Consider the following 132,985-nt stretch of genomic DNA (forward strand, 5'->3'; position numbering starts at 1 on the left):
TGAGTTAAGTGTATTTTTATATTTTTTATTTTGGGTAAACTTCGAAAGGTTAGATTTTCGTTTTTTTTTTAAATTTGTTTTCTTTTGGTATTTTTGGTTTTGGACCTACTGTATTAATTTTGAATACTTAATGATTGAAGGCATAATATATTGAAGGAATTGATCTTTTTGCCAGGAATTCTTACCATTTAAATTTTTCTTTCATTCGGTGTGTAAAATTTATGTTCTTTTCTTTTTTATCTGAGAATTGTAATTGTCAGCACTCCCCTCACAATTATTATTTCTGGACCCTTCACCCGTGTAATATTTTCAGTGGGCGTAATATTTCAAACTACAGTTTTAGTATCTTTTTACACTCTTGCAAAGCTGTTAGCTAAGCGAAGGAAATTTTACTGAAAATATGTTCTGTTAAAATTCGGGATAGTCAAGTAAACTTGTTTAAATATCTAGGACTACCTTTACAACTTCTAATGCTTGAAACATTTTAGTAGCCCTGAATGAAGGCCAACTCTGAGATAAAAACGAAACAATTTAAAGGAATTGTGGTATAATTTATTTTATCGGGAGAACTGTCCCTAAATACCAAATTCTTACCATAAAAAATGCACCATCCCCTCCCTGTTCTAATGAGTTAAAAATTGGCTACAGACTATGAACAAGGTCGGGGAATAGGGGATTTAAACGGAAGTGACCCCACAAATATTATTCATAAGTAATTTCCATTACAGCTTAAAGTATAAATTTGGTTATCAGGCTCATAGTGTTTTCTTGTCAAGTTTTATATTATTTTCGGGCTTACTTACCACGAACTGTTGGTTAATAATGCCAAATAATCTTAGTGTGAAAAAAAAGAATAAGTATCTTTTATATGATTTGTAGCCTGTATTTTTATCATGTCCAGGCATTAGACGGGCTGATATAAAAATGAGACTGCAATAAGTACTATATTTGAAACATGGATGACCGCTGGTTTGGTGGGAGGGGTGGAGGGTTAATCGGTGACTATATAGTAATTATGATTTAACCAAAAGAAAGGAAAGAATAGTAGAAACAAACAATGAAAAAAAATGTATATGTCGAGGGGTTATTTTACGCCGGGGGGGGGGGTATTTTCCGATGGTATTTTCCGCGGGGGGTACTTTTCGTGGAGGGTATTTTCCACGGGGTACTTTCAGCGAGGGTATTTTTCGCGGGGGTATTTTCAGCGGGAGAGTATTTTCTGCGGGGGTATTTTTTGTGAGGAGAAGGGGTACTTTCTGGGTTTTTTTCCGCGGGGGGATTTTCCGGCGGGTAAACATCTAAAACCTTAGAATCAGCATTAAAACCAATAATGTGTCAATTGTAGTCGAAATTTCCTTTTAATTTAAGTTTAAATTAACTTGTTTAATTTAGTTCTTGTTTGTGTTATGTTTTAATGTTGCCCCATACTTATAGGTTGAATTTTGTCTATTTAATTTACATATCTAGAAACCGTAAACAATATATTTTTTCTTAATATTATTAATGAATTGGCGAGATTAATGACTTAATGAAAATCTGCTACTGGTATTTACAGTTCACTTGTGTTCACTATTTTTTTTTTTTTTTTTAATTTTGAAGTTTTTGCCGCAATGTCAGTAATAAGTGTTTTCAGATATGGTTTCCAATCCTGCGCTCTGGCTCTAAAATCTACTCTGTAAAAGGCTTGATTTACTACGCGGTTACAAGCCCTACTTGAGCCTGAAACCAAAGCTAAAACCAATTTTGGCTCCCGAATTTTCTCAACGAAATTCCATTTTGTTTCTTCCCCGAATCTTGAAGACTTGTCCCCGAAAACTCCCGAGTTTTTAAGGCTTGTCCCCGAATTTTAAGATTCGAAAGTGGAAGCCCTGGACCACTTTATAAGCCTGTTTTCTTTAGACGTGGTCAACATTTACGAATTTAACTAAATAATACAGTAAATTGTTTAATATATGGTACAAATCTTAAGATTTTGGATTGGAAGGACTAGAACCTAAAGCTGTCGTCCACGTACACATTTTGTAGTTCATTTTTTTTACTTAATTTGGAAGTCATTATTTATTTAATTTTCAATTTGAGTTTTCATGGGGATTCCTACTGAATAGTCTTAAAATAATCCACATTAGTGTTCGAAATTCTTACAAATTTGAGATCAAATACAATGCTAAATTAGCCCAGGTCAGTGCGTTTAAGGATAGTATTAACGTGATTGATATCCAATTACCTTTGTCCAACTGTCAACCTTCATTTTGGCTGTTTTTCCAGTGGTTTTGTCACTAATTTCACTTAGTGGACGATTTAAGAAAAACATAATAAGGATGTTGGAAGAGGGAAACAATCTTATCCAATATACATAAACATATACTATTATTACTCTTTTAAATATATGAATCTTCCCTCTCCCCTACGGGGTATGGAGGCTTTGTTGGGTTGTTACTGCTTATTTCTGACATCACGCTCATTTTATGCATGGTTACTTCTGGTCTAGGGGGGGGGGGGGTGAAAATCAGTAATCTGATAAAATTGCCTAAGTTGAAAGCTCAGCTATGGTAATTCAAAAACCGTTATGGAATTTATTTTTAAAACTGATGGAAAAAGAGTTAACCCAAGAAGTAGTTCCTATATATTTTTTCAATGTGAAGCACTGCATAAGTATTTCAATGATCCTTACAATATCTCAAGACAAGACTCACAAGTTATTTGGAGGGATTGCCCACGTTCTGCCATTTGTTTTAAATCTCAGTGTGTCGGTTTTGCCCAGACGCAAAGCATATTTTTAAAGCGCCACATATATTTGTATTAGGCATAGCTAGTTTTGCCCATGCACAGCACATGCCACCTTTTGTACACAATTTTTAAATTGGACAACCCCTTAAGCTATTTAACGATTTTTCCGATTTGATTTGTGATGATAAATTGAACAAAAGTGACACTCTGTCCTTTTAATATTGCAAGCTTTGTGACCTTTTTTATAAGTCGTTTGTTTGAAAAACTAGTTGTTGCATGCAAATTTTCGTTTCTTTGTCTTTATCTTTGATAGTACCATCAATCTATGGTAAGACAGATAGAACGGAAATTCGTCTAAAGTTTCCTAAATTATTAGCCTCATCGCCTTTATGAGCAGGAGTCACACGAGGAACTTTAAAACATAATGGAAAGAAACCCTCTTATAATATGAAGCTAATTATAGACGCAAGAAGTGGTTGGATTAATAACAGGATAAATTTAAGAATCCTCAATGATATACCGTCGCTACCAAAGACGTTACTTCCCGTTCCATAGATGATCTTCTTGATACTATTTTATGATACAGGTATCACATGAATTAACACCTCATATTCAAATCACCACGGTAGACAAAATGCATGGATCATGCAACCGCAGCCGGATTCCTTCAGTAGCACACTTTCTTACCTTTGATAAGTACTTTCCGAATTTCTCCTACACATTGTTAGCATTATCCAACGTTTCACCTTCCTGGTTTACAATTTCAAAGTGGGAACGTTTTCACCGATTGCTAAACCACTTCCTTTATAACGCGCCATATTTTTGCCAGACAACCCGATGCTTCCTCGAATGAAATTTGTTACTCGCTTTCCTAAATAATCAGTTCAGAGCAATACAATAGTTGTTAATATTATATATCCTATCATTTACATGATAACTCTAATAAATAATCTCTTTCTCATAAAGTTGGTATTTTACACTCATCAACTGTAGAAGGCCTGCAGCTACCCATGGCCTTTTTGGAGCTATCCTATGCTATTCTTCTTTTCTTTAGTATTCCAGTTGGTGTAAGACTATCGAGAGACTCATAAATTTGAATTTCATTTTTTACTGATTTTCATAGAATAATTACTCCCAAAAGAATGTCGAGATTTTTTTAGAGGGGGGGGGGGTTAATTTAATGTTTTCAGTAAAGCTCTTGTGTATTATAATCTGTTTTTTTGGGTCTCATTTTTCATTGATAGAGGTTTCTGCTCATTTTAAGTTTGAGTTATTTCACAACATTTTTTCCGCTAATATCCGGTTTAATTAAGTTCTTCATTTTACTTTGAATAACCTCTTTTTTCGAAATATTTTGAATTAATTACATATAGAGTCCAAGGATATATCCCCTGTATCTTTGAGGAGTCGCAGATATGCCTTAGAATTAATAATTATCTCATACACAATCGAAGGCAAACAAAATATTCATTAATTATGCTAGAAACATACAAAAAGCCTATTAATGATCTATAGACGCTTATATCATTTCAGTGGACTCTTCCTAAAGTTCTAGTAGATGTTCAATTTTGTGTACTAACATTTTTACCTTCGTAGAAAAACAGCCTAGTTGAGAATTTCTTCTTCGCTTTGCAACCTTGATAAAACCCGAGCTATGTCTAGTAGTGTTGTATTCCTATTGTATCGCGTCAAAAGTTTTGTTAAATATAAGCATACTTTAAATGATTAGTGCTCTGTACGAGAATAACATTGCTGAGGTTGAGAAAATGAGGTTAGTAGCTGGTTTCATATTTAATCTAGAGTTAAGCTGGGTTGCTTCCTATCCCCATTTATATGGATCATTTTGATGGACTTTATCCTAAGGATCAGAGCAAAGGTAGTGGAAGAACACAGAATAAAATTGGGGAAATAAAACTCCTTAGGTTATACTGATGATTTAAGCATCCTAGATGAAAATGTTTGCAAAATAAATGAATTTTTAGAGGTTCTGTGAGTTCAGGGTGCACGAATAGGTTTGAAAATTAATGTTAAGAAGACTAAGTTGATGAGACCAGGAATAAGTGAGTCTGAAGAGGTGATGTTGGGTAAGGAGAGGATCGATCAAATAGACAGCTCTACTTACATAGGTAGTATTATTAGTAAAGACGGCAGGTTATACTGTTATGAAGACTAAGAAGAATGAAGAAACTAAGACTATGAAGAATTAATGTTAAGAAGACTAAGTTGATGAGACCAGGAATAAGTGAGTCTGAAGAGGTGATGTTGGGTAAGGAGAGGATCGATCAAATAGACAGCTCTACTTACATAGGTAGTATTATTAGTAAAGACATTAGGTTATACTGATGATTTAAGCATCCTAGATGAAAATGTTTGCAAAATAAATGAATTTTTAGAGGTTCTGTGAGTTCAGGGTGCACGAATAGGTTTGAAAATTAATGTTAAGAAGACTAAGTTGATGAGACCAGGAATAAGTGAGTCTGAAGAGGTGATGTTGGGTAAGGAGAGGATCGATCAAATAGACAGCTCTACTTACATAGGTAGTATTATTAGTAAAGACGGCAGGTGCAGTGAAGATGTTAAAAGTAGTAAAGCCATGGCCCAGGATGTTTTTCAAAGTTGAAAAAAGTTTAGAAGGACAGGAAGATAAGTCTGTACACCAAAATTAGAATAGTCGAATTTACAGTGATGACAGTAGACAAACATGGTTCTGAAGCGTGGGCGCTGCAGAAAACAGAGGAGGATTTGCTAGATGTTTTCTAGAGAAATTGCTTACGGATTGTTTTGGGTACTCGCCTGACTGACCGTATCTCAAACAGTAAGCTGTACGAAAAATATGGGTCAATCCTGCTTTCAAGGGCTATAATAAAAAAAGGGTAGAGATAGCTAGGACACGTTTTGCAGATGATAGATTTCCCAAGATCATCCTTGTCGGGCAACCGGTTAGGGCCAAACGAAAAGAAGGTCATCCCTAAATCGGGTGAGAGGATGTCGTAAGGAAAGATTTAAGGAAAATTTGAACTTCTTGGGAACGAGTAAATAGGGAGACTTTGAGGAGATTGGTAGCAAGGAGAAGCATGTGCAGTTGTGTTGCCCCCAGACAGATTGATGCTGCAGAAAGTTGTCAGTAGTAGTAGTCTGCAGTAAAATCTTATTTATTTTTAGGTTAAATCAAAACGATTTCATCCTTTTTGCTACTTTTTTAAAGAAAATCTTAGTTTCAACAACAAACTGGACATTGCATGTAGGTTTATTTTGATCTGAATTGCTATCATCGCAGCTAATAGTTATATTTTCATCTTATATTAAGGGCCTTGTCAGGGTTTCCCAGAGAAAAGTTTTCTTTTTTATACTTCTCGGACGCTTTCCTAAGTCTTTTTGTCTAAAATAATAAAAAGAAGCTTGAGCACTCTAGTTTCAGGGTAGAGGGGGATCTGTAGGGCTTAAGGTTCCAGACTTTCGCTTGAAAACCATTTTGACCCTTTTTTTATGCAGTGAAAGAGATATACCTTCAAAAAGCATTAAAAAAACCTTAGCACTATACCCAAGCTAAAGCAGGCGAGAACCATTGTTTAATTTATTTTATATGTATACACAAAAAAAACCATCGTTTTTGGATGTCTCAAAGAACTTTTTGTCAAGAAAACAAAAAAAAAAGAAAGAAATTGCCTTTAGCTTGTTTTATTTCTTTAGTTCCAAAATAAAAAAGAAGAAAAACAAGTGTGAATTCTGTGGTCTTAGCAGGCAAGTTTTCTTGTACTGGTCCTAAATTACCAGTTTAGACCTAATTTTTTTTAGATTCTAATGGGGGGGGAAAGATCACTGCCGATTCGACATATAACACTTTCATCAGCTATAGGGTTATCTGCTGGAAACAATATGTACTAAAGAGGATATATCCTAAAAAAGTGATCCCCCAATAATTTTTTCGAGTCGCGTGTCCATAAACGCTTACACTTCAAATTTGGTTATATTGGACCAAAGGAACAGTGAACCAGCTAAGAACTATACATCTTAAAATAATCTTCCTTTGAAGACACACTAAAACAGGCCAGTAGAAAAAAAAGCCTACTAAGCCCCAGCCTCCTTAATAGACAACTTGTAGTTACACCTCTCAGATTATCGAAAGCATTGGTCTTCTTTGTCTTTGCTACCAAATAAATGCCTTTCAATCCATCTTCGATATAATGTACTGGTTTATGTAATAACATACAAGAAAAAACAAGAAAACTAAGAACATATACTTTTAATATTTTATTCATACAACACTAAAGCAACTAGAGCTAAAAGAAGAGAAAAAAGAAGAACTCCAATTGCTGGCACTATAAAACAAAAGAGAATAAAAAGCATGGATTAAGAAAAGCGGAATTAAGACAGATGTATCTCAGGTATATTTAATGAAGTAATGTGGAATGCATTAACAGACGAAGAAAAACAAAAAATAAAAGTAACGGAACAACAGGTTATTTTGTACACCACTAACAAAAATAAAATATAAAATACAATTAAATGTAAAATAACCGTTTCAGATAACCCTAAATAATTGATTGATTCAAATTGAATGTATGATCGATATCGGAAAAAATCAGCACAACAAATAAGAAATTATTCACAACAATTATCATTACCGAAGCCTCTTGCAGTAACATTATTATCACTTCATGTTAAAAGAAAAATTTCCAAAATAAGGTTTTGAAGGAAAAATTTCCTAAGGTTAAAGGATTTATAAGGCTAAAGGAAAAATTTCCAAAATAAGGTAAGGAGTCATTTACTTTTTCAAAAACCTAATTACTGACGCCATGACGCAAAGGTCGGAAAGTTGAGCTTAAGTTTTACTGCAAAATTTAATTTGTCTTTGCCCAGTTTTAATAATACAAAAAAGAAGCTATTTGAGTGATTCAGATGTCAAAGCGATCAACCCTACAAAATAAACATCAGAGAAAATATTATTTTTGGCTGTGATAGTTAGCATGAAGTACACTTACGTGATTAAGACAATTCTGCTTTATTTTATGTGCAGTATTTAATAAAAAATAATTGTTTATTGTCGTTTCATGGTACAAAAATTTATCTTTAGGGAATTTTATTACGAATTTATAGAATTAGGAGTCAATCAATTGATTTTACACAAAAATTTAATAGAGTAAAAAAATGATTTGCCAACTGAATCGCTCATTAAAAAAAAATATTATTCTATTGTTGCACTTTTATTTAGTGACAGAACGCGCAGACATGCATCATACTTTGGCTCTTTTGAACCCCTCATTTTTGCCACCTCATTTCAGCGTCATGCTAAAGCAACTGTATCGAGGCAAGAGAATTCCATTCACTTTGCTCAACTTCTACTAATTATTTCCATAGATTAAAGAAGTCAGAAATAATTTTAACAATCAGCTAAACAAGAATAAATAATAAGAAACTCATAAACTCTATTTATTTAAGAAAACAGCAACAAAAAATCGCTTTCCAGACAAATTTTCTTTGATATTTTGTCGAGTAGTCGAGTCAGGTGAATGAGACTTTCAGGAATCAGCAAAAATATCAAATCAAGAAAATCTCTACAAGTTCCATTTTTTAAGCTCAACTACTTGGATTTAGAAATATTAAAAAAAAATTTCAGAGAGCGACTAATTTGGAGGGAGGACTACAAAGAGAGCATCCAACTCATACAAATCTGGAACTAAAGAAACCAAGCGTTAAAAATCTCTCCAAAAAAATAATATGATAATAATGGAGACTTATTGTTTGAAAATTTAGTCAATACAATTCTCTCCCCCCCCCCTAAATAAAAACACATAGTAGGATAAATACTTGGGTACTTGGCAAAATCTATTTCTTTGGACATCAGAGGGATCTAAGTTTGCTAAGCATAGCTCTAAATTTTTCATAAAAAACAAATCTAGTTTTCAGATACTGTATATTGGGAGAGGAGCTGGGATTTTAGTTGTTCAGTCTTGTGTCTGCATCTAACAAGATGTATAAACGTTTTTTCGATAGAAAGCTGAAATATGATATTGTCTATGGTATGTTATTTAATCCTTTTTATTGTATACAAAAATTAACTATCTATTGTGCTCAAAGAAACGGGATTCCTTTTTAATTAATTTTAAAAATCAAGAAGGAGAATTTATGCACGATTAATAGATGCATCTTTGTTCAAAAATCAATATTTGCAATTATTGCGTATGGAATGTAGTAACTCCATACTACGTTTACCCTTGAGCTTGTGGGGGAAATGTATTGCGATCTTCATTGGTCAATTGTTTGCCAAAGGGTTATATACATAGCTCAATGAATTGAAGACACGGTATTGAGAAATTCTTTAACTTAATATAATTCACAGAACAGAAAAACAGATCAAATGTTTTATTTGAATAGTTTTCATTTTTATTTCACCATAAGAAAAAGTCATCAGAATTTATTTTTAATAAGCGATAAAACTCACACCACGCTCCATAGCCAGGAGACAAACAACAAAAAATAGCTCAACTTGGATGGACAAAGACAAACTTCTTCTTCAATTCATCGACATAAAAAAAATTGGCATTTCTACACGTGTTTTTCAACATATTGCTTTTAACCATTAGATTATTTTTGAAAACCTTCCTGTATTTTAAATCCCATCAGTCCTTTGAACCGAAAAAATTATCCTCGTAGTATTACCTCTATTTTGGTGAAAAATGTTATATCTTCTTGTATAGCTAAGTGTCTTGAGTCATTATATCTTCGTCAGGCAGAGTGAAGGTAAGCAAATAGATGTATGGTGTGAAGATTAATCGTAGAATTGTTATTATTGTGGGATCAAGGGGTTCTTACGGATAAGAAGGGTTTAACAGATAAGAGGTTTAAGTGCAATTGCGAACTGTAACAAAGAACAGCTTTACGAACATAAATGTAGTAGACGGTATTACGGGAAATTATTCTTTCCTTTCAAATTCTTGAGTTTCCTAATTTTCCATTTGTCATATCAATTTTTTTGCTGTTGAATATTTGAAAATTTGAATAATTGAAAATTTTTTCAATAGTTGAATAATTGAATAATTAAAATAGTTGAATAATTGAAAAAACTTCAAAATGCTTAAGGTCTTGCGTAAACTTGTTTAAAATGTACACATATATACAATCCATTCACAAGATTGCAACATTTTTTCTCTCTCGTAAAACTACATTGGGAAGTTCTAGTGATAAAGCCAAAAGTAAAAATTTCCTTTCAATTTTTTTTTTTTTTTAAGAAAAAAAGTTAGTGGTGTATTTACAATTATAACAGCAGACATTAAAGATTGGGTACAAGACACTAAAAACAACGAACATGAAGGAAATAAAAGCCTCTCATATCACATACGAACAAATAACATTTCATACTTGAATAAATTCCTTAAAAATATAACTATTTCACATATTCAGATCGCCACTCCTATCCTTAAAAATATTAGTTAAAATCTTAACACACTGCGAGAAATATAAGTTCTAATACAAACAAAATGGCCCTACCCCAAAAACTAGCATCTTCCTGGAAAACAAAAATCAAGATAAGATATAAGACATATGCTTATGTACAGAATTTAAAAATAATACAAGAAAAAAGAAGATGACAACATTTGAAATAGCCCAATAAGTAGCTACATTATTGCCATAAATCAGCTCATTAATTACATGGCTTGTTCCTAGACTTCCGCCTCTCCCCCTAGCTTCACAAGTAATTCCCCTCTTGGCCCGCTATTGGACAAGTGTCAAAAAGGCTTTTTATAAGCAAAGTGGCCGGTCAAGCATCTTCTACTTTAATTACCCTTAAGACTATTCTTTTATTGTATACACTTTTATTTCCTATTCACTTGCCTGTTCTACATTACTTTCCATTTTACCTTTTTTTTTATTGGTAATACTATGGTTTTTTGAAATTTGTCCCATATCTTAATAAATGTTCGGTCTGGGCTCAAAAGTGAAGCGCTTCATTATTATTAGAATAAATGTGTTTTGACGCTTCTCGAGCAGTATTTCACTTTTCCAGTAACATATTCAGCAATCTAGCATGTTCAGAACATGAGGTTTGCAATGCGATGGCAATAAAAATACCAAATGCAGACACACTTATAGATGACAATGTGTGGCAATGAAACAAAAATGAATAAAGCCGAGAATCATGTTCAGCTAGTAAGCAAATTAGGAATATAAAACCCATCTGGTTAAAAATGTTTCTTGTTTTCGTTTCATTTTATTTTAGAATATCAGGAGCACAAAAAACCCCTCTAGGCCCGTCTTAGGTCTGTTCATAACTGAACATAATGATTTTTCTGTTGGTTGATTTCGATTAAAAAAGAAAAAGAAAAAAGGGTAGCATCCCATGTTCGTCAGTGTTGCTGGATTGAACCTTGAAAACACATAAGCGAAACTAATTAGTAGGAATTCGAAAACGGTTTCCGTCCATAAAAATTCAAACATTAACAATCTGTTGATTCCCAAATACAACTATACCTTCAAAGGAAAGTTTGCTGAATTTGCATCCACGTTTCTGTTTACTGTCGCTATTACTTTAATGTTATAAATGATCTTTTGAAACACCAAGGGGTTATTGGCAGGCTGTTGTTGGCAATAATATGGCTAGTCTATGAGCTACGACAGACTTCGAACCCAAAATCAAATTTGCAACGTACACCAAATCAGTCTCTATCTAGATTCGACACAACCTCGCAATAAGTGTGAATTTAAGTCTTTAATAAGAACAAATCTATTTCTGCCATACGACCAAAGAAATGGGAAAAGTTGTTTCTTCTACTATTTTATATCCAATTATAACGTTCCAAAACTCGGCCACACAATTAAATACAAATGTAATATTCAATGTCTTGAAAAATAATACGAAAAAAGCATATGACAGACTGAGCTCGGTTAATAAAATCAGTATCCTGACCTATTCAGAGGGCAATTTGACTAAATCCATGAAACAAGTAATGGGACAAATTGAAACAGAAGATTCTTAGGTAGTTTTGATTTTAATGCACCAATCATCTGACAAGAAAAAACGGCCCATATTTCTCAGGTGTTCCTTACAAGGCCGTACCCAGGATTTTTTTCAGGGGGGGGGGGCTGGGTACACAAAAAAACTCAAAAAACGCATACAAAATTTGTTTATATCCATTTTTGTTACGTTTTTACGAGTCAAACAAACATTTCGGGGGAGGGGGGTTCAAACTCCCTACCCCCCCCCCCTGGTTAGTGTGTTTGAGCATGGAAAATGTTATTGAGGTGGACTGTAAAATGGACTAAGAGAAACTGGCCTCAAAAAATTGTTTTGTGTTCATGGCAAAAAGCTATCTGTCATTTTTGGTCTTATTTCTTATTTTGAGAGAATATCCTTAGGACTTTAAAACAATAATACTTAAATGAATAATTTGACGCTAAATATACAATAAAAAAAAGCTGAAAATTGAACTTGGTCAGACTGGTTTCAGACGAACCTCAAAGCCTCCGTTTATAGTTGGAGTGGTTAGGATTTATCATTACCTCCGGTTATTTTCAGAATCAATATTTACTGTTTATGTTGGCTCTTAGACATGCAATTTTCCAACGAAATTAGAGCAGCCACTTACAGCAAAAGGACAAGATACTTATATCGTTGGATTCCTTAGTTTCACATCCATCTATTCAACAAGGCAAAATTATTATATTAAAAAAAATTTCTTATAGGATGATAACAAATTTTTCGTCTTACAAATAGATATAAAAATCACAGGACTGCGATTAAATGATATATCAGAAGCTTGTACAAGGACCATGAAACTTAATGCACATTTTACCACGTATTTATCGTTATGTACTAATAAAAATAATTTGAAATGACACTAGTGCATTGACAGAAATACCTGATCTTCACGCTATTCATTGTTTTTGGTATCAATGAATACATGATATGTGTTGCTAAACAGTCCACAAAGGGGTAAGGGAAAAGTCTAAACGGCCCATATTAGGCTGGGACGACATGCTAAAAATAAAAAGATCTTCGGTGATTTCTTGGGAAGCGATCAGGGCTGAATATTTAAGCAGGGTTAGATAGAGGAGGAATGTCAGCTAGTATATTCCCATCAGGTGGTTTAACACTGTGACGAATTAAAAATTAATAGTTTTTTATTTGTGTGGATCGCAGTGAAACCACACGACTTAATCAAACCTATTGCAAGAACATTTTTATTTTAAAAAGCTGCCTAAATTAGAATTCCATCACCCGTCCACAGATGCGGATATTTCTAAAATCTAGCCAACATTTACATCAGGTGGTGTATTTAGATAATCTTCGGTTCGCTTATAGTCCGTTAAAGCTTTCATCGTACATTGATCTACCGGCAACTCAGATTTTCGTCGAAGCAGCGGCTTTTCTTTGTTTCGGTTTCGTTGCTTATTCTGAAATAAAAAGAAAATGCAAATTTTTCAATGAATACAACAGTTTTTCCACAGTGACAAAAGACGAGGCAAAAAACAAAATAGAACATTCAGATAAATAATTCCTACACAACTCACTATATTTGGTCCCTGGGTAGTTCCATTTATATTCATACTACTTTTGTAGGATTAACACAAAAATCAAAATTTCAGGTTTAATCTTAGAAATAATTACAGATGAGCCAAGAGCTGAATGATCTACTGGTAACACATGTAGCGATTTAGCCTTAACATCACCCTTGCAGCAAAAAAAGTTGGAAGTTTCCGTTAGGCGTGCTTTAGATGATTAGACAACAATATATAGCAGGTGTCGTCCGTCGTTAAGAGATTCAGTTTCTTGTGATTTTACGCAGAAATGGACAAATTTTTGCAGTTCCTCATAGTTGACTTATCAACCATTGCACAATTGTGAGCCATAATAGGTTGTCATATATGTTAAAATATTCCAATTCTTCCAACAATTTTTTCGTGGCGAACCGATATAACTTAAAAAAAAAGTCTAGATTTTCATGAATGCAAGGATAGCTCGAAACCTAGTAAAGAGCGATGTATTATATTTCCCGGTTTCTTGAAATGGGGAATTGTATGAATGCTTCAGTCCTGATGTGACCATTTGTTTGATTTCTTTAATTACTTATTATGTTCTTGGTCGATTATATCTATTTGTGGATTGCTATGACGATTGCGTTCACAATTACAATAATATCTGTTTCCTATGTACACTGTTATATTGCAATATCACTTGCTTCCATCTTGTTGGTAATCGTAATTGAGTACCACCATTGCGTACACATAGAACAACAACATCACTTATCTAGACAGAAGATAACAGCGTAGAAAGCAAAAAGACGATTACACTGAAAAATATTTTGGTTACAAAGCCAGGTATTTATCAAACAACTGTCTTATGTTTACGCTTTCGGTATATTTTCTAATTTAGTTATAGTATAGCATATTTAAAATGCAGAAGTCACGCAAATAAATGACATCATAACAAAAATGGGGCTTAAAAAACATGGTATAAACATTCGCAGTGGTGCCCAGAACTTTCAGACAAAACTTCTGACAAGAAGTAAACAGAAAAGTGATCACAGCCCCTATACGAGAAAAAAAAAAAAAAAAAAAAAAAAAAAAAAAAAAAAATACAAGTTTACTAACCGCTTAAAAAGTCTCTCTCTTTCGCAAATGATCTGATTGTACTCATCAAAATTACTAACATAAATAAGACATTTAATCCTCAGAGTTTTCATCATCCAATACACACCCACCCCCCCCGTGTGTACCCCAAATAATTGCATCCTTAAGTCCCAAAACATGCTCCAGATCTTCGGCCATACCTCAATGAGAAAAGAAAAGGGACATTCTGTACCCTAAGTTTCCCAAAATACTCCCTCCTCTGCATCTGCAGCAAAATTTCAAGTTGAGATAAGCCCAGTTCAAATCATCTTTACATAGACAACTTTAAGAAAATACTCCTCTCCCCACGTCTTTTTATTTTAGAATAAATCTCAAGTAATTCTGACAACATCCATCACCTACGCCACAATTGTAGCGCCAGCTAATTTATAACTGCCTTTTTTCCATAGTTAGTGACCCAAAATTTTCACTTATTTTTTCTCAGGTATTCCCTGTTCAGGAAATTCTAAAACTAGTCAGAGCCTTAGCTTCCAACCTGACCATGAGTCCCTCCTATTCCCTAAAACAATACCTGAAGCGCCACTTTAACCCATCTTCCATTAGACAGTGAAACTAATCTTTCCCAGAATATAAGAATATTAACTAGTCTTTAGTTTCCGAGAAAATAAAACTAAATCACCCTTAATACTAAACTGTTGAATCTCCTAATACAATCTTATAACAATTTTGCTCAATACTCTTCCTCTTAGCCTTATTATTCTAAACAAAAACACATTATTTCTTAAAATCATATTATTAATAAAAATAATATTATTATAATATTATATAACTAATAAAAATAATATTATTTTCCTAAAAAGATTCCATTTGAACACTTTCACTAGTTTTTGTTGGACCACTGACAAAGTTAGGTTTGATACTTCCCATTCTAGGTTTGACAGTCAAAGAGGAGCCTTGATATTCTACTTGTTCGACTCTTTAGCACATTTTGGTGACAACAAAAACCCTTATAAAGGAGTAGTGATTTTACGTTGAAGGGATTACGCAAACATAATATTACCTCCTTTGCTTCTTGTTCCGGGAAATCCGAAGTGATGTCATCATCAAATTCGTCTTGAGAATTGTCACTTAATGACAAGTGAAACATTCCATTGATTAATGGGGCCACAGCAGGGTAATGCGGATTGTTTTTCGCCGCCAGTTCTATACGACACCATACTTCTTCCTTTTCTTTAAATTTCTCCTTCTCCCTAAAAATAAAACTACTATTAATACTAATTTTTACACATTCATACTGCCTAATATCAACACATACTTAAGATAATTTGAACATGAAAATAATTTTGGATTCTTTCTTAAGCCATGCATTCCTGTAACTAGACTATTCTCTAAATTCCCGGTCTTATCTTTTCCTTCTATAGACATTCTCTTCATTCACTGTGAACTTGATAATCAAACCAATTTGGGATCATAACTATACCCAATTTTATCTATGCATTCTTTCGATGCAGGCAGTGGTATCTACAAATGATGACTTCCCGGAGGTTCAAGCAATGACAGTGACTTGCAATGTTTCTAGTAGCATGTAGGACCAAAAACTCGGAGGGTCAAATAGACCTCCCTCTGGTTTTATTTGTTCAACTCTAAGTGCATGATGGATTCCGCTGCTAGTGTGATACCTAGAACCTACCAGGGCTAGACGGCTGCTTTTGGATTTTATCTCTGGAGCCCTGGAGTTTGTAAGTAAGTGGTCCAATGTCTCATCATTCTTTTTGACCATATCTGCAGAGCAGGGATGAGGGGGTGGACCTACGGATATTGTTGATATCTTGTAGGTAAAGGTATGGTGGTTAAGGCCTATTGCACCACCCCTTATTCAGTGGCCTACGACGATTTCACTCCTTATCTTAAACGGAGACATTACTCTTCGCTGTGTATTGTAGAAATGTTTTCTAAGTCTGAGCCGGAGATGATCCCTGAAAGGGATCGGTCTGTGACTTATGTTGGCACATTGAAGAAGATGACAACATGTCACAAATCATAGACAAAACGATTTTAACAGATACTGCCACTACAAAATTGTAACAGCATTGAGCCGCCCAAAGTCGACAAATTGGCAATCACTCCTCCCTCATTCCGTTAGCTTCTGCCTTGACGACTTCCCAAGACATATCAAAAGATTTTAAGTAATCTTTTTTTTACTACTTAAGACCACTTTAAATGGCAATTTAGTAATATCAGGATTTAACTAATATCAATTTTGGAAGACTTTGCTATAGAGACCTCCGTAATGTCGATAAGGTATAAATTTGTTATTGATAATATATGGTAGGATCTCAATCTTTGGGGATGTTTTTCCAGCCAGTATCTTAATCAAACGGTAATTTGCTTGAGTAAAATTTCTGGGCATTTTTTTTACGTCAGAAATATTTTTCCAACATGTGCATAAAATAATCAATAGAATAAAAAGTAAAGCTTCTCCTCCTTCCAGCCATTCCTCCTGTAAAACTCGTCACTAGATATACTTTGCCTAAGTTGGCTATACTTTGAATAGGGCGTGTAATGGCAATTTGGGTAACGAGAAAGGTGACAGCTCCTCTCTTATATCGGAAACCATGTTTTCAATGGAGAAGATTTGTCTTTAAATATGGAACAATTGTGATAAAAGAAGAAAATAGACGTAGATTAGTGGGGGGTGTCAACCCCCCAAAAAATTAGGAAACTAATATTATGTCGCGTAAAGCAGCACTAGTAAAAATGTATCACGAAGAGCAAGGTTGAGACGGTGACAACCCCTCATATATAGAGTAATTTCTGTTCGTTTTAGGTTATAGTATTACTCTTTACGTTCATTTGAAAAAAAAAATCTTTTTTAAATTTATACAAGGAACGTTTCAAGTTAAAACGTCGATTCATTTCAAAAGATTTTTTTTACTTTAAGTTCAGTTTTTTTCGTATCATGCTTAGGTTTATGCCAAATGTGAGCCCCCTCCCCCCACAAAAAAATCCCCTCAGTATACTGAAGTTTAAGTTTTGTACATTGCTTCGAGGATAAGGGTCTTGTACAACAGTGCTTCGAGATTAAGGGTTCATTTAGGAGCATTTTCTTTGGCCAATGAAGCAGTTTTTTTTTCGAAAAGAGGGACGCTGATTTTCAAATCTAACTTACACTCTTCAGTGTTGATCGCATCACAAAGTTATAACTAAACTGATAGCCTATTACAATTCGTATCTTGAAGATCAATGCTGCAGCAAGCATTTAAAAAAACAGCAACTGTTTCCAGTAAAAACTAACCTTTCCGCAATAACAAGGGAAATACCAATCCTTTAGCATCTATACTGCAGGCTTAGTCCAAATATATTCCCCAAAATAAAGGAAAATGTGAGGGATGGATTAGCCTCCCCTCGCGTTTCGCTTGAACATCCTCACATGGATAGTAGATATATTTGGGCTAAAAGCCATATTCTTTGGCTTTGAGCACCACTCTCCCCTCTCCAGAAAGCCACTAAAAGTTGGTGTGAAACCATATAATCCTCTATAACCGTTAGTGATACAGTATTGGTTATTCAACAGCTTTGGCTAGTTAAACGCGTAACCGGTTTATAATAATGACCGCTCTGTTTGTGCAGACTACATATATTTAGAGACAATTAGGTGGTAATGGGAAGGCAAGGCCTCTGAAACTTAGAGGCTACATAATTAGCTTTTTGATACCTCTAAACCAGATGCCTATTTTTTAATGTTCACTAGATAGCATTTTAGCCCCATTCGGAACAAAACTATTGTTTCAAAATGGCATAAATCGGCAATTTACTGGGGCCCCACCTCTTTTGTTGCTTAAAAGGGTAACGAAAATTTTATTTTCCGTTCAAATGAAAGATCCCTAATTATTCTTTGATCAATGGTTCCATACATTCACCCCTGAAAAAACTTCATCAAGCTTCATCATGCTTCTCGGAAATAGTACGATATTCTTTATTTTTGACATCAGGGGCTTGAAATTTAGAATGCAGTGTTCCCAGACACGTTGTAGTTGATGGTGTGACTTCCATCACCCCGCTCTTCCACATTTTTCTAGAATTGTAAATTTTCTTATGCTGAAACATTTGATGGGCAAATATTAATTAATGAATGTTACGCATTTAGATCCAGCAGAAAAAAAAACATATATTTTTGATAGGTATTGTTATAAAAACTCCAATTCTTTAAGAGTTTAACTTCCAATTAAAACGGTCGCTCTGAATCTTCATAGTTATCAACAGTTTGATAAGCAATAATCCGCACTATAACTAGAAGATAGCCTATAGCTAGAATAATATATTATGATATTACGAATTCGGACAAGATAAATTTGAGATAAACACAAGGCAAATGCCCATTAAAATGATATAAAATAAGGAGCCAGTTCTGAAAACTTGTAAGATATTTATACTTACTTTTGGCGATCAAGTTTGTACTGTTGTGTGCAATCATCAAAAAGCTTTTGATTCATTTCCATAAAAAGCTTCAACGCATTGTAAATCAGCCCATGTATGGTTTTGTTCCAATGAGACTTGGAGTTCTTATACAGGGCAGGAAACATAATCGGCAGTATAACGGTCACATTGTCGCTGATTAATGACATAATGTATTCATTGTTCCAATAATATAAAGCTCTTTCTGCCACCTATGAAAAAAAGATGAAGGCAAATCAAACACAATAAGCAGATCAAGCGTAGTTTTGAACTAGTCTCAGAGCGAAAGACACAAAGTTGGCACACTATTTCCATCTGTAGCAACATACTGTCAGCTTAACTAACCACCATGTAGCTTGAGCCCTGATAGTCAATTGTATTATTTTATCTTTAGTATTCGTACTCAACTTTGCTGGGTTGATGTTTCAGTACCAAAAAAAAAAAAAAAAAAAAAAAGTAATCATTTATGCCAATAGCCACTTTAGACAGGGCGTCGGGGAAAACTAAGATCTGAGGTAAGTTGTATTCAGCAAGCAGTTTTGCTTCAATCAATCTTTACAAAACTCTGTTCTTCTTGCAATTCTACTTGGCGTCTCTACTAACATTTGTTACATGTCGAAGACTGTATTTTCTTCTTCTTCTTTTTTTTTTTGGGGGGGGGGGTAGGGGAGATGTATTCAGGTAGAGTAGGAGATGTATTCAGGAAGAGTATTAGGATTCAACACGTCTTTTTTCCACTTTTTCGATCTTTCTGCATATTTAGCCTCTCTCCATATATTCAGTTAACTATGTCCGGAATAAACCTTACATGATCCTCGTTAATTTATTTCCACTTTTTTCTAGTTTTTTTTTTTGGCGATGAAAGGTCACCCCCAAAGTTCCACTATTCCCAAACGGCGCTCTACCGTCCTTACAATGAGTACGCAAGTCAAAAATTACCATTTAGCTAAAACAACATTCCTGAAAAACCTTTCTCTTCTTCACAAAAGTTTCAGAACCAATTTTGGAAGCTTCCATAAGATATAACACAAGGTCAGTTAGTCAAACAAATTATTATGTTTAGGACTAGAAAGTAGGCCCATTAACATACGATACCTTCGATACCAATTAAAAGTCAACTAAATAAACATGTTTTTGAAACAAAAGTTCTAACAACAACTGAAAAGAAAAGAAGAAAATGCACCCTCACCAACCGGATAAATTGCTGGTGCTTACAAGACAGCAAATATTTATTGACCTTTAAACAGAGAAAAATAAAAATTACCTGAAAATGTGGACTCGAAACACATTTGGAAAGTTGTCGGAAGAGTGGGCACATAACTTTTTGGAATTCGGCTGGCTCAATTACATCCAGAATCTCTTCAAGCTCATTCAAAAACATTACCTAAATCATAAAAAATAGGATACGTGCTTTTATAAAGATTTGTAAAATTATTATGGAATGTTTAGCATAAGAGCCTAAAAGCACAATACACTTTCGCAGAGGGGACATACCCTCAAATTAGTCCAGATTTTTCTACAACTTTTCCTATAATTTCTATATAATTTATGTTTTTGATCTTTTTCACACGCGTGGCCCCCAGTAAATTTATACGTACACTATCAAATCACATTGCTACAAAAAATTGAATTAATAATAAAAAAAAAATTCTGAAGAGTAGCAACTCTCCAGCTTACACCAATGTAGCAGCAAATACATGAATTTATTTCCAAATTATAAGTCTTTTAAAACCATTGAAGTTGGAGTTAAACAAGACATAAAACGCGTTGATCAAGGACAAAAAATTTCATTGTGCAAAATAGCTATCACTTTTACTTTTTTTTTTGAATTGTCAGACTGCTAAGTATGTAACATCACTTCTCAAAAAGTAAATTCAAAACCCTCATTATCCTTGTTATTTTTTCGAAACCAGGTTCATATTCCCAGGGGATTGAGAGCAAGCACGCAATAAACCTATTAAAGTCACCGTATGAGAGGATCCATCCATATCCAAAATGACCCAAATTGAAATCGATACTTACGAGAATTTAAGAGCGGATAATTTATCCTCCATTCCTGGCAGTGAAAAAGAGAAAAGCCAGAGGTTACCATGTATTAAAAAACAGAGTCGATGGTGACACATGACTGACCTTGCTTAAAAAAAAAAAAAATCCCAATGAAAACATACCAGAAAGAGGGAATAGAAGAGGAGGGGTAACTTGAAAATTAACCACCTTGCATTTTTTTCATTTTGTTGTTTTCACCCTATTTTTACCATGGAAAGATAGTATCTTTTTTTCTATTTTTACCTCCCGTGTTTCTTTGTTTGCAAATCAGTGAGAATTTTGGAAAATACAATACTCCCAAAAGCCAATCCCCAAAAATTATCCAATTGTGAGCACCTATTTAACCCCTCCTCCCTTAAAATTTAGCTCTTTCCCTAAAAACAGAAAAAATAACAATTCATTCATACTCTAAATTTTTGAGTTTTATATCTAAAAATCAGGGATACAAAATCATAAGCATTTTATCACAAGAATATGCTTTGTATTATCCCTAGATTTATAAAATGCTCTTTATATCAATAAAGTATATTTGAATTAAATGCAAAGAAGTTCATTCAAAGAGAGAGGGGGGGGCTTTGGACCCACACTTCCTTGCAATTCCAAACTGTAACACTTGTTCTTGCATTTCTATGACTCTAAGCTCACCCCTGCCCCACCCCCCCCCTCAAAAAAAAATATTCCAGGTTAACGCTTAGACAAAAGATTAAAAAAAAAAATGGATAATTTAGTGTTGTGAAATCTTAGTCATGTTTCAAGGACAAGAAAAAATAGAAATCGAGGCTGCATAATAGGAAACAGTTATGCATTTCCTGGATACATGCTAAATTGATACTTTAGGGGAAAAGAATTTTTAGTATCAATACATCACATGTCGTGTTAAAATTGAGCGTTAAATATTTGAGAAAATATTACCAATTGATGACTATGATTTAGTATCGATTAAATTATGGCCATATTCCATCATGGAGACAAACTCACCCCTTTACAAAAAGAAGAAAAAGAAGAAAAAAAAAATCGGACAATCTTAACTGATTACAACGGTAGTGAAGGGCTATTTCGTAGCTTCTTTTCTGACTTGATAAGTCAAAAGTCAAGAATTACAAATATGAGAAACTTTATCATCCATTACGTTTTCATTTCGAAGGGATGGTCGTTTCGGAGTGTATTCTGGAATTCTTTCTATTGTGTGGCAAAGAAAAAAAAAGAGAGAGGGAAGGGGGCGGACACATGCCTTTAGTCTCATCTTCTTCAGAAACCCGTTTTTAGCTGGTGCTGGTCACACGTAAGAGAATTGACAGCAGCAATATTATTTATTTAAGGGGCATCTTGGAAGAAGTGGTAGAATGATGCCCTTTATTAAAGGTAGGATCAAACGCGGGCGTAGGAGACAGCAACCTCTTCAGATTTGAAGTTTGTTCAACGTCGGTATTCAACAGGCAATAACACCTTGTTCTAAAGCTACTTAATCATACAAAAAATCAACAAACCTAAAATTAAAACGGAAAACTCTACAGAAAGTCGGCAAAATAAAGTGATTTCCAAAACAACATGATGGGATCTTTTTTATTCGTTAGTTTTGTAAGCTTACACACGAATTTACAAAAAGCTGAAATATCATAAAAACTATGAAGTTTAGAATAAATGAAAGTAACTTTCTGTGTCAACTTTCGAAAAGAGTCCGTCTGCGATATTTATTAAATACTTGTAAACAATTAGCCCTTGTCTTTCGTAATAAGCACGTACGGTTTAGAAGGAACTTAGCTTTAGTTAACAATCAGATCTGAAAGTACCTTTCGTTTTCATTTAATAAACTTAACTTCACAGCAATAAACGGTGATAAATCCAATGACAAAAAGTCATTCAGCCTACTATTAAAACTCTTCTATTAAAGCCTACTACTGTTAAAAAATCTTCTTTACCAATATCTGAAGATTCTTGCGAAGATATGTTTTTTTTTTGAAAATATAATGGCATATTTACTTTTAGTTGGATTTCCACATCTCATCGCTTAAAAGTAATTTATCAAACCCATTTATTACCTAATTTTACAGCGTCTGTATATAAAATAGCTTTCGTTGAGCAGCCTGCTACAGGGCTGTCAAGAGCGAAGCCGCAAAAAGCATTGTAGCTAAATGGGCCTGCCTCCTATCACAGCATTTTCAAAAAAAACTGAAACATATCTGTCAAACTGGTTCTTTACGTAATTACGTCAACTTGCCTAGTTGATGATAATTTCTACCGATTCAAACTAGGGAAACTACAACACTCAATTGTTTTTGGTTTTCTTTAAAAAAAAATATTTTGTTTCTAGTTGTTTCTTATCTCTTCTTGCACTGTTCGTGTTGTTCCATTCTTCCGGTTTCGCATTGCTTTCGTTTTTATTCTTTTGTTGTACTAATATAAAGGAATAAATAAATTTTAAAACGAGTTCATCTAAAATTGAATATGCAAATCAAGCTTAAAACGAACAAAAATATTTTACTATTGTAGCATAAATGAAACTTAAAACGAACAGAAATTAAATAAAAAATCAATGCAAACAAACATACAACATGTACTAATATAAATGAATAAATAAATCTTAAAACGAATAAAGCCTTAATTAAATATGCCAATCAATATTGAAACGAAAAACATCACTACACACAAGAATATGGGTACTGCCTCCTTCCCTAACTGCGTCTGTATATGATAAAAAGCATTATAGCTAAATGGGCCTGCCTCCTATCACAGCATTTTCAAAATAAACTGAAGCATGTCTGTCAAACTGGTTCTTTACGTAATTACGTCAACTTGCCTAGTTGATGATAATTTCTACCGATTCAAACTAGGGAAACTACAAAACTCAATTGTTTTTGGTTTTCTTAAAAAAAAATATTTCGTTTCTAGTTGTTTCTTATCTCTTCTTGCACTGTTCGTGTTGTTCCAATCTTCGGTTTTCGTATTGCTTTCGTTTTTTATTCTTTTGTTGTACCAATATAAATGAATAAATAAATCTTAATACGAGTTCATCTAAAATTGAATATGCAAATCAAGCTTAAAATGAACAAAAATATTTTACTATTGTAGCATAGACGAAACCTAAAGCAAACAGAAATTAAATAAAAAATCAAAGCAAACAAACATACAACATGTACTAATATAAATGAATAAATAAATCTTAAAACGAATAAAGATTTAGTTGAATATGCCAATCAAGATTGAAACGACCAAAAATCACTACAAACAAAAATATGGGTACTGCCTCCTTCCCTAACTGCGTCTGTATATGATAAAAATCATTATAGCTAAATGGGCCTGCCTCCTATCACAGCATTTTCAAAATAAACTGAAGCATGTCTGTCAAACTGGTTCTTTACGTAATTACGTCAACTTGCCTAGTTGATGATGATTTCTACCGATTCAAACTAGGGAAACACACGATTACTATAGTCTATCTACGTCAATATTTATCACCATTTTTTTCTTTCAACAAAAGGATTTTCTCTGACGTTCGCTTGATTAGATATGAGATATTTAGAGCAAAGAGAAGGAAAAAAATACTAATTGAACTTAAAAAATGAGACCTTACACGGAAAACTGATAGCTTCAGCGAAGGAAGGAATATGCGAAACTAATGAACTTAATTAATCAAGATATGGAATTTGTCTTCCAACCATCCATAAAAAAAAATTGGTGAAATGCCCAAAATGAAACTTGTGTGGCTTTTGGTTTGAAAAATAACAAGGTTAATTTCTGGTCTAATAAATTGTTTTCATTTTTCTAGGATTTTGTAAAATTACAAAAATGGCACAAATGTACAGCCGTTTTAGAACATTTGACAAAATACAGAGTCAAACCGCAAAATTAACTGAACAAAACAAAGTTGGTTGTTTTAGCATTGGTTGTTTTAACACAAATTTTATATGGCTGTTTTAAAGATGCTTGTTCATCCAGATGATTGCAACCACCTCACTACTTTCAATCACAAACACGAAGAAGAAATACCTGATTCTACAGTGTATCTTTTTAATGAGACTATTTCATTGTCGTATTCTGTTTTCCCTTTTCTTTTGTTCGCACCGGCAATAGCCTAGCGCTTATGATTGATGATTTTTTTTTAGAAACTTACCTTGATTCATTGGATAGCTGAGATATATTAATAGTAGCACTAGCCCTGTTTTTCTTAGCAATTTCTTGATTCAGATATACCTTTTGAAATTAAGATGCCAAGTTTTAGGTCAGTTAAGGTACCTTATTAATAAATGTAGCATATAAGAGGATATCAAGGACCATAAGAGCAACAATAATAACAAGGATAATACTTTCTGAACATATATAGTAATATACTCGTAAATTTTAATACAGCTAGCAACAGGACCAGGTTTTAATCACTAAATCAGCTAGGACAAAAATTTTTTAGCATGAAAGACCTTATTCCAGTGATTTTACTTTTTTGCTAATTTCCAGGCACGAACACAAAAATAACTAACAAAAAATAAGCTTGAATATTGCTACCTTATCGAATGCTACCTATCATGAATATAGATATCAAATTCTATTTGAATAAGTTATTCAGATTTCATTTGAAGAAATTACTCAAATTTAAAACTTATAAAATTAGAAAAATACATCGCTTTATCAGAAAAGGATCCTGATGTTATTGTTATTAAACTCCTTGCTTCTCAGACTTAAGGAAGAAGAGAATTTACAAAACAGAAGCAAAAAAAAAAAAAAAAAAAAAAAAAAAAAAAACGCCAAGTCAACGAATGAATTTCTTGGCAAAACCGCAGTTGCTTTCTGCATAAATGAAGCATGCTTAAAGTAACAAAAATTACCTCTTTAGGAGAGTGGACTTTCGGCCAATATTTGAGTAAACTGAGAACCACAGGCTCTGTGAGGGATGGGTCCTTTTCCAGGAATTGTACAACACAATAAGCTAATTGTGGATGATAGACGCTCAAGGATCGGACTTTGTGTAAAGGCAGCAAGACTTTCAACAAGAAAACTTTGTGCTCTTCTTTCAACGGCAAAGCGAATCCATTAATTATACTAAAACAGAATTAGGGTAGAAATTAAAGAAGTATTTCACTACCTGAAAGTAGGATTAAATTTAAGCGTTTTCGTTAAAGGTTTGAAACCCGACGAAGTACAATAGCAAGAACGTTCTGTTGAAAACAGCATTCGATTCAGATCATTACTTTAAGGCAAAAGAACATGTCTCATACTTTTTTTTGGAATCGGTTTGAGCAAGGTGGAATTACCATTTATGTTTATTATTATTTTGACAAAGGCACATGCAATAGCTTGCTTGGTTAGGGATAGTAATTGTTTCCACCACTGATAGTAAAAATTGGACAATTTTTAGTGTTCGACACAAATGGGGGATAAAAATACAGACCTGAGTACCACAAAAATAATACCTTTTTAATAAGAGACGGTACCTTTTCTTCTACAATCTAGCATAAGCAATTCTAAAATGCATACTACTGACTTGTACAATTTTCGAAACACAAAAACGATCCAACAGAAAAAATATGTAGACCAATATTTTATGGAATCCTATATAATAATTGACTGTATCCATAAATTCTACAAAGAAAACTTCTTTATTTCAATTTTAATACATAAACTCAAACAAAACTTAAAAACTCATATGGCCCGCACTTCTAGGAGCAAATGTTATATATGCACTCGTATCAAACTCAGGCCCTTTGAAGACTCAAATACTACCCTTGCTGCATACTACTACCACACTTGTCTGAGATCTTAGCGACTACGATAATGACAATAAAGCTGTTCCTGACATAGGTCGAATCGAGCGTCGACAGCCAAAATCACAATGGTTTGGCTGAAGTCAACTAGCCCCTTAGTAATTAGGCTAATGGCAATATATTTTTTAAACCCTACCCTTTTCCCAATAGATATCAGATCAATTGTGGTCGTAGAAAAGGATCAAATACGAGACTAGCTCTTAATTACCAAAAACTCCGATTGGAATCCAACTTTTCCTTTTGGTATATGTGCTGGTGACAAGAATCGGTCCCATACTCCAGAAGGCATAAATAGGAAATCAATTGTCACTTCTGAATAAATTTGCTTGAAATGCGACGAACCTTTTGGTAGATATGCTGATAACTTGAGTGTGGGGATCTTCCTCCCTCCCGTTGGAGGAATTGGTCTTGGAACTTCAAAAGACACAATAAGGACAATAGTTTTTTTTACATTTTATCAATGTTTATTGAGATTAAACTGAATCTTCTGGTACACATCCTAATTGCAATAATCCAGAGGAACCACTGAAATTGGATCCCACTTACCACCATGCTTTCAGTATCTAAACAGTCCTGGTCCTGATAACAAGAATGTGTACCCTCTTTCTTCATAAAGGTATCACCGAGCCTGGACCTCGAAATATTGCAAAGAGAACACTAAGGCCTGTTTTCTGCCAAATTTGATTGGCTCCAGCAACATGTTCTGGTACGTATAGGGATAATAATTCAGCCACCCCTCTCTCATAGAGGTTGAAATAGGTGAACACTCAAAACATATAACCGGGACACCTGCTCTTATTTACCACTAAGTTTCTTTGAGATCCGACAACCTCCTCTGGTGGATGGTATGATGGCAACAATTTAAGGATCCCCTCACCCAACTGAGGTAGAATTGCGTTCAGACCCGACAACAACTTCTGGTAGATGCTATAATGAAAAGAATTTGAGGACCCCCCCCCCCCCCCTGCAGAGGTCAGATTTGAATCAGATTCCAAGAAACGTGGAAATAAGATCTCACTTTCCGCCCGGTTTAGCTGAAGTACGACGTCTCATTCTGGTGTTTTCTGATTTCAAGAATTTTGTGTTCTTTCCGCGGAACTTTGAGAGGCATAGGTAGATCACCAGCCATTCCACCCCACAAAGTTCTATTGGTTTCCAACAACCTGTTCTGGTAGCAGATGACGCGATGACAAGATTTTAAGACCATCTCAGAGGCCAAATGACCAGAAACAAAGAAAAATATCAAAAGAAACCAACGGGATTAGGCCAATTCAGACAATAAGAAGGTGACAGACTTTTCGGACTGATACCCACAGCCCTTCCTTAGTTAAAATGAATAAAACCTACACAAGTTGCATGACCAAACCAACACCAACAAATTAATGAGATGAGATGAGATATGAGATATACATTTATTAAAAAAGAAAATTTTTACTAATTGATGCACAGTTCGCACTACATAATTAAGAACTGTATCTTTAAAAAATAAAACACAACACATTTGTATCAGGTGAAACACAGCTCGAACCAACTGTGTTTTGGTTTTTCAAGATGCAGACCAAATTTGCATATTACAGACTATTAATTATATCACCTCCCCCAAAGAAGATGGATTGTGTACTGGCACCCAAGAGGTACAATTAAAACACTGGGTTTTACCTTCCATCAAGTTTAGAAGAGACCTAACATTCCCTTCTGATATATGTAATGATGAAAAGACTCTACACCCCGTCCCCCCATCTTTCCCACATATGAGTAGGATCTTAAACAGATCAGTTTTTTCTCGGGATTGAGAGATCCACTTTTCCGGAGTTATTTTCTAGAAATCTAGAACAGGTGTTGGGCTCTTTATCTCTCATCATTTTATATATATCTTAGGGTGTTCCGCAAAATTAATCAGCGAGCGTTGAATTTTGTCCAATTTGGATACAGTTCCAAATTAAATACAATTTCGTATGTTAGCTTATATAAAAGGCAAACATATTTCTAACAAACAATCAGTGGCCCAGAAGAAAAAAAAAGATTTTTACCCTCAACACAGACCGATTTTTTTATAGAAATTATATATGCCTTTGTCTACACATACCCAATGCTGCCAAGAATTTATGAAAAGTGAACACTTCCATTGGCCTGTTTACAAAGAAATTCGACAGTAATTAAGACAATTGTGTCAGGCGATTTCTTAAGTTTCTGAGCAATATTTCAGAATCCTAGAGTCCCAACAATTCGCATAGAATATCAAGTGATTGTCAACGGACAAATAACCTAAAATTTCTCGTAAATATACAAACCACCAGCAGCAACAATGTCTATCAATATTAGATTTTAAGCCCCGACCTAAGGGTAATTATTTCCGTATACCAGACACATCAGCAAAGCAATGACTGCACTGTCATCTAGTTAACATATCCTAATTATAAGCTCATCAACAGGCCTGATTTCTCCATTTCAATAATTTTTTTCTTATTTCTATTCTAGAATTCGACACAAAGAAAGACGAAAAAGGGGAAGAACACTTTTTCCCCTGACATTAAATCAAGAGCAAAGTCGAATTTAAATATTGCGACAAAGAAATACACAAGAAAAACATGTATATTTTTTGCCTCAAAAGTTTGCAAAAGTTACTGGAAAATGGAACCAAAACCAAAAACATACTAATAGACACAAAGCATTAGCACATTATTATTCGAAATACCTTGCCAATAGATGTGACCGAAATAACATATTATTGATGTGTGCTTGTATATTTGCTATACACTCAAGTTTATTGACGTAACACGTTTAAACTTACCTCCCTAATATCTCCAAAAGTTCAGCTATACCATTATGCCTTTCTGTTTCATAAATGAACCTATAAAATAAATAAATATTTAAAATATATATTTTGTAATGAGGCCAAAATTGTTATTTTTTTGTTTCATTTAACATAACGATTAATTGAAAATGGATAGACCATCGTTCGAAGCCTACCGATTATGATGGTGAATACCGACATCATTGAACTTCCATATTTCTTGAACGGATTAAACTATTTTTATAGATTACAACTACAAAAGAAATCTATATGGAAAACACGACTGTAATAAAAACAAATGAAAAAGTGCCTGCAATAAAAACTAAAAATAGAACAAAGTAATGGAACTCTAGAATATTATTTAGGCATTACTTTCAATTAAAAGATCGGTATATGAGAAGGGGGCTTCTACATTGTCTTTGCGCTTTACCGCAAATGGCAGTTAGTCCTCAAATCTCGTCTTTAGGTTATAAGTTGGGGAACTTTTTCTTCTTCATTTATAATTGGAAACGTTCTTCTGGATCGATTCAATTTGGTGTAAATGTTCCATAGTAGGGCTTTTTGTTATTCAGAAAAGGTCACGTACAGACTACTCCATAATTGGATTCATAAATGAAGTATATGATTTGAGAATATGCTACAGAGGACATTTAAATTTAGGCAAAATATTATAGAACAGAAAGGGTACAGCTCGCTCTTGCAGTTCCTTTATTTATGCCGATATTCTATCTAACCTTATTAAAGTAGCTTACTAATGCCAATAGATTGGGAACTGAAACAAGTTCTGGTTTTCATTAGGAAAACATACGGTGGAGAAAATAGGTCTTCACTCTCCCGTTTCAAAGTTATAATATACGTAAAGACAAATCTGACTTGCACCTCCGAAGAGGCTTATTTGTCAGATACGCTTGATGGTGCAGATGATATAATTGTCATTTTTACCTGGTCATGTCTGTTTAGCCACCTTGACCAGATATTTATTTTGTGTTTGTTAGTTACCATCTCATTCAAGATACTCGAACATCGCTTATATTACTTTATTACATCTTTTCAGAACTGATCAATCATCAAATCTATGGGTATGCTCATGTTCAGTGTGTCCCTCATGAAGTGTTACAAGTAATTACGTAAAACAAAACAAATATAGGACCACTACAATCATCATCTAATGGTTGTTTGCTTAAGGGAGATAGCTATTAATATGTCTAGAGCGGATAGAGGGGGGGGGGGTAAGGGTGATATTGAGCGTGGCTGCGAAATTTCAATTGGCAGGTCTCCCAACTTTTCAAAGTTTCAACCAGAAACAAAACAAAGTAAATGTAGACATAATGACTAGATTTCACTGCAGCTATCCCTTTAATGCTATGCCAGGTATACAGAGAATGTCTGCCTCGCAATACAATATTGTGCAGACTACGTTGTGTTGACACGGACTTGAACCGACTAAATTAGTTTTAGAGATCTCAATTAAAAAAAGAAAGAAACATCTACAAAAAAAAAACAACTTTCAGATAAACTGGCACTTAAAGCTAAGTTTTCAAACAGAAAAGAAGAGAGAAAAATGACATAGTGGGATACAAAAAGAAGGACAACATCAAAGAGGTTCAAAGGCAAATAGAGGAAATTTTTCAGGAGGGGGGGGGGTGCAATATATAGGTGCTCGAGGAAGATTTTTCCACCTCTATCATTTCATTTTATTTTACTGACAAACCGCAATCTCAGATCAAATAATGCGTATAGACTACCTTCTGCAAGAGTGTTTTCTAATGTCATTTCAAAAAGAAAAGATTTTTTGTAGTTTAGCTCCGAATGTAAAAGCAAATAGAGCTGGTGTATTTGGGAAAATAACATGGGAAACTTTAGTACTCTCATAGTTAAGCTTTTGATGAAGATTTGGGAAATTTGAATTCAAACTGGGGATGGTAAACAGAAGCTAGTATGTCTCGAGGTTTTTTGACAGCGACAACTTGACCTCAGAAAGTTTCCAGTTTCAAAAAGAAAAGATTTTTTGCAGTTTAGCTCCGAATTAAGAAGCAAATAAAGCTGGTGAAGAAAATAACATGAGAATTTGGTGCACTTTTTGGTGCTCCTTTCCCACATTAAAAAAAAAAAAAAAAAAAAAAAATTTTTTTTTAGGAGGGGACGGCCCTGAGGAAGGCCGTCCCCTCCTCAACCCCTCGCTCTTTACGCTTAAATTTGACTCTGTCTCACAACTTTGTTTTTTTGTCAAATATGCTTGAAGGTGCAGATTATATAATTGTCGTTTTTCTTGGCCGAACTTTGTTTAGCCACCTTGACAGATACTTTTTTTATACGTACTAGTTGCCATCTAATATTCAAGATACTCAAATATTTTAATTGTTCTTTTTCCGTCTTTTCAGTATTGATAAACCATCATTGAACTCAAATCCATGGGAATGCTTAAATTCGGGGTTTCCCCCATAAAGTATTACAAGTCCTAATTTGAAACAAAAATAAATATTGTAGCCCTAAAATTGTCATTGAAGGGTTATTTGCTTTATAGGGACAGCTAATAATTTGGCTTGAGGGGAAGAGGGAACAGGTACCTTCTTCAGGATATATTGAGGCTGGCTTTGAAATTACAAATGGCAGGCCTCATAAATTTTCAAAATTTCGACCAGAAACAAAAAACAGCAAGTCTTTTTTTTTCGGTTTGCTTCCTTTGTTTCTATTTTTTTTTTTCTCTCTCTCTCTTTTTTTTTGAAATGATCTAGGTCTACCTAAGTTTTTAATATTTAAAGCTAAAGCGAATGTTGAAGCATTTTTTTTTTTTTTTTAAATTGACAACTTCAAGCTTTGGTCAAATAGTTGATCTTAAATTGGAAACTTTCTGAGGTCAAGTTGTCGCTGTAAAAAAAACCTCGAGACATACTAGCTTCTGTTTGCCATCCCCAGTTTGAATTTAAATTTCCCAAATCTTCATCAAAAGCTTAACTAGGAAAGCACTAAAGTTTCAAAAGACTAAATCTGTATTTATTAACCATACCCGTTGCAAAACGCTACAGTATTCCCAAGAAAACTATTAAAAAAGCAAAACAAACAAACTGAGGTTTGTCGCAAAATTATGATTAAATCAAACAGTTCGTGGTAACGAACTGTAAGTAAGGAGCGACCCGGCTCAATAGTAACTGAAACTTTAAAAAACGGAAGTTTGACATCAATAGATACGTCAAAAGAATCAGATTTTTATGCTGATTTCAAATATAGAAGTTTCATCAAGTTTATTCCTACCCAGCAAAAGCTGCGTGCCTGAGAAAACTTGCCTGATTTTCGAAAAAAGGGGGAATCACCCTCTAAAAGATAAAGAACCGTAATGAAAATTACACCATCAGATTCAGCGTATCAGAGAACTCTACTGTAGAGGTTTCAAGCTCCTATCTGCAAAAATGTGGAATTTTGTATTTTTTGCCAGAAGAAAGGTCACGGACGCGTGTCTATTTGTTTTTTTTTCTCCCCGTTTTTTGTTTGATCGTATCGACCCAGTGGTCCTAGAATATCACGGGAGGGCTCATTCAAACAAAAATTAAAAGTTATAGTGCCCTTTTTAAGTGACCAAAAAAATGGAGGGCACCTAGGCCCCCTCCCACTCTCATTTTTTCCCAAAGTCACCCGATCAAAACTTTGAGATAGCCATTTTGTTCAACATGTTCGAAAATATAATAATTATGTCTTTGAGAATGACTTTATCCCCCACAGTCCCCAGGGGAAGGGCTGAAAGTTGTGAACTTTGCCCAATGTTTACATATAGTAGTGGTTATTGAGAAGTATACAGACGTTTTCAGGAGGGATTTTTTCTGGCAGTAGGGAGGGGGGGGAGGGGGTGTTACGTGAGAGGATCTTTCCACGGATATAGTTTTCATGGGGGAAGGGGCATTGCTATGAAGGGGGCGCTGGATTTCCCAGCATTATTTAAAAAAACGATCAGAAATTAAATATAAAAAGTAATGAGCAACATCAAAACTAAAAACGAACAGAATTACGTATATGATCTGGGTTCGCCCCCTAGTCAACATCTCGCTCTTTACGCCAAAGATTTTTTAGTACTTTCATAAGAGCTATTTATTCTAATTAATGGCCTTTGTGATTAAGGGGTCATTTTTAAAGAATTGGAACAAAATTCGCACTTTAGCGTAAAGAGCGAGGTATTGACTAGGGGGCGAACCCCCTAATACACGTATTAAAAATATATGAAGTTCGTCACGTAAGTTAATTCGTAAGTTACGTATATTTATTACTAATAAAAATGTTCGGAAATAAAATAAAACAAATTTCGAGGAAGCCATTTAACCAAATAAAAGTAAAATTAATACGCAAATTTTGTTTTAATTATTCATGTACGGTGAGCCGAAATCAAAACCTACATTAATTTAAAAACGTTCAAAAATTATATAGAAAAACAAGTTTTTTTTTAACCCAAAGTAAGGAGCGACATTAAAACTTAAAACGAACAGAAATTATTCCGTATATGAAAGGGGCTGCCCCCTCCTAAGCCCCTCACTCTTACGATAAAGTTTTTTATTGTTTTAAAAAAACAAAGTTGTGAGACAGAGTCAAACTTAAGCGTAATCAGTGAGGGGTTGAGGAGGGGGCAGTCCCTGTCATATATGGAATAATTTATGTTCGTTTTAAGTTTTAATGTCGCTCCTTACTTCGAGTTAAAAAAACGTGTTTTATTTTTTATTTAATGTTGGAAAGGAGCGTCACAAAGTGTACCAAATTCTCATGTTAGGTTCTTCACCAGCTTTATTTGCTTCAAAATTCGGAGCTAAACTCCAAAAAATCTTTTCTTTTTGAAATTGGAAACTTTCTGAGGTCAAGTTGTCGCTGTAAAAAAACCTCGAGACAAACTAGCTTCTACTAATGAAATACTAATGAAATACCGTACTGATTTTGTAATTCCAAACAATTTTTGGCATTAGTATGCTAATTTAATATCATTAAGCGGAATATCAAGACAAATTAAGGAACTACAAAAGCGAGTTATCCCCTTTCCGTTCTATAATATTTTGTCTAAATTTAGAAATCCCCTGTAACATATTCTCAAATCATATACTTCATTTATCAAGCCAATTATGGAGTAGTGTGCACGTGCCCTGTTCTCTCTAACAAAAAGCCCTATTACTGAACATTTACACCAAAATGAATCGATATAAAGGACATTTCCTATTATAAATGAAGATGACAAAGGTCACAGCCACACGTTTTTGAAGATCCAAACATATGTAACAACAGGTTAGCTTCGATTTTTGGGAGAAAAAAAATCTAACTTTTGAACATCCTCTATTTTTGACGACTTATCAAGGAGGCACACTTGTGCCTCTATAAAGAGGCGACCCACCACAATGTTAAGTGATTTCAGGTCCTAGAGGTCGCAGAGAGACGGCGGTGATCGCATTTTGTAGCCCAAACTCAAACTAAGAAACTTGCAAAATTTCATCCTCCTCCGACTTTATCTTCATGGAGTAAACTGGGCCGGAAGTTTCGAACCTCCCACCACAGCCCCCCTTTAATATTATCCTATTGGGCCGAAATTTAGAGGTTAAACGTTCCTCGGGCCCAGGAGCTTGTCCTTGAAATCTCAGCCCAATCTGATCACTTCTTCCCTGTTTTCAAAAAAACAAATCCAGCCATTTAAAATTCATTCTTCTTTTTATTTTTTTATCCACGTCTATAGGTCAAAGTTGGCAACTGATCCGGGTGAATGAGGACTCATTCGAAGCAGAATTCGACCTGTTAGGGCCTTTTGATATTTTCAGACCGAAAAATTATCCCCCGAATTTACATTTACGAAAAACCTCGTTTTCCTATAAGAGCCCGCTATAAGCGGGCTCTTATCGTTTTCCTATAAGAGCCCGCAAGCTGTCAAATCAGCTAACAGTTAGTCAAGCAATAATAAGTAATAAACTGTACAAAAACGTGCAGAAATTATTTGAAAAAAACTACGTTTTCTAAAGAGTTAAAGAGGCTGAGTTACAAGGTCGAACCTTAAAACGTACAGGGATTAGGAGGCACAGTTGGGAGGCTGCCGCCCCCAAACCCCCTGCTTTCGCAGCCTTTAAATAAAAAAAAAAGAAGTTTTTTACACTGAAAGGAAGGAGCGACATTAAATCTTATAACGAACAGAAATTATTCCGTATATGAAAGGGGCTGTGCCCTCCTCAACGCCTCGCTCTTTACGCTAAAGTTTTTATTGTTTAAAAAAAGAGTTGTGAGAAAGTCAAACTTTAGCGTAAAGAGCGAGGCGTTGAGGAGGGCACAGCCCCTTTCATATACGGAATAATTTCTGTTCGTTTTAAGATTTAATGTCGCTCCTTACTTTCAGTTTAAAAAACTTTTTTTTATTTAAAGGCTGCGAAAGCGGGGGTTTGGGGGCGGCAGGCCCCCAACTGTGCCTCCTAATCCCTGTACGTTTTAAGGTTCGACCTTGTAACTCAGCCTCTTTAACTCTTTAGAAAACGTAGTTTTTTTCAAATAATAACTTAAAGAGGAAATCGGAGGACGGATTGCCTTGTGTGCAAAATCAAAAAGACAACTTCAAAAATAATATTCTAAGCAGTCCCATGATTTTTATCCCCTTATTAGTTTTTATTGACCAATACGTTTTTCGATAACGTATCAAACGTTTAACTTTAAACGTATAACATTTAGATTCGCAAACTTTATGGTTTTTGCGATATCTAAGATGTTTTTTTACTATTGTAACAACGTCTTTATTAAATTCAGTTTTTTTGTTTATGTTGCATCTTTTCACTTGTAGTTCAAAGAGCTGTATTTTGACGTCTAAAATATGACAATAAAGGTTAAAAAAACTTCAAAACATTTCAGAGATCAATGTCTTCAGATATTTTAGAACAAGCACAATCATATTTACATTAGCCCTGCAAAACCATAAAGGCCATCTTTTAACCAGTTTTATACACAAATTTTAAGGCAACTAAAGTAACTATTTAGAAAACAAAATTGTTAAGAAGTTATGGTCAATCATCTTCAACAAAACAAACTATTCCAATATGAGGATTTTAAAATTTATCTATCATCAATTCATTTGAGATAGTTAGCTCAGTAATTTGTTAAAATAATAAATTTTGGCAGGTATAAATGAAGTGACAAATTTACTCGTTTATGATTCAACTACATAGCTGATATCAATTGAATGGCAATTTTTATTCTACTTACATTTAATATTGGTCAAAACAAAAACTTTGCACATTGATTTCGTTCTTTTCTTGATTGTTGTATGATTAAAATCTTGTTTATTAGAAAAAAAAATCTAGCTAATCTAGGTCAAAGCCCCAGAATGTGCATAGCAACGTTATACAATTGGTATTTTATATTTATATTCCCCAAGAACTAATATTATAAAAGACGAGAAACTATTAACTTGACCATCAGATCATCTTCCTATTTACACCACATGAAAGAAATTCTAAATGAAAACAATATATATGTCATCGCATCAAAAAACGTAAGAATAACAAACCACAAAGAAAAGAGAATTGAGAAAAAGAGAAAAGAAAAGAGAATAGTAAACATCAAACCTGTAGAAGATATTATTAATCTGCTTTCGAATGTATGCACGAAGGCCAAGGAACTTTCCGTATATACGGTGTAGAGTCGTCTTTAGGAAATCTCTTTCCCTTGGATCCTCCGAATCAAATAATTCAAGGAGCTAAAATAAAAACAACAAATTAGAAATACATTAAAAAAAGGGTTTCAGCTTAAGGGGCATACTATTCAGTGGAACTAGTCGTTCGAACATAATTAAATATAAACTTATAAAAATTTTCAAATTCCTTTATGCGGCTTTTATAAGCATATTGCACAATGATTTTATAATAAAATGGATATATGGTTAACATCGAACCAAATTCAAAATAATAACAAACTCATAAATTTTCCAAGTTTAAGATGGGTTTTTCAACTCCTAATATTTCAATGCTGTAAACTCACTAACAAGCAATAGAAAGAAAAGTTTTAAAACCAAATAAAAGATAAAAGCAAAATCTTGATTTTATCCTACTTTCTACTTTAGTTCCTTCCTAATTTACTTGAACAATAACAAATTTTGTACCCCCTGACTAGAGATAATTAAAAACAATGATCAAATAATGAATTTTGACATCAGTCAGCAAAAGAAAAGTTTTAAAATAAAACAAAATCAACTGCCTACAATAAAAACATACAATCTTGTTGCGTTATAACTTCGCAATTTCGAACTTAAAATTGACCAAATATTAAACATTATCATATGAAAAATATAGTTGTATTCCACTCTCTAGGGCTACAATGAAAGAAGGGTTAAGATCATATTTCACAGATGAAAGTTACCGAAAAATTGGACTTTTTGGGCAAAATGCTGCCAAACTAAAAGTATGACGTCCTCTAATAAGGTAGAGGTCGTAAGATATGATTTAAACAAGATGTTTTGTGGGAGGGAGTATAAATTGAAGCCCTAAATAGACAGGAGTCGAAAAAGGGCGTGTAGAGCCATGTTGCTCTTAGGCAGCTTGGTACTGCGATAAATCGTCAGTGGAAGTACTGTTACAAGCTCTTGATTCTTTTTTCCACTTTTAGAATTTTAATTTTTTATTATTTTCCAGTGTTTTATATTTATTTCATTGAACACATTAACAATAAGCATCTTTACACTATTTTCGTATAATACAACCGATCCACGGCACTGATGTTTTTTTTTTACTAGGTTTTGTTTTTATTTTGTTGGATGGTCTTTAGTTTGTTTAACTTTACATTGTATTTAATCTTTGTATCTTTTTGTAGTTCTCTTTCGTTCTTTACTATTTCATTAAATATTCATCATCATAATTCATTTTCGACATCCTTTGTTTACGAAAATCTTTGAATATACAAAGCAGTGCATCTTCAATAATAACAAATCAGTTGTCTCTGTCTCTAACTGTGAATCTCCATCATTTACATAGGCTCTGTCTCACAGAAACTTTTTGCCGAGAAAAAAAAAAACAAGAAAAAAGCTACATTTTAGAGAGCATTATTCTTAATACTTGAAACCACGTTAAACTTACAAGCGCTGTTAGACCTACACGAGGTTCTTCATTATTAACTTTTAAGTACTAGGAAGTCCATCATTAAAGAAATGCTACATCTATATGTATTTGGCTCCAAATATATCCGACGCAGCACAAATATGTTGTGGTACAATATAAAGTTGTAATCTAGTACAGCAAATTTTTCTATCCATACAAAGGGATTCAAAAAAAGTATGGAAGTCTTCTAAATTAAAAAAGAAAAGAGCCCTTTTCCAGCCTTTCCTTGTGAGCCAATATTAAACAAACAATAATGATGACGTCAAGGCCTTCGTGCTCCGCATCGGAGATCCTTTGGAGATGTATCAGATAGAAAATCCATTAGCGATGGTGGCTACAATATTACACTTAATGAGACAAATCAAAGAAGCTAGGAGAAAAGTCTACCGGTTAAAATCAAAAGTATGTCTGCAAAGTCTAAAAATTAATCATGCATATTATATTGATCAACCCAAAGATAAATTTAATGTAATCCTGTCCACGGATGTATAAAGAGTTGCACACAACTGCATGAAAAAATACATGATTTACATATCCGATAAATTCTCATTAAAGCGTCTAAAAAACTTATTTTTCTTGATTTTCCAGCTTTAGATGATCTGGGCCTGGATTCCCTCAGGTATATACCTATATTTATTTTATGCGAGGATGACTGATACAAAATAAATGATTATTTCTGGTTATCAAGTTGCACCCACATTGAAATAGTAGTCTAATATACATCGTTTTTATTAGCATACAGAAAATAGAAAAGTGGATAATTACGGTGCGAACTAAGGTGGACAACCTCATATCCCAATTTCCAGTAACAATTATGTTTATATGTGCAGCCAATAAGTCTATTAAGGATATTCAACTCGATTACACATCTAGTGATGATAGAAAACTGTTTTCCTTTTAAGAAAAACCCCTCGCCAACAGCACGCGGGACAAAAAAGCCATTTTCATCCGGTTCTTTTAGAATTTCCTCGATAGTTATATACGGAGTTGTTCTAACAATTTTCAGTTAGAATTATGTTTATATGTGCAGCCAATAAGTCTTATATCCCCTCACCAACAGCACGCGGGACAAAAAAGCCACTTTCGTCCGGTTCTTTTAAAATTTCCTTCATAGTTATGTACGGAGTTGTTCCAACAATTTCAATTTTGAAGAAGAACAGCAGTAGGCCTTTGTGAAACATCTTCAAAATGGAGGGAAAAATTCTGCATGTTTTTAGATGATAGGTCCTTTATGGACCTAATGGTCACTTTTCGTTAGATTTGCACTGTAACTCAAGAAAAGCAAGAATTTAAACGTCCGAGTCACAGATGATTTTAAAATACGGCGTACAAGCACTACCACCTTTCTTTTTTTAATAATACTACACCATCTTTCTATTTAATAATAATTGGTTAAAATTTTCTACCTGATTATCGAAAAAGGGGAAAAATCCTTTAAAACGTTAAGCGATCTTAATGAAAATCAAACCATGATATTCAACATATGAGACAACCCTACTACAGAGGTTTCAAGCTCCTATATACAAAAATATGGAATTTTATATATTTTACCAGAAGAAAGATCACGGATGCGTGGTCCAAGAAAATTGGGAGAGGGCTCATTTGAACAACAATTACATTTCTAACATTCCTTCTAAGTGATGAAAAATAGACAACTAGCCCACATTCTATGCTCTTTTTCCCCAATTATTTGATTTGATCGAACTTGGAGATAGCCATTTGATTTAGCATACTTGAAAGGTTCGACAAATTTGCCTCTGGAGAAAACATGGCCGCCTCAGCACCCCAGAGGAAAAGGATGTAAGTTGTGAAATTTGCCCATTGACTTCATATTGTATTTATTATTGGGAAATATATGGATATTTTTTGGGGGAAGTTTCTGGAGGGGGAAAATTTCACACGGGGAGGAAAGTTTCCCGAAGAAATTTTACACAGGGAGGGAAGGACAGTACGCAATGCAATCCTCATGAGGGGGGATGCCCTCTCCAACCCTCGCTCTTCACGCCAAAGTATGGGTTGTTGGACCAATCCTTTAAGATAGACTCCTGAAACACTAGGACCGTTTAAATAGAATAAGAAGATTTTTTTAAAAGCAATGAAACATTTTATTCCAACAAGTGAGGGTTGACGAAATGGTAGCCCACTCATATACGGAATAATTTCTGTTCGTTTAAGTTTTAATTTTACTCCTTATTTGCAGTTAAAAAAATTGTTAATTTTTTTTTAATTAGCAATATATGATCTTGATCTACCTTCCAAAGTTTGATCAAAAAGGGGTGAAATGTCCCCATTCCCCAATTTTGTTTGTAAAAGGCGTGATGTTTAAGCATTACAAGAAAAATAAAAAAAAGACAAAACTACGGACATTGTACCTACCTGACAGACATATTTTTGATCAATGTATCTCTTTGCAATATTTGGCTGAAAATCTTGAGACTCCAAAAATCTGTAAAAAAACAAAAAAAAACAACAACAACAAAACAAACTAATATTACCATTAGCACATCTCTCACTTGTTCAATCTCCTTCCTCATAGAAGCCAATTAGCAAAGTAATTAAGAGCCAAATACAACTTAAGATGATCAAGCAATACTCCCGATGCCTTCTAAATGCATGATCGATTTTCTCAAAAGTTCGAGGATAGCGCACTTGACCAGAGATAAATCAGACTGTTGAGATAAAGCAAATTTCTTCGAACACGAAAGTGGCGTTGAGAAAGGCCGTATACAGGGGGGGGGGGGGTAATGGCTTTGAAGCCCCCCCCCCCAAAAAAAAAAAATTACTCGCAAAAACGTGACAAAAAGGCAGATAAACAAATTTTTGATACATTTTTAATTTTGTGTACCCCCCCCCCCCAAACAGAATCCTGGATATACTTTTGGTGGCGAGTATATGCTGCATAAAAGAAACGCAAAGGACAAATGATATCGATGCCATGCCTAAAATCCTTCCTCTTTTACGGTATAACGATTCCGAATCTGGTCTGTTCCATTATCTTTTAAACATAGAAAGGAAATTAGATTCTTGTATGAGAATCGGATGATTCTTCTATAAGTCAAAAAAGAACAAAACAGCTTTGATTAAAAGGAAGATACATGGTACAACCCCATATTAGCATGGGAATAATTTCGTTTTTATTTTAATGAATAATTAATATCACTTAGTAATCCATGGAAATCCTTCTAAACTCATTATTGCTTTTTACTATAAATGAAAAAATGGGATGACCCTTTACAATCGATTTCCTTTATTCTTTCTGTCCCATTTCCCCTGGGAATGATTTAAATTGAAAGCTTAGTCTACTTTATATGTCTTTAGGTATAATAAAAGATTTATGGTTGCTATTTACTTGAGACAAAGTGATAAAAAGAAAAAGTTGAAGAATTGTTCTACATATATTATATATAATTTGTGTTAAACATCCGTGTTGGACGACCAGCATAAATAATAGTTTAGAAACTTCCAAACAAATACACATAAATAAAATTGCACAGGTTAATGCGATCATTTTCACCAAGTAAGATTCTTGTCAGAATTTTTAGCCCCTTGGTGATTGAAAATGCAACGACGAATAAAATAAATGTTGAATTTCCGATGTTTGTGAGAAAAAATATGAAAGCTTGCGGTGACCTTGGAAAATTTTTGATGGTGTACAAAAATAGACGTCTTTGTTCACGCATCAATGATAACGCAGACGAATAAAACTTTGTCTAAAATCACATTAAAATTTAAATTGGATTGACTGTTACATTACAGCGTCAATTGAAGGTTCGCCTTTAACAAATTAGAAGCCATTTAATTCTGAACATAGCAATATTCTTGTTATATTAAAAAAAATTATCCGCAAAGAGGGATTGAAATTCCTCTGAAAAGGTCCTCCTTTTCAGGAGGACTTTATATATATATATATACATATATATATATATATATATATATATATATATATATATATATATATATTTATATATAACTCTTATTTAAGCCTCCCTCAACCCCACTAACTTACATAAGATTAAAGTTTTATATAATAACACTTGGATAAATGGGCTCAATTAGGTTTACTATCATTTTGTCATGACATCATTTCAATTTCTCTCATAACTTACTTATTTTCTTGTATAGGCTCTGGATCATCCTCTTCTTCAAGTGAATTCAGAAATTCCAGCCAAAGAAAGCAATGCTTTTTAAGAGAATATAATCCTTTACTCTTTCATTTTGGTTGAATACATGAAATATACGAGCATGGTATCAATAATGAGCGATTCCTATTATAGGAAGGACATGAAGTTTTCAGGAGGAAGGATTGTTTAAACCTGCGGTTGATTATTGCAAGCATCAGGTGCTTCTTCAAAGGAGCATTATAACATACCTCTGGGCCGCAGACTCTGTATTGGTCAATAGATCAGATCGTTAATGGCAATGAACAAAAAGTCAAGGGGATCTCTGATTTGACTAAAAAAGACCTGAATTTTGGCAATAATATATACATCAAAACAATCTACTTGTTATGTTGAATAAAAAAACATTCATTGAGTTTAAAGCTAGAAATCAAGAGTAATTAGGAAAACAATATTTACATACAGTTGTAAAAGGGAGAAAACATCCCCTAAAGAGGAAGCAATCTTGATGAATAATTGCACCATCAATTCAAGACGTTTAACAACCCTCAAGCGGACGATTGAAGCACATATCAACGTAAACTTCAATTTGTTTAAATTAAAAATGAACTTTTTTTGCGGGGAGGGGAAAAAGGGGGAAGGGAGAATGAAGCCTCAAAACATGAAATTTTTGACCCAAATTTTCTATAGAAGATCCTTCAAATCAATGTCAAAAGAGGAAATTTAGCAGCATGCAATATGGTGACAATTTCCCCTAACAAATGGAAAGTAGACTTTTGTAGTAGTGAGTTTTTAAAAGTCAAACCATTATGATAAAAAAAGGTTGAACTTTAGATTTAAAGGCTGGTAACGGGGGGGGGGGATATATAGCCCCTCATATTTAGGATTATAGCTAATATGATAATAATAACAAACAAAAAGAAAAAAATATTGAAAGCAAAGTAAAGAGCGTGGAGTTACAAGATTAGAGTTGAGACTTAGAAACAAATGAATTATCCTGCATAAGGAGGGAGCTGCCCCCCCCCCTCAACCCCCGTCTTTCAAACTGTTCCCGTCTTTTAACCCGCCTTAAACTTGTTTTTCAGCTTCAAGAATGAATGCTTTAACTTTAACACAAGAGCAACGTGAAACAAGCTCAGCTTTTTTTCTTATCGCAGCGCTTCGAGCATATTTAGTTGTATTTGCTTTGAAAAATAAACTTTTCAATTCAAATGTTTTGAAAGGCTATTTGTTAATGAAACACTTTTAATTACCAAGCGCTTATATTCTTTGCGCTCTAAAATTCTTTCAGACAAGAAAAGTCTTACTTAGTGCAAGTAAGTGCAAGTAAAACGAACGTCAGGCGTTGAAGTTAACTTCAGCTCGTTTCAAATTAAAGCACTGATCTTTAATTCCATCTTAAAGACAGAAAAAGCTTTAAAAATATACTACCTACCTAAAACTACCTCTCATATTCAATGGCACATTTTTATTTCTTTTTGACTCTCTACTATGGAAAAGTTTAACAGATTTTGTTCTTATTTGTTCATTCCTAAACTTAAATCAATAAATTTTAAAGTAACAATTTGCCATACGTCCAGGTACTATCTTAGTGCATAGAGGCGCTTCAGTTGTAGCTTTTGAATTGTAATAAATACATTAGAAGGACTGCCAGATTTAAGCAATGCAAGGTTTGGAGCAAAATTTATCTTTTCTTTCACAGACGAGAATGAATTTAAGACTTGGTTAAAAATTTTTTTTTTAAAGCCTAATGAAGAGTAATATTTCGATGTTCAATTTAATTTTTAGAACAAAACTTTCGATTTTGGCTTTTACCTTTCAATTTTTGAGTAAAAACTAAAAATACAATAAAATATTGAGACTTCATAAATCTAATAAACATCCTTTAGATAATCTTCTGAACGTCTCCTGATTTTAGGACAAATTTTATGTTTTTACAGATTTTACTATATTCCGCTAAAACTTGTTTTTGCAATAATAAACCTGTTTCTTCGACATTTTTTAATCTCACCGTATTTATTACAAAAAAAAAACTCAAGTAAAAATAAACAAATGAATTCACCGGAAAATATCAGTTTATGTTATTATTTAGATCATGAAAATGTTAGAAGAGATCAAGGTGTATTGATCCCTTCTAACGTACAATGAAAAATGTGACTTCGCCTAGATTGTCACTATATCGAAAATGTCCATATTACACATGTATCCCCCTTTTTTAATACAGTAAACTAAATTTTACCCCCGCTATTTTAGTACCGCCATTCTAACAGCAAGTTTATATTAGGAATGCTGTTTAACGCCAAAAAAAACTTGTTTGGGGAGGTCACGCTCCAATGTAAGTCCTATTTTAGGAACATAAAAAAAGGTGTCAGTTTTTTCAAACAAACAGTTTTTCAGATATCCAAATTCAATGCATAGCAAGTTAGAGCTAGCATTTTTTCCCGATATTTTTTATACAACAATTACTTTTGAAACATCCCAACTCGTTCTATTCGATAGAAGCTTTTTTGGTTATGGAAAAAATTTACACTTTTAAAGCTAACCAAAATGATGGTTCTAATCTACTATCTATCAAGTCTGGATATCTCAGATGAATTTTTCTATGAAAAAATAGAACTTAAAGAAAACAAATTTTCAGGTATATTAGAAGAGGACACCTTAAACTTCACTTTTCATACCAAACGTTGTTATCTCACTGATCGCAAGTGTTTTAAAAAATAAGCCAAAATTTCTTATAACTTACTCATCCAAGAGCAAAATAAAACGGGTACCACCAAAAGGTGCTAGAATTATTCAACCAGGAAGAAAGTTTCTGGAAGCTATTGCCCTAAATGTTTCATTTTTGGAATTTTGGTCAGCTTCTTAAAGAATTTTTTAGAAGCAATAAAAGTTTTTACTCCTTTCGGGGTGTTTTATTGTAAGCTGTAAGCTGGAAAAGAGTATTACCTGAGAAAAAACTCATACACTAACTGTAGGTGAGGCCAAGCAGCTTCTAGAGTCGGTTCATCTTCTTCTGGGTCAAATTCAGCACCGTTTGGATTCGTTGAAGGAGGCAAAGTTCGAAATAAATTCGTCGCAAACTGAAAGTATGTCCAATGAACTTGAGGTGTGTGATAAATACTATAAACACCATGTAGATGAAATATGGGTAATAATTCATTTAATTCGTAATGCAACATAATCATATTACCATATTACCACACAATATATATATATATATATATATATATATATATATATATATATATATATATATATATATATATATATATATATATACAGTACAGTCGACTGCAGTACAAGATATAGCAGCCAAAATTTGAGTTTTTTGACTTTTTTATGATACATATTTATAAGTAAAATATTTCACTAATACCATGCCATTTTCTAACCACACAGGGAGGAAAACATCGTTTTTTGTTTTTTTTGAAAATGTTGGGTAAAGTTTTATAAGTTCATTATATATTTATCCATTTTATTGCGTGTAATATTTTCTTGTCGTGAGATGTCCGGTGCTAGCTGTGTGCTATTACGGCAATAAAAATACTTTATTTATATATTCATATTTGAACTTACTTGAAAGGTTATAACCAAGTTAAGTATACATGCAATAAGTTACACCCAGACATAACAATTTGCTTTTCGTTCATGTAAGTTTAATAAGACGGATAGCTAGAATGATAAAATTTTTCGACGAATGCATAAATGCCATAACAAAAACAAAAAATTATACAAGGGTAGAACCCAAACCTTTTTGACTCATTGATCACGGCTTCATATAACGCGTAGCCTAATCTATAAGAAATACCTGCACACTGGAAAAGGTGTCCTCTGAATACCCCCCCACCCGAAAAGTACATATGTGCATCTATGTACCCTTGGGATTAAATTTTAACCAACAAAAGACGAGCCATCTGCTACCTCGTGATATGAACATGCCAAAAAACAAAAAGTTCAACAACTGTAACATAAATCACCTTCTTTACATTCATTCTAGGAAAATAGTGTAAATAATTTCTGGAAAAAATTACGCAAAATATTTAATTGATGTCAAAGTCTGCCCCTCAAAGAAGAACAAAAAGACCCAACTCCTTGGGGTAAAATGCAAGTTCAGAACAAAACAAAGTAGGGAAAATTAACCAAAAAAGAAGAAGATACAAGAAAGTAATTTTTTAATGAGCAATTCAGACGTTAGGCATATAGACCTATAGACGTTAGGCAGAATATAAGGATACGCAGTATAAAGGGAAAAAAGCAAATTGGTGGTTTCCAAAAACAGGATAATAGCTTCAGTAATAATTTTTTTTTATTTCAACTGAAATACATTCATGTGTGCTTCATATATATTGTGTGAGCAATTTGACATAAGCTACACCAAAGAAAATTGAAAGGCGATAAATTACTGATTTTGACTACATTGTATCACCTATCTGATAAAGCAAGACCGTTTCTTTTTCCCCCTTTTCCTGCACGTAAAATAAGGGAAATGTCCATGTGGTGTAGTTTTTATTGTGGAATATGGGATTTGCGATCCTACAACTATAATCTGCCTTACTACTACTAACAGCTCACCGCAGCGCCAAGCCGCCTGAGGCCAACACAGCTACGCATGCTCCTCCTCCGTCCCAATCTATTTAAAGCCTCCCTTTTTACACCCTCCCAGGAAGTTCCCATTTCCTTTAAATCTTTCTTTATGACATCCTCCCACCCCAGACGAAGACGACCTGCTTTCCGTTTAGCCCTAGACGGTTGACCGAAAAAACAATCTTCGGCACTCTGTCATCCTTCATCCGCACAACGTGCCCTAGCCATCTCAACCTTTCTTTCATTATAGCCCTAGAGAGCGGCATTGAACCACATTTTTCGTACAGCCTACTGTTTGAAATACGGTCAGTCAAATAATCTGCATTGAAAAGACAATATGTTAAAATCACTAGATTCATTACTTTCAGACCTGCCAATTTGCCGAGCCAGAATCATGATGGAACCTACAACTTATCTTAGAGAATGATTTAAACTTGTTTAAAAGATAGAAATATTTTCTTATTTTCACACGTTTTTCATGCAAATTCAAAAATGTAACTCAGTACATGGATAAAACTGAATCTCAGCTATCGCGTGAACATAAACCTCTCGACTTACTTCGAGACATTATAACATCAAAACAAGAAACATTACAAATAACATACCGGAAAAATTTCACAGGGAAAACATAACTTAGGTCTATTTTACTATGGACTTGAGTGAAATTGATCTTTAAAAGTTTTCGATCGTCAAGCAATTGTCGCTTATTTGTACTTATTCTTGTTTCTAAGGAATATCCTAGTAAACATACCAAATTAAGGGTCAGTCAAGTTCTTTAAAACTGAAACATTAAAATACGCAAACGTTATGCTCTGTTTATTTACCATCTGAATAGCTGATGTACAGCGTCTGTAATAATTACTTTTTTGAGTTGAAGTATATTCCACAGAATTTTTTTCAAAAAGAAAGAAATGAAATTTACTATGACTGAAAAATATTTCTAAAAAGGCGACATAATAACAGCATAAAAAAAAAAAAAAAAAAAAAAAAAAAAAAAAAAAAAAAAAAAAACGCACCATATTGACTACTTCGGGATATACAGCTTCAGTGATAACACCTCTCTGAGTGGAAATATATTCCAGCATTTCCGTTAGAGCTGCTCTTTTTACTTCCTTCCATTTTAAATCACTTAATGGATCGGATACAAAGTCAAATAACACACAACATTGGCCTAGTTTCTGAAGGAATAAACTATCACGCTCGGCTGGTCCTGCATCTGAAACACGAAAATTATACCATTAAATGTATTAAATTTATTGTTTTTGCTACGATTATAACCGATGCTCTATTTATTAAGAGCATTGCCCAGCTGTCTTCTGCCAAAACCTAGTACCTATAAAAAGAAGCTTTTGATATAGTATTGAACCTATAGGGCTATTTCCGTCATATATTCGGTTCACTCGTTAATTACGATCTGTAACTTGTTACCGAGTTAAATTAAGTAGTCTTTTCGACACATCCTAGTGTCCATGGACACAAGAGACACATTCACCCAAACCCTCAGCAAAAACCTAGACCATATATGTATAATATATACATAAATATATATATATATATATATATATATATATATATATATATATATATATATATATATATATATATATATATATATATATATATATATATATATATATATATATATATATATAATAACACATACATGATCTAATCTTTGGGACAATGGTTAGCAATTTCGACATAAAAATGGCCTTTTGCTTACCAAAACTTTATTTACCGCACCACATACAAATTTTTGTCATTAGATCTCTAAGATCAATTATTGAGGTGCCACCGTCCAAAATCAAAACGCATGCCCCTGGAAAAAAGTTCAAAATTAGATGCGCCATATAGAGGGGTCACCCCTGCTCTGTCGATTGACAGCGTCTTCAAAATCGCTAGATGTCTCCTATAAACTTAAATCTGCAATTGCTTAAAAACTTATTGCTTTGCAGGGAGTCAGTTTTATTTTTGGATAGCCGAATAGCTTTTGATAGTGTGTTAAGTCAGTTTTTTGGCAAATGGAGGTTGTGAAGTTACAGATAAATTACTGAAGATTATGACATATGATTTTTGAAAGAGGAAATACTTAGCGATTTTAGGAAAACTTTAATTAGATCCCTTTATAAGAAATGTGATAAGACTGAATGTGGCAATTATACAGGCATTAGGTTGGTTCCTGTAGGAAGCAAATTGCTTAGTATGATGATACTTTTGATTTAGAGATGCTGCAGATAAAGTTTTAAGAGAAGAGCAGTGTGGTTTTAGGAAGAAAGAGAATGCGCCAACCAAACTCTTAGGTTAATAATTGACAAGTGTCTAAGTCATCAGATCCCTTTAGCCCCCAGTTTTATACATTATAAACAAGCATTTGATTCAGCCAATAGAAGAACTGTAACGAAGGTCCTATCCTTGTATGATATACCAGATAAATACATTAAAGTGATATTGCTATATACAAGAACAACATTGCTGCGGTTAAGGAAAGAAATGCAGTTAACGGCTGGTTTCGTACTGAATCAGGAGTTAAGCACTGGATCAATTTCATGGACTTTGTAATAAGGAACACGGCAATGGCTAAGGGAGAGATGGTAAAACTCTCCTATACTTAGATTATGCTGATGAATTGAGTTTCCTAGACGGAAATGTTAGCAAAGTGAATGATCTTTTAGAAGTTTTGAGTGTTCAGGGTACAAGAACAGGTTTAAAAATACTGTTAATAACACATAAGTCTCTGAGACTAGGAATAAATGAAGGTGATTTTAGGTAACGAGAAGATCGGTCAATTGGTGGGTTTCCCTTACCTGGATAGCACAATTAGTAAAGATGGGGATGTAGTAAAGATGTTAAACATAAAATAGCCAAAGCCCAGGTATTTTTTTCACAGTTGAAAAGAGTTTGGCTGAATAGGAAGATAAGTCTGTGAACCAAAATTGGAATATGGGAAGCAACAGTAATGACAGTAGTCAAGTATGGTTCTGAAACGTGGGCGCTTCGCAAGATGGAGGAGTATTTGTTACAGGTTTTATAGAGGAATTGTCTACGGATTGTTTTGGGTACCCGTCTGATTAACCGCATTTCAAACAGTAAACCGTACGAAAAACGTGGTTCTGTCCTGTTTTCCAGAGCTATAAAGAAAGAAAGGTTGAGATGGCTAGGACTGATTTTGCAAATGAAGGATGACGGATTGCCAAAGATCATCCTTTTTGGCCATCCGTGCAGGGCCAGACAAAAATCAAATCGTCCCCAAACGGGATAGGAAGACGTCTTAAAAAGAATTTAAAGATAAATGAAACTTCTTGGGAGGGTTTAAAGAGGGAAGCTTCGAATAGATTCGGACAAAGGAGGAACATGCGCAGCTATGTTGGCCTCTGGTGGCTTGGTGCTCCAGTGAGTTGTTACTATTAGTAACAGTAGTATAGCCGAATAGCCAGGCTTCGCCGAGGCAACATTGCAACATATTCAGATGAGAATGGAAGTTTATTATCAACTGAGTTTAAACATTCCAAACAATTTTCACACAGATGGGCACGCCAACACATCTCTTTAGCACCTAGGCACCATTGGACGGCGGCAATTCAAAAAGCACTTTATTACAGAGCATATAATTTACAGGAAATTAAACAAAAATAGAAAATACGCTTTGAGCCTTTCGGGTATTATTGACAACCAGTTCGGAGGCTTTTTCGGCATTCTATGTCTAGCATAAAAAAAATGTTGATAGCTATAGCTTAAACTCGCAACTATTTCTGCATTCAGAAGAAGAAACATATAAGGGATTCTGAAAAAAAATAATTCAAGTATCTTGAACATAAATAAAATACGGGACAGCGGATTCAACCAATCAACCAAATTATCAAGGAGAATGGGCTATTAAATCTATTAGTGAAACAAAAACATCACTCTTAACAGGCCCAATATTAGTTTCAAACAGTGCGTGGCAACGAATTGTACGTAAGGAACAACCTAGACTAATAGTAACCACAACTCTTAAAAAAAGGAGTTAAGCAACCCATTTAAAGCTACGAGAGCGAGAAAATTTCTTGATTTTCGAAAAAGGAGGGAGACACCCCCAGAGAGAAAGTCATCTTGATAAAAATTACCCCATAAGAGAGCCCTATTGTAGAAGTTTCAAGCTGCCCATGTGCAAAAATATGAAAATTTACTTTCTTATCGCGAATGAAGGCCACGGATGCGTTTTTTTTTTTGTTTTTTTTTTTTTTTTTTAATTGGGGTGTTCGTATCAAGCCGATAATCCTATAAAATCAAGAAACGGCTTATTTGAACATACAATAAATTTTCTAGTACCCCTTTTCTGTAGCTAAAAAGATTGTGCCACAGCAAAGTGGCGCTCTCTGCCATTTTGTCTCCACAAAACTACAGTTTTGCCCTAAAAAGGGCCATGGTGCTTTCGACTGAAAGTCCGAGATAGCCAGTTGATCTTAAATTATTGAAAAACTATGTACTGAACTTCCCAGTATTAGAGGTAGTAATGCCGTGCAGTGGCGCATTCGTTTCTAGTCATGTAGTTCCTGCAAAAAAAAACAGTAAATACAGACGTTTATTTTAAAGCTTCATTTAACTAAGTTGATTCACTCGATATTTGATAAAACTACTTAGAGTGATGTATAACTGCGCATCAGCTATCACGGGGGAGGGCCAATGGGTCACTGTGTAGGTGAGGGAGAGTGCCTGATGCCTCAAAAAGCGTATTTTCATGCCAAATACAATGGGCCTTCAGATAAATATAGAGGAGGATCTGGGATGGGAAGGTAGTATAATTAATCAGCAATCTTCCTTCATTTGGATTAAGCCTGATTAAAGGTGATGCGGGTGATAGCTACCTTCTTATTCTGGTAAAATGTTTTCTTTGTAACATAAAACATTACAGTTATATGCTTACCGGTACAAAATGTGGAGTGGTGGGAGGCGATTGTTACTAGGAACTTTGTTTTCATTGATGCTTAAATGGAAATATAGGGTTTTATGTTTATTTCTTATTTATATAAAAACTATTGTGACAACGAACTATACGTAAGGAACGACTCGTGTTGATAGTAACCTGAACTATAAAAAAGGACTTTGATAGAAATATTTACAATAAAAAAATTAACTTTTACGGTGATTCCAAATATATAAAATGTAGAGCCATACAAAATTTACGATCCAGAGAAATACTGCTCCATTTGCGAAGAAAGGGCAAGATACCCTCAAAGAGGGAAATAATTTTGATGAAAATGACCCCGCCAAAATTCAGCATATCAGAGACCTGTATTATACATGTTTAAGTCCACATTTACAAAAAAGTGAGTTTTTATTTCTTACGCACCACGGATAAGGACTATAAAGTCTAGTGCCGTATTCTGTTATCTTTACTATAAAAACTTTATCGCGGAGAGTGGGGGCTGAGGATGAGAAAGGCTATCTTATATATGGGATCATTTATGTTTGCTTTAAGCTTTAATGTCGCTCCCTACTTTCGTTTGAAAAAACCTTGTTTTTTTTTTGTTTAATAAACATCTAAAAGCCAGATCCATTTGGTAAAATGTTATCTTAATTCTACAGAGAATACACTAATAAATCACACATGGTTTTCGGTTACCCCTGCTTAGTTTCGAGCAATAGCTAAAATTTCAAGCACAGAATTTTGAGCACTTATGCAGAAAATTGAGTATGGAATTATTTGTTTACGCTTTTATAAAGGTTTGTAGAGCACAATGATTCTATTGATTCTAACATTCCTGGTAGCAAGGACATTCACACCCATTAAACAAGCAGTTTCCTTAATCTGTTCCATCAACTCATTTTCTATGGCAGAATTTGAGAATAGCCAGACTGAAACACCACATTAACCTATATTTAGACGAGTCAGACAACTGCTGATTATGCTTCGAAAATAGTCGGAAGTTTTTTTTTTTAGTCTAGGCAAAAAAAATTGCCCCGTTGATCCATTTAGTTTTTGACTACTCTGCGTTTTACTAGTACACATCTTTCCCTGATCACAAGCCGACTTTAGCAAACGGCTATCCCAAGAGAATTCAGATAATTCCAAGATAATTCAGGCCCCATGAGGCCTTTTTCACAACTCCAACGATACAAAATCAATAAAAAGCAACAGCTTCTGAACTGAACTACTCAAAAATATAAACGAAAAGGTTACACTGACTTGCTCATAAGAAAAAAATCACTTAATAACAATTCTTTGTTAGCTGGCTATGACTAAGTCTACTATTCCGTTACGTCTTTGAGCATTTGAGAAGACATCTATTCAAAAAATTGTTATTGTTTTTTTTTTTGGGGGGGGGGGCAACTTTGTGAAAGCAAAGAAACGTACATGAATTACATGGACAATAAAAGTATCGGCATTTCAATCGAGCGACAATTATTTCGTCTTAAGATGCTCTCAAAAAATAAATTGAATATCTGTGTCTTCATGTAGGTTTTCTCTTAACATCAACTTTTAATCCAGATTTTAAATGGTTCGCGATGGTAATGTAGGATGTAATGTCTACTCTGCGAATGATAACAAGTAAAAATGCAGAATCAGCATAAAATGGTTTAGGTGTTGTCTCTTTCCGTGTTGTAGCTTTCAAAGGTCACGTGTTCCAGCAGCAGTACCATAATTAGTGGTAAAATATTGTAAAAAGGAATTGAAACTTTGCAAGTAGGAATAAGACAAGAAGCCAAATATTTGATGTCGGTGAAGGATTGCAAAATAGCATAGGTACAAGTAGCTCAATCGAGAATTTAACAAGCATGCGTAGGATAAGCTTCTCAGATCGAAGACTCCTACTTGCCCATACCACATATATCGACCGATACTCGATCTTTACTATACCATTTGGGGTCCCCAAATCCAGAACACCTCTTATTTGCCAGCGGGAATCAAAGATTTTGTAAAAGTTTGTTACTAGAATAATGCTCCGACCCGTTACAGCAACAATGAAAGTGCCCTTGAGTTCTTAAACTTGCCCAATTTGTTCGATCAGAAACCTGATCAAGCAATAAAATTCGGAAACGCGATATTAGCAATCAAGAAAATCTATCCATTCTTCTCCCTTCCACACCAATCAGTTGACTTCAAGACCATATCCAGAGTAGGTGGGGTTACAGGGTTTGTACTGGGTTTACAAGCCAAATCTTTGATGTTGGTGACGGATTGCAAAATAGCATAGGTACCTCGTTTACGCCTTCGTAAAGTCTCAGGTCAGGTTCTACAATTCGGGCTTCTAAAATATTCCTTTCAGTGAATTTTTCTTCAAAGCTTCAAAATGACAAGTGAAATGTAAGGCACTCTGGGCCAAGTTTGAACCTTGTTCTTCGCTTAGACATAATGAAGTTTTATTTTCAAAAAAAACTTTCAGAAAAAAGAATTTTAAACATTAAATACTGGTTTTTAGTTGTACTGTCTTGGAAGTTCTAAGAAAAACCCAGCACGGTAAACCATGGTACTTTCGGCTCTCGTACTGGATCTGTGAACAACGCTTATACTGCAACAATGACGATTAAACTTGCCAGCTACATCTGCTGCTCCACATGTCTTCGTAAATGGCAGATTTTTTTCGTTGTCAGATACTCCATCAGTCGTTTCTTGTTCAAGAAGCATTGGCACTACAACAGGATTCTGGTGTTATGAAAAATGATAGTCCTTATTTTTCTATTTTGTGAAATCATACAGCTTCGTATGACTCAAGTTCTTTAAAAGGCCACACATCTGGTGATATATGTGTAATAGGACAGGGGTCTCTTTCTGACAGTTTTCAGCATCAGGTTACTAATTTTTAGGTGTGGTAAAGAGAATGTGCTTCTACTTACTGCTCATATGCCATGTGTATTTTGGGTATGAGCATTACTCTCGCCGATGTTCATGGTATATTGAATGCTGTTGACCTGAGCTTGAATCTGCTCTGAGATACTAATCCTAGTGATTATTTTTCCCCTTCTGCCACCATATTAATCCTGTTCGCTTTATTTCCTTAAGTAACTCATCGGTTGCTCGGTCTTCGTTTGAACATTACATTCCCTCAGAATCCCTGCTTCCAATTGTCAGAGATGTTTGAGTCTTGTATGATATTATTGAAGCCATGTCCGATGTCCGATATGATATTATTGAAGCCTGCTTTAAGAATCGGGTAATTTACCAAGATATTATCAACTGCAGTGATGTCTACGTGTGAATCACAAAGAAACAAAACTCTCGAGTTGTACACTATTATGTGTGTCATTACAGTTCCAGCGGCGCTAGCGACTACCCCTTCTACTTAATCTCACTGCCTCAGAAGAAAGTTATTGCGCAGGGATGGACTTTTTATGCAAAACTATTGTATAGAAATCCTACGTTATTAGTTTGTTTGGTGGATGTATAATGGTTGCAGCAATGGTGGTTTTCCAGACTGTACTTGCCGACTATAGAAATCATTAGTTGCCTCTGCGTTTCTATGGATGCAGCCTCAGGAATCCACACGTGCAAATCAGCTAGCCATAAACTTCAATAAGAATTCTGATCCGTTTTGTCCAGATATTTCTGCTTCTGCTCTAATTTCTTCACCAACGACAATCTGTTTATTCTGCTGTTTTATTTACACACTGAATCTTCAAATATCTTGAAGACTCAGCGTCAGGGCCGTATCCAGGATTTTTTTCGGAGGGGGGGGGTGTTACAATTTCTTTTTTACCCCCCTTGTTCATTTTTGTTAACGTTTTTACGAGTTGGACAAAAGTTTCGGGGGAGGGGGTCAAACCCCCTACCCCCCTGGATACGACCTTGCTCAGTGTGTTACTTTTGATCTTAGGCCTAGGCAAGCAGATTATATGGAGTACTACTTCAAATGTTCTACCAGTGATTTTTAAACTAAAGCCAAATTCCGCTCTGATTGCTTATCTTCAAACCAATCATAAATTTATGCTGATGTTTCTTCTTTCTTGCGACTGTTTTTTAAACATTTACCAATCATGGGATAGTTTATGATTCTTTTTCGGCAGTGACTTGGTCTCCATAGATAAACCAGATGTATCATTCCAGTAATGCATATAATTTTCATCCTAGACCTTAGGATTTGACTTTGCCAAGATTCCCAGAGCACCTACCGTATTTTAGTAAAAAAACTACTTTCAGTAAACTTTGCCTCTTTAATTTTATGTGCCGCTATTGAACATTACTGGCTATTCTCGAATTACGTTTACACTTTTTTTCCACGTGAATATAACGACTGACCACGTACATTATTTGAATCAGCTTGGTATTCCAAATAGTCATGGTTCCCTTCCACTTAATTTGTGACTTCTTTATTTCAATTTACGTGACCGCATTTTATAATTCTTTGAGATTCTGAGATGGGTTTGCCTTTTCCTCAGCAAATGGTGCTCGTCATGCTGTCCGCTCTTCTTTTTACGGGTGTTGCAAGCATCTTGAGAAATCTCAGTGTTGGCGATCTCGGTCGCCATACTGAATCTGTATGTACTAATAATTTAAGCTATGCAGATGACGTGGTTATGTTAACTACTTGGCCCACGAGACTTACTTTGTTACTAAAATTTGTAAAATTTACACTACTGTTGGCGATATTCCTTGCAGCTTCGCAAAGACTAGGTGTATACGTTTTTGCCCATAATCCTCTCCCGCACTTGTTATTCCACCAGTTAGATTATGTGGTGACGATCTGTCCTTCTTGAGGGAATGCAATTACCTTAGTTATATCTCTATTGAGCGTTAGCTTGGTGGTGGTTATATTTGCCATTCCTTAAGGTCGGTTTATTTCAGGAGCAAGTAGCTGCTTTGATCGCTTAGTCGTTGCACAATAGATATTGAAAACATTTTTGTTCTCATTGTACGAACTTTTAGGTTGTCTCTTGTTTATAATGTTTCATGGTTTACGTCATCTAAAGCAGTATATAATGATTCCTTGCGATTTTTGAATAAGTTGCCTCACCTTTCTACTGCTATTAGATGTTTCCAAAATTTCATTTGTCGAAGCGTTTCATGACCTCCATATAGTCTCCTGTGTTTCCATGCCTTAGAGACTCACTTCATCTGATGAATTTGTCACTATTTTATGTGGATTCATTTTAAATATTTTGCTCTTGATTTGACAGATGCTCTATGAACATCTTGAAACCGACTGAGCTATTTATTAGTTCTTCTTTTTTCCATGTTTTGTCAAATACAGTCTTTTTGATTGGAACAAAGTATTGTACTGTGATCTGATAGTAACTTCTGCTAAATGTCCTGATGACAAGAATTTAGGGGGGTCTTGTACTTTCCCTCTCTCGTAATGGTTGGATTGGATCCCCACATCCAAAATACATAACTGGAACATTAACTCTTACTTTCCACCAAGTTTTGGTAAGATTTGTCAATTCCATCTGGTGAATATGCTAAAGAAAAGAATTTGGGGACCCCAACTTCAAACATAGGTCGGATCGGCTACAAAACTCCAAAAGGCACAGTTAGCACATTTACTCTTACTTCCAATCAAGTTTGGCTGCAGTCTGATAGCCATTCTGGTAAATGTTGTAATCGCAAAATTAAAAAAAACCCTTCCCACTGATGTAGGAATAGGTTCGGACTCTAATGAATCAACTAGGCACTTACACTTACTTCTAACCAGGTTTGGTAAAGATCCAACCACAACTTTGGCTAGATGTCCTGATGCCAAGAATTTAGAGACCCTTCATCATTTCATCGCCCAAAAAGGTTGCATCTTGTTCAAATCCCCAAAGGCATAACTAGGACACTAACTCTTATTCTTGACCAAGCTTGGTTGAGTTCTGATCTTTTTCTGGTAGATATCTTAATGACAAAAATTTAGGAGGCTCCTCCCACCCCTCACAGACGGTGGATTAGATCTATATTTAGACAATCAAAAAGCCAGACTATGAAACATGCTCTAGCTTATCAAAAAATTTGATCATAGAGATCCAATAAAACCCCTATTGATAGATATCCTGATGGCAAAAACTTAGGTATCCCCAGTTATTTAGAATTAGGTATAAATCTCCAAAAACAAGACCAGGTCAACCAAGTTTGGTCAAATTTTCCCAACTTCAAAGGATATTTTATGCTCTGTTTAACAATCTCATAACCCCAAAAAATCTCAAATTTCTATCTGTCATAATTACCAAGATACAGACCAGTGATCATAATAATAAAAGAAGATAATGAAAAAACAAACGAACAAACAAAGTAGTCTAGCTCTGCAACACAATTTTCATATATATCTAATTAACTCTGTACAAAATAGAAAAGAAAATCAAAATTAAGTAACCTTTAAGAGGAGGCAGCTTCTGGAGTTCTCGATTTCTACTAATATTAAACCTTGAAGAGGATTGTCTCCGCTCTTTTTTAATGGCTGGACTTGGTGACACTTTGATTTTATTAATTGGAGTGGGTGGAGGGGGCGTACTGGCTCCATTATTATGTCTGGGAACAGAACTCGGTGAACTAGGACTAGTTGACATGTTTCATTCACCTATAAAAAATAAGATTCATTAAACAAAAAGTTAGTTTTTAATGAGTTGGTAGGAGGTAAAAAAACTCCACTTCTGGATATTTAATGAAATTCTAAGATTTTTTTTTTTTTTTTTTTTTTTTTTTTTTTTTACAAAACTTAGTTACAAACAAAGATATAAAAACAAAAAATAAAGGTTCATTCACACATTAAAGTCATTTTGTTACAACAAAACATACCTCCACACAGGCGTCCTACATGCAAGTAGCTTCTTAAGAAGCAAACAGTGACGGTCCAGTGAAAATTTTCAGAAACCGTGAGATTTTCTCAAAGTTTTGATAATGGAAAAGGAATTTGATATAGCCAAAAGTCATAGGTTTAATAATTGAAAAAGGAACCTTGTTTAATGTACCATTGGCTCGATTTTTTGGGGATAATTCTCTTCGTCAAAAGAACCAAATACTTTGCCATGACTAAATAGGGGTAGAGAGAAATGGGTCAAAAAATTTTCGGTACCTAGTCAGATTGCTACTTAAAGCTGTATGTCCTTGGACCAAGAGGAACCCAATGCACAAAAAATGTCCCTGGGACAGCCCCCTCCCAAAGAAAACAACAATGAGACTCGAAAAAAAACACAAATTAGAGGCTAATGTCCTCATGTGCCCTTTTCTGCTACGATTCCCCTGTAAACTCCATGATATTTGATCAACATTGCCAGATAGTCATTTTGTTCAGAAATAGTGAAATATTCATCAAGCAGGCCTCCACGTTCGATATCACCCCCACTGCCCCAGGGGCAGTTGCCCTAACCTATGTAAATAACCCATTATTCATAGATAGGTTTTAGCTGAAAAAGCAGCCATGTTTGGTCTTGGTTGTCTAAGCAGCTAGGAGCTCTTAGGGATCATTTGCTAGGCCAATAGTCCCAGAGTTTCCCAAGGATATACTATGGAAACGGCATGCATACCTGAGTAAAACAGAAGACATTATGTGTCACTATGAGCCTAAGACTGCACCACAGCAATGCAGCATTCCTTGCTATTTTTTGGCAAAAAACAACAAATTTTCCCCAAAGAGGACAAAAGCTATCAAGTGAAGATTCTGAGAAGGCCAAGCTTAGCAAGCTTGCGAGCCAAATTAGAGAGCTTCCCTACTCCAGTTGCAGTAATGCAGCACGATGGCATATTGGTTCCTAAAGATGTGCACAGTCTATATAAAACAAAGAGAAAATATATACATTTATTTTAATAGTTCATTTGACTAAGCTGATTCATTCGACGCTAGCTAAAATCATGTACAGTTGTATGTAATAGCGCGTCAGTTATTATGCAGGATGGCGGTGATACAATAGGCTGAGAGGGGGGAGGGCACCATGAACAATGTCATGAAATTTTCCAGGACAGCGAGGAGAACTGCTACCAATAGCTTTGTTTTCACTGAGATTTATATAGAAATATTTCTAATATTTCCATTTATGTACATTTTTAATGTCTTCCTTTTTCCTCGTGGAAGTGACCTCCTGGTTCTCCTGACGGCATCCATGGGGGGCATACTCGTAAATAAAATTATTTGAAGAACTTACCTTGAATACCGTAGAAATTATGACTCTAAATTTATTTTATTTTAATTCAGACTGTTGTCCAAATAAACATTGGAGGGGTACAGGTTTTCAGGTATGATTGTCATTCTTGAAGGACCGTTCGAAAAACATGAAACTTTAATGTAAAAAAACAGGGGTTGAGGGTTAGAGGAATAGCCTGCCTCACATTTAAGAGAACATTGGATCAAGCATTTCAGAGGAACAAACTTTAAGTAAATAGCAATCTTTGTTAATAGAAACCGAAACCATAATAAATGGAGTTTTGATTACAATATGTGCAACAAAAAATATATTATTTATGCTGGTTCTAAATATTCTAAAATGACGTACAAATAACAGTTCATTAGGGACAAATCCTTTTATGTGACAGTAAAACAACAACAAAAAAAAAATCTCTGGATATTTCAGTCACATATACAGTGGCCGTCTTCAGCAGATAAGACCTATATCAAAAATGAGTTTTGAAGTTGCTCATGGTTGCTATTAACACAAGAAAATTTCCATCAATTTAAACACAGGAATTAAGCTCCTCCCAAAAGGAGTGCGATTTGATAGAAATTATACAATGAAATTGCTACAGGCAAATGGTTTATTCTAACTATTTGGCCTGGACAGGGCCAAAATGTAATCAATCATTAGAGGCCTATATGACCTCCCATCAAGTAGGCCATACTTGCATGCAGTACATCATTTGGTCCTAAATATAAATGCAGTCCATAGAAACAAACCGTTGTTGACCATTTATTCAATAAAAAGCTTACTGCTATAGAGTATTGCATAGTTGCACAGTATCTATTGGAGCGGTGACCAGTGAATTCTTATGGGGAGAATACCTAAGCCCCAGATTTGGAAAATTTTACTATATGTAAAAAAGCAAACGAGCCCCCTTTCTCAAAACATTGCTCACCTAAGATTAGGCTTTGATCAAACAGTTCCTGGTAACGAACTGTAAGTAAGGAGCGACTCGGCTCAATAGTAACCGAAACTCTAAAAAACGGAATCTTAATATCAATAAATACATCAAAAGAATCAGATTTTAATTCTGATTTCAAATACATAAGTTTCATAGAGTTTAATCTTACCTATCAAAAGTTAAGCACCTGAGAAAATTTGGCTGATTTTCGAAAAAAGGGGGAAAGACCCCCTAAAAGTTATAGAACCTAAATGAAAATCACACCATCATATTCAGCGTATCAGAGAACACTACTGTAGAGGTTTCAAGCTCCTATTTACAAAATATGGGGATTTGCATTTTTTTTTGCCAGAAGAAAGATCATGGGTGCGTGTTTAGTTGTTGTTTTTTTTCCCAGGGGTGATCGTATCGACCCAGTGGTCCTAGAATATCATAGGAGGGCTTATTGGAATTAAAATTAAAAGTTCTAGTGCCCTTTTTAAGTGACCAAAAAAAAATGGAGGGCAACTAGGCCTCCTCCCACGCTCATTTTTTTCCCAAAGTCACCCGATCAAAATTTTGAGATAGCAATTTTTTTCAGCATGTTCGAAAATATTATAAGTATGTCTTTTAGGATGACTTAATCCCCCGAAGTTCCCGGGAGGAGGGCTGAAAGTTAGGGCGGGGGTTATGTGGGAGGATCTTTCCATGAAGGAAGTTTTCATGGGAGAAGGGACATTGCTATGAAGGGGACGCCGGACTTCCCAGCATTATTTAAAAAAAAGATCAGAAATTAAATATAAAAAAACAAGTATTTCAACTGCAACAGCAGCAACATCGAAACTTTAAACGAACAGAAAATATTACATATATGATTGGGTTCACCCCTAGTCAATACCTCACTCTTTAAGCCAGAGATTTTTTAGTACTTTCATAAGAGCTACTTATTCTAATTAACGGCCTTTGTGATTAAGCGGTCATTTTTAAAGAATTGGAACAAAATTCAAACTTTCGCTTAAAGAGCAAGGTATTGACCCCTAATATACGTATTAAAAATATGTGTATATAGAAGTTCGTTACGTAAGTTAATTCGTAAGTTGCTTGTATTTATTACTAATAAAAACGTTCATAAATAAAATGAAACAAGTTTTGAGAAAGCCATTTAACCAAATAAAATTAATTTAATATGCAAATTATGTTTTAGTTATTCATTTAATGCGAGCCAAGATCAAAACCTGCATTTATTCAAAAATATTCAAAAATTAAATAAAAAAACAAGTTTTTTTTTAACTGAAAGTAAGGAGCGACATTAAAACTTAAAACGAACAGAAATGGTTCCGTATATGAAGGGGGCTGTCCCCTCCTCAACGCCTTGTTCTTTACGCTAAAGTTTGACTTTCTCACAACTCTATTTTTTTTAAACAATAAAAAACTTTAGCGTAAAGAGCGAGGCGTTGAGGAGGGGACAGCCCCTTTCATATACGGAATAATTTCTGTTGGTTTTAAGTTTTAATATCGCTCCTTACTTTCAGTTAAAAAAAAACTTGTTTTTTTTATTTAATTTAGAGTTAGGTTCGAAAGGGCAGTAGCCCTTCTGCCATATAGGGTAACCTTGAGTGTGATAGGCTACTAAAACTAAGCAGAAAACAATTTTATTTTTTCCCATGAAAGTAAAGAATAACAGGTAAATTTAAAACGAACAAAATACTCCGTATACGAGGGGGGGGGTGCCCCCACCTTAACCCTCGCTCTTTATGCTAACGTTTGGTTTTTGGTCTTGACGCTTTACGAATAACTGCTTAATCAATGGCAAATGGAATAGGATAAAAAGTAGTTTTCATAATGCATCAAAATAAAAGAGCTTATTAATATGCATTTGTTTCAGACAAAAAAAAATATGTTAAAATGTTTTAAACAAATACTGGAAATCATCCATTAACTATGTTTTTTCTATTCATAAACGCTTTCAGCATAGAAAATAAAAAAATAGCAGAGAGAGAGGGTTTAAGGATGGGGCCAGCCCCCATCATTTACAGAAAAATCAAAAAGACTGGGGACATAAAAAATAGGAGCTTAAATTTCGTCTCTCCAATCAGCTTGAAAATGACGTTCACAACTTTCTTGGCGATGTGGACCATTAAGTAGAGAACAAATTTGAAAGTAATTTAGGCTGTATTAATACCATTAACACATTAATGCCCCCTCCTCCAAATAGGCCTAAATTTGTTTTGTCTCGATCAGCAAGCAACTTATTGGGCACGTATGCTGGACCAATCAAGCCTAAGAGGAAAAAAAAAACTTTGACAAAAAGTGGCTTGTATCAATTTAGGAAACCCTGAAACTGCCAAACCTTTTTTTTTCTCCTGTCAACGTGAAACGTTTAGACTGGACCAAGTGGAATATAAAGAGGAAAATAAAATCCCATTAAAAAATGAGGTTATATTGATTCTTCAACAGGAAATAATTTTTCTTTATATTGGTCTGCTTTTAAACTTCAGGGCATGTCAAACAGTTGCAATAAAATATAGAATAAAAGATACTTTTAATAAAATGATGGATTAAGATACATGTTAAGACTGCCTACAGAATGGGGGTCAGGATGACTTCAGCCCTTTTGAGGACCAAAAATTACACATATTTTTAATTCATATGAATAATATAAGATAACATTCAATAAGCAACGAAACAAATCAATGTAGCGCCAAAATGAATAACTTAATCAATACCAAACTTTGTTTTCTTTTCAACATGATCCCCAGCAACAATTATACACTTCACCCATTGTTCTTATAGCTTATGTACGTCTCTACCATAAAATTCTTTGGGTTGATCTTGCAGCCAATTTTTCAGCTATGTGGAAGGATCTCCCACCCCCGTTTAATAAGTGTTTCTTGAGCCACCAGTACCACAAGTGGGTGCCCGTTATCATGAAGCAAAATCACACCAAGTTTAGGGGATGGTAGCCCTATTCTTGTTTATGAAAATTTCTGTTCGTTTTAACTTTGACTTGATTGTTCATTCAAATTTCTGTTCATTTATTCATCTATGGCAGTATCTGCCACCTTAATATTTGACGTGATTATTTATTTTTATTTTTGTTTATTTCACTCATTGATAGTAATCTCTGTTTTACAAAATTTAAATCATACTATGATTTTATTTCTGCTTGTCTTAGCAATATGACAATTTACTTTTCTTACAAAAACTTTTTTTTATTATTTTTTTTTATCATGTGTAGAAAAAGCAGACATATTTGGGCTTAATGTTCTGATTAGCTGAGAATTATTAGGGATTGAGAACTGGGCCAAGATTCCCCAGAGTTTCCCAACAGTATACTCTAGAAACTATACACATACCTGAGTAAATCGCAAGATGCTTTGTGCACCAAGTTTTCAAAATATTGTATCTGCAATATCTTGAAAATTGCTTGGGGAAACTGAGTTAAGACTTTCCAGTTACCTTAAGGAGGGGGAGGGCACTGCAAGAGGATTTCACATGGGGAGGGGGTAAAAATGTTTTGTTTCCAATATACCTAAGAATTTTTGCACTATCCAGACTATGGGGCTTATAATCTATTCATGGTTTGGTAGTCAGATAAATCAAAAGACACTATGTGTTGCCAGATTATCAAAGGCACAAAATTTATACTACTTTTGTGAGTTACTTGACATGGATTTTTTATTATTATTATTCCAGCCCAGAAGAAAAATGATTCCGGACACCGAAAATGGGGTCATATATTTTGTTTCTCCAAATATTTTAAAAACTATGTTGATAAGTTTCTTGGCCAGGTGGAACCCTATTCAGGAAAGATGATCCGAACTAATTTTGTCCTAGGGAAGGAATGGGGGATGGCATTGCAATGGGATTTCATATTTTGCATTAGAAGGGGCTAAAAGACTTTTGTCTCCAATATGCCAACCTGTTTTTGCACTTAAGCTCCCATGGGGCTTGTGATCTATTCATGGTGTTGTGAGATAAATCGAAAGATGCTATGCATTGCCAGGTTATCAAAATAGTATATATGCAATATCTTGGGAATGCCTTGGGAAACCAGGTTGAAACTTTCAGGGAGTGTTGATGGGTAGGGGTAAGAAAACCTTGATTTTGACATGGGGGAAAGGGCAGAGCTAAATCAAAAGGCACTATGCCTATCCAGGTTATCAAAATAACATACCTGCATTGTCTTGGGAATGATTTGGGGGGTGAGGTTGAAACTCATAGGTAGTGTTAGAAAGGAAGGGCTAAAGACATTATTTTCACCAATTCACCTATACATTTTTCAACTAAAAGCCCTTATGGGAATTAAAATCTATTCTCATTTAAGTAGCAAGGTAAATTAAATATTGTGTGTTGCCAGTTTATCAAAATAGGGTATCCGCAACATCTTGGGAATAACTTAGGACATCAAGTTGACTCCAAAGTCTAGTAGTAATAATTTTGATGATCCCCTTGTTAAAGTCACCAGTTATTTTGTCATCTCAAATCTGAATTTGCCAGGATGTAGGGATGGTACTTTGGCGCCTGTCAAGGCATGCTATAGTGCCCGACAGTTTAGTGCGTCCTGTGATTCAGCGTTTGACAAGGTAAGCGTTTGTCAAAAGCCAAAGCATTTGACAAGGTGCCACAAAAACGTCTTAAGGCAAAGTTATCAGCCGTTGGCAACCATACTGACATGGTAAAATGGGTTATGAATTTCTTGACAGATCAGAAGCAGCAGGTCCAACTTTTTACAAATAATGGTGACAAAGTCTTTTTGCTACCATGTGAAGTCGTCAGTGAAGTCCCTCAGGGTACAGTTTTGGGCCCTACCCTTTTTCTCATTTACATCAATGATATGACAAAGGAAGTCACCAATAACATCACACTTTATGCTGATGATTCCAAGCTCTTTGGACAAGCAGACCAACAAAGCCTACAGTCTGATCTCCTGAAAATCCAAACCAGGGCAAATGATTGACTGTTGAAGTTTCACATGGCAAAGTGCAGGACCCTTCACTTTGGTAACAACAACCTATGCCATAAATACATGATGCTTGACATCATGCCTGCGTGGGGACATGATGCATGACGCCTGCATGGGGACATGATGCTCACCTACAAATATAATAGCCAACCAAACAATACTCTCTTCACAAAACATGCAAATCAGCACCATACAAGAGGCCATTTGCAAAAACTTTCTAAGCATACTGTGAAGACACAAATACAGCAAAACTATTTTGCTGAACAAGTCATTAATGACTGGAACAGTCTTCAAGATGAAATGGTGAATGCACCCACAACTCCGTACTTCAAGTCTAGACTTGACAAAGAATGGAGTAACAAGCCATGGAAATACAAGTGGGACTGTTTATCCCATTCAGCTGCCAACTAATTATTGATGCAAGTTTTTCATAAGAGTGTGTTTCTAGGAGGTTGATGCTGCTTTTCATTCCCATCCATCTTGCAAACTATTCGAGATTGCTGTTGTGCAGTGGTGTCAACTCTAAACCACTGGAGAATGGTTCTTATGGACCATACCTACCTTTGGTCACTGTTACCAAGTGGACATAAATTTCATATCTCCAGCAAATCTCTGTTGCTGGGTCCTCAACACAGTGACATTACATTGTATTGCCATCATTGGCACGGAGCGAAACAGATCCTGTATGGACCTTAATATTGCTCTGAAGTGCAAAATAAGGTAACAACTTTTGTTTTCTAAAATTGGTTTTAACTTAGAGGACATGTAGACATGGGTAAGAGGACGTCAATGAAGACAAAAGCTATGAAAAAACTGATCTTGCATTGATTTGTGATACCCAAAATAAACCCAAATTTGTTTTGTTTCCAATGAGATTACAAATTCCCTAGCATGTATAATGGTCAAGAAGAACATAAAAAGAGAAAATATTTTGAAAATAATTGAGTTATATTGATAATAATAGTGAGACCACTGCTTTTTTTTCCAAAGAGCTTAAAGTTTCAGGGCAAGAAGACTAGAACAAGGGGATCTCACTTAAAACAATAAATGTTGCAAGAAAAGTGTTTGTGTAAATTTGGGGCATGAAATTGTTTATATTTCTTACACTGATCCACTAGAAAATTTTAGTACAAGAGAACCTCAATTACGACGAAAAAAAGGAAGACAATCTGGTAGTATTGATCCATGGATATCTGACTTTTTTTAAGACAACAAACAATACTCTCTTAATAAATGACTTCGAAGTGCATTCATTTAAGCAAACAAACAGTAACGACAAAATACAACATGAGAAGATTATTTTAACCCAGGTTCTAAGTTCATGTGAATAAGGTTCGCCTCCCATCCACCTCAAATTTTGTGCAAAGTTATTTTTTGCGTTTAAATAACAGAACTATGGCAGATCAAATATTTTGACTGAATACTCAAAAATATTTACCAAATTTCAGTTAAAATCTGATGCTTTGGTTCTTAAGCAGAAAAACTGAAAGAAAAAGTTCACACACATTAGCATAATTAACCAATAATACAATTATGTCAACTTAAGAAAGAAAAGAAATTAATTTAGAAAAAAATCTAAAACATCTAAAACAAGCAAAAAAGGTCATATAATATTTCAAACTAACACAACAGAAAGCAGTATGAACAAAAAACTGAAACTCAAAACAATCAGAAATTAAATTGAGAAATTACATGAAACTTAGGCTAAAAGTAACAGATACTGCTATGGCTGAAAAGATGAAATTAAATTAGAAACGATACCAAAGATAAGTTGGATACCAAATGTAAATTACCAGAAATCAAAATTGCTGAGAATTCCAGGAATTAGTATCATTATATTTCAAACAATCAATCTAGTTTCATCATTCTGATATGCATTAAATTTTTATTAATAATTTCTTCCTTTTATACATATTCCTTTAAAACATGTAGAAAATAATTTTCTAAATAATTTATTGATTTATCAATCCAGATATTACTTAAACAAACTAAAAAGATTACTGCATAAATTACCAATGTTCACTTCATAAGTTTTATTTAGACATCAATTTTCTAAATGCTTGAAAAAAAAGAAAACCAAGGAAAGTTTGGACTAAAGGTTATCCTTGTAAATAGTATTAACTAAACAAAAATTCAAATAAAACAGAGAGACATTGAAGCTTAAAAAAAAACATAAGAAATTATGTAGATAAGAGGGACTGCCACCCCCTAAACCACCAATCATTTAAATTAGGCCTGAAGCTTGAATAGTGCTTGACTGAAAAGAAATTATTTCATATATCAGGAGGGCTCCTCCTTTCCCCTTAACTACAACTCTTTATGCTTAAATTTGACTTTTTGCCAACAAAGCTTTAAGAATGACTGCATAAATAAGGGCAACTGAATTACAATAATTTTTTTCCCATTATGCCATGAGAATAGAAGAGCTTACTAAAGTAAATTCCTTTTAAAAATTTATAATCTAACATTTTAAGAGGCAATCACTACATAAAATACTTCCAATTAACTACATTTCTTGCACTCGTATATACCTTCAGTAGAACACTATGGGACTTAGCATAAACAGCATGGGGTTAAAAGGAGGGGGTGGGGTAGCCTTCCTCCTATACTGAATAATTTCTGTTTGTTTTTAAGTTTCAATGTTACTCTTTGCATTCATCTGAAAAGAAAAAAAAATGTTCTTTTGGTATTTATTTTATGTTTGCTGTTAATATTACATTTGTGTGATAGTAAAGTTTCACTTTTGCACAATAATGCTTCAAAAATAAAAATCACCCCATAAAAAGCTGACCCCTTAAGACTTGTTTAAGGAGGGGGGGGCTTAACTGCCAAAGCAATTTATCAGATAGTAATGTTCATATTTTTTAGAGGTTTTGTTAGGAAAATATTGCTCCTAGAGAGCATAAATGCCACTCTTCTGCCTTAATGTAAGGCAAATTCTCACCATCCACTTAATGGTGTCATGCAAATGTAATATTTACTTTATGCTGAAATTGTTCTGCAATAATAGGTGACCCACTCTCCTCTTAGCATCCACATTACACCCTTGGTCAAAATATATTATTCCAAACTAACGGATTCTAAAGGTTGAATGCCTTCTCTATCTTGATTGGAAGAACTTCTTATAGGAAGTTGGAAAATTTGGCCCTGAATTTCACATTTGAGGGCTTGGGCACCCCATCCCACAAAATTAAACCACCAACATTTCACCCTCCCCAGTAGCTTGTGTCTAGCTATGCAATACTACATATATATTCTAAATTATAGCCTTTCATTATGCATGGACAATACATGTTTGGGAATGAATGTGACACTATGTGGTGGTATAAGCTCTGATACTGTAAGGAAACTCATAGAGCTTTTTGAATTGTCTTAAGTTTATTTTGTATATTTCAGAATTTTAGTTGAATAGCATGCCGACCCTCCTTTAAATGTTGAAATATTATTTGTACCACAAAATAGAAGAAATAAGCACTTTGGTCTGGCAAAATGTGAAACTTACAGGCTATTTATATGCATTTTAATTTTTTTTAAAAGATTTTTCTGATGAAAGTAAAGAACAAAGTTGAAACCTGAAACAAACGAAAATTGCTGCTTCTATGTTATGAAACTTATTTAAAAAAAAAAAATTGATTCAAACAAACTAGCTTTTGATATTTCCCTGTATTTGTAGAATGCCAAAAAACAAGTAATTTACTGTAAACACAAAACCATTACTACAAGAGAAATAGAAAGTCCTTAATTGGCCTGCAGAAAATCTCAATATGAAGCTGCATATATATCAAGATAGCACCCCTTTTAAGGCAAGTCCACTCTTTTCCAGGCTTGCAACTTTTTGTGGCTAATTTCAAAATTAAGGAATTTTATATATTTTGAGTCAACATAAAAAAGAGATTATTTTCATATATTTATTGTTGTCAAGATTTTTTTTTAGAAATCCACTTACTATACACATTTTGTTCTTTGCTTGCAGTTTGTTACCATAAATTTGTTTGACAGCAAAACTAAATTGAAAGTCGCAAATGTAAATATTATAAGATATTTTTCTTGCCATTAATCTCAATTATTATTGTGAATTTTGCTATTTGTTGTTGATGTTTAAAAATAAAAACATATTATTCAAAATACATTTTCATTAAAGCCCAAACAACTCTGCAGTAGCCCACTCTTATTTGTGACAGCTTGGATCTGTAAACCTTGATTAACCATAAAAAGTCTATCCCAAAGATCTTTCATTCAGATAATTTTCCAAGAAAAAGAGGACTCAATTAAAAATTGTTCAAGAAGCACGCCAACACAGAGCTGAATATCTAAGTATTTTCCAGCTGAGTGGTGAATTTGTGAATTTTTTTAGACCAGGATACAGTTTCTTCTGGCTGTGTGGATCCATACAAATATTCAACTGACAACTAATGTTGCAACAAGCCTCGGCAAACAGTTTTAGAAACATCTTATGAATAGGCAAGCTATCTTCACAGATCAACAACTACAGGAACATCCTATTGCTGACAGGTGTGATTCAAGGGGATGTCATGACAAATGGAAAAGATGCTAATCAAAATACAAGTCATTTTCATTAAAGTACAAATGATGCTCTTGCCCTTAGAGTTCTTAGGAAGGCAGTTTCCCTAGTTTTATTTGTCATATTTTTAATTTGACTTGATTCCTAGACTCATTACATAGGTTTACATTAAAGCCAATGGTACACAAGTTTATAAAAAGGGTTGTTGGCACCAGCAAGAAGAAGAATTCTCTTAAATATCCACCTATCCGCTGAATGATAAGTCAAAACAGACAAAGAAAAATCAGAAATTATTCCCAAATTATGCATACAATTGACTGTTGGAATTTAAGACAAATACACCACATGATGAAGGGTGGTTAGATTTGCTCCAATTCTGTGATAGGCATTTGCCTTGTTATTTGTGGCTATATATAAGAAATGGATTAGGCTTGTTTTTCATGAGAATGCATTCTTGGTCATAAGTGACACTTACAGGTATTAGTCTTCCACTGGCTAAAGAAAATATTTGATAGCTCAATAAGCAAAATTGTTGCACTGTATTTGCATACATCTTGGGAGGTATTGGTGATGAGTTTTAATACCTTTTTCTCTGTTTTCTGTGAGGATTTTCTATATGTGAAATAGCTCTAAGAATACAGAATGGACCCCAATTGAAATAGAGAAAAGAGTGCTGATATGGGATATGACAAATGTTTTATATATATATATATATATATATATATATATATATATATATATATATATATATATATATATATATATATATATATATAAGCACAGTGCAAAATGGTATCTAGTGATGCATGTATGGCTTTAATTCTGGCTGAGACCAGGCAGCTATAATGCTTATTAAAGGGAAGAAGACTCTACAACTGTTTACATTATCCAATTCTATATACAGGAGCTACATGTACATAGATTTAATTTAACAAAAATGAGAGGTGAGATTTCATAAACTGAAGTGAATCTTTTGCTTTCTAGGTACACCAATACCTCACTTTGCATTGAGGCTATGTTCAAAAAAACATGACGCAAATTGCAACAATGCAAAGTGAATGAAGATTTTCTATAGTAAACCATGTACAGATTGAAGATAGGCTACAGGGTTATAAAAATACTGCTTTTTAAAAAGAAAACTGAATGAAGTAAACACTAAAAAACAAGAATAATATAAAATTTAGTTACATACATACAAAAAAAAACATATCCAATTAAAACAAAATAAACTACTGTATTCAATTAATTTATGAAAAGCAAAATTAAAACTTAATTGCATTCTGATGAATCCACAATTGGTATTGTTGTAAGTTGGCTTTCTTTCACAAAAAATTATTCCAATGTTTGCTGAACAGCTTTTTTTTATCAATGTAAAACTAATTTCCTTGTAGCAATTGATATTTTGTCAGTCGGGTATCAAAAGATTGTATCTCTGTAATTGTAAATTTTCAGAAGAGCAAACAAAAAACCTCACAAATTTTTTATTGCCCACCCCCCCCCCCTGATAACTGTAGAACAAAACAGATTTATATGCATTGATTTTACGTATCAATTGGTTTTTGTTTTACAGTTATCAGAGGGAAATTAAAAAAGGTGTGAGGTTTTTTGTTTGCTCCTCTGAAAATTTACAATTGTGGATATACAACCTTTTGATACCCAACTGACAATTTGTAGCTACTGCCTAGAACACTTTAAAACTCCTTCCACTGTCAGGATTGTTCTTTAAATAAATCTTCATAGCTTTATCAATCAAACACATCACTTTGGAAATTTGTTTTGAGGTTGAATTGTGTTTTTTGGAGATTTCTATTGATTGGTCACTCTCACCTTCTTCATTAGTAAATTCCAATTCTAATTGCAATAGTTCTTCATTAGAGAATTCTTGGTCCTCCATACCTTCAAAATTAGACTCTCTAGCTAAATTAGAAATTTCACAACGAACAGTTGGTGTACTGTCATTTTCTGCACTGCATATTCAGTGAAAACATTCATGCCCTATTTTGCACCAAGCACCATTCATGTCAGATGGTTTAACTTCCTCCCACAAATCAGAAATAATTTCTATGGCTCTCATAATGTTGAACTTTTTCCAAAACTCTAGCATGGTAGTCTTATCTTGTCCATCAGTCTCACTTAACAGATGTTTTAATGTACATCAAAGGTAATAACTTTTACAAGTCAATATTACTCCCTGATTCATCAGCTGAATAATTGGTGTCATATTAGGAGGCAAAAATGATGTGTTTGAGAAGTTGTGGCATGATTTAAATGGATGGGATTGAAACTTCTATCTGGATATAAGTCACTTAATCAGCTATGCCTCAAACAGATAGAGACACTTTAGGACCAAGAATAGATATTTTGTATGATGTTGTATCTGTATAAATCTTTGTTTTATACTCATTACCCTAAATTACCTTAAATTGCAGCTTGGAGCGAGTTTAAGGATTTTCCATCCTTGTAATGCTCCATGATGACATCTAATGGGTTTGTTGTGATTTGCTTGCTACATTTGGGTTGTAGACTCAGCAGCTTCCCAGTTGTAGAGGAACTCCTGTTGTTGCCAATCTTTGTCAAGTCTTTGCTTGAAGGCAATTGTTGAGTCTGCAGACACTGTATCTTCAGAGAGCTGATTCCACAAGTTGGTTATTCGTTGGCTGAAGAAATGGCTTCTCTCTCTGATAGAAGAGTGCTCCTTGAAGATGTTCATTGCATTTCCTCTTGTCACAAGGCATTCTGGGGGAGCAAGGAGACCAGGAAGAGTATTTTTTTAAATGCATCTGCCCCATTATAGAGAAATTCTAAGTTGGTCTTGCATCTGCCTCAAAATTTAAATCAAATTGCTGTTTTATTTACTTTATAGAAAATTGATTGATGCCTGTCTTCCACCAGATGCTTTTAACAATAGGGCAATAATCTACCTAGGGTTGGGTTCAAAGTCAAAGCAGTTTTGTAATGATGTCTCCAGATGATCCTTTTCATGAGTTTCATAAGCCTCACATTTAGAGGCATCTTGCAGTTATATGGCAGTGGAAATTGTATTTTGAATTTACAATAGCACCCAAGCATTGCCCTTCTTTTACCTGAGGGACAGCAGTTGAGTATATGCATAATACATATGAAATAGTCTCAGCTATTCTGTGTTGTTCTTGCAGTCTTGGTTCTTTGCACAAAAAGCTTCACCTGAGCTTAGTGATTTGCAGAGATTTGGTGCTAAAATATAGGTCCTTTGAAAAGTTGACGAAGACATTTTCCAGAGGAATTGTCTAAGGTAAGTTTTATGTACTCACTTGACTGACCACAGGGCTGTTCAAAGAAGGGGGCAACTAGGGCAAGCTGTCCTGGGCTGTTATTGATTTTGCCCAGTTGCCACCAGCCCTGACTGACCATATGGGATAGGCAATGAATCCTAGTAGAACTAAAAACTTGCATTTTTGTAACTACTCATTTTGGTAACTACTGATGGTTTACATGTATACTAAATTCTTTCTTACTCTTTGGAGATACAAAAAAAAAAAAAAAAAAAAAATCAGGTTTGCCAAAAGAAAAGTTGATAAGTAGTACTTTAAAGCAGCAATTAAGATAGAAGTATTTGTATCCTTATTCATTCCTGAAATGAACATTAAGTTTGTTAAAAAAAAAATGTATCTCCAATTTTGATTGTTTATTATACAGTTAGGCTAGGATAAATTTAATCTTTTTATATAATTTAGCTAGAAAGAAAGTGAATATATTGCCTGCTGCCTCTTTCCAAATATATTAATCACTTTTGGGGTAAATTCCAGTTTTAGCCCTTAAAACAGCCCATAGTAACCAAAAGTTTAAAAAGGAGTGTCTGAAAAAACTGTGAAGGGGGGAAAATTACCCTTTGTAGGTGATTTAAGACTGGTAATTATTAACTTAATGGTAAGATGGTTTTCTCCAGAACATTTGATGTTGTAAGCTGAGTCCCCAAGGGCACAGTTTTGGGTCCTACTATATTCCTCATATATATCAACAATATGGCAAATGGAATAAGAAACAACATCACTTTCTATGCTGATGACTCCAAGCTGTTTGGGGGCTGCTAATCAACCCAGTGTGCAGTGTGACCTTCTTAAAACCCAAACATGGGCACAAGATAGGCTACTTGAGTTCAACATGTTAAAGTGCAGTGTCCTTCACTTTGGTAGTAATAACCCTTGTTGCCAGTACAACATATCTGATCCCAACTCAATGTCAAACCCAGTGCTTAAGACTAGACCTGAAGAAAGAGATGTAGGGTTACTAATAGATGAATAACTAAAGTTCCATGGCATTTGGCAACAAGCAATCTTAAGAGCAAATTCAAGCCTTGGTCTCATAAATTCAAGCCACACTATAACTAGCTGCTCCTGCAAAGTCTTTCTAAGGTTCCACAAGCCTATAGTCAGGCCTGTATTGGATTCTGGTGCATTTCTCCCCTCCCCTTCTATAAGAATGACCCTCAGCTTTACCTTTTGAGTCTAAATTGACAAGGAATGGAATAACAAGTCATGGAATTATGAGTGGGATTGCCCATCCCAATCAATTACTCATTGATGGCAACCCCATCATAAGAGTGTCTTGCTGGTAGGCTGATGCTGCTTGTCATACCCAACCATCTTGCATGCTCTATCCAAAGTTTCTGTTGTGCAGTTGTGTCTACTTTACCAATCTACTTCTGTTGTGCAGGCCATACCTATCTTGTGGTCACTGTTACTGAGTGGGCTTAAATTCCATATCTCTAGCAGAGATCTCTTACAGTGTGTCACTGGGCCTTAACACAGTGACAAAAATCCATGATCCTCAACATGCAGCAGAATAGATCCAGTACAGACATCAATTTTGCTCCAAAGTGCAAATTAAGGTAATCAATTTTAATATTGAAATGTTATTTTGAAAATAAATTTGTATGAATTCCTTAGAAAGAGCCTGAAAACCCTCAAAAATTACAACATAGCAAAACATAAAGTACACTGTTGGAATCACAATTTCATGACCAAGAAGCAATTAGCCTATTATATTTGTAAAGAGCACAAAAAGGGTATCAAATGATGCAATTCACTTTCTTCCTAGCTAAACTAGCCTACATGAAAAAGAATAATTTTTACCACAGTAAGTATATTACTGTTTCATATTATAGTTGTAGATAGTAAATATATATTTCATAAATGTGATGCTTAAAATACTATTATTCTGACCTGCTGCCATTTAAGAAAAATGACTGTAAATTAAAACAGCCATTAAATGGTTTTTAATAAGTAGCCTACCATTATTATGGTAGGCAAAGAAACATATTCAACTTTAACTCTAAACAAAACTGTAATACTTACAGTATTGCTAGTGTAGCATGGGGCAGCAAAATATACATTTTACCCCTCCCCTAAGACAAAACTAGACTAGAGAGTAAAAAGAGGCAAATGAGTAGTGTATGCACCTTGTCTCTATGCCAGTGATAAAATCTTGTAGCCTACCTATACATTTGCCCAGATTTTTGGTAAAATTCTAGCTTATCTAATTTTTGGTATCTTGGAAAGGGGTTTGGTTAGGAAAATGAAACTTTCAGGGATGGTTCTACAGACTAGAGTATGTCCCAGGGAAGAATTCTGAAGTACCTACCTCCACTCCTTCTCCCTTTAGAGGGCCCTGACCTTTGATGGCCTTTAAAAATTGTTGTGTTATAAAAGTGTAACCTTGCAAAATAAATCTTCTGCATAAATGAAGTACAACAAAAATGTTTTTAGTTTCACAACTTTGATCAAACTCAATTTATTAGGTTTATCTGCAAATACATTTCCTAAATTTAGAAAAACCCATTGATATTACCTTAAATGGAAGCTTGGAGCCAAATTAAGGATTTTCATCCTTGTAATGCTCTGTTATGACTTCAATGGGTTTGAGGTTGAGGACTCAGCAGCTTCCCAGTCATACAGGAACTCTTGCTGTAGCCATTCTTTGTCCAAATTTTTCCTGAATGTACCTGCTGAATCAGCAGCCACTGTATTTTCAGAGAGTAGATTCCACATGTTTGTTACTTGTTGGCTGAAAAAATGGCTTCTTTCTCAGACTAAGGAGCATGGCTTGAAGATCTTTTTGGAATGACCTCTAGTCACAGAATGTTCTGGGGAAGGGGTAAGGAGACAAGGGAGAACATTTTTGGAAATAATTTTGTGGGTCATTAGCTTTAGCATGTCACCACCTTTCCTCCAGTATGCAAGAGTAGAAAGTTTCAAGTGATGTAAATGCTCTTTGTATGGCATTTGTTTGAGGCCTTTGACCATTTTGGTTGCTCTTCATTGAACTCTTTCTAGAATTTCTTTGTCCTTCTTGAAATAGATTGATGCCAGGGGCATTCCAACGTCTAGGCACGAGCAAACTAGTGCCTTGTAGAGCTTCATAAACATGCTTGGGCATCTGCTAGAGATAGTTCTTTTGATCATTCCAAGAGATTGGAGGGCAGACAATGATACAGATTTTGCACAGGTGCTGAACTTTAGTTGATGATCAACAATGACTCCAAGATCTCTTTTTTCAGAGACTGCAGAAACGGGGTTACCTTGGAGATGGTATTGCTGATGTGTGTTATGATTACCAAAGTGGATTACATGGCATTTGTCAATATTGAACGAGAGGAGCCATGTATCAGCCCAAGTCCCAAGAATATTAAGGTCAGATTGAATAGATTGCCAGTCAGAGGTTGTGGCTGCTTTACCAACAAGTTTTGAATCATCAGCATAAAGAGTGAGGAAGTTTGAGAGGAGATTGTGTGCATTTTTATATATAAGTTGAAGAGACTTGGCCCAAGAATGGTCTCCTAGGAAACGCTGCTGAAAACAGTTGTAGACAAGGAGCAATGAGGGACACCTTGAGAGTCATGAACTCTTACAACTTGTGTTCATTCTGAAAGGAAACTCTGTATCCACTGGATAATAATGTCATCAACAACTGCTGTTTTTAGTTTGGTTATGAGGAATTCATGGCAAACCCTGTCAAATGCTTTTGAGAGGTCCAGGAGCACCATATCAACAGTTACATCATTATCCAATAATGATGTAACATACTTGTGTGTGTGTATGAGATTAGTGTCAACAGATCTTAAAGATCTGAAGCCATGTTGATTGGAAGTGAGGATGTTGTTAGTTTTCAAGTGCTGAATTAGAGCTCTATTAACAGATCTCTCAAGCACCTTTACAACTGCAGAAGTGATGCTAATAGGAAAGTAATTTTCTGCATTATCTTTGGGGCCTTTTTTGTGGATTGGTGTTATATAAGACTTTTCCCAATCTGACAGTAGTTCTCCATTTTGTAGGGACAGCTGGAAGAGGCCACACAAGGGAGAACTGAGAACAATTCAGCATTCCTTAAGAAGCCTTGGGTGTATTCCATCTGATCCTTTGGATTTATTAACATCAAGTTTTTCCAAGCTATTTAAGACCATATCTTTGGTAATTGATAATTTTGGCATTAGATGACACATTCAGTTTGATGGTGCTCCAGGAATAGTTGAACAAGGTTGAATGGTGAAGGCAGAGGCAAAATGGGTATTTAATACATTGGCCTTATCTATTGGCGATGAGTGGGTTATGGCATTACGTCTGAGGTCAGGAATGATGTGATGGTTTGGATTTTTGGCAGAAACATGTCTCCAGAAAGATTTGGGGTTTGTCTTGATATCTGTGGCAAGCTTTTCCTCATGCTGAGACTTCAATTCCTTAACTACATTAGAGGCAAGATTCGAAGCCTTTGAATACCTTATCCAATTTTCCTGAGATTTCTCCTTGTTGTACCTTTTCCAGGGTCTGGCTTTCCTGTTGATTGTTCTTTTTGCATCCTTCATATTTTTAACTTACAAATAAAGTGAACATACCACTTGATGCCTTTTTTTATGCTCTTTACAAATATAATAACCACTTTTGTTGCAAATGAATTTTAACCCCACCCCTATATATACCAATTCAGGGTACATATTTGCGCATTAGGGGGAGTTGGGGGTAAAGTTTAAACTTACCCCTCATTTGCATCAAAAATAAAATTTACCCCACCCCCTACCAGTGGCATTGTTTGGGGGTTGCAGTTGCCCCCCCCCCCAATAATGTGGAGAAAAAATACTATATACCCCATGCCTTTTGACTATGCAGATATGGACCCCTCTTGCCCCCTCCCCCCCCCCCCCAATGATAAATGCTGGAGATTTGCCCCTGCCCACTACTGTGCAAATATATACTCTGAATTGGTATATATAGGGGTGAGGGTAAAATTCATTTGGAACAACAATGATTAATATATTTGGAAAGAGCATAAAAAAAGGCATCAAGTGGTATATTTTACTTTATTTGTAAGTCAATAATATGAACGGTGAAAATTTACCATCTTCACTTTCATCCTAGCTAAGTTATATGGTCTACTGCAAATTTACCCACTCCTACCCCCTAATGTGCAAATATATACCCTGAATTGGAATATACAATGAATTGTCAATGGCAAAGTTTCAAATCACAAAATTCAGTGCTATTTTTAGAATATATACTCTTGAGCAACCTATTTATAAACTAGTGATGTTTTTAACCACTTTTCAACAACTTAGGCTAACTAGTGTTGATAACTTCTTTGTGGGGTTACAAAAATTAAACACCTTTGGGGCCTCTTTAAGGGCTAAATATTCAACTAGGCCTAGCCCCAGAAGCAATTTTTGAATCATGAGAGAGCATAAAAAAAGGTTGTATGCTTACCTCTGTTATGATATGCTTGTGCCGCCTGTAATGCTCTCATTGTATTGCTTGCTAAGTGCTTACGCTTGCTATTTTGTGGTGCAGGTCGGCTAGCTTCAATAAACTGATTTAAAAAAAGGTCCCTCAGTGACCACAACATGGTGTCAGAAAAATAGTCAAGATGGACAACTCTCCGCTTTTACCACATTTTAACTGGGACGCAGCCAGTCATGAGTCATGGACAAAATTTGAACAACATGTGCGGCTAATGTTCACAGGCCCTTAAAGTGGAAAAACTGAAAAGCAACAGTGTGCATATCTGCTTCTGTGGCTTGGTGAAAAAGGTCGAGACGTATACAGTACTTGGACATTGCAGGCAGAAGAGACAGATAAAATTGCTTGCTACCTAGAAAAGTTCAAGGAACATATTTCACCATCTATCAACCCAGTCTTTGCTTGGTACAAGTTTCACAAACGAGACCAAAGTGTGCATGAATCAGTGGAACAGTATATAACAGCCATACGTGTGTTGGTTAAGGACTGTGATCACCCAGTAACAACCATTAATGACATAGTGAGAGACAGAATTGTTTGTGGAATCTTATCACCGAAAATTTGGGGGAAAATTTTGTCAAAAGGTGGTAAATTAGTACTTTCAAAAGCCATAGAAATCGCTAGAGCCCATGAGACAACCCAGGCACAGCTCTCAACAATGGCAGATGTTTCAAAAAATATGAATATCAAACAGGAGATTGATAGTCTACATAAAAGGAAGCAACACCAGTCAGAATATGATTCGCAGCCTAAGCAGTGCTACTTCTGTGGAGGGCAATATGATCCAAATCACAGGTGCCCAGCAAAAGGAAAAATTTGTTCAAGTTGTGGACGCTCAAATCACTTTGCCAGAGTTTGCAGAAGCAAACCAGTGCATGCTGTTGAAAGTGGAAATGCATCTCAGATCGACCAAGTATTCATCAATACACTCTTTGTGGGATCCGTCGGAAATATAAAAGGAAGCCAACCGACTGCAGAAATCATCGTGAACAAACAGGAATCGAACATTAAGTTCAAAATCGATACGGGAGCTGAAACCAATGTCATTCCAGTTGATCTGTTTCAGAAAATTGTCCCTAGACCTGAATTGAAAGAGACCAAGCAGATTCTTGTTGCATACGGAGGTACGAGAATCCCATACGGAGTACTTGGGATATGTATGCTGTCATGCACATACAACAAGGCTACCACAGGTAGATATGAATTCTTTGTTGTAAAAACCAAAGCCATGCCAATACTTGGCTATGAAGCATGCATCGACATGCGTCTTGTGGAAGTGGCAGGACTTGTTGATCACAATCAGGAAATATTGTTCATCCAGAAGTTAAAAACAGACTGTGCTGATGTCTTCACTAGCATAGGCGAATTGCAAGGTGAGTGGGCCATACATCTGAAGCCAGATGCTATGCCAACTTTACATCCAGTGAGACGTATACCATTTGCCCTTCATGACAAGCTAAAAAGTGAGTTAGAACAGCTAGAAAAACGGTCTTATACAGACAGTTACAACTCTTACTGAGTGGGTAAACTCAATTGTCACCGTTGAAAAACAAGATGGGTCTCTGTGTTTGTGTTTAGATCCAAGGGATCTAAATAATGCTATACAACGACCCTTTTACCCCATGCCAACTTTTGAAGACATAGCTGCACGGCTTCATGGTCACAACAGGTTTACTAAGCTAGATGCCAAGTCTGGGTATTGGATGCTCAAACTGTCAGAACCATCGTCATTGATGACAACTTTCAATACACCGTTTGGAAGATATCGATACATGAGAATGCCTTTTGGGATTGTGTGTGCTCAGGACATATTCCAACAGAAAATGGAAGAAACGTTCAACAATCTAGAAGGTCTAGGTGTGATTGTGGATGACATAATAGTATCTGGTAAAGATGACGAGCATGATAGAAACCTTTTATGTGTGCTAGAGAGAGCCAGAAAGGAAGGAGTGAAATTCAGCCCTGAGAAATGTATATTTGATGCTCACAGTATCCCTTATTTTGGCCACGTCATCATAGCTGAAGGCATAAAGCCGGATCCAAGGAAGGTTAAGGCTATAAAGGAAATGCCATGTCCTACAAGCAAGGATGAGCTCATGACGTTTTTAGGAATGGTCAATTTCCTATCTCGTTACATTCCAAATCTTTCAACTTTGAACCACTCATTAAGAGAGTTAGGAAAGCAGGATACATTCCAGTGGACAGATGCTCACAAATCAGAGATTGAGAAGATCAAGGTTTCTATTTGTCAGAACCTAGCTGCATTCGATGCTCAAAGTAAGGAAGTAGAGTTGAAAACAGATGCGTCAAAACATGGCCTTAGGGCAGAGCTTTTAACTCACGGACAGATTGTGGCATTTGCCTCAAAAGCATTGAATGAGACAGAATAGCACTACTCACAGATCGAGAAGGAGCTGTATGTAGTCATGTTAGGCGGTCGGAAATTTCACCAATACATTTATGGCCGAAAAGTCCAGCTGTACACAGATCACAAGCCTTTGGAAACCATTCTGTCAAAGCCTTTGTCTCAGGCACCACCAAGGCTGCAAAGGATGATGCTTCAGATACAGCCGTACGATTTGGAGGTTCACTACATTAGAGGCAAAGATATCCCAGTAGCTGCTGCCCTGTCAAGACTGCACACATCTGAAGAAAGCGACGATTTTCAAAATGAGATTGAATTTCATGTAAACTCGTTTGTTAAGCACATACCTGTTAGTGATACAAAAATGGAGCAAATCCGAAAAGAAAATCAGCGAGATCCAGTCATGCAAACCCTCATCAAGGTGATCCAGGAAGGGTGGCCTGTCGTCAGGAAGTCTTGTCCAAGACCTGTTATCCCATACTGGAATTTCAGAGAAGAGCTAGCGGTTGTTAATGGCGTCATCTTGAAGTCTGATCAAAAGGTCATTCCTTTAGCCATCCAGCCCAACAGTCTCAAGCAACTGCATGCATCCCACCGTGGCAGGAAAAAAACCAAACAGAGAGCGCGAACTCTGGCTTTCTGGCAAGGACGGAACCATGGAATAGAACGGTTTGCAAAGAGCTGCGAATTGTGTGGGAAATATGCACCAAACAACCCCAGAGAGTCTTTGCTTTCTACTCCACTACCACAAGGCCCATGGGAAGCTATCGGTGTAGACCTTTGTCAATTGGAGGGCAGAAACTACCTCATTACCAGTGACTACTATAGCCGGTTCATCTAGATTGACAAGTTGAACTGCACAACTTTGTTGGAAATCATCACCAAACTCAAGTCACATTTTGCTAGATATGGCATACCATTGAAGATTCGGTCAGACAATGGGCCGCAGTTCTCATCCAGTGAGTTCCTTAGTTTTCTGCAACTGTACAACATCCAGCTCTGTACATCAAGCCCGAACTTCCCACAATCGAATGGACATATAGAATAGGCAGTAGACATTGCGAAAAGAATCGTGCAGAAAGCAGTTGACTCCAATTCGGATCCTTATCTTGGTCTCCTTGAGTAGATGAGTACTCCAATCAGTGGATCTGCATCACCGGCTCAACTGCTCATGAGCAGGACTCCGAGGTCGATTCTACCAACTATCCAGCTGCGTCCCAAGGTAATACCTAGAAAAGAGATCATCAGGGTTCATGAAAGAAACCAGTGTAGGCAGAAAACCTACTATGACCGGCATGCGAAAGACTGAGCTATGCTGAGTCCAAACGAAACAGTTTGGATGAAACTGTCAAAAGAAGATAAGCATTGGAAGAAAGGGATAGTTCTGTCAATGCCAGAGCCAAGATCTTATCTAGTACAAACGGAAAACGGAAATACTTACAGACGAAATCGCGAGCATTTGAAGCCTAGATTCACTGCACCGGGGGAAACCGAAATTAACATTCCAAACGAATTTGTAGACTCAGATGAGAGCCAGTCCATTGCGCTGGGTTCATTACTTGAGGGTACAGAGTCCTCTGAAAAACTATACGCTACCAGTCCAACTATTGCTACTCCATCAAGGTTTAGAGTTGATGAAAATGCTGATGTTCCAGCCACACCAATTGCAACTCCGAATCCGGTTCCAGTGAACAGTAATAGGAATTCTAATACAAACGGGACTCTATTTGGGCCACCCGTGTCAAGATATGGAAGGCCCATAAAACCAAGACAGATTTTTGATCTGTGAATAACTAAATGGAACTATGGTTATTTACGATAGTGATTATGATGCTTCAGAAGAGTTTTGTTTTTTTTTTTTTTTTTTATTTTTTTTTTTTTTTTTTTTGTATGTGAAGGAAGATGTTGTATTCTTACCTTTGTTATTATATGCTTGTGCCGCCTGTAATGCTCTCATTGTATTGCTTGCTATGTGCTTACGCTTGTTATTTTGTGTTGCAGGTCGGTTGGCTTCAATAAACTCATTTAAACAAATGTCTCTCATTGAACACAACACTAGTGATATGTTTTTAACCACCTTTCAACAACCTAGGCTAACTAGTGTTGATAACTTCTTTGTGGGGTTACAATAATTAAACACCTTTGGGGCCTCTTTAAGGGCTAAATATTCAACTAGGCCTAGCCCCAGAAGCAATTTTTGAATCATGAGAGAGCATAAAAAAAGGCATCAAATCATGTTTTCACTTTCATCTTAGGCTAGCTAAATTATATAGCTCACTAGAAATTTACCAAATTTGCATTTTCAGAACTAAAACCTGAGAAAAAGAAAATGATACCTGAAAAATAAGGTATAATTGTTGTTTTGTCAAAATTTCAATATATAATAGGCTAGGCCTAAACTTGTCAAGTAGGCTAGGCAAATTTCTAAGACTTAGAAAACAGAAGAGGGTTAACATGGAAGCCTGAAAATACCTTCCCTGAGTATGTATTTGGTTCTTGATTCGTTAGCCTACTGAAAGTTTCATTTTCTTAACCTAACCCCTTTCCAAGATAGTAAAGAGTATCAAAACTAGAATTTTACCAGATTTTTTATCTTTTTATCAACAATCAGATATTTTCACAGAATAGCGACAAAATTCGACATTTTGGAAGCTATGTGATATAGACTGACCAATTGAGGATGAAAAAACTGTGACTTAAGAAAACTACCATCCTTAAATATAGCCTATTTGGGGACCTTTGTGAAAGATAAGAAGCCCATTTTATCAGTTCAATACAACAATCTACAGTAGACAAAACTAAGCAAGTTATATACCCTTTATCACACACCTGTTAAGCAGAATATCTCCTTTTACAGGAGTTGAGTTTCTTAAATTGCTGCTGCTGGTACAAATTTATAGAAAGCCTGTGTTTTGTTTTTACAGGCGACATTGCCCAATAAAACAAAGCCGTTTGAGTACAAAAAATAACAACAAGCCAAACACAGAGCTAGAAGAAAAGGATTATGGCGCAAGATTAGGAATAGTTTTATACATATACTTCTGGACTTCACAACTTAAGTTTTCATTTCAATCCTCTGTAGATAATTGGGTGGACATCTTGATGCAAAGAATATTTGTTCCTCTTCGTTCTAGACCCTTAAGCCACGCCAAAAACTGGCAGGTCCCCGCCAAAAATATTCCGGCCCGCTGATGTGCTACTGCAAGGTTCGATGGCAATGGCCTGCCAAAATATTACCACGTCGAATATTTTTCCAGTTATAATCTTTGCTATGCCAGAAGAACTTCCCACAAGATGCCAGAATTTTGAACTCTGCTGGACATGCAGCAATTGCTAGTATGCAGTGAAGAAAAAAGAGTCGAACCTTGTTTTGATACACACAGTAGTTGCTAAATGGGAGTTCTTTGGTGCATCATATAAACTTTTCGCTAATTTCTCACCTGTCAGTGATACTAGCTACACCTGCTTTGAGCAATCTGTATCCTGATCTACTCTACTTAATGCTGTGTTTTCGCTTTATTGGTATAGCCTTTTTGTTCACTTCATCTGTTTTTTGTTTGACTTAAAGCAAGTTAGCCTTAGACACAAGTTAATTTTTTCTTCTTTGTGGGGCTGCTTGCTTTAATCGTCATTACTTAGAAATTCGAACACCTGACCATTAACTGCTGAGGCAAAGACACATATTTGGGCTATGTTCAAAAACACAATTGTTAGAACTCCCCAAAGGGAATTAAGATTAGCCAGTGTTTGCCAAATGTGGGTCACGACCCAGCAATGGGTCGTAGAATAAATATTCTAGGTCGAGAAAAGAAAGAGGAAAAAAAATCTATTTGATCCACAATCTTAGCTGATAGTGTCATTGATTTATTTCTCTCAATAGTTAGTTGAAAATCCCAGATGAAATTTTTTGGACCGCATGTCTCATGACAGATCACCACACGGAGGAAAGATTGCATTGAGTTTATTGTGTAGCTCTTATGTTCTTTGATGTTTCTGGGAAAATTTTAACCGCGGTTCATGAGAAAGGAGCAAAAGTTATAAAACTTGGGTATAGATATAGGGGCTTACTTCCTCAAAAGAAAACAATTCAAAATTCTAAAAGCTACTTTAAAACTTCAAAAATGCTTACTCACATCACTCCTAAGAGCGATTCACTTTACTTAGCATCGAACCTCCCCCCTCCCCTAATGGTAAAATATATAACCCTAACAAAAAAACTCTTCATGAATTTTCCAGTCACTTGATGGCGTCTACGTTGCTTGTTTGCCATTATAATAATTTGAAGAAAAAAGACGTAAGGAAAATTCACGGAGAGTATATAATTTGGGCAATATGTTTGACCATTTAGGGTGTAGTGGTGGTGGTAAAGTAAAGTGAAGCTCTTTTAGGAATTATATAAGTAATTTCTTAGGATTTATTAAAGTAGTTCTCAGTGTTTTATCATGTTTCCTTTTGAGGGGCTATGTTGCTTGTTTGCCATTATAATAACTTGAAGAAAAGCGACGTATGAAAAATTTATGGAGAATATATAATTTTGGGCAATACGTTTGACCATTTAGGGTATAGTGGTGGTGGTAAAGTAAAGTGAAGCACTTTTAGAATTATATAAGTAAGTGTTTTAAGATTTATTAAAGTAGCTCTCAGAATTTTATCAAGTTTCCTTTTGAGGGGCAAACCATTAATGTACCATGAGTAAAACACGATGTATTTAAAATACCAAAATAAAGTTCCTTCTTTCTAAAGATAATTCCGACTCCTATAATTAAGCTAAATCTAGTTTCAAAAATGAAAAGTTCTTAATCAGCAAAGAGACAAAGTGCAGTCACTTTTGCAGGACGTTTAGACTATAAGAACCGTGTGAACGTCTAAATCATCAAAAATATTTAAGACGTATTATTGGACGAAGGGCTCGCATCCTTGGGCCAGGTGAGCCAATTGCGAGCCAGTCCTTACAGCGCAAGACTAAAGAGCTAAGTTTGGTAGTGGGGTAAAAGTGCTTTTTAAAAATATTCGTAAATCAGAATCAGGACCATTCGGATAGAATTCTGAAATTCTTTCATGTTGTATCTCGGTCACCGTTATTGTCATTTGGAGTGACCCACTGCTGTTCACCTAAATATGTAAGTTCAATAAATCTATTGTTTTTTACCTGTGTTTATTTCATTCTATATCCTACCGACTGCGCCATATGTAAAGATGAATTATTTGTGTGGCTATATATAAATGTGGCTGTAAATATTGACCTCGTCAAATCTAATATCGTACTTTAAAACTGTGAACTTACACCTTATAAGTTCTCCGATAGCGCCGCTTATAGCGCTAAAGATTGTGTCAACTAGGCTAGCGCCGTCCTCAATTAATGGGAGAAAATAGAATATGTAGACATATAAATGTGGCCTCTTTTTTCTTGAGCTATCTGGAGATCAGATTCCTCTGGGAACGTGCCTTTGGAGACATAAGAACTAATTAGCTATCATTAGGCTAGATACGGACATATAAGTAAAGTGATTAGGCCTATTGCCGCTAAGGTACTACAGGGAAACCCTTTAGATATCTCATAGGAGATAATAGCCTCCCCCAAAATAGGTTAATTGAAAAAATAAAATTTATTTTACGTTGATTAATACGCAAAAAAAATATGTCGGACGACCATAACGAGTTATTAATAGTGCAGAAATTGATCGCGAAAAATATAGAAATAGCGAAATCTATACCGGAGTACAATGGTCAATCAGATATTGACGAATTCAATATCCAATTGGCCCAGTTTGTACAACTAACAAAAATAGACCCAGGAGCGTTAAAAGATATGCTCCTACTACGATTAAAAGGCCAGGCCTTAACCTTTCTAAAACCGATTGAACATACCATAGGCAATAACGCCAACTTGCCAATAAATACGGTTAATAAATTGTTAAAAGCATTTAAAGATAGATTTATAGACACCAGTTCCATAAATAAATTAAAACAAGGAACAGTGAGCTTTGACTTTTCACAAAATATAAGAGAATACCTTGATAATATACGCATTTCTGTAGAGGCAAAATATGGAAGTGGTTCGGGGCAACTGTATGAAAAAGTCATACTAAATACCTTTTTGCAAGGGCTACCCCCAAAACTATATAGAGTGGTAATATCCATAAATATTCAGCCGTTGGATCTCGCAGTTCAGGAGGTAGAGCGATTGATCGAAGTCGATACGATGGTCGCAAATCATAGTAAAGCAAAAATAAATAGCCTAGGGGATTCAAATACGAACATAAACTTCAAGGGCGATCAGGCATCCCCCAATTTCTTTTTAAAGGGATAACTCCCCAATACCACAAAGAAATAACACGCAAGAACTCGCTAGGCAGAAAACAGTACGTTTTCAGCCTATCAAACAATCCAATTACGAAAATAACCCTACAATAATAAGGTGCTATAATTGTAATCGTGATGGCCATATCACAAGAGAGTGCCCTTATGTCCCCAATCGCATACCAAGAATTGCTGTCGGTAATACGCAAAATTATGGCAACCATTTGTTCGGAAGAACAAATTTTAGCACCGGTCGTTCATAAGGCTATAGCCAGGGGGGATTGCACCAAACAGTACCCTACAACACGTACCAACCAAATTTGTATAACCCTCCCCCCAATAGACAAATTAATTACCGATTTGAAACCCCTAATAATCGACAAAGCCAATATAATGCGAGAATGCTATATAGAAATCATGAAAACTTGCATACGGGACATGAAAATTTTGAAAGCCAACGGCATTGGCAGTCAGCGCCAGTAAGCGGCACTGACACAAGACATCCAAGTTACCATAATAATATATGGTGAAGGCAGACAGATGTAAATCAATTAGATGTGCCTACGGAACCTCATATGCCCGAATATCTATTACAGGCACCGACACATGAAACAAATCCTCAGGGAAGCGTTTCAGGCCCCTCAGAAATATAAATTGGACCCAGAGGGTGCCCGGAATATTTAATAGGTCATAAACAACGGTAGTGCCGTCTTGTAGTGATATTAATAACAAGTTACCTATATTTAATGATTTTTGTGTAGAAAATGTTTATTTTAAGGCTTTGATTGACTCTGGTGCAACGATTAGTATCATAAACTTTTGCGTATTTAATATGTTGCCTCTTCATATTAGGCAACAGAGGAACCCCAATAATCCCAATTTAACGAGTTGGACAGGCCATAAATTGGACGCGAAAGGTTCAATGTGCCGAAACGTAAAAAGGGACAATAGGATCTTCCAGACAAATTTTGTAATATGCGGGATTCAATATGAGGCTATTATTGGCGCAAATTTTGAAAGGTCTAATAGAATACTATTAGACGTGGCTAATGAGAGGCTTGTCTACCCGGCTAAGGTGGGGGAAGAAATTTCTACCTTAAGAAATCGTAACAGAGGTTACGAAGACAACGTAACAGTAAACAAAATTTCTGACGGTATAATGTCGCAATATTTTGAACCTCGTGTCTCGCAAAAAGGACATGGCCTAATTAGAAACTTGTCCAATTATTCTGAAGGACATTGCAGAGATGAAGTAAATTTATTGAATCTGCGAAAATAAAAATAGGAGATATGCGACAGTACAGGTCAAACAAAATCAAGAAAATAGTAGAATTATAGAAAAATATAGTAAAACCCAACGTGACGCCACAAGATGCTGCAATGGCGAAGCATAGCACCAGTATGAATCTAGTAAACGATGAAAATAAAGAGAAATATTACGGATTCGTGATAAGGAAAACAAAAGTCCCTCACAAAACGATGCAAAAAATTCAAATATCACAGATGATTGAGCCAGTGGTTAGCAAATCCGAAATATGGTTTGCGACCCCATCTGAAATTCCCGAAAATCTGCTATGCGAGGAACAGATTATATTTTATGTCAAAGGAGAAGGTTTTATTTGGGTAACTAATAATCACGAAAATGATACAATTACAATTAAAAAGGGGCCGTGTTTAGTTCAAATCCAGGTTTTAACGGAGAATGATTTAAATACATGGGAAAATTCTAAAAGAAACCTAGTTAACGGTATTAAAACTTCAAATAACAAATATACTTAAACTAAATCGCAATTCTAAAACAGATATTATATGAATCCTATTACGGACTTGGACCTTAAGAAAAAATTATGCGAATTATTATGGAATTTTAAAGATGTGTTTCTTGAATCCGAAGATGACATCGGGCTGATACAGTTCTATGAACACTCAATTTTAACGACCGGTAATCCTGTAGCGAAACAGCCATATCGTGTGCCATATAAGCACAAAGAATGGTTAAAAAATAAAATTCACGAATTAGAAAAAAATTAAATTATACGTCCAAGTATAAGTCCGTATAGCGCACCAGTGATCTTAGTACCAAAAAAGAATGGAGATCTTAGACTCGTAGTAGACTATAGAGCCCTCAACAAACAAGTAGTTAGCGATAAATTTCCTCTACCAAGAATAGATGAAATCCTTGACTCAATTTCAAGCAAAAACTAAATTTTTACTTCTTTGGACCTTACCCAAGGCTACCACCAAGTGAAAATAGCCGAAAAGGGTGTCCATAAAACTGCATTTTCAGCATTTTAATGTGGTTCATATGAATACTTAAGGGTCCCATTTGGACTGAAAACAAGTTCAAGAGCGCTATGTAGACCCTTATTGCACCTCTTAAGAGGATTAAAGAATATAATTCATTTTGTTGATGATATTATATGCGTGGGAGAAAACACTGAACAATACTTAGCAACGTTAGCTAAGGTGTTCGAGAAGTTCAGACAAGGCAATTAAAAATGTCGGCCTGAGAAAGTAAATTTACTTCAACCTAAACTTAAATTTTTAGAAGTAGTAGTAACCCAAGGAAAGATATCCCCAGACCCTGATAAAATAAAATGGCTTGAAAACCTCAAACCCCCCAGAACTATGAAAGAATTAAGGGGAATTTTAGGTCTTACTGGCTACTTTAGAAAATTCGTACGCAATTACGCCCAAATCGCAAAACCCCTCACGGAATTAACTAAAGGGAACTCCCAAAATGTTACCTGGTCCCAGGAAGCTCAAACTTCCCTAGACCGTCTCAAAAAGGCGCTCACTTCTGAACCAATTTTATCACTTTCTGATTTCAAAAACGGGGGATTTGTGGTTACAACCGATGCTAGTTCAATAGAAATTGGGGCTATTCTTTCGCAAATAATTCCCATGGGAAACCCTGATCCCTTACAAGGACCTTCTAGTAAAAAAAATTGAAAAAGTTATATGCTATTCGAGTAAAACCTTATCAAAGGGCGAAAGTAGTTATTCCGCCACAAACTTAGAATTATTATCTATAATCCACCACTTGGACAAATTTAGACACTATTTAATTGGTAGAAAATTTATACCACGATCAGACCATAAGAGCTTGCAGTTCCTGCGTACTTTTAAAAACCCCGCAGGAATTCTAGCTAGATGGATTATGAAAATCCAAGACCTAGATTACGAATTTGAACATTTAAAAGGTAAACAAAATGCAGCTTGTGACTTTTTGAGTAGATACCCAGAAAATATTCCGTCGGAAACTGAGGAAAATGAAGTTAACGCTATCAATGCTAAGAGCAAACATAAATGTAAGAAAAACAAAGTCAAAGACACAGTAAAGGGAAATAGGGTTAACTATTGTCCCTTGTCGTTAGAAAATATAAAAAGAAAGGAAAAAAGACGAAATATATTGGGCGCTTGTTAATTATTTTGTGAATGACGATGTGTTACCGGATAAATTCAAAACTCTTATAAAAGATATAGATAATTTTACAATGATTTTGATGAAGTGATGCTGCGTAGAATAGTGACGGCTGAGAAAAATAAAAACAAAACCTCAATAATACCTGTATTATCGCAAAACATAATACTGCCTGCATTTGAATATTTTCATTCAGACATAGGTGGACATTTAGGGGTAATGAAAACGTTCCATAAATTAAAACAATACTTTTACGTGCCGTCCGCAATGACAAAACTTAAAGAATTTGCATGTACATGCCAAGCGTGTAACTTAAGAAAAATCCCCCCAGCTTATCCTAATCCTCCAATGGGAAGGATCCCGGTAGCAATGTACCCCTTTGATACCATTTCATTTGACTTAGACAGAAGAAGCAGAGGTTTGCCCATCTCGACCAGAGTCCATACTAATAATTTTTTGTTTAAATAAAATTTTTCAGGATTTACTTTTGCAAAAACAATAAAAAATCATGGTTCTTTCGTAACCAGTAAAGAATTATCGAAATTATTTCTAAAATTTGGCATTCCAAACAAAATTTTGAGTGACAATGGGAGCAATTTTGTTTCAAAGATGACAAAAGACTTAATGATTTTTCTTAATATAGAAAAATGGTGACAGCTCCTTACCACCCACAAGCTGATTGTAAAATATAAAATAGACATAAAATATTCTCGAACTTATTAATTATTTATGCAAAAGACAATAGGAGCGACTGGGATCAATTCTTACCTTCCTTAACTAACGTAATCAACACTGCTTGTTCAGAAACAGCCAATGACAATCCATTTTATATACTTTTTGGTCGTGATTTTAGGACCCCGTATAATGAGCTTATTTAATTTCGGCAGTATTATAATAGCTCGGAAGATTACAAACAAAAATTTATACATAGGATGAGGAAAACTTATAAAATAGTTAGGCAAGAGTTGGAAAAATGTAAAATAAACCAAGAGCTAAGAAACCAACCCAAAGTCAAGGGGAGTATAGATTTCAAAGTAGGAGATAGCGTCTACCTAAAGAACGAAGCAAAAACGGAAGGAAAAAAACTTTCCAACAAATATTCTGGACCGTACAGAATAGTCAAAAGTACGATAACGAATATACTATTAAAATGGAAAACCCTGATAGTGGAAGAACTTACAAGGCGCATGTTAGCCGAATAAAAAGAGCCAAATTTGCAGAGAGATGGGTATCACATCCCTCCTCTACTGATTTGTCAGATGCAGAAAATGAGCCCCCTAAATCTAGACTGGCAGAGCTAAAACCCTTTAATTTCAAGCAAGACTATTTTGAAGATGACAGTGATGAGGAAAACTTTGAAAAATTTTTAGCAATGAAAAATCTAGTTGTTCCTAAGAAAAAATCCCTAATACCAGGATTTTTTCCCGAAATAAAAACGCCAAAAGATACAAAAAGTTATTCATCGGCGAGCGCAGGAGATTTAGATTATACAATATCTCCAAAAACCCAATTTTTCCCCGATAGAATTTCGACCCCTTGTCCCCCCAAAAGATTTCCAGACGATATGGTTTCCCCTGTATCACCAATAGAAAGTCCCCTGTCTTTACAAGATGAATTAAACAGAGCTGTAGAAACCCCCGGTATTACTGTAAAGAAAACTCCCCCCAAAGATTTAACTAAAACAAACCTGCGAGAAGCTATGGATTTAATAAATTTCCCCATAAAAAAGAGTCAAAGTTCATTGCCCGAGAATAAAACTCCCAAGGATGACCAGCAAGGTCAATATCTTGATATAACTGTATCCATGGTCAAACCTAAACAGTGGACTTCACGGAGGGAAACCCTAGTGCAAAAAATGCCCCATCCCTCTGAGGACATGGCATTCAAACAGTGGAGGAACCCCGCAAAAACTATTGATTCCTCCCAAAGCTCTCAAGAATCTTTCAAATCCCCCGAGTTGAAAACTTAAGGCGAGGACTTAGAGAATAAACCTTCTACTTCCAGAGGAGTAGAAATTTACGAAGGAAGGGCAGGTGATACTTCGAAAAGTGCCACCTCTAAAAGTTCTAATCCGGATTCGTCGGAAACTAGTTCTGAAGAGTCTGACGGCGAATCAAACCATATAGTAGCTAAAGAAGTAGAAAAATCAAGACCGACCTCAGCAGCCGCACACGGGAAACAAACGAAATTAAAAGGGCAAGAATTTTTGAAAAAACAATTCAAAAAGTTTAACCTTATTTCGCTAGAAAAACCGAAAAAGAAAAAACCGCAAGAAACAGAGGAGAAAATAACGACACAGTCAGGCAGAACGGTTAAAAAACCTGACAGATGTAAATATCCCTAATTAATGTAAAGATAAATTTAAAATATAATAAATTTAACACCTTAATAAGTCTAACACTATGCAAGTAAAGTTCACAAAGTCAGTATTAATGAAAAAAAAAATAATACGAGCGATGTCAAAACATTGGTGATCAGAGAGAAAGGTGGGAACAGAAAATAACCAAAAGCAGGAAGCACGTGGTCGACTGAAAACGACAAGTGGTGTTGGACCACGTTTTGTGGGAAGTCTGGGGAGGAACTCAAAGCCCATGCAGCTTTTAATTTCTTGTGGGCGTGCTCGCCCTCGGATTTTCTATGAAAAATCCACCCATGTCCTAACCAAGATGGATATTATCCAAAACAAGAAATTACCAGTACAGAAGCGTCTAATTATATGAAATATTTTGTCTTAGCGCAGATTATAATTATTTTAGGCCTACCCGGGAAATAGGATACCAGTGTAATTATGTGCTGCACGTTTACTTATTCATGTGTTTATTACTCGAGAAATGTAATATAAAATTAAATGTTATAGCGATTATTAGCAACGCTTTAAAGTTATATCTCAACCAGTCATAGAGGTATATCATAACGAGAATTAAGCTCGGAAGCCCTAACTTTACTTCCTAACCTATCTAATCATAAAAATATTTATTCTGTTTTACGTCTACAAATCAGTTTTCTTTGGCCAATGCCACAAAACGATTACATAATAAGAAATAACCTAAGTAAAAATTAAAGTGCCTTTGAAAAAAAAATATATTAATAACAAAGCAGTAAACCAAAGAATTTTGCAAAAAAATGTGTTAAATTAATGAGAAATTAATTCTAGAAACAAAAAATAAGATGAGGCTTAAGAATATCATCATAATCCTCGTTGTTCACGCAGTGGCCCAAGATATTGTAAAACATGGAGTAATATCCAAGCAGGAAAATTCATTGCTAGCTAGCCATGACGCATGGAAGATCTTTATGAAATTGGACCCCAAACCCCTCGAGACCTTGTTCCAACAAGTAACAAGACTAGAAAGAAACACGAATGAACTCAAAGAATCGACCAATTGCTGGTGGAACATACTATTGACCGTATGTTTCGTATTCGCGACTTCCCTGACCATAAGAACCCTATTGACCTGTAATTACGGAAAAATCCCAAGACTAAGAAAACAAAAACCAAGAGAAGAACACGGGGAAACAGCAGAAATGCAGAGGTTAAACCCGGATCCCCATGAGAACGTCTAAGCCAAGAAAATAGGGAAGACATTAGAAAACGAGTGGGTATAAAAGTCTCCACTCGTCCTTGTTATGTCTTGTTCCCTCATTGTAGTATCGTTTACGTAAAACCGTGTGGTTATGACGCTGCAACATGCGTTTCTTCAACAGCACGGACGTGCGAGAACAATGCAGGCATGAAATAAGTTTTAAAATTAGACCAAAAAAAATTAGCCATGCAGCATAAACTCGGTTTAAATGATTTTTTTGAATGTATTGTGAAATTAACTTAGTTTTGAAAGAAGTTAAAATAAAGTGTACGTAGTAGTATATATTAGAAAGTATAACAAGAGACCACACTTAAGGTCGAAGAATTAATATTTCATAACGTTGTTAGGCTATAACAACTTAGAAGAAACTTCTATGTATTGACTTTCCCAATGGGAATTATGTCGTTTTATTGTAACCAAAACGATAAAAAAAATATTTTTTTTAGTTTTCTGTACTAATATTTGTGTATTTATTGAACCCTGTCTTCATGTACCCGATCAATACGTGACTTATTTGTACTATAAGTATTTACTTTAAAGAACGCGTGATTCTGCCTTGTTATTTTTATTACAGGAAGTGGATTGACACATTGGATATCAAGCATTACAATGAGTTGCCCAGTGCAGATACAACCTAGTAGCATCTATTTTCATCATACCTCAACCAACGAAGAGTACTCTCCATACACTCCAGGCAATTTTCATCCCAGCTTCGTCCACGAAAACAACAGTTACCTTTGATAATTGTTTCTTCGACCACAAACCATATTACGTATCAGGTAACATTATATTTGAATCTCAGTATCCAGCGCATTATCGAACTATATAATCAAATAAATTCTGAGAACCCCATTGATCAGTACAAGATACAAATACAGATATATCGCCCTTGATAATCATTATGGACCCCAGAATCATTTGACTGTATAGTGATGATATTTGAAGTTAAATTATATTTAACGATATTTGAAGTTAAATGATATTTGAAGATATTTGAAGTTGAAGTTAAAGACAATATGTTGAAGGAGTCACTATAGTTTGATGTCAACCCGTCCAAATCCAAACTTCAATTCCCCCGTGATTAACCTAGGAATCACCGCAAAGGTTAATAGACGCAAGCCATGAGCTAACAAGTTTATAAGAGACACAAGAGAACAATTTTATCCGAGAATACATTCTCTATGTGCCTCAAAATATCCCAAAAGATAAGGCACCCTACGAACTATCGAAAAAGCAGGTGAGAATGAACTCTGATGGCATATTCCCACACCTGTAGTTGGAAGCATCATGTCCCAGTTGACAATTAGAGAAAGCCTGTCGTGTGAAAACAATCGTGCTTGAACTGTCCCATGAAGAAACCGTAACGTAAGTGCTTTAAAGAATTTTGCCAAGACGAAAAGAGTGAAGGACAATAATTTACAACAGGAGGATTGAGTACACTAAGGACTCGAAGGTAATGAAATAGATGTGAATTTACACATGTTACTTCTTAATAACTTTGATAACTCAAAAATCCCAATAGGGAAAGTGTTTTAATTTTACCAGTGAATATGGTAAACCCAATATTGTGTTTTAAATCGTTTTTGTATGTAGTGTTAGATGTCCAGATAGAGTTATGTGTAGCGTTGTTGAGCTATTCATTTAATGTAGCGTAGATAGAAAGTAGTGTGCCATATAAACAGCAAACAAAAACCTTGTAAAAAGTGAATTCAGAAAAATGTAAAGGTAGAATAGCCCCAACCTTGTTGGAAATGTAAAAGTAATCAGTGTTAGACGTAGAAGAAGAAAAAAATCTTTAGTATAATAGTTAGCCTAGAACCATGAATAATCTTAGTCCGGTAGACGAATTTTATATAGGGATGTAGAATAAAATAAGAAAAGTAATAGAGAAAATTTTTAGCACTCCTGATTAAGCCATAACATAAATATAAAATAATTATGTAGAAGAAATAGTTAATAAATGGCGAACATTTTAAAAGCCCAAAGGCAAGCAATTACTAATGACGGGGCGTCATTAATTAATGGGACGGGTAATATGTACCGTGAGTAAAACACGATGTATTTAAAATAACAAAATAAAGTTCCTTCTTTCTGAAGATAATTCCGACTTCTATAATTAAGCTAAATCTAGTTTCAAAAATGAAAAGTTCTTAATCAGCAAAGAGAAAAAGTGCAGTCACTTTTGCAGGAAGTTTAAACGATAAGAACCGTGTGAACGTCTAAATCATTAAAAATATTTAAGACGTATGATTGGACAAAGGGCTCGCATCCTTGGGCCACGTGAGCCAATTGCAAGCCAGTCCTTACAGCGCAAGACTAAAGAGCTAAGTTTGGTAGTGGGGTAAAAGTGCTTTTTAAAAATATTCGTAAATCAGAATCAGGACCATTCGGATAGAATTCTGAAATTCTTTCATGTTGTATCTCGGTCACCGCTATTGTCATTTGGAGTGACCCACTGCTGTTTACCTAACTATGTAAGTTCAATAAACCTATTGTTTTTTACCTGTGTTTATTTCATTTTCTATGTCCGTATCTAGCCTAATGATAGCTAATTAGTTCATATGTCTCCAATGGCACGTTCCCAGAGGAATCTGATCTCCAGATAGCTCAAGAAAAAAGAGGCCACATTTAAATGTCTACATATTCTATTTTCTCCAATTAATTGAGGGCGGCGCTAGCCTAGTTGACACAATCTTTAGCGCTATAAGCGGCGCTATCGGAGAACTTATAAGGTGTAAGTTCACAGTTTTAAAGTACGATATTAGATTTGACGAGGTCAATATTTACAGCCACATTTATATATAGCCACACAAATAATTCATCGTTACATTAATATAAAACTAAACTTTGTTATTTAGACCACACGGAATTAAAGTTTTGGGGTTTGATTACCAACGAGCTTCATGGTTTTTTAACGGATGATGATATAGCTAATATTTCTGAGATTAAAGGACTGGTGCAGAAGGTTAGATTGATTCTGGAAGCCTTTGCTTGTAGGGTTTTAGCCCTTAGCAGAGAGATAAACTTTGAAGGCTCAGAAAATTTAATTATCCTTAAACTGGTTACTAGTCTTGATGAAATTCCCGATACTGACACGTAGTTTCCAATTTTTTCTTGTACCTTAATGAATTGCTCCTATGATACGAGTGCCTCCACAATATTCATAGTTGAACCAGAATTTGCTCACAAGAAGGAATGCCATTATTAGTACACTTCAGAGCATTCAGAGTTCAACATATAGCTTCCCTATCAAATGTCCTGTTCAAGATAGAAAGACCAGACCTAGCCTCAGATGATGACGAGCACGAATTAATGGATTATAATTACAATATGCCCTACCTATTTTCGTAGAATGCTATTAAGGAATAACTTTCATCCACCTTTAATATAGTACAGCTTGGCTAAGGTCTTCTGAAGGCAGAACTTGAATAAAAGCTGCCAACAGTGGGTATTTCAAACTTCTAATTAAGAAAATGAGGAATCAATCTGAACTTTGCTTTCCGTGAGACAATCTAATGGCACATCTAAGCTTGTAAATTTGAATTGTTAAACTGAAGACTGGGAGGTCGATAGAAGATACTAGGGTATGTAGGAGTGCTGTTATTGATGTTTAAAATACAGATGATTTCTAGTGGTGTCTAGAGTTAAATTAAAGCTTAAATTTAGGAAGGGTGAACACTTTCCGGGTAGTTATGAAGCTGCTAAACTCCAGGATGAGGATCTGAGAGAAAGTTTCCAGGAACAGTTGAATACTAAACTACACAGTTTCAAATTTAACAGTGTAGAAGATGGATCAAATAGTTCTAGGAAAATAGTCTGTGATGTCGCTGATTGCGTTTTAGGGAAGAAAGTACAAGACAAAACATAGCTAAGCATATTAGTGAAAATACTTTATGTTTAATAAAGTGAGGAGGGGTTTGTAGAAATGTTACTTAAGCGATAGACAATATGAAGATAAGAGGAATGCCAAGAAACTGGAGAAAGCATTAAAATATGAATTAAGGAGTCGGGAACTGGAGGCCATGGATAAAATTGCTGAAGATCTGGCAGTTGCAGCTAAACGGCATACAAGTAAAATATTGTGCTCATTAATAAATTCAGAGAGAATAGTCCATTCGAATATGTCCCAGTTAAAGATAGGAACTGGGCCATAATTAATGATAAGGAAAGAGTTAAAGAGAGACGGGCAGAACATTCCAGAATGTGATAAACCCTCATGTAGTAACAGGACAAGATATAGAAAAGAATGAGAAAGTTTTTTACACTTGAGATGTGACAAAAAAACTGTTTTGTGAGGAAGAATTAGTGACAGCGCTAATAGATTAAACGAAGAGCTTTAATGAAGGTCTTAATGCTTGTACGGTATGCCAGATAAATATATCAAAGTGATTAGTGCTATGTGCGGGAATAACATCGCTGCGGCTAAGGTAGAAAATGAGGTTAGCTGCTGGTTTAGCATTAAGTCAGGAGTTGAGAACGGTGGCGCTCTATCCATTTATATACTTTATATGGATAATTTTAATAGACTTTGTCTTAAAGAACATACCAAAGGCAATCAGAGAATACAAAATTAATTGGGGTAGTGAAACGCTCATAGACTTAGATTATGCTAATGATTTAAGTAACCTATATGAAAATGTCAACAAGATGAATGAATTTTTAGAGCTTTTGTGATTTCAAGTGCAAGAATAGGTTTGAAAACTAATGCTTATGAAAGCAAGTCACTGAGACTCAGAATAAGTGAAGGTGAAGAGGTGCTTTGGGTAACGAGAAGATCAATCAAGTGGACAGCTTCACTTACCTATGTAGTATTTTTAATTAAGAATGCGGGTGCAATGATGATGTTAAAGTAGAATAGCCAAGGTCCAGGGGTTTTTTGAACAGTTGAAAAAGTTTGGAAGAATAGGAAGATAAGCTTTCGAACCAAGATTAGAATATTGGAAGCTACAGTAATGATTGTGGTTAAGTATGGTTCTAAAGCTTGGGTGCTTCGTAAAAACGTAGGAGGATTTGCTTGATGTTTTGCAGAGAAATAACTTACTGATTGATTTGGGTACCCAACTGACTCAAACAGCAAGATGTGTGAAAAATGTAGCTCAATTCTGCTTTTTAGGGCTATAACAAGAGAGAGGTTGAGACGAGTAGGACACGTTCTGCAGACAAAGGATGACAGATTGCCAAAGGTTTTCCTTGTTGGCCGACAATCTAGTACCAAATGAAAATCAGGTCGTCCCCAATGGAATGAGAGGATGTCGTAAGGAAAGATTTATGGAAATTTGAACTTCTTGGGAGGGTGTAAAGAGGGAGGCTTTGAATACATTCATTGGCAGGAGTAGCATACGTAGCTGTGTTCACCACAAGCATCTTGGTGCTGCAATGAGTTGTTAGTAGTAGTAGTAGTAGCATAGAAGTAATTTACCGGATTCGTCTAAAATCAACTGATTTTCTTTGTTACTTCAGATCATTTAGAGGGACTTTTCTTTTGTCCTAAGAAAGAAGGAGACTTAGCACATCGACAGGCCCCCTAAAGCTAAAAAGTGCATTTCAGGTGGCTTTTGAATTTAGGTTATTTCTGAGAAACCATCTACTCACCCTCTTAAAATTTATCTGATCTTGTGCACAGTGCTAGATCACAATGTTTAAAATCAATTTAGGTTTAAAACAGGTTAATTTAGGCCTGTTTAGGCTTCTGCACCCGTCTAACCGGTTTACGTTTTGATCCAAGCAGGTGAGACAATATATGGCCTATCTTGGGACTTCATGAATCGATATAAGCTGTCTTCTTCAGAGTATTTTTTCCCTCTTAAGTTCGTTTGGGCTAATGTACATGCCCATTAATTTGATAGCCGATCAGAGACGATAAATTTTGGACCTAGATGATAGGCCGCGTGTATAAATTGTCTTTGAACTGAAACTCACCCATTCGCTGTGAATAAATTCAAAGCTACACTGGTGCTTATTGTGCAAATATGTTAAGGCCGATTGAAGACAGACGGTTGTTTGCCCCATCATCCTCTCTTTCTAAACACAAAGTATAATACCCCTTTGTGCCCTCCACCTTCAACATACCGAAATTTTCAGCTCGAATAATTTTAGCTGACAATTTCAACTGTGGAAAGATTCAAAGTTTCATCGGGGCTAGTAGTAAAGACACGCTTAGGCAGGTAAGAAACATATACTTATTGCTTCCATCCATCCCCTCATCATAAATTTAAAGCTTTCTTGTTACTTTTACCTCCAATACACCGAAATTTTCAGCTCTGTCCCCTGATCCATTTCCAAGATAATACAAATATGCTTTTTAGATAACTTAGGTAAGCACAGTGTCTAGATTTATATTACTACTTAAGGTATAGATTCCATTCGTACAGGAATGTATAGAGCCAAAAGGTTTAATCAGAATGGAGACCAAAATCTCTTTTCCTTACCCTCTATCCCTCCACCCAAGTAAAAATTCGACATCTACTCCCCTCACAACTCCCCTAGTTTCCATATGATCCCAAAATCTATTAGTCAGATATTGCAGATACACTGTTTTAACCACCCAGAAGCACATAGTCTCTTTTGATATGCATTGCTACTTAACTGTGAATTGATCATAGGTACCAACAGAACTTAGAGTGCATGAATGTTTAGATTTCAGGTCAAATTGGCTCCACGAAAATCCTTACCAGTTCAAAGCCATTCCAAAATACCGTACACATACTATTTTGATAGCCTGGCAACACATAATGTCTTTTGATTTACCTCACTGCTGTGGCATCAATAAATTCTAATTTCATAAGAGGATTATAGTGGTACAAACTTTTAGGTGGATCTGAGATGCAGCATTTTCAGTCCTCCCTCAGAAAAATTGTCCCCAAGACTTCTTGAAAGATTGAATCCTATCATTCCCCATACCCCAGACAATGATTCTTAAAATTTTCAAGCCTATAGGAAAACATATTTTTCGGATGATTTTCAAGCCAACTTTTTCTTTTTTTTTGGGGGGGGGGGCATGTGCCCCAACTAATTTTTTTCCCTTTTTACAAGCCCATCTTCAGGCGAACCAATTTTTTTCAATTTTTTCTTGTTCGTTAGGGTTCCTATGGTACAAGGGCTTAAGGATATAAGTTTCAAGCTGATTGGGAGAAAACTTCGTCCGTTTCTTTTTTTGGAGGGGGGGGGGCAATATTTGATGGTCCAATCCCCCAAGTTGAAACTGAAGTTTTCGGTTTCAACACATTAAAAAAAAAGAGAAAAAACTGGTCCTTTCTGGGCTCCTCTTTCTGGGAAACCGTTATTTTTTTCTATTTTTCCTTCTGGCCCAGGGCTATGTCCAGTCATTACGGTGGGAGGGGTAGTACAATCAGCTGGAAGCAATTCGGAATATCCAATAAGTAGTAATTGTCTGATTTTACTGAAGAATTGGTTTTGTCATTAAAATATCTAACTCTGATGATGGGATAAAATACAGTGTTAAGAATCAAGGTTTCAAACTGTAGTTGTGTCATCTTTACTAGTTAATTAAAAAAGCCTTTCTGAAATAGAAGTTTTCTAAGGAATAGTAAAGTCCACGTTAAACTTAAGATCAGAAGAAATAGAAACCTACAATAGATAAAACTCAAAACGACCAAAAATAACTATTAAAGAATAAATGAAACCCAAAACGAAAAAAATTAAATAATTAATCATAACAAAAAAACATACAACAGGTACTAATATACATGAATAAATAAAGCTTGAAACGAGTAAAGCTTAAGTTAAATGTGCAAATTACTTGTTACAAAAAAACTTTTCAGAACACATAAACTCGATAAATGCAAGTTAGAGCCTATATTTTTCTTTTACATTTTTCAGTGTTCTTAAATAACATATAACTGTCTGTAAAAAACAAAAATAAAAATAAAATAAAATAAAACCAAAAAGTCTTCTCTATAAATTTATTCATACTTCCCTATAATGATTTGATGTTTAAAAAGTCATACAGAAGACTATACCATTTTCCATGTTTAAAGGAAACATAATATTTTTAATTAATTTAATTTTTATGTTCCTTGTCTCCCCCAGCCCATTCAGCGTGTCCCCAGGTGGTGATAGGTGAACGCTCTACAGATATGTAGGGTACCTCCATAGGAGGCACAGACCAAGGGGGGACCTTGTCCCTGGGGGTCCATAATAGAAACTGGGGCACCCTTGCCCGGGGTCATAAATACAGGCGGAGGAGGAAGAAGGCCCCTCAAATGTACGCTCAAAAGGGCCCACTGGTTTGTCTACAAGTCCCAGGAGTTACAAATCTTCTCCCAGTAATGGGTTAAATTGCATGGTGATGCAGAAAACCATCACGGGAGGATACTTGATAGGAGGACAACGGTGGCAGGGCGTAAGATCCGGATCTATGGACAACGGCCTCTGCAAGGGGCTGTATGGACCCTTTCGGGGTACCTGCAAGACTGGGGAGCTCGCGGTCAATTCTATTCTCGCTTGAGGAGTGTCACCTCTCGATGAAATTATAGCCTAGTAAACGAAACAGGATTTGCAAGGGATTCTGACAAATGGGCAATTTTTCTAGGCTTGGTATGTTTTGACGGGGGCCTTCGGGCTGAAAAACCTCTTCCTAGCTAATTTATCTATTATGGGTTGCCACCCCGTAGTAGCATAATATTTTAGACATGAATATATAATGAGTCGGAGGTAATAGGTTTGATACTGTCTCTGCAGGATTTTGACTCTTGTTGATAGAAGAGCATCGCCAATTGCTGAAAAACATGCTGTGACAAGATGGGCCTAGGATTCCACAAAAACGCCATTCAATTGGAGGTCCCAGGGACTTCTTGCTGTCCGGTTCTGAGCCGGCTTAAGCACTTCGGTGTAGACTTGAGAAGATATGTGATCCCCGCCCTGCACTGGTATCCGTGATCAGTGCTTTTCCTGAGGCAAAAATAATTTCAATGATTTAAACAACATGAAAATTGGAACTTGGAATGTTACGAAATTAAAAAATTACTATCGTATCGACATTTTGACTCACGAATTCAGACGATTCGAACTGGATTTATTAGGAATTTCAGAAACTCATATCCCAGGGGTAGGAAGCATGAAATCAGGTGATATAGAATTTGTTTACTCAGGCAGGAAGGATGGGGTACATAGACAGGGAGTAGGGTTCATGATGAATAAGGAAGCTACTAAGTCTTGTTTAGGCTGGGAAGGTATTAATAATAGAATACTAATTGCTCATTTTATGACTAGAAAGTTTAGAGTATCAGTTATAGTAGTATACGCCCGTGTAGAACCGACTGACGGAGATACTAGTGACAGATGAATTTTACTTACAGTTACAGGAGCAAATAGACAGAGTCCCAGGTAGAAATATGATGTTACTGCTGGGAGATTTTAACGCCCAGGTTGGTAGAAATAGAGATAGATGGTATCCCAGCCTAAGTAAATTTGGTGTAGGAAAAGAAAACAGTAATGGATACAGACTTTTCCAATTTTGTAGGTATAACAATCTATTTATAACCAATACGGTGTTAGGTCATAAAATGGCTCATAAGTTAACATGGTATGCACGTGATGGTAAGACAGCAAACTTTATTGATTATGTTATAGTAAACCGAAGACTGGCAGGATCAATACAGGATACTAGGGTATATGGGAGTGCCGTTATTGATGTTAAAAGTAAAGGTCTAGTAGTGTCAAGGGTTAATTTAAAGCTGAAATATCGGAAGGGTAACTACCTCCCGGGAAGTTATGATGTTGGTAGACTCCAGAATAGGAATCTGAGAAACACTTTCCAGGAACAGTTGAATACTAAATTTAAGAGTATGAAACTTTATAATCTGGAAAATGTTTAGAATGATTTTAGAAAAATATTTTGTGAAGTTGCTGAAGTTGTATTAGGGAAGAAAGCTAGAACTGCGGCTAAGAATATTAGTGAAAATCTTTATGTTTAATAGAAAGGAGAAAGGACTTGTACAAAAATTATCTGAGTGATAGATCGTATGAAAACAAAAGAAATGTAAAGAAAGTGGAGAAAGCATTAAAATATGAACTAAGGAGGTGTGAAGTGGAGGCCATGGATAAAATTGCCGAGGATCTGGAAGATGCAGCTAGACGGCATAATAGTAAAATATTTTACTGGCATGTTAACAAATTGAGAGGGAATAGTCAATCCGGACCTAGTCCAGTTAAAGATAGGAATGGGGTCACAATTAGCAATAAGAAAAAACTAAAGAGAGATGGGTCAAACATTTTGAGAATTTGCTTAACCAAGATAGAATTGCAGGAAAAGATATAGAGGAAAATGAAAAAGTTTGTGATTCCTTGGATGTGTAGGAAGATTTGTTTTGTGAGGAGGAATGAGTAACAGTACTAAAAGGATTAAAGAATAATAAGGCTCCAGGTGCTGATAGGGTGGTAAATGAGTTTCTTAAATATGGTGGCTCTGAGGTTAAAAATAAGTTACTGAAGATTATGAACATGATTTTTGAAAAAGGGTACCTAACGATTTTAGGAAAACCTTAATTAGGCCATTTTATAAGAAAGGTGATAAAAGTGAGGGTGGTAATTATCAAGGCATTATTCTGGTCTCTGTGGGTAGTAAATTACTTAGTAATATGATACTTTTTAGACGGAGAGATGTTGTAGACAAAGTTTTGAGAGAAGAACAGGGCGGTTTTAGAAAAGGTGGAAGATTTGTCAACCAAATTTTCACTCTAAAGCTAATAATTGAGAAGTGCCGGAGTTTTCAAACACCTTTGGTCCTCATTTTTATAGATTATGAGCAAGCGTTCGATTCTGCTGATAGAAGAGCTTTAGTGAAGGTCTTATCCTTATGTGGTATACCAGACAAATATATTAAAGTGATTAGTGCTATGTACGAGAGTAAAACTGCTGTGGTTAAGGTAGGAAGTGAGGCTAGCAGCTGGTTTTGTATTAAATCTGGAGTTAAGCAGGGTTGTGTTCTATCCCCCTTTATATGGATTATTTTGATGGACTTTGTTTTAATGAGCACAGGAAAGGCAATGTGGGACCACGAAATCAAATGGGGAGGAAAAAGTCTCATGGACTTGGATTATGCTGTTGATTTAAGCATCCTAGATGAAAGTGTGAGCAAAATGAATGAAATTTTAGAGGTTTTGCGAGTTCAGGGTGCTAGAATTGGTTTGAAAATTAATGTTAGGAAGACTAAGTCACTAAAGCTAGGAAGAAGTGAAGATGAAAAGGTGACGTTGGGTAATGAAAAGATTGATCAGGTGGGCAGCTTCACTTATCTTGGTAGCATTATTAGTAAAGATAGTGGGAGCAGTGAAGATGTTAAATATAGAATAGCCAAGGCTCAGGGTATTTTTTCACAGTTAAAAAAAGTCTGGAAGAATATAAAGATAAGTCTGCAAACCAAGATTAGAATATTAGAAGCTACAGTGATGACAGCGGTCAAATATGGCTCTGAAGCACTGGCGCTCCGAAAAGCGGATGAAGATTTGCTAGATGTTTTCCAGAGAAATTGCGTAAGGATTGTTCTGTGTACCCGGCTGACTGACCGTATTTCAATCAATAGGCTTTACGAAAAATGTGGTTCAATACCGCTCTCTAGGGCTATAATGAAAGAAAGTTTGAGGTGGCTAGGGCACGTTGTTCGGATGAAAGATGACAGATTGCGGAAGATTGTTCTTTTCGGCCAACCATCTAGGGCTAAACGGAAAGCAGATCGTCCCCGTCTGGGGTGGGAGGACGTCATAAAGAAAGATTCAAAGGAAATGGGAACTTCGTGGGCGGGTGTAAAAGGGAGGCTTTGAATAGATTGGGGTGGAGGAGGAGCGTGTAACTGTGTTGGCCTCAGGCGTCTTGGTGCTGCGGTGAGTTGTTAGTAGTAGTAGTAGTAGTATTTAAGTATAAATGAAACCCAAAACGAACAGAAATTAAGTAAACAATCATAGCAAACAAACATGCAACAGGTACTAATATAAATGAGTAAATAAATCTTAAAACAAGTGAAACTTAAATTGAATATGCAAATCAAGCTTAAAACGAACAAAAGTCACTACAAACAAGAGTTTGGGTTTTGCCTCCTTCTCTCACTGTCAAAGTCTAAAACCTACTTCGTAATTGGCGCTTTACTTAAAACGAATTTTATTAAAAATATATTCTTTTGTACTTAATATTGAATATAAACATTAAAATTACAGTAAAATTTTGAACTGATGAGCTATTTAAAAATGGCTATCTCAACATTTTTATCTGATGCATTTGGGGAAAAGAGGGCGTGTGTGTTTGTGGGGGGGGGGGTATACTTCCGATCTCTTTTGACTCTTAAAAATCGAACTAGAACTTTTAATTTCCAATCAAATGAGCCCTCTCTGAAGTTCCTACAAGTATCCCTTCTATAAGAACCATGGGCACCCATAGGCTGAATTTTGGGGGGGGGGGGGTAGGCTTACCTGGTCTAATCGGCACTTCCAGTGCTGTATATTTGAAATCTCAAGACAAAATATCAATGGCAGTGCGATAGCACTGCCTAAGTAAAGAACAATGTGGCCACAATATATTGTTTTTTTACCAGGGCACTTCTTATAGAAAGAAATGTCATAGAAACTTCAAAAAGAGCTCATGGAGGGCAACCAGCTCCCCCTCCCCCACGTCAATCATTTCCCCAACATACACCCGATCAAAATTTTGAGATGGCCATTTTGTTCAGCGTAGTTTAAAGGTCCGGAAATTATGACTTTGAGAATCACAACAACAACCCGCCCCCCACAACCCTCAGAGTAAGGGTTGTAAGTTATGCCCTGGGGGGATAAACGGTGTTTATAGAAAGGATGGTCATCTAAACCTCAGAGAGGGCTCATTTTATTGGTAATCAGTAGTTCTACTAGCCTTTTTAACAGTCAAAAGTGATTGAAGGTCAACCAGACCCCCCCCCCCACCCGTAAACCAATAATTTCCCAAACAAATCCAATCTCAATTTTTGATATAGCCATTTCGTTTAGTGTAGTTGAAATGTCAAGAAATTATGTCTTTGAGGATAACCACCCCCCCATATAGCCCTCAGGGCAAGGGTTGTAAGCTCCGCCCTGGCGGCATATAAGGTTTTTATAGAAATGGTGGTCATATAAACTTCAAAGAGAGCTCATTGGCTTGGTAATCAGAAATTATAGTGCTCTTTTTAAGATTCAAAGTGATCAGAAGGCAAATGCACACATGTCGTATTTTCCCGAAATGTATCTGATAGAAATTTTAAGATGATCATTTGTTGTCGTAGAAACTTCGGAAAAGACTCAGTCGGTTGGTAATTGAAAGTGCCAGTACCCTCTTTAATAGTCAAAAGTGGTCGGAGGGCAACAATCCCCCCACGCCTATCATTTCCCCAAACACTTCCAGTCAAAATTTCGAGATAGTTATTTTGTTTGACGTAGTTTAAAAGTCCAGAAATTATGTCTTTGAGGATGAGAGCCCTCTCACAGTCATCAGGGCAAGGGTTGTAAGGTATACCCTGAGGGCATTTAAGGTTTTTATGGAAACGGTGTGTCATATATACTTTGGAGGGAGCTCATTCAATTGGAAATCAAAAGTTGAAAAGTCATTTTTAAGAGTCAAATTTATCGGACGACAGCTATACCCCCCAACGTCATATTTTCCCAAATGCATCCGATAGAAATTTTAAGACAGCCATTTGTTCAAAAACATTCTAAAGATCTCATAACATGGCTTTTGGGGTTGACACAACCCCCCAGAGTATGGGGGTAAGGGTTTTAAGTTATGCCTGGGGGGATGTTAGGTTTATATGAAGGGGTGGTCTCGTGAACTTTATAGGAGGCTAATTCGATTGGAAATGTATAGTTCCAGTTTCCTTTTAAGAGTCAAGGGTGATGGAGGGCAACTATCACCCCCTCCCTGATATCCTCTTTTCCCCAAACACATTCGATCGAAATTGTGAGATTGTCATTTTGTAGCCAATAGTCCTAAGAGAATATAACAATGTCTTCAGTAATGAAATATAATAAATATTTAGGCGGACGTTGAACTAAATCAAAACAAACTATGAGCATGTGGACTTTCAAAAAGGTGACAAAGCAATATCTCAAGAACAACTTATATTATTAAGTTAGATCTTTAAGAGTAAGTTATGGGGGATTTTTAACTAGCCAGAAGGCACTATGTGTATACTTTTAGTACTAAAACTATAGTTACTGTAACTAATGAGGCTAATAGTATTAAGGTGAAATTTCTAAGAAGCGCTTAGGGGGCGTTCCAATTAAACGAAAAAACTGTATACATGCAGATTTTCAAAAAGGCATATAAGCAATATCACAGACAGCACGACTCTATAATACCTAGAAATATCATTGATACATTTAAAGAAGCTAATTCGATTCAAAATTAAAAGTTCTAGGGTTCCTTCTAATATTAAAAAGAGATTGGAGGGCAGTCATACCGTCTCTCAAGTCGATTTATCTCCCAAACACATCTTGTCAAACATTTGAGACAACGATTTTGTTCAGCATAGTAGAACGGTCCATCAACAATGTCGTTTGGGATATTGGGCATGTGAAACCCCCACAATTATGCAACTGGCCCATTATGCTATATAACTAAATGCTACTTTAAAGCTAAATCAAAAGGCATTGTGTTTGCTGTTGCTAATAAGATACTTCAGCAAAATATCGAGAACGACTGGGGGTATTAAGTTGAAGCTTTTGGGGCGACTACTATTACTACTTCTGCTCTTACATTTTAAATAAATAAACATATTGTAAGTGTATCTAGGTCGTCAAAGAGCATAGTTAGAATCTTTTGAGAATGAAATTAAGATTTTTTTTCAGGTCAACTTGAGGAGGTATAAAATAAAATTAAAAAATACTATTTGTGTCAGGATTAAAAATTGTTGAAAAAGTTTCTCCCAAATTACGAATAGCAAGCCAAACTATGGATTCTTATAAAAAAAAACCGAAAAGATATAAAATACTATTTTTTTTCATGAAAATGACTTTGTCAATAAAAAACGAACAGAAATTAATCGAAGAAAACTTTTCCCGCAAAACAAGTTTTTGAAAAAAAAGTAAAGAGTTCCATTAAGCCAAAAATGGGCAGAAATGAAGTCAAGTAATTACCCAAGCGTAAAACTACCATCAATCACCAGCCTGAAGTAATAGCCCATCGCCCATCGCCCTGCCCATCGCTCTATGTTCAGTGTTGCCAAATTTTGTAGAAAACACCCTTCGCTGATCACCCAATCTTTCAAATTGATTACATTGTTGCCAAATTTTGCCTCCTATAACCTAAGGGACTATTAAAAATACTTTAACACAATTGACTCACAGCAGAGAAGATTCTAAGGGGTAGACACTACTTTTTGGGACTAAACCTTATCTGTTTGACTAGTAGCTCATTTTAAAGCCCATTTTTCGCTGATTCGTAATATATACGTCTTTTTTTTAAGAAATTCTTTTTTTTTTCATAATAAAGTTTTTTTTAAGAAATTCAAAATCCTTGTCATTCAAAAAAGTGGGCGATGGCCTTGCTTTGCCTTGCTTTGGCTTACTATGTCTTATACAGTGTTTTTATAAAGTGAAAAACAATTTATAATAGCATTACCATAACATTCAGTATTTTTTTTATTGCTAAAACTTTGTGTGAGTTTTTAGTTTAACCAGGGCGATTTTCTTATCGCCCTAGTCTTAAAATTCCAGCCATAAGGTCAAAGAATGAGAAAAAGGTTCCTATTTTTCTCAAAACGTGGAGTACTATCATCAGACGGATTAGATGTTTCAAATGAGCTGTCATTTGCCACAAATTGGAGCACAATCACAATTGACTCACAGCAGAGGAGATTCTAAGGGGTCAGACACTACTTTTTCACACTAAACCTTATCTGCTTTACTAGTAGCTCATTTTAAAGCCCTTTTTCCACTTATTCATAATGTATACATCATACATCGTTTAAAAGTTTTGAATTCAATTTAGTTCCCAAATAAAGTTTTTTGTTTATGAAATTCAAAATCCTTGTCTTATAAAAAAGCGGGCGATGGCGTTGCTTTGCCTTGCTTTGGCTTATTATGTCCTATACAGTGTTTTTATGAAGTGAAAAACAATTCACCATAACATTACCATAACATTCAATATTTCCTTTATTGCTACAACTCTTTGTGACTTTTTAATTTAACCAGGGCGATTTTCTTATCGCCCTAGTCTTAAAATTCCAGCCATAAGGTCAAAGAATGAGAAAAAGGTTCCTATTTTTCTCAAAACGTGGAGTGCTATCATCAGACGGATTAGACGCTTCAAATGAGCCGATACTTATTAAAAATTAGAGAGCTATCGTAATTGGCTCAGCCGAAGAGATTCTAAGGGGTCAGACACTACTTTTTGGGAATAAACCTTATCTGCTTGATTGTCAGCTCATTTTAAAGCCCGTTTGGCACTTATTTATCATATATAAGTCTTACAGCGTTTAAAATTCTTGAATTCAATTTAGTTCCCAAATAAAGTTTTTTTTATGAAATTCAAAATCCTTGTCTTACAAAAAAGCGGGCGATGGCGTTGCTTTGCCTTGTCTAGGCTTATTATGTCCTATACAGTGTTTTTATGAAGTGAAAAACAATTTACCATAATATTCAATATTTCCTTCATTGATACAACTCTTTGTGACTTTTTAATTTAACCAGGGCGATTTTCTTATCACCCTAGTCTTAAAATTCCATCTATAAGGTCAAATGAATGAGAAAAAGGTTCCTATTCTTTTCAAAACGTGGAGTGCTATCATCAGACGAATTTTCAGTTCTTATTTGGCATCTGACCTGTAAACATCTGTTTTGTTTTTAAGCCGGATTAAATTTAGAATAAATTACGTTGGACAGTTTCGCAATAAGTGAATTAATTCGTTTCGCTGTATTCACATTTTGTGAAAAGAAAAAGGACTTGCTGTGGCTTAGTTATCTTGTTAATAATTGGATGCTATGCTGTTTTGTATGTAAGAAAACGGTGGAAAAAAAAACGTCGCATGCCTCCACGGTCCAGGGGGCCACCCTGCAAGAGCGGTGATTGCCAACGCCATCCGTGGGCCTGCCCACTACAAGATAAGTCTCATTTTGGTTTTTCATTTTTAATTTTGGTTTTTTCTTTCTCACACTAATCATGACGTCTTTCAAGCAATTCGATCTTGCACTGGCGAAATTTGCAGGCTATCCATTGTGGCCTGTACGAATTCTGATGATTACGAAAAATGATGGAAAGCGAACTAACTATTTGATCTTTTGTTACGGGGATCATAACGAGCAAATTGTTTCTGAGAATAATCTTGTATCGTACAAGGATAATAATCAAGAGGCTTCTACTAAAACTGCGGAGAATGTGAAACACGCTTTTGAGGAACTTGAGCGTTTTCCTGAGATTTACAGGTCTATTTCAAAAGAGTTTGTGGCACTAAAAGTACCGGATCAAGCTGCCGTACTGCCTGGTTCACAGTCTGCTTTATTTGCACGAATTTCTGCTACAGAACAGGAGCTAGAGAAAACTAGGGAATCTATAGTTAGAGAGATAACTCGTCAGGTTTCTGCCAAGTGTGGCTCTAATGCGAAATCTGGCCTTAAAGATACAGCTGAGACTATAATTAGCGAGTTATATAAGTCTGTGTCACTAGAGTTCAACCCCATATTAGACCGTATCGAGCGTGAGTTGAAGATGTATAGAATGCAAACCCGTAATCTGGAGAATCGAATTGAAAAAATCGAAGTCAAGCTAGACGATATTGATAAACAAAATGTGTTGTACAGTCTTGTTTACAACGGTCTGAAGCAAAAGCCAGGAGTTGACCTTAAAACGACTATGCTCAGTGTCCTTTCGACACGGATGGGTGTTACTGGTATATCTTCTGGTGAATTATCAAGTGTTTTCCGGTTTAGAATGAATGAGCCTCATACCACCAGTGACAAAGTTTCCCCAGTTTTATTGTGATTTGTTAGTAAAGAAGTTGCTCAAAAAGTGTTCTTACAGAAGTCTAAACTAGCTGGGTCTGCAATCTTTGTGTTGGAATCCCTTACAAAGCAACGTCGCGACCTGCTAAATGGCGCAAGGGATCGCTTTGGGGTTAAAAATGTATGGACCGACCGGGGCAACACACTAGTGAAGCTACCTGGTGAACCGTCTGCCCGGAAAATAAGATCCCTTGCTGAATGCGTTTTAATTCGTATTTGTGTTCTTTTCTGTCGTTTTTTCTTCTCTGTACAGCTTTGTTGCCTTTTTTCTTTCTCTTTCTTTTTCGCGATTTTTTCATTCTTATTATTATTCTCATAAACTGTTTTGGTCTCCCGTTTATTTTATTCTCGCTTTTCCTTTTCTTTTGAGGGATCCGTTTTGTTTCGTTGTTGGTTTTAGTCTTTCTATTATTATTTGAAAAAAAAATGTCTTGGTTTCCTATTTTTTATTTCTTACTTGTTTTCTTATTTTTTTTTATTTAGAGAGATATGTTATATGTTTATTTATTTACTTTCGTTGGTTCTTCACTTGATGATTTAATGAGCCGACCTTTTCGTCTAGAAGAGGTTTTATCGGCACCAATAGCAAGAGATGTTGAACCGTACATGAACCAAGTTAGATTTCAACCGTTAAAAAATAGTGCTTATGTCCAAAGATCGAAGTTAGACCCCGGGGAAGCAGATTCGTTGCGTTTATGTGCCTGGAATTGTCACCTCACTACTGGCTATGAAGATGTGTTGCAATTTCTTTCTGATTCTCAAGGAAAAATTAGTTTTATTGGTATATCTGAAAGTTTTTTTAGTCAGGAACACTCTTTCTCGCTGTATTCTTTTCCAGACTATAATTTGGAGGCTAAAAACCGGACGTCACCTTACAGAGGGTGTATTGCGTGTTTGATTTCAAAGTCATTGATATACCAAGTAAGAAATGATATTGATGTTTGGATAGAGGTTAAGTTTGAAAGTTTTAGCATTGATTTAAATTTGGGTAGTAGTAAATTTTCTATTAGTATTGTGTATAAGCCACCGAGCGCAAGCTGGGAAGATTTTGAGCATGGATTTGATCAACTTACGCGTGCGGTGTCTCGGACAGGTTTAGATTTTATTTGTATGGGTGATTTTAACTTTGATCTACTATCGCTAAATGGAGTGAATCTTGATTTTTTTAATTTGATGGTTACTAATGATCTTTTTCCCCTAGCTAATATTCCAACACGGGTTACGAGTCATTCAGCTACTCTCATTGACAATATTTTTGTTGGTTCGAAGTATCTGGATCGTAGTTATGCTGATGTGGTTCTGTACCCTTGTTCTGACCATTTTCCAGTTCTCGGAACGGTACTTTGTGTCCGCATAGAAAGAAATGAAAGAAAAAAAGTGAAGAATCGATCGTTAAAAAAAGAGAACTTACAGAGGCTTGGTGATGAATTAAGCAGCACTGATCTTAGCGAGATTTTGGAGATAAAAGATGACGCTTCTGGGGCATTTGATTGCATGATGGGGATCATACAGCCAATTTATGACAAGACTTGCCCAGTTAAATTTGTGAAACCGCATAAGGATCAACCCAGGAAGCCTTGGATAACTACAGAAATTCTTGAAGCGTCACATTTAAGAAATCAAGTGTATGTACATTATTTAAATAGTAGGTGTGTCAAGAAATTGGAAGAGTTTAAAATAATACGCAATAAAGTGAACTCAATGAGAAGGAAAGCTAAAAAAGAATATTTTGCTAACCAACTGAGTTTCAATAAGGATAGTGCGAGAGGAACTTGGAAGGTTATAAATGACCTATTGGGAAAGAAGAAAGAAGCTCCACCCAATTCGCTGCTGATTCAAGGAGAAGCAGTGAGTAATGAAACGATTATTTACTAGTAAATTTGCTGAGTTCTTTTCAAGTATTGGTCAAAATGTGCAGGCGGAAGGGTTAGTGAATTTTAATAATGATTCCTTGGAGGACGAATTTTTGGATGAAAGAGGGATTGGAAATGAAATTGAATTTCAACCGTGTACTGGAGATGAAATTCTGAAGGTTGTGAAAACAATCAAATCTAATTCAGCAGGGACCGATGGAATTAATTTGAAGGCTTTTAAATCAGTGATGTGTTATTTAATACCATGTCTCGTCCACATAATCAATCTTTCCCTGGAAACTGGGGTATTCCCCGATGCGCTTAAAAGGGCAAAAGTCATCCCTCTCCATAAAGGTGGGTCTCAACTAGATATCGAAAATTATAGACCTATATCAATCCTTCCCCTGTTTTCAAAAATATTTGAAAAAATTGTGCATAAAAGGCTATATGATTACCTTACGAAAACAGGGATGTTAAGTGAAACTCAGTTCGGCTTTAGGAAAGGTCACTTGACGTCGGACGCCGTTCATTCTCCCTGTGATATTGTAAATAGATGCTCTGAACGTGGTGAAATCCCTTTTACTGTTTTTATTAATTTTAGAAAGGCGTTTGATACAGTGGATTTTAAAATTTTACTCAAACGTCTACAGTCCCTTGGAGTTCGTGGTAATTATCTGAAATGATTTGATAGTTTTTAAAGTGGAAGATCTATTCAAGTTGTTTTAAATGGTGTATTTTCTTCTCCCTATCAAGTGAAGTGTGGTGTACCTCAGGGATCTGTTTTGGGACCACTTCTGTACCTTGTGTATGTTGATTCAATGCGTTTTTACTTACCGGAGTGTTTTATCACGACTTTTGCGGATGATACTGCTTTAACTATGTCTAGTCGAATGATTGATGATCAATTGTTGAAAGTAAATAGGGTTTTAAAGTCATTTTATGTATTTACAAATTTAAGCCTTTTGTCAGTGAATGTTAAAAAAACTAATTTTATGATTTTTAGGAGAGTTGTTAAGCCTCCAAATGTTGATGGAGAGATATTTTTTAATGGTAAGCCTTTGTCACAGGTGCATGAGGTGCGTTATTTGGGCTTCCAGCTTGATTGTAATTTGTCTTGGAAGCGCCATAGTGATCTTGTTGCAGCTAAAGTTGCTAGAGGTCTGGGAATTTTGCGTCGTTTGAAGCATTTTTTACCATTGTCGGTTCTTTTATTATTGTATCCTAGTATTGTTGCGCCTTATATGTCTTATAGTTGTATCATTTGGTCTAGCAATTTTTATGCAAATTTCAAAAGAGTGCAGATTTTACAAAATAAAACAGTACGTCTTCTTGGGAATTATATAGAAAATGTGAATGATACCACGTCATGTTTTAAAAAATTAAAAGTGCTTAACATTGGTCAGATTCGCGATTACCAAGCTGCTATTTTTGCCTATAGATGTTGGAATGATGTATGTCCTCCAGTTTTTACAAATTTTTTTCGCGTAAATAGTTCACTCCACAGGTATGCGACTAGAGAGGCGGAAAATTTTACAGTTGAGTATCGAGACACCGCTTTTTCGGTTTTTTTTATTTGTTTTTGCTTTCGAAGTAAAACATTGGGGAAGTAATATTTTAGAGAGGTATTTGTTATTAGAATGCAAGTTTTTTTTTCAGGTTTTTGGATTGTTCAGAGAGACGTTCAGCTCTTTCATAAGGCTTTTTGAGCCTTCTCCGGGCGGTTGCTTGTATATAGTTTATTTTGTAATTAGTAGTAAATAAAGCAAGTCAAGTCAAGTCAAATGAGCTGTCACTCGCCACAAATCGGAGCACAATCACTATTGACTCACAGCAGAGGAGATTCTAAGGGGTCAGACACTTCTTTTTGGAACTAAACCTTATCTGCTTGACTAGTAGCTCATTTTGAAGCCCATTTTTCTATGATTTATAAGATATACGTCTTACCGCGTTTAAAAGTCTTGAATTCAATTTAGTTCCCAAATAAAGTTTTTTTTATGAAATTCAAAATCCTTGTCTTACAAAATAGCGGGCGATGGCCTTGCTTTGGCTTATTATGTCCTATACAGTGTTTTTATGAAGTGAAAAGCAATAGGCCTTAGATTTACCTTAACATTCAATATTTTCTTCATTGCTACAACTCTTTGTGACTTTTTCATTTAACCAGGGCGATTTTCGTAATGCCTTAGTCTTAAAATTCCAGCCATAAGGTCAAAGAATGAGAAAAAGGTTCCTGTTTTTCTCAAAACGTGGAGTGCTATCATCAGACAGATGAGACATTTCAAATGAGCTCTTATTCATCACAATTTGGAGCACAACCATAATTTTTTTTTTTTTTTTAGCTCAATGATTATTTAGCTCATGATTATTGGACTTCTCAACAATGCTCAACGAAATGGCTGTCAAACTATGGCCCTTGCGCCCTAGTTTGACTGGTTATGCTCTGTATACCGTTTTAATTTAGCAAAGAATTATAGATAAGTCTTAAATAAAAATTATTTTTTGAAGTGAAAATTGGGAACAAAATTAAACCTTAAAATAGTGAGGATGGGGTCTACCCCCTCCGAAACTCTTGCCCTTTACGATAAAGTCTTAAAAATCTATAAAATTACCTCGCATTAAAAATCAACGACCCTTTCTCCAGGTTGAAATAACCTTCATTTTTCTAGAGAGTCGTTGCGTAATTATGACTCTAGCCGTTTTCTCTTAGACGCATACAAAAAAAAGAAGAGAGATCGCATCAAAAAACGCATACAAAATTTGGATATGTCCATTTTTGTTACGTTTTTACTAGTCAGACAAACATTTGGGGGGGGGGGGTTCAAGCCTTCTTGACGCCCCCCCCCCTCTGGATACGGCCTTGATATCCAGCAAAGAAGATCAACAACTCAAATAGATAATCGCCCCGTAAATTTATCATATAATTCAACTTGTTTTCCGTTGTTAAAAGTCTTTCTAATTTCGTAGTTTAACAGTTCATTTCTCCTTATATTCTCTAGTGCACTGTGAAGAGAATATAATTCGATCTTAAAGGAATAGTTTATTATGAAAAAAATATAGGAAAATGAAAAAACTTCGTCATGATTTATTCACAAAACATAAATAGCTTAAGTTCAATTATCAGCCTTCTTGAAGCTTTAACAATAGCAAAGTATTCGTCTTCATTTGTTTCTTCAACTTTGGCTTTGAATATGTTAGTAGAAAGGCCCCTATTGATACGGGGGGGGGGGCACCAAATATGGGCATAGAGTCCCTAGGGAGATGGTTTTTGTCAGTGAGAATGAAAAAAAAGGAATTTTCTCACTATAAAAAACATAAATTTTCTCACTTTTGTGGTTGTTTCATAGACGTCTATGAGTTTCGGTCAATTTATTCGTTTTTCTTCTCGGGATTCAACTGCAATTCATGTCTGTTTTATGTTTTTTATCAGTGAGAATAAAAAAACAATAATTTTCTCAAATTGATGGATGTTTCCAGGATTATTGAATCAAACGGGGACGAGAGTCAATGACACTTCTTACGAATGTCAGGAGTTTCCAGGAATAGGAAACAGTTAGATCACACGTGACAGGTGATGTCAAGGTTGATTGATTGTCACGAAAGGGAAATTAATTTTCTGTTTCTAAGGAGAATTATTAATTCACGAAAGAGGAATTAATTTGTTGTTTCTAAGGGGAATTATTGATTCAAGAAAAGGGGAATTAATTTATTGTTTCCAAGGAGAATTGTCTCCGGGACGAAGTTTATTAATATCTTTGGAGTTCGACCAGAATTGTTTCCGGGGCAAAGTTTATTAATATCTGACAGGTGAAGGCAAGGTTAATTGTAACTCCGGCGAATGTTTTGATCTTAGAGATGAAGAGTTTAACGCGGAAAAAAGTTTCTTAGTAATTTCAAATGTGACAGCGCAGAGATGCCAAAAACAAAGGGAACACGATGAAATTACGTTTAGAGATTATTTGGGCGAAACCGTTTTAGACATTTTAGGGAATTATTTCGGCGAAACAGTTAGAGACATTTTAAAAGATGTTTTTACAAGATGTTTTAGAAGAGAATTTAAGGGTGAAACTCTGTGGTTGTTATAATACACAAGTTGCATTTTAACATTGTCGTGAGGTCCTCTACCCCAACCCCAAAGGATTCCGATCCCCCATCCCAACCCTGACGGCGCCCCCCCCCGGCGCCCCAAAGGACCACCCGGCCCCCCAAGGGACCCCGGGCTCCCAAAGGGTCCCCTCCCCATTTTTTAATACTTTTTTAAGGCTTTATTATGTCTTTTCAGAGCAACTTAATTTCTCATTGTCTATCCTATACTCATATTACAACTTGAAGTACTTATTTGTTTCAACCACAACTAGATTTTACATCTTTTCGGATACATCAACAAAAAGAAAAACTATTCAAATACAATTTCAGAACACGTTAATTTATGAATGTACCTCCTAAACACATTTTCCAACTCGAAGTACTTATCTTTTTCACCCGCAACTATACTTTACAGCTTTTTGGATGCCTCATACCCAAGAGATACTTTTTTAAGACTATTTCAGAGCAAATTACTTTCTTTATATCACTCCTAAACCCATTTTTCAACTTGGAGTACTTTTGTTTTTCACCGAAACTATACTTTACAGATTTTTGGTTACCTCAACACAAAGAAATACTTTTCAAAGACCATTTTAGGGCAGGTTACTTTCTTAATGTCACTCCTAAGCCCAGTTTGCAACTTGGAGTACTTATGTTTTTCACCATCGACTATACTTAAGAGCTTTTTGATACCTCAACGCCAGGAAATATTTTTCAAAGACCATTTCATAGCAGGTTATTTATTCTCTGTCCATCTACAACCCATTTTCCATATTGAAGGAAATTTAATCAACTCAATCAACGTTTCATCAGGTATTTTGTGTATCTAAAGCACAATGCTATTATTTAAAGCGAATTGTTCTTAAAACTACAATATACTTATCTCCCCACCATCCCCAGTAATTAACATATATAAGTTACAATAATATAAATGAAAAAAAATTATAATAAAAATTCTGTGCTCTTTCTAATCTTATTGTAAATCATCAGACAATTTCCAAATGGAATGCCAAAAATTATTCATCCACAACTATACTTTACAGCTTTTTGGATACCTCAACACCAAGAAATACTTTTCAAAGACCATTTACGAGCAAGTTACTTTCTTATTGTCCCTCTTAAACCCATTTCCAACTTGAAGTACTTATCTTTTTCACTCACAACTATACTTTACAGCTTTTTGGATACCTCAACACCAAGAAATTTCTTTTCGAAGACCCGTTCAGAGCAAGTTACTTTCTTAATGTCCCTTCTACAGCCATTTTCCAACTTGAAGTACTTATCTTTTTCACCCACAACTATACTTTACCGCCTTTTGGATACCTAAACACCAACGAATAATTTTCAAAAACCATTTCAGAGCAAGTTACATTCTTAATGTCTCACCTAACCCCATATTCCAACTTGAATTCCGTAACATTTTCTCCCTCAACGATACTTTTCAGAATGTGGTATACCACACAAAAGCGATACATACTTTTAACAGGACCTGTAATTTCAAGTTACATTCTTTATGTCCCCCAACACCCCATTGTTCAACTTGAAGTAGTTCTCATATTCTACCAACATTATACTTTAATGCTTTTTGGATCCAACATCACAAAGAAATACTTTTCAAAGACCATTAAAGAGCACTTTAAATTCTTAATGTCCCTCCTAAACCCATTTTCCAACTTGAAGTACTTTTCTTTTTCACCCACAACCATACTTGACAGCTTTTAGGATACCTCAACCACAAGAAATACTTGTCAATTAACATTTATTAGAAAGATACTTTCTAAATGACAGTATAAAGCACATGTTTAAAGAGGAAAAAAATTTCTAGTTAACCATAGAACGTACATAAAATCTTTTTTGATACATCAAAACCAAGAACTAATTTTCCAAGACAATTTAAGAACTAGTTACTTTCTTAGTATCCCTCATAAACCCATTGTCCGACATGATGTGATAATCAATATAACAGCACTATATACTCGCCAGACTTTTTTTCATCACACAACTTAGTTAGTGCTTACTATTACCATTTCTGAGAACGTTACATTCATAATACCCCATCTCAGCTAATTTTTCAAGATGAAGTGCTAATCTTTTTCACACAAAACAATCATTTCCTGAATTTATCTTGCCTAAGAACCATAAAATACCTTTCATAGACCATTTCAGAGCAAGTTACTTACTTAATGTCCCTCCTAAACCCATTTTCCAACTTGAAGTACTTATCTTTTTCACCCACAACTATACTTTACAGCTTTTAGGATACCTCAACACCAAGGAATACTTTTCATAGACCATTTCAGAGCAAATCACTTTCTTAATGTCCCTCCTAAACCCATTTTCCAACTTGAAGTACTTATCTTTTTCACCCTCAACTATACTTTACAGATTTTTGGATACCTCAAGACCAAGAAATACTTTTCAAAGACCATTTCAGAGCAAGTTACTTTCTTAATGTCCCTACTAAACCCATTTTCCAACATGAAGTACTTAACTTTTTCACCCAGAACTATACTTTACAGCTTTTTGGATACCTCAACACCAAGAAATACTTTTCAAAGACCATTTCAGAGCAAGTTACTTTCTTAATGTCCCTCCTAAACCCATTTTCCAACTTGAAGTACTTATCTTTTTCACCCACAACTATACTTTACAGCTTTTTTGATACCTCAACACCTAGAAATACTTTTCAAAGACCATTTGAAATCAAGTTACATTCTTAATGTCCCTCCTAAATTCTTTTTTCAACTTGTAGTACATATCATTTTTTCCATCTAGTAATAATTCCAGCCTAGATGTAAACACTACACCAATTAACAGTTGTTAAAGACAGTTATAGTGAAACTTCCTGTATAAATGTCCCTCCTAAAACCGGTTACTGACAGTATTTGAACTTCTTTTCACCCACAACTAGGCTTTACCTCTTTTTGGTTGCCAAATCATCAAAATACACCTCTCAAACACAATTTCAGAGATCTCAACTTTCAGAATATCCAACTTACACTCATACTCCAGCATACTGATATAAACTACTTCTCACACAACCATACTGTACAGCTTTTTGGATACCTCAACACCAAGAAATACTTTTCAAAGACCATTTCAGAGCAAGCTACTTTCTTAATGTCCCTCCTAAACCCATTTTCAAACTTGAAGTACTTATCTTTTTCACCCACAACTATACTTTACAGCTTTTTGGATACCTCAACACCAAGAAAGACTTTTCATAGACCATTTCAGAGCAAGTTACTTTCTTACTGTCCATCCTAAACCCATTTTCCAAAATGAACTACTTATCTTTTTCACCCCCAACTATACTTTACAGCTTTTTGGATACCTCAACACCAAGAAATACTTTTCAAAGATCATTTCAGAGCAAGTTCCTTTCTTAAGGTCAATTCAAAACCCATTTTTCAACATGAAGCAAATATCTTTTTCACCCTAAACTATAATTTACAGCTATTATGTAGCCTCTTCACAAATATATCCAAATATAAGACAATTTAATTGAACTTTACTTTCTATATGAACAACCTCAGACAATTTTCCAACTTGAAGTAATTCACGTTTGCTCACACCAATATCCGTAACAGCTTTTGGATACCTCAACACCATGAAATACTTTTCTAAGGCCATTTCAGAACAAGTTACTTTCTTAAAGTCACCCCTTAAACCATTTACCAACTTGGATTACTTATCTTTTTCACCCAAAACAATATTTTACAGCTTTTTGGTTAATTCAACACCAAGTCATGAATTTCAATGTCCATTTCAGAGTAATCTACTTACAAAAGGACAATACTCCCCAATATGTCATACTATAATGTATTCTCATCATCACCCCAATCGAAAATTTTCATATATTTTGTTACCTAATCCACAATATCTACATTCCAAAGTACTTTTAAGAGCCAGTTAGTTTCTTAATGTCTCATCTAAACATATTTTTTAACTAGAAGTACTTATCTTTTCAACCAAAACACTACCTTACAGCTTTTTGGACACCTCAACACCAAGAAATACTTTTCAAACACCATTTCAGAGCAATTTACTTTCTAAATTTTGATTATAAACCCAGTTTTCATCTAGAGGTAATTATCTTTTTCACCACAACTATATTCTAAACCATTTTGGATAACTCAACATCAAGAAATACTTTTCAAATACCGTTTCAGAGCACCTTACTTTCTTAATATCCCTCCTAGCCCCATTTTTCAACTTGAAGTACTCATCTTTTTCACTCACAACTATACTTTACAGCTTTTTCGATATCTCAACACCAGGAAATACTCTTCAAAGACGATTTCAGAGCAAGTTACTTTCTTAATGTCCCTCCTAAATTCATTTTCCAACTTGAAGTACTTATCTTTTTCACCCACAACTATACTTTACAGCTTTTTGGATACCTCAACACCAAGAAATACTTAGGTTAGACTAGATTAAATTAGGTTAGATTGGGTTAGGTTAAGTTAGGTTAGGTTATCCTACGTACGCTTCACTTAGGTTAGGTGAAAGACAGGCAAAAAGTTAGGTGAAGGGTTAGGTTAGGATAGACTAGATTAAGTTAGGTTAGGTTAAGTTAGGTTAGGCTAGGTTAGCCGAAGTAGCGCGCGTACGTAGGCTAACCTAGCCTAACCTAACTTAACCTAACCTAACTTAATATAGTCTATCCTAACCATTCACCTAACTTTTTGCCTGTCTTTCACCTAACCTAACCTAAGTGAAGCGTACGTAGGATAACCTAACCTAACCTAACCTAATTTAATCTAGCCTAACCTAAGTAGTTTTTGGTGTTGATGTATCAGTAAAAAGATAAGTACTTCAAGTTGGAAAATGAGTTTAGGAGGGACATTAAGAACGTAACTTGCTCTGAAATGGTCTTTGAAAAGTATTTCTTGGTGTTGAGATATCGAAAAAGCTGTAAAGTATAGTTGTGGAGTGAAAAAGATAAGTACTTCAAGTCGGAGAATGGGTTTAGAAGGGACATTAAGAAAGTAACTTGCTCTGAAGTGGTCTTTGAAAAGTATTTCTTGGTGTTGAGGTATCCAAAAAGCTGTAAAGTATAGTTGTGGGTGAAAAAGATAAGTACTTCAAGTTGGAAAATGGGTTTAGGAGGGACATTAAGAAAGTAACTTGCTCTAAAATGGACTTTGAAAAGTATTTCTTGGTGATGAGGTATCCAAAAAGCTGTAAAGTATAGTTGTGGGTGAAAAAGATAAGTACTTCAAGTTGGAAAATGGGTTTAGGATGGACATTAAGAAAGTCACTTGCTCTGAAATGGTATTTGAAAAGTATTGCTTGGTGTTGAGGTATCCAAAAAGCTGTAAAGTATTGTTGTGGGTGAAAAAGTTAAGTACTTCAAGTTGGAAAATGGGTTTAGGAGGGACATTAAGTAAGTGAGTTGCTCTGACATGGTCTTTGAAAAGTATTTCTTGGTGTTGAGGTATCAAAAAGGCTGTAAAGTATAGCTGTGGGTGAAAAAGATAAGTACTTAAAGCTGAAAAATGGGTTTAGGAGGGACATTAAGAAAAAAACTTGCTCTGAAATGGTCTATTAATAGTACGTTTTTTTTATTAGTAATCGTTTATGTTGTATATTTTTGTTGATTATTAAAAATTTATGTATTTTATTTTGGAATTTGGGCTTAGGTTGTTCATTAATAATGTAATTTGTTCGGGAAACCTCAATCAATAATTTTTCCTGTGTCTGAGGTATCGAAAAAAATGTAAAGTATAGTTGTGGGTGAAAAAGATAAGTACTTCAAGCTGGAAAATGGGTTTAGGAGGGACATTAAGAAAGTAACGTGCTCTGAAAAGGTCGTTGAAAATTATTTCTTGGTGTTGAGGCATCAAAAAAGCTTTAATGTGTAGGTTAGGGTATAAAAGATAAGAAATTCAAGATGGAAAATGGGTTTAGGAGGCACATTAAGACAGTTGGGTGCTCTGAAAAGGTGTTTGAAAAGTATTTCGTGGAGTTTAGGTATCCAAAAAGCAGTAAAGTATAGGTTTGGGTGAAAAAGATATGCAATTCAAGTTTAAAAATGGGTTTAGGAAAGACAATAAGAAAGCAACTTGCTATGAAATCGTCTTTGAAAAGTATTTCTGTGCTTTTAGGTATCCAAAAATCTGTAGAGTATATATGAGAGTAAAAAATATAAGTACTTCAAGTTGGAATATGGGTGTCGGAGTGACAGTAAGAAAGTAACTTGCTCTTAAATTGTCTTTAACAAGTACTTATCGGTGTTGCATTGTACAAAAAACTGAAAATTTTAGCTGTATGTGAAATGGAAATGTCTCCCGAGCTGGAAACTAGATTTATGAGGAATTGTAAGAAAATACCTTGCTCTGAAAGGGACTTGAAAAGTATTTCTTGGCGTTTAAGTATCCCAAAAGATTTAAAGTAAAGTTGTGGGTGAAACAGATAAGTAATTCAAGTTGGAAAATGGGTTTAGGAGGGACATTAAGAAAGTAACTTGCTCTGAAATGGTCTTTGAATAGTATTTCTTGTGGTTGAGTGATCCTAAAAGCTGTAAACTATGGTTTTGGGTGAAAAAGGTAAGTACTTCAAGTTGGAAAATTGCTCTAGGAGTGATAGTCAGAAAGTACTTTGCTCTGAAACGGTCTTTGAAAATTATTTCTTGGTTTTGAGGTATCCAAATAGTTGTAAAGTATAGTTCTGGGTGAAAAGGAACAGTACTTCAAGTTGGAAAATGGGTTTAGGAGGGACATTAAGAAAGAAACTTGCTCTGAAATGGTCTTTGAAAAGTACGTCTTGGTGTTTAGGTATCCAAAAAGCTGTAATGTATAGTTGTGGGTGAAAAAGATAAGTACTTCAAGTTGGAAAATGGGTTTAGGAGGGACATTAAGAAAGTAACTTGCTCTGAAATGTTTTTAGAAAAGTGTTTCTATGTGATGAAGGGTAAAAAAAGCTTGAAAGTGTTGTTGCGGATTAAAAATATATGTACATAATGTTCGAAAATATCTTTAGGTGTTACCAACAGAAAGTAAAGTGATTTGAACTTGTCTTTGAAATGTATTTCTTGGTGTTGAGGTATCTAAAAAGATTTAAATTATAGTTGTGGGTTAAAATGATGTGTACTTCAATTTGGAAAATGGTTTTAGGGGAGATATTAAGATAGTAACTTGCTCTGAAATTGTATTTGAAAAGTTTTTCATGGTGACGAGGTATCCAAAAAGCTGTAAAGTATAGTTGAGGGTGAAAAAGATAAATACTTCAAGTTGGAAAATGGGGTTAGGAGGGACATTAAAATAGTAACTCGCTCTGATTTGGTGTTTGAACAGTATTTCTTGGTGTGGAGTTATAGAAAAAGCTGTGAAGTATAGTTGTGGGTGAAAAAGATAAGGAGCTCAAGTTGGAAGATGGGTTTAGGAGGGATACTAAGAAAGGAAATTGCTCTGAAATAGTCTTTGAAAAGTATTTATTGGTGATGAGCTATACAAAAGCTGTAAAGTATAGTTGTGGGTGAAAAACATAAGTACTTCAAGTTGCAAAATGGGTTTAGGAGGAACATTAAGAAAGTAACTTGCTCTGAAATGGTCTTTGAAAAGTATTTCTTGGTGGTGAGCTATCCAAAAAGCTTTAAACTATAGTTGTGGCTTAAAAAGATAAGTATTTAAAGTAGGAAAAAGGGCCTAGGAAGGACATTAAGAGAGTAATATGCTCTGAAAGGGTCTTTGAAAATTAGCTAATGGATTTGAGTCATCAAAACATCTGTTAATTGTAGTTTTGTGGGAGAAACATAAGTACTTCAAGTTAAATTATGTGTTTAGTAGGGATCTTAAGAAAGTAAATTGCTCTGAATTCTTCTTTCAAAAGTATTTCCGGGGGTTGAGGTATCCAAAAAGCTTTATGGTATAGTTGTGGGTGAAAAAGATAAGTACTTCAAGTTGAAAAACTGGTTTAGGAGGGACATTAAGAAAGTAACTTGCTATGAAATGGTCTTTGAAAAGTATTTCTTGGTGTTGAGGTATCCCAAAATCTGTATAGTGAGTCTAGGGCCAAATTGGCACTATTATGCACACATTTTATAATCTATGCATAACTATGAATGTCGTTTGATTCAACTGTTTTATCTGACTCAGTTCTTGTATTGGATTCAAGTCATCCATTATTTTTCATTTGGAAAGATATAATTGAAAATTATTTACATGACTGTTGAATTTATCTCTTTCAAAAGCTATAATATTTTACAAATTAGACAGTTTAATTTTCCCTCTTGTACGGTTTTAAACGTTTTAAAGAAACAATCCCTGTGGAACCAATGGTCTTTATTTGTATTACATCCAATCCAATTTGTTGAATCATCTGAATCCGACGAATCAGAATTTGACTGATATGTTACAGGTGACATTCTGCAAATTCTGCAAATATTAGTCAATGATACGTCCATGGCTTTTACAATTTCTGCAAAGATTTGGGCTCGCATCGTATTACTACTTTCGTCATCTGCCAAATTGTCAATTATATTTTCTTCGTCTCTGAAATTTAAGTAGAAATCGTTGAGTGGATCTTCACACTCCAAATATATCGAGTTGCAAAGAAAATCTATAATTTGAAGGCACATCGGCCCGCAATTGAAACCATCTTCTTGTTTTTTGAATTTAAAGGGCAAAATTTTTTTAATCGGAGCGCCTATCAAGAAAAGCGTTTGAAAATTTGCCCAAATATTTGTCTTCACCCTGTAAAGGGTAAAAAAAATGTAACTCCTGCTTAGACTATCAATGAAAATAAGCGTCCAGTGCACACCAAACTCGTTAATAAAAAAAAACCGAAATTTTGGTAGGAATCAAATAACCTGGATCCTTGAGTTGTAATAAGATCTTGTTTGCAAGTGATGTTCCTTGAAGAACGACACCATGGCCTAGATTTCTTTCCTTTATTCTATTCATTATATAGGCCTCCATAATCTGATCGCTTAGCCAAGCCTGTTCTATTATTGACGCCAGTTCACCTATTGAAATGTTTGCCATATTGTTTTCCTTCCCCCCCCCCACTGACATTCTTCCTTTAGCAATTGAATTGCTGTGACCCAAAGGATACTTTGAATACGTGCTGCTAAAGTCTTGGAAGTTGTCCAACTGTTCATTTTTCGAAAGTACTTTTTTAGCTAATTTTATGTTTCTTCTATTGAATTTTTCAGCAGGTATGATTTATTCCGGTGGAAGACAAAGATTAGGGGACGGGTCATAATATTTGGAACCAGTTATATTTTTTTTATTGTTTTTTTTCTTCCAGACCTCTTTTACAGTATCCATTTTTGGGAATTGCTTTTCCTTTTCTTCCTCTTTTTGTTGCTCCATATCAATATCCATTAGTTTTCTTGAGCTAGTAATTTTAGAGGTGGGGGGATAGTTATTCAGGAAAGCAATCAAATGCTCTATGGGTAGAGCATTTACATAACTCGTATCCACAAATTCACCAGGGTCCATGGGAGTTAGCCCAACTTTGTAAACCTGTCTTTTCATTATTTTGAAATAATTTTCTACTGATGCATTTGCATGCCTAGTAAATCTACCATTTAGCATTATTGCAGTTGTTAAAGGGCAAAGTTTAGTAATTATTTGTTCTAGACTATGACAAACTTTCAAACTATAATAGCGATTTAATTCCCTGTCCCTACTATTATCCTCTGAGCCCTCATCATGAAAAGCAAGAAAGATATAAAAGGATTTTCATCATCAGCGTCACAATTACCAGTAAAATCACAATCATCTATAGTGTTGTCTTCAGAGACAGCATCTGGTTGGAACCTCAGGCTAGAAGGTTCACTTACAGATTTTAATAGATCCAGTGCTCTTGATTTTACCTTATCTGTAATATATTTTTCGGTTAAAAGTGCTCTTAAGCAGGTCCAGTATTCTTTTATCGACTCCAACGATTCTTGTTGCATCATCATAGCTACTGAACGAACTATGAAGTCAGTTGTCTTAGAATCCTTGCACTCAAGAGCGCAGAACCTATAAATAAATTTGATCATATGTACCACACATATGATTAGCTTAGTTTTTTTTTATTTATGTTGACACCTTTTTTTTTACCACATCATAACACCAGTTCAAATACTGTATTAACGTATCTTTATTTAGTGCCCGAAGAACTGCATACATCATGGCCCAAGGAAAATCTGTTACTATAAAAGGAAAAATTTTTTTTTGTTCTACAGTATAGCGGACAGATAAAATCTTCTAAAATTACCATAATGGCTCGCGTATCATGTGTATCACTTACCGCATCAAAGTAGGAAACTGGAGGAAGGCCCGGTCCACCACCTCCTGATACTAATGAATACAAGAATTTTTGTTTATTGCTAGGCCCTATTTTACGTATTATCCCCCCCCCGTCGGATCCAAGTGAAGCACAAGGTCCTGGTTAATTCTTAATTCTTGTATGGCCAGTTCCATCTGCTTTTCTGCAAAAAGTACTATGCAAAATTGATGCCATGCCAGTCTTTGGACGTACCCATTTATGCTGTTTTTTTTTGTTTTTTTTTGTTCGATTCATCTATTCTTGTTGCCGCTTGAAATGTTTTCATCTTGATCTCTATTTCCAAGAAGGGATGTAGTTGAGTTTTGAGAGATTTCGAAAGGTCTGAAGAGCCTTATGATGGACATTTAAGCTAAAGGGCAGCATGAACATTTTGTTTTCGTCATTCGATTGTAAAAAGCTGGGCTGGTTTTGTTGGAATTGACCATAAACATACCCTTTGTTTTGTAGTTCCTCCTGTTTCTTCTTCCTCGCAACACCCGAGAGTTCCGTTTTGACCACAGTATATATAATAGCAGTATGATCTTTCCCTATCTCACCCATTATAAAAACCCGGACCAAGGTGCGATTGCTCCAGAGAATGTATACACTGGTATAAACATAAGCTACATTAGATCTTTTCTTGGGTAGACAAGTCAGATCTCTCTTGGACGCGAAACTTGGCTTCAACGTTGGAACACTAATTTTGAAGAAACTAATTTTAAATTAATTTGAAAGATCTTGTTTTATTTTTTTTTCATTGAGATTTTTCTCTTTGTTGGTTTTTTAAAATTAATTTATTCCAATACATACATGAAAATCGGTAATTAGTAGTGCAATGTTATTATTAGATGTTTTTAGGAATTAAAAATAGGTTTCGAAGTCTCAAGTTGGTTTCAAAGGCATTTTGAGAAAGTTTCTGCCAAAATACGTGTTCCAGGGTAATTGGAGCGCTGATGGCAGATCAAATGAGAAGAGCTGTTTGCACGCGCCGATATATATATATATATATATATATATATATATATATATATATATATATATATATATATATATATATATATATATATATATATATATATATATATATATATATATATATATATATAAAAATATATAATATATATATATATATATATATATATATATATATATATATATATATATATATATATATAATATATATATATATATATATATACTACGAAAACTTTACGAAAAAGAAAGTTTTTTTTAAAGAAAAGTAAAGGCCATATTAAACTTAAGATCAGTAGAAATAGAAGCCTACAATAACACATACTCAAAACGACCAAAAATTAATATTAAAGAATAAAAAAGGTAAGGAGAATAATTGGTATGGCTGTAACACTGCATATAAATTTATATAAATGTATATATAGTGGGCTGTAATAATGCAAAAGGTAAATATAACATTGGTTTAAGAATGCAAAGAAAGACAAAGAATGAACGTATAACGATAATCAAGTTAAAAATAAGTTTTATTTGAACAATGCCATAAAGCGATGACATTTGATTATGATATTTGGTGCTTCGCATTGATATTTCAGTTTTAAAAGTTTTATCAATTTTCTGAAAACTCCCTAAGAATTTTACGAAAAACACTTCTTAACAGACTTTTGGTATTTTCTTGGATAGGGCTATTGTGGCAACTTTTACCACAGCCACCAATAATTAGAACCCAAGTCCTAAAATTGGTCTCAATCAGGAACCCTTATCGCTATCTAAATTCACAAAGTGCAAAGATTTTCAAACGGAGGTGTTTAATGTTTAAAATTCAGGAAAGGTCTGCCCATTTCATAAGAAAATATTGATTGAAAACGAAACTAGTCTTATCTAGAAAACAAATATCATAGAAAATAAATATCATGACGTGAAAAAAAAATTAAAGCCATCTAGTGGCGGATCCAGAGGGGGGCGAGGGGTGCCCCCCTAAAGTAGCCTAAAGTAGTGTAATTTACCTAATTAACGCAATTTCCATTAATTAAACTTACTTCTAACGTAATTTTATCGGATCAGCCTATTTTACGACCCCTCCCTAAAAAATCCAGGATCCGCCCCTGAAACCATTACACCTGTTCCACCAGTTATTAGAAGAAAAAAATTCCTTATTTTCACAAATTTCATCAACCCCCCACCCCCTTTTATATAAAATCCTACATAGGCCAAACAGTTGAGTCCACTGTATATAAATAATAGATTTATTAATAATTTGTATATAAATTAAATCTTACCTGTGAGATGGGACACCTGCAAACCACTTGGCCGGCTCACCAAGTTTTTTTCTGCTTTCTCAGTATAACTTGTATCACTACACCTTCTATGGTGTACCAGACACACACTAAACTAATTAGTGCGAATTACAAGAATAGCCTTGCTGCGTCTAAGTTGGAAATGATTAAATCAGGAGCTGAGCATGGTTGTGTTATATCCTCATTTATATGGACCATTCTGATGAATTTTGTCCTAAGGAGTATATCAAAGGTAATGTGAAAGCACAGAAACAAATGGGGAATTAAGTCCCCTAAATTAAATTATGATGATGATTTGATCATTCTATATAAACATGATGGTAAAATGATTGCAAAATATCGCCCTTTTCGCCAATTTGCCTTGGGCTAAATGGATAGCAGGTCGTTCACGGTTGCGGGGGAAGGATGCCGCAAAGAAATATTCAAGGAGAAGGAAAACTTTCAGGGAGGTTATAAAAAGGGAGGCTTTGAACAGATTGGAATAGAGCTGGAGCGTGCGCAGCTTTGTTGGACTCGGTGTTGGAGGTGGCTTAGAACTGCGGTGAGCTGTTAGTAGTTCTTCAAAAACAGACAAATTGCCAGCTGAACACATTTAATTACCCTTCAATCAGCTTTCAATCAGGTTTCAAAAAATGCTCAGACCCTTTTTATATCTAAGATACCCAATATTCATCTATGATTATCCAAGAAATAATACATATTGGTTTTCCCGATCTATGCCTACTACCTTTTATCCTACTTCGTCATAAGGGATTGGTGTTACATTGAGTGTCACTGAGTCTCTCAAAATAATAAAAGACCAGGAAGTCCAAATGTGGACCCAGGCAGTTAAAACATCTGAAACTTTGAAGTTTTATTCCCATGTAAAAGAGATATTTGGATTTGAATATTATTTAAACTAGGATTACCGGGGGAGACAGTCAGGGCTTAGTTTCGGATCCGAGCAAAGTGCCTCCCGCTAAAAAATATAAAAAGAGTATTTTAAAGACATAGGATGGCCCCAGATGCAGCTGCGGATTACTCTTGCCCCAGATATAACCTAGTTATTGAGTTTGGCGCCAATATTCTTCACGAGTGCAAGAAACTTACTATTTTAAGGTAAATTTTTTTGGAGGGGGGAACCTGGTTTGTCCGGGGTTTCCGGAACACGACTGTAAAAAGGAAAATCAGGCAGTTATGTAAATATGTAAATGAAGCGTTGTCATCAATGAGTGAAACTTGATTTTCATGTTATTTTTCTTGTTGAGTGTAATTAAGAATCCTGTTCTTTATGACCTGTTTTTTGGCTTATAATAAATAATTATTATTATTATTATTATTGGTTTTCCCGATCTATGTCTTCTAAATTTTATTATACTTCGCTATTATTGATTTTTTTTACATTGAGTGTCACTGAGTATATTACTTTATTATTTATAAAATACATTTTTCTTTCCATACTTACTTATACAGAGGCTGTTCTTCTTTTTTTCAAGTTGCACTTCTTTCACATTGCGATGAGGCTTTTTATTATTATTATTATTTTTATTATTTTTATTATTTTTATTATTATTATTATTATTATTTAGCATGATG

At 35.2% G+C, this 132,985-nt stretch overlaps 1 protein-coding gene across 3 annotated transcripts; it reads right to left on the minus strand.

Annotated features, from left to right (window-relative positions):
- Positions 1-6,955: 6,955 nt before the first annotated feature.
- Positions 6,956-84,590, minus strand: wrd (Protein phosphatase regulatory B subunit well-rounded). Of its 3 annotated transcripts, none has more exons than XM_089090784.1 (12): positions 84,512-84,590; positions 58,393-58,596; positions 48,145-48,344; positions 45,491-45,624; positions 40,803-40,872; positions 36,903-37,033; positions 29,341-29,400; positions 25,614-25,827; positions 20,015-20,134; positions 18,733-18,962; positions 15,356-15,545; positions 6,956-13,119 (listed from the first exon to the last, which is right to left on the minus strand). In XM_089090784.1, exons 2-12 carry the CDS (start codon positions 58,583-58,585, stop codon positions 12,973-12,975), a joined length of 1,689 nt encoding a protein of 562 aa, XP_088946910.1. In that variant the 5' UTR covers positions 58,586-58,596; positions 84,512-84,590; the 3' UTR covers positions 6,956-12,972. The 3 variants fall into 3 exon arrangements, with proteins under 3 accessions (XP_088946910.1, XP_088946912.1, XP_088946911.1); XM_089090786.1 differs by lacking the exon at positions 84,512-84,590 and adding an exon at positions 83,600-83,617; XM_089090785.1 differs by lacking the exon at positions 84,512-84,590 and adding an exon at positions 67,472-67,516.
- Between the last annotated feature and the right edge of the window lie 48,395 nt (positions 84,591-132,985).

Source organism: Artemia sp. Qi Xiang Cuo, chromosome 6 (genome assembly GCF_049724085.1).
Source record: "Artemia sp. Qi Xiang Cuo chromosome 6, ASM4972408v1, whole genome shotgun sequence".
Lineage (NCBI taxonomy): Eukaryota > Metazoa > Arthropoda > Branchiopoda > Anostraca > Artemiidae > Artemia > Artemia sp. Qi Xiang Cuo.

Excerpts from the sequence above, each read along its gene's own strand:
- wrd (XM_089090784.1), bottom strand. The coding sequence starts at position 58,585 with ATGTCAACTAGTCCTAGTTCACCGAGTTCTGTTCCCAGACATAATAAT. Across the intron at positions 45,625-48,144 it reads ATCCCGAAGTAGTCAATATG|TTTGCGACGAATTTATTTCG; the intron begins GTGCGTTTTTTT and ends ACATACTTTCAG. Across the intron at positions 37,034-40,802 it reads ATCAAAAATATGTCTGTCAG|CTCCTTGAATTATTTGATTC; the intron begins GTAGGTACAATG and ends TTTTTATTTTAG.